At 38.2% G+C, this 132,608-nt stretch overlaps 4 protein-coding genes across 4 annotated transcripts; 2 read left to right on the forward strand and 2 right to left on the reverse strand.

Moving 5' to 3' along the window:
• Window positions 1-13,949: 13,949 nt before the first annotated feature.
• Window positions 13,950-34,930, forward strand: LOC118833683 (olfactory receptor 7A10-like). Its single transcript, XM_036741060.1, has 2 exons — window positions 13,950-14,443; window positions 33,988-34,930. The coding sequence occupies exons 1-2, from the start codon at window positions 13,950-13,952 to the stop codon at window positions 34,928-34,930; spliced, it is 1,437 nt and encodes a 478-aa protein (XP_036596955.1).
• A 16,993-nt stretch (window positions 34,931-51,923) lies between these two features.
• On the forward strand, window positions 51,924-112,550 carry LOC118847936 (olfactory receptor 7A10-like). The gene is made up of 2 exons (XM_036756644.1): window positions 51,924-52,412; window positions 111,603-112,550. The coding sequence occupies exons 1-2, from the start codon at window positions 51,924-51,926 to the stop codon at window positions 112,548-112,550; spliced, it is 1,437 nt and encodes a 478-aa protein (XP_036612539.1).
• LOC118847956 (olfactory receptor 7C1-like) lies at window positions 71,875-72,810 on the reverse strand. The gene has a single exon (XM_036756662.1). The coding sequence runs from the start codon at window positions 72,808-72,810 to the stop codon at window positions 71,875-71,877; it is 936 nt and encodes a 311-aa protein (XP_036612557.1).
• Window positions 89,200-90,141, reverse strand: LOC118847946 (olfactory receptor 7C1-like). The gene has a single exon (XM_036756655.1). The coding sequence runs from the start codon at window positions 90,139-90,141 to the stop codon at window positions 89,200-89,202; it is 942 nt and encodes a 313-aa protein (XP_036612550.1).
• Window positions 112,551-132,608: the final 20,058 nt, after the last annotated feature.

The following is a 132,608-nucleotide window of genomic DNA, read 5'->3' on the forward strand; positions in this document are numbered from 1 at the left end:
CCCCTGCATCTTGAGCCATTCCCAGTTGTCCTGATTCTGTCCTGCCACTGGACTGTGATACCTCTGGTGGAGAGAGTGAGGCCGACGACTTTGTGCAGCTCTGCCTCACTTAAATCCAACTTACGCACAAATCAAAGACAAACCATTAGACTTGGAGTCAGGAAGACCTATCCTGCTCTTGGCACTTACTTAGCTATGTGACTCTGGGCAATCACTTAACTGCTTTCAGTCTCAGCTTCTGAGTCTAACTTATAGAATACTTAATATCAATAACAATAGCTAAGATGTTGTAGCACTTTAGGAAAGCATTGTATAAGTGTTGTTTCATTTGATCTTTGCAACAATCCTAGGAGGCAGCTACAATTATTAGCCCCATTTTACAGATGAAGAAACTGAGGCAGAAAGCATCTAAATGAATTGCCCAGAGTCATCCTTATTTTAGACTAGATTTAAACTCAGGACTTTCTGACTTGGTTCAGAACACTGAACCCAAATTCTCATTTAGAAACTGGGGGACTCAATGAATTTCAACAAACATTTAATGTACAAGTGCTATGAGAACAGCCCTGTATTTCACACCAAGGACATGCAGAAATTTAAAATAAAAACATAGTCTAGACATGTTGAAAAGTTATACCAATACATAAATCCAAATTTTAAAAAGCCACAGAAGTAAGAGTATTTGTAAGTTGAAGGAAGGAGCGTTCAATAAAATATCTAATTCAATTTTTGCAGAGAAGGCAGTGAAATGCAGATTCAGTGGTACATACAAGCATTAGCAACAATATAATCTTCTGATTCCATGAATAGTCATTATGTTAGTTAGCTTTATATAGTGCTTGGTATTTTGTAAAGTAGTTTACAGATACTATTTAATTAATTTTTATATAACATGTTACTTTAACATATTAATTTAGTCCTCAAAAATTTTGTGAGGTAGGTGCCATTTCTAATCCTCATTTTAGAGATGAAGACACTGAGGCACAAGAAGTTATGTTGCTTGACTCAGGACACACAGGTAGTAAGAATCTCATGCATGATTGAACTTAGGTCTTCCTGACTCTAAGTCTCCTGCTCCATCCACTGCAACATCTTGTTGTTAATGGTTCAGTGGATGGCAGGAAGTCTTCACTAGATTGTCTAGGCATCTGTGCTGGCCTTGAGCCTATTTTATCACTGGTTTGGATAAAGGTCATAGAATCTTCAGATTACACACAAAGCTGCCGAGGATAACTAACTCACTGGTTGAAAATAGACAAACCCAAAAAGATTTTGACAGTTCATACCATTGGGCTGAATCTTCTAAGAAGAAATTCAGTAGGGATAAATGTAAATTCTTATATGTGGGTACAAAATTTTAACTTTCCAGGTACAAGATAAGAGAATCATAAATAGATAGCAGAAGGTCTGACAAAAAGACCTTAAGGTATTATTGGATTACAAACACAATATGAATTGACTGATAAGATGTGGCAACTGTAAGGGCTCTCTGTCCTCCCCTGTCATCTGACATTAACACAAATATTATGTTTCATTCTGGACCATGGTTCCAGAAGGACATTGACAAGTTGGAGAGCATGCAGAGAAGAACAAGCAAGATGGTAAAAGACCTTGAATCCATGTCATACTGGGACTGATGGATGGAACTGGGTATTTTTTGCCTGTTGAAAGGAAGACTCAATGGGACACAATGGCCATTTTAAGGTATTTGAGTGAGTGACATATGGAAGAGAGGTTAGACTTGGTCTATTTGAGCCTATAGCAAAGCATGAGGGGTCACCAGAGGCAAAGGGTGGATGTTGTGAAGAGGCACATTTAGTCTTGATGTTAGGAAAAATTTCCATCTAATTAAAACTGTCCCAAAGTGGAATGGGTGGCCATTCTACCCATTAGACTGTCCATTAGAAAGTCTAGGTAGGCTGTCCATTAGAAAGCTTCAAGCATAAAAGGAAAGAAGTTTTATTGGATATGTTATAGAAGGGTTTACTCTTTTCAGGGATGGGATAGTTTCTGAGGTCTCTTCCAAATCCAAAATTCTGTGATTCTCTGATACCGAATGAATGAAGTCACCAATAGAGAGAGCATAGGGGGAGATTTTTGTTGCTGGTCATTCTTCCTTATGGAAGAGGACCAACTACATCAAGAGGATGACATCTTGACTTGCATATGAATTGGATTTAAGTGAGACACAGCTATGCAAAGTCATCAGCCTCACCCCCTCTTCCATAGTCATCTGAATCCAATGGCAAGCCATAGGTCAAGATGACTGGTAATGGCTCTAGATGCAGTGGGGGACCTTGGCCTTTTTAAAATAAGGTCATTCCCAGGTCTTGGTTTTCATAGAGGGAGAAGGTTGGTCGGCCCTCCCTTACACAATCCCCCATACCTGGAATGCACTCCTTTCTCACCTCCAACTCATAGAATTCCTTACCTACTGCCAGATGAAATTGGACACCACCTTCTACATGAAGCTTTTCCTGATTTTTCCTAAATTCTACTGCCCACCCTCTCTAAACTACCTTGTATTTATTCTATATATTCTGAAATATGTACTTTTTTGTAGAATGTAAGTTTCTTGAGATCAGGGACTGATTCAATTTTGTCTTTGTATCTTAGCATACTGCCAAGTACACAGAAAGTGTCTAATAAATTGTTTTTGACTGGCTGTCTTCATATCCTTCCCACAGTATAGCTGCTGAAACTGAGTCTATGAATTTTCTTTTGTAATAACCTCACTTCCCCACTTTTCTTTAGGGTATGGTTCCTTGTATTAAGACAGCAGCCTCCCTTAGTTACCCCTTAAGGAATAGGGTTAAGAAATATTTCCACATATGTAAATATGAGACCTTTAAAAACTTGAGTGACTGGTTTTCTTTTGTTGTCCAGAAATTTGGCAACAGAAAGAAACAAGATTTGTATGGTAATAAGGCATGACCCCATTAGAAGAAGTCACACCTAGCATTCACATCTAAAGACAATATAAGGATGGTAAAGATCATTAGTGTCAAACTCAAAAAGCAATAGAGCCTGCTAAAATGTGCCTACAGATCCCTGTGGATCATGTATTGACTAAGAAAATCACATACTAATACTATCTATGTTTTATTATATTTTTATTTATTTTATTAACTGTTTCCCAATTACCTTTAAGTTTGATTCAGGCCATATTTGGGAGTATTATGGGATATATGTACTCTATAGGAGACATGTTTAATATCTCTGGTCAATACCTGCCTAGAGAACTAAATGAGTCACCAGCACTAAAATTAGATATATAATTGGCAGAACAGGCTACATTTGTACACTCAGAACTGGAAGGGATGTCAGAAGTTATCTAATCCAACATATACCTAAGTAGGAATCCCTTATAGATTATAGGATATAACTCTGGGAAGGGGGCTCAGTCATTTATCTCACTATGCTGATAAGGAAACTTATCAATGTATATGTATATAAGTCCAAAGTATAGAAGCATCTTGCTCAAAGTCAATAAGCAGAAGAACTAGAATATGAACCAAGCACATCTGTCTCCAGATCCAGGTCAATTTCCACAATAAAAAGGATGCACTTACCCTGAGATTGAAGATATCCAGTAGAAGGAAATTAATTACCTGATGAGGTGCACCATTCAAACATGGAAGAGATCTCAGTCATCAACCACTATACTAAGGGAAGAATCTATTTATACTGTCCCATATGAATATTCCCTGATTCTGATTGGGCATTTACAGTAAGAGCACCTCATTGCTTTACAGGGAAGTCGATGTATAGATTTGTAGATTCTTCATTGTAAGAGCCCAAAAGGACTTTGGAGTGTATCCAGCTCAAGCCCCATTCAAATCATGATTGTCTACAGTAATCCACATAAACAGTCCCCTAACATTTTCTTGAAAATCACCATCATTGAGTAGCCCCGTTCCCCAGTCAGCCCTCCCTTCTGTCACTCCACTTCCCTCCCATCCCCTTTTCCCTTACTTTCTTGTAGGGCAAGATAAATTTCTATGCCCCATTGCCTGTTTATCTTACTTCCTAGTTGCATGCAAAACTTTTCTTTTTCAACATCTCTTTTTAAAACTTTGAGTTCCAAATTCTCCCCCCTCCTCCCTTCCCACCCACCCTCCCCAAGAAGTCAAGCAATTCAATATAGGCCACAAGTGTATCATTATGTATACCCCTTCCACAATACTCACGTTGTGAAAGACTAACTATATTTTGCTCCTTCCCAACCCATCCTCCTTTATTGAATGTTCTCCCTTGACCCTGTCCCCTTTTGAAAGTGTTTGTTTTTGATTACCTCCACCCCCATCTGCCCTCTCCTCTGTCATCCCTCCCTTTTTTATCTTCTTCCCTCTTCTTTCCTGTGGGGTAAGATACCCAATTGAGTATGTGTGGTATTCCCTCCTCAGGCCAAATCTGATGAGAGCAAGATTCACTCATTCCCCCCTAACCTGCCCTCTCCCCTCCTCCCACAGAACTGCTTCCTCTTGCCACGTTTATGTGAGATAATCCACCCCATTCTATCTCTCCCTATCTCCCTCTCTCAATATGTTCCTCTCTCATCCCTTAATTTGATTTTATTTCTTTTAGATATCTTCCCTTCATCTTCAACTCACCCTGTGTCTGCTCTCTCTCTCTCTCTCTCTCTCTCTCTCTCTCTCTCTCTCCATATATATATATATATATGTATATATACACGCACACATAGATATATACATACATACACATTCACTAATATATATATATATATACATAAACATGTATACATATATGCATATTCCCTTCCCCTACCCTAATACTGTCTCATGAATCATACATGTTATCTTTCCATGTAGGAATGTAAACAAAACAGTTCAACTTTATTAAGTCCCTTGCAATTTCTTTTTCTTGATTACCTTTTCATGCTTCTCTTGATTCTTGTGTTTGAAAGTCAAATTTTCTATTCAGCTCTGGTCTTTTCACTGAGAAAGCTTGAAAGCCCTCTATTTTATTAAAAGTCCATATTTTGCCTTGGAGCATGACACTCAGTTTTGCTGGGTAGGTGATTCTTGGTTTTAATCCTAGCTCCATTGACCTCCAGAATATCGTAATCCAAGCCCTTCGATCTCTTAATGTAGAAGCTGCCAGATCTTGGATTATTCTGATTGTGTTTCCACAATACTGAAATTGTTTCTTTCTAGCTGCTTGCAGTATTTTCTCCTTGATCTGGGAGCTCTGGAATTTGGCGACAATATTCCTGGGAGATTTCTTTTTGGGATCTATTTGAGGAGGCGATCGATGGATTCTTTCAATTTCTATTTTGCCCTGTGGCTCTAGAATATCAGGGCAGTTCTCCTTGATAATTTCTTGAAAGATGATATCTAGGCTCTTTTTTTGATCATGGCTTTCAGGTAGTCCAATAATTTTTAAATTATCTCTCCTGGATCTATTTTCCAGGTCAGTGGTTTTTCCAAAGAGATATTTCACATTGTCTTCCATTTTTTCATTCCTTTGGTTCTGTTTTACAATAGCTTGATTTTTCATAAAGTCACTAGCTTCCACTTGGTCCAATCTAATTTTTAAAGTAATATTTTCTTCAGTGGTCTTTTGGACCTTCTTTTCCATTTGACTAATTCTGCCTTTCAAGGCATTCTTCTCTTCATTGGCTTTTTGGAGCTCTTTTGCCATTTGAGTTAGTCTATTTTTTAAGTTGTTGTTTTCTTCAATGTATTTTTCAGTATTTTTTTTGGGTCTCCTTTAGCAAGTCATTGACTTGTTTTTCGTGGTTTTCTCGCATCCTTCTCATTTCTCTTCCCAATTTTTCCTCTACTTCTCTAACTTACTTTTCCAAATCCTTTTTGAGCTCTTCCATGGCCTGGGACCAGTTCATGTTTTTCTTGGAGGTTTCTGTTGTAGGCTCTTTGACTTTGTTAACTTCTTCTGTCTGTATGTTTTGGTACTCTTTGTCACCAAAGAAAGAATCCAAAGTCTGAGACTGAATCTGGGTGCATTTTCGCTCCCTGGCCATATTCCCAACCAACTAACTTGACCCTTGAATTTTTCAGCGGGGTATGACTGCTTGTAGACTAAAGAGTTCTATGTTCCACGTTTGGGGGGAGGGATGTGCCAGTTCTGCCACACCAGCACTGCTCCTTCCCCAAGGACCCCCAACCCGGACTGGGCTTAGATCTTCAGCAGGCTGTGCACTCCTGCTCTGACCCACCACTTAATTCCTCCCACCAGGTGGGCCTGGGGCCAGAAGCAACAACAGTTGTAGCTGCCCCACCTCCGCTGCCCCCGGGGCTGGTAGCCAATCCGCGAACTCCTTCCACTCCTGCAGCTTTTCCCAATAACCTTCTCCACTGTCTTTGGTGTCTGTGGGTTGAGAAGTCTGGTAACTGCCGCAGCTCACTGATTCAGGGTGGTAGGGCACATTCTGCCTGGCTCCTGGTCTGGTTGGTCCGCGCTGCTCATGCTGGGCTCTGCTCTGCTCAACTCCCAGCTCCCAGCTCCCAGCTCCGTGTGGGATAGACCTCACCCAGAGACCATCCAGGCTGTCCTGGGCTGGAGCCCTTCTTCCCTCTGCTGTTTTGTGGGTTCTGCTGTTCTAGAATTCATTCAGAGCCATTTTTATAGGTTTTTGGAGGGACTCGGCAGGGAGGTCATGCTAGTCCCTGCTTTCCAGCCGCCATCTTGGCTCTCCCCCCCCCCCCCCCCCCCCCGCACTGACTTTTAAAAAGAATTAACAGCACACTACTGTTGTCTCTTTTCTTTTTCCTTTTGCCTGTTTTATCTTTCCCTTGTTCAGAATTTGGACCTGTATACATCAGAGCAGGCCTGGCTCTCAGATTAATAAAATTTGGGCCTGAGCTCAGCCTTGCCTCAAACTCCTTGTTAACTGGAAATGGCTGTCTTACAGCCATAGTAATTACATGCCCTCACTCACAGATTCATAGCATAGATCAGAAAGTAGAGTCATTGAGATTAACTTGACTCAGCACAAGAGAAGGAAACAAATCAGGGCACTGATAGAGTTCCTGAAGAAGCATGTGTACAAACAGATATGTGCTTGTCAGCATGGCCAGAAAGGATAGTCCACAATTCCTGTGATCTCAACCTATAATGCAGAGGATAAGAACTTTGGAGTTCCTAGACAGTGTGATCCCAGAATCTCACTTTCTAGCCAAAGAAGGCAAATTTTCAGGGCCAGGGTTAGCTTAAGAATAACCCTGAGTTTGAGAGATCCTAAATTCAAAGGAAAAAAGATTGCCTACATAGTTCCTGAATGCCATCCAACATAGGAAATAGAAGAGTGCAATGACCCTTATAACTAAAGGACGAAAGTTACATAGGGTGAGGGAAATTAAGAGCTTTGGAACTTGACGCTGCCACCCTCTCTATTACAGTGACCTATCCAGACTAATCAGGATCAACAAGGAAGCATATTGCTTGATAAGTAACCCTCAAGTATGTTTTCCTTACTGAGAGCCTCCAAACCACAGGGAACTATGAATGATGGGAAAGAGCAGCCCAGGGGAATGTCAATGGTACCGCCAAATAGCCTTCCATGCAGAGCTTGTTACTAGTGTTTTCAGTATATCTGCAATGCAGAGTTGTTTGAATATTTCATATGTTTTCAGTGTCTGTTTATAGGCTCTGGTAAGTCCTTACATTTTCTGTAAGAGGAAATAAAGTTTAGCCCATACTGCATTTGAATTTGTTACCTTGAGATTATGTAAGGGACTTGGGGACTCAGCCCACATTTGGGGAATTCTAGGTATGAACTACAACTAAATTTTATTTTGAATTTTTCTTGGAAATAAACTCTGGGAGTAGGGTATAACAAGTGAAAGAAGGAAAAGTGATATTTGGGGGTTCCACTCCTAGCACTGGACCAAGTACCTATCATTTTGTGATTTGGGGTGGCCTCTGGGCTACATCGTATAATTATAGTAATAATCATAATAGAAACCATGGCAATAAATATGTACATAAAGATGTAAGTTGTTAGTTCCCTTTATATACATTATTTTATTTGATAATTGCAAACTATGTAATATAGGATTTATTATCAGCATTTTATTGATTCAGATACTGAGATTTAGATAGTTTAAGTGACTTGCCCAGAGATGCAAAGCCAATATAAAAAGCTGTATTCAAACCCAAATCCTTCTAATCAAAGCCCCTCTATGCACTACACTGACTTGTAATGACTAAAAAATTATTGATACTTCATGAGCTGAAATGAATTGAATTACATAGAGTTATCAAAGGAGTTTGATTAGTTGAGCAAGTATTTCATGTAGAGCTTTTAATGAAATACTTAAGTGGTTTATTTTAAGAGATCTTGAACAACTCTGAAGGACTTATAATGAAAAATGCTATCTGCCTCCAGAGAAAGAACTGATGGAGTCTAAATACAGATTGAAGCATACTTTTTAAACTTTCTTTGTTTTTTTTTGGGGGGGGATGTCTGTTTTCTTTTATAACATGACTAATATTAAAATGTTTTTCATGTCTACAAATGTATAAACAAAAAAAGATCTTGACCAGTTATAATATTGAGCCAATCTAATTAGATGAAATTTAATAGGAATAAGTGTCTGGTGTTAGATTTCGGTTGGGACACACACAGACACATGCACACACGGAGCAATTAAAGGAAGTTGAGTTTTTTGTCCTGGAAAAGATAAGACTTTAGTTGGATATGACAGCTGTCTTCAAGCATCTGAAATTATCTCATGTGGAAAAATGATTGGAATTGTGCTGCTTGGCCCCAGAAGATGCAATGAGGAAAAATGAGGTAAATCCACAAGGAAGAGTGATTTTGGCTCAGCAGAAACCAAAACTTTCTTGCACCTAAAACATTACTACAACAGAATGGGATGCTCTAGGAAGCAGTGGATTCTTTGTTCGGAAAATAGTAAATGATTCAGATTGGAATGAAGAGCCTTTGAGGTACTTTCCTGCTCAAGATCCCCAGGGTTTGGTAACTTCATATGTAATGTTGGGCAGCTCCTCCCGTTAGGAAGACTTTTGCCGTACATTCTTGCCCTGTAGGGGATTCAGATGTTCAGGGATAAGAAATATAATTACATGGTTTTTCTGATGAAGAGTTTGGGGGATTGAGCCTCTTAGGCACTAGAAATTTCAAGTATTCTTCCTGTTTCTCCACCGCTGCCTCAGGCCAGGAGGGAATCTGCTTACGCCTCCCAGAGATATCAACCAAACTTCCTGAAACTCTCCACTTTTTCTAGGATCCAGAGTATCTGCCTTGCCCTCCATCCCAACAGATATAATCAGCCAAACCTGTCCCATTGGTTATGTTCAGTAAGTGATTGGAGGTAGGAAGTGTTGGGAAGGGAGAGAGTAAAAGAAGTGGGAAGTAAGGGAAAAGAGAAACTGCCTGTTGTTGCTAATGAACTCAAGGAGATTCTCCCAAACCAAGCACTGATGAAAATCATAGCCTAATCCAATCCATACAGCAAGACAAGCAGAGTCTACTTGAAAGCCCAAAGTTCAGTCCAGGACCAAGTTTGGAGGAAAAACAAAGTAAAGTGGAATAAGTCCTATAGTCTGAGTCATGTTCTGGTTTCATACTCACCAATTGGACCAATAAAACTTTGGTCCAAGTATTTTCATTCTTGAGCTCCGAGACCTAAAATGATGATCAAAAATTCCTTATTGACTTCATGGTGGTTTTTTGTCAGAGTAATATGAGATCATCTTTCTGGAATTTTTTGGTGACCTTAAATCATCTCTGAAAGATACATTTTTATTTTTGTCACAATACCAGAGTTATGAGTTCATTGTGGCTGAATCCATCTCAGTCAAGTGTAATCAAAGCACCAGGGACAATCTTTAGCCAGAGGTAAGTCTCGGATGCCCTAATGGGAAGCCTAGTAAAAACGAGGGTTATACCCCTAATCCCAGATAAAAGGTACCGGGCTATGGTAAGGCCCTTTTCATACAAACTGTAGATGACTCTTGTGATTCCATTTAAAAAAATTTATTTTTTATATTCCCTTACTTTTTCCTCTACTTAATAATATTTTATTTTTTCCAATTACATGTAAAGATAGTTTTTAGCATTAACTTTTATAAGATTTTGAGTTACAAATTATTTTATGCCTCCCTCCCTTCTCTTCTCATTCCCCAAAATGGCAAGCAACCTTATATAGGTTATACCTGTACAATCATGTTAAGTATATTTCCATATTAGTCATGTTGTGAAAGAAGAATCAGAACAAAAGGGAAAAACCACGAGGAAGAAAAAACCAAAAAAAGTGAAAATGCTATGTTTTTATCTGCATTCAGACTCCATAGTTCTTTCTCTGAATGTGGATAGCATTTTATATCATGAGCCTTTTGAAATTATTTTAGATCCTTGTGTTTCTGAGTAGAGCTAAGTTTATCAAAGTTGATCATCACACAGTGTTGCTGTTACTGTGTATGATGTTCTTCTGGTTCAACTCACTTCACTCAGTATCAATTCATGTAAGTCTTTCCAGAAATCCACCTGCTCATCATTTCTTATAACACAATAATATTCCATTACATTCATATACCACAACTTGTCCAGCCATTCCCCAGCTGATGGGCATCACTTAAGTTTCCAATTCTTTACTGCCACGAAAAGAGTTGCTATAAATATTTTTGTACATGTGGTCCTTTTCCTTTTGTATGGAGGATACAAACTAGTAGTGGTATTGCTGGATCAAAGGATGTACACCATTTTATAGCCCTTTGGGTATAGTTCCAAATTGCTCTTCCGAATGGTTGGATCAGTTCACAACACCAACAATGCATTAGTGTTCCAATTTTCCCACATCTTCTCCAACATTTATCATTTTCCTTTTCTGTCATAGTAGTCAATCTTATATGTATGAAGTGGTATGTCAGAGCTGTTTTAATTTGCATTTCTCTAATCAATAGTGATTTAGAGCATTTTTATATGACTACAGATAGCTTTAATTTCCTCATCTGAAAACTACCTGTTCATATCTTTTGACCGTTTATCAACTGATTCCTATGATTGGCTTATCACTCAGGGCATAAGTCCCAGGGTCAGGGAGTATGGGTGAGGGCAGAGGAGATGATGGAAGGATATCCTACCCTAATAACAAGTGATGGGTAGGCTGAAACCATTTCCTGTCATCTGAAGGTAGTCAAAAATAGGGAGCTTTCAGAGGATGGGCTGGAATTCCTAGGGATATTGTCAGGAAGAAATATGTGGTACGGAAACAGGCAGAGACTTTATAATATTCGCAGGATAGTCACGAATGTACCAAGATATGTGGTTGCCCCTTTTATAGGCATTCATCATCATCCCTGTTGTGTTTATTACTATGTAGGTTTCAAATTCATGACTCAGTGGTTGGGGCCTTCTCACCCATGCCACTCTCCTTTTCCCATTGACGAGTTCCCTCAGAGAATTCTCCATTTTGGGAAAGAGCTCAGATTTGTCCTTCTTTGTTCTCCTCCTGTTTGTGCCTCTGAGTCTCCAGGCACTGTCACCATGCCCTCATGTTGGTACCTTCCCCCTCCCTGCCTCACCCTCTTATTTCTTGTTTTTGTATCCCTAGGATGTAGCACTGTGTCTGTTACATAGCACATTTTAAATAAACACCTACTACCTGCCTAATCAAGTAGAAAGAGCTCAGCACGTGCTTTTCATAGTCACATCACATTTTCCATGGGGAATGTAGGCAGAATTCTTATTTAGACATAGTTTGGATTAAATGACTTCTGTGGTCCACTTCAACTCTGAGATTTGGTGCTTCTAGAATTCTCAGAGAGATTAGCCTTCTAGAAATTCTATCTCTTTTACTCAGACTGTTCTTGACTTTTCTAGTTAATATAAAGAATGTACAAGGTGGCCCTATCCTTGTTTGAGGTTAACTCTACGCTCAGGGCTTAGGTGGAGAACTGACCCCATTCCCTCCTGTAACACCTTCCTAGACTAAATAGTCCCATTTAATCTTGGATCCATTTTGCATCCACAATATTGTTTTCCTGGGCCACATGCTACAGTGAGTATTTTTTTTCCTTTTCAAAGTCATGTTCATCAAAGGAAAGGAAACTAAAACATAAGACAAACTGGGATGGCTTTAGAACATAGAATGTCAGAGTTTTGAGGTGTTACAGGACATGTATCAGAACTGGAAGGTGTTATTTCCTGGAGCTCCCAGAACCCTTTCAAGGCTAATGGGAGCACAGCCTTTCATAGATATAAGCCTAGGCTGTCTCAGGGTGACCCTACCAACACAGACTCACCAGATATTGGAATATTGATCCCATCCACTACCAACGATGTGTAACTACAGCATGTAAGAAAAGGGAAAACACACAAGCCCCTAGACTCTCCCCTCATACAAGTCCATAGTTCATTTAAAAATTATCTGAAAGCTTCTAGAAGACAGTAAACTCACTATGAGTCAGCAGTGATATGGCAGACAAAATAACCTAAACATAACCTGCATTAAAGGAGTCACCATAGTCAAACCTTGTCTGAAATTCTGTTTAGTTCTGGGTATCACAATTTGGAAAGGACATTGATAATTTGGAGAAGATGGTGAAGGTCTATGAAGATCAGCTGAAGCAACTACAGGTTCTTGGTCAAAAGGAGAGAAAACATATGCAATGTGGGCTAATTGTCTTCACATATTTAAAGGGATATTATGTAGGAGAGAAATAGGATTTGTTCTGCAAGGACTCAGAGGGTAGACTGAGAGCATTGGATAGAACTTGAAAACAGTTATATTTTGGCTCAATAGAAAGGACAGTGAGAGCAAACCCACAGTGGAATAGGCTTCCTTGGGAAACAGAGTTTTCCCTTCCATGAGGTCTTTAAGGAAAGGCCAGATGCCCACTTTCCAGGCAAATTGTGGAATTTTTTTCACGTAGTACAGTTTTATACTCTATGTTCTATGAGGTCCCTCCTATCTCTATGTGATTTTATGATTCCAGTTTAAAAATGGATGGCCAAAACCCTTCTGTCATACCAGATCACTGTCCTCTCTCTCTGTTACTGACTGCAGGAATGGACCTGCCCTCCCCATAGTATCTCTTTCTTTCTTTCTTTCTTTCTTTTTTAATGTTTAAACCTATTTTTTTGTGCCCTTTTAAAAAACACTTTTAATTTATTTCATTCTGGACTTAAAAAATAAAACAGGCATTTTATTAACATAGTAGAATAGAAAAAAGATGCCTATACATGAAATTTGTAAATCTATTAGGTAAAACTTGCTATTCCTTTTAAATATATAATAAAGTTATCATATGACTTTCTTTTTTTCTTTTTCTTCTTCTCCTCCGCCCCCATGATAAAGACAGCTACCATTAGATGCAAATATGTATGTGTATATGTACATAATATATATGTATGTAAAATCATTCTATGCATCTATTTATCATTTCTTTCCCTGGATGCAGATGCCATGTTCCATCGTATGTCCTTTGCATTAAATCTGGGTATTTATAATAGTCAAGATGACTTAGCTGCTCAGTTGTTCTTAAAGCAACAATGCTGTTACTGTATACGAAGTTCTCTTGGTTATGCTCATTTCACTTTTCATTATTTCGTACAAGTCTATCCATGTTTTTCTAAGATCATTGAGGTCATCATTTCTTATAGTACAGCAGTATTAGATAGGGATCACCTACTACAACTTGTTCAGCCATTCCCCAATCGATGGGCATCACCGCAATTACCAGTTCATTGACTCTACCAAGGGAAATTCTACAAATAAACTGCTATGAATATTTTTGAATGTTTTGAATGTCTTTTTCCCTAATTATCTTTGGAAACAAACATAGTAGTGGTATTGCTGGGTCAAAGGGCACAGGCAGTTTAATAACTCTTTGTCAGAGCCTGGTCAGCATCAGAGTTCTTCCCATTTCATATACAAAGATGACTGTATTTTCATGTCCTACTCTTCTCCTTTCTCTTTCTCAGCAGAAAAGTCAGCCCCATGGTACCAGGAAACCAAACACAATTCACTGAATTCATCCTCCTGGGATTTTCTGAGAAACCAGATCAGCAGGGGCCGCTCTTTGGGTTATTCTTGGGCATGTATTTGGTCACAGTTCTTGGGAACCTGCTCATAATGTTGGCCATTGGCTCTGACTCTCACCTCCATACCCCCATGTACTTCTTCCTTTTCAACTTGTCCTTTGTGGATATTTGTGTGGTATCCACCACAGTCCCCAAGATGTTGGTGAGCATCTTGACACAGAACAAGGCTATCCCCTATGCTGACTGTCTTACCCAGATGTATTTCTTTATGTTTTTTATTGCTTTGGACAATTTCCTCCTCACTGCAATGGCCTATGACCGTTTTGTGGCTATCTGTCACCCTCTATACTATGCAGCCATCATGAGCCCAAGGCTCTGTGGCCAGCTGGTGCTGCTCTCCTGGATAATAAGCTTTCTAAATTCCCTTCTTCACAGTCTGATGGTAACACAGCTCCCTTTCTGTACTGATCATGAAATTCAACATTTCTTTTGTGATCTTGCTGAGGTTCTGAAAGTCTCTTGTTCTGACACTCTCATTAATTATGCCTTGCTATATGTTGTTACTGGACTGCTGGGTATTCTCCCCCTCACAGGGATCCTTTTCTCTTATAGTCAGATCTGTTCTTCCATTTTGAAAATCCCATCTGCTCAAGGTAAGTATAAAGCCTTTTCTACCTGTGGATCTCACCTCTCTGTTGTTTCCTTATTCTATGGCACAGGGCTTGGAGTACATTTGAGCTCCTTAGCTATGAACTCTTCCTGGAAGAGCACAGTTGTCTCAGCAATGTATGCTGTGGTCACCCCCATGTTGAACCCCTTCATCTATACACTAAGGAATAAGGACATAAAAGATGCCCTTAGGAGGCTCATTAGCAGAATTGCCTCCTCTCAGTAATGGTACTGGATCCTGGTCCTTGGAATAAGACACTGGTACTTCTGAGGAAAATATTGAGAGACAGAAATCTTGGATTCTTCCATTCTATCCCAACTCAAATCTATTCTCTATTTAGTCACTATTGTGATTTTCCTAAAGTACAGATCTGACTCTGTCACCTTTCCTCCACTGAATAACAGTGGCTCCCTATTGCCTCTAGGATCAAATACAAAATCCTCCATTTGACATTCAGATGACTTAGCACATTCATGACTTAGCACTTTTCTACCTTTCCAGTCTTCTAATACCTTACTCCCTACCGCATATACACTAACCTCTTTGCTGTTCCATGAACAAGACACTCCATTTCTTGGCTCTGGGCATTTGCTTGGGCTGTCCCCCATGTCTGGAAAGCTCTCTCTACTCAACCCTACCTACTACCTTCTTTTGTTTCTTTTAAGCCCCCAATTTAAAAAAATCCCATCTCTTATTGGAAGCCTTTCCCAACCCCGCTTAATTCTAGTCCCTTCCCTTTCTTAATGATTTTTAAATCATTATTAATATGTATTATCTTAATTTATTAGTTATTAATGGATTAAGCACTATTAATCCTGTATAGTTTGCATATATTTGTTTGCATGTTGCATCCCCCATTAGATTGTGTGATCCTTGAGGTCAAGGACTGTCATTGCCTCATTTTGTATTCCCAATACTTAGCACAGTAATTGACACATAGCTGTTGCTTAATAAATGTTGATTGATGAACCTCAAGGTTCCTACTTTACTGGCTCATTCTGCCCATTCATTATAAATGACCTTGATTTTTTCTTCATGGCCCCTATTCCTGGAGCTTCCACCATGTTGACATCTGGTTGAACACATCTTACTTCCTCAGGATATTTTCTAGCTAAAAATGCTGGATATGGAGTGACAAGGCCAGGATTTTAGCCCTCAGTCTACCACTTATGAGCCGTGTGCCCTTCGCCAAGTCACTCAATATCTTTATCAGTTTCTTCATTTCTGAAATGGGAATTGGAAGACCTACCCTGACTGCTGAACATTTTTTTGTACATCAAATCAAATATTGTATGTGAAAGTACTTTGTAAATGATGAAATTCTATATAGCTCCAGGAAAGGAAGAAGAAATTAGGGAAAATTAATATGGGATTTCATCATTGAGAATCTAGGTGCCAACTCTTCCATGCCTTAGCAGATGGCCATTATGAGCTGCTGTGTTAAAAAATATCATTACATGGTGGCCAGTGCTTTCATGACGAGCCTCTTCATGTTTTGCCTAATACCTTAGACGTAGTCTTTTTGGCCCTGGGAGAAATGGAGCTATGATGACATATTCTATGAGAAACTAAGTTCAGCTCGATATGACAATGAGATATTGAATGTGTACATCTGTGGAAAGTCCAATTGCTTTCATTTTTGGTCATGTCACAACTTTGTTTAAGATGCTTCACTGGCTCCCTATTATGGCTATGATAACATTTCATCTCCTATGACTTTAAAAACCCTTTATGATCTAATTGCAACATGTGTTCCTGGCCTGATTTCACAACACTGCCCCAACATTCTTTGTATTCCAGGCAAACTCACCTACTTATAACAATGTTCCCATCTCTCCCGTCAGAGCCGTTACAGAGGCTGTTTGCCATGCATGGAACAGAGGGGAGCCTGTATTCACCTCTGTGTCTTGCATTCCCTAGTTCCGTTCTTTGCTGAGCTTGAGTGCTAACGCCAACAAGAATTCCCGATTTCCCCAGTTATTAGTATTACTCCCACTCCCAGAAAATTTTCTCCACACATTCTCATTTTTGTCTATATACATCTTGAATTTTCCCTGCCACAATGTCAAACAAAGTCAACAAAGTCAAAGAGCCTACATCAAAAGCATCCAAGAAAAACATGAATTGGTCTCAGGCCATAGAAGAACTCAAAAAGGATTTGGAAAAGCAAGTAAGAGAAGTAGAGGAACATAGGTGATGTTTTCCTTGTTGCAGCTGATTGCAGGTATGGATTTCAGAAGGGAAGTGCAGATATTGGAAATAAATAGGAGTTTAAGAAGCTGCTGTGTAAGAATAGAATTAGAATTTCTGAACCAGGTGAAAAATGTGGAAACGAAGAGCTCTTAGGCATGCATAGCTAACAAGCATTGCATTACTTTGTATATGCCATGTGTTTACCTATGTATAAATAGTATCTTCCCTATACAATGTGAGTTCCTGAAGGAAAGACTTTGTTTATCCAAGCATCTAGAAGGGTGTCTTGTACTTAGTAGGATTTTACTAAAAGTTTGATGAATTGAATTTATTTGAAATGAAAAATCTATTTTCTTGAAGATTTACCAATCCAATCAGATGAGTTTTGAAGTGAAAATGAAAGGAAGGGAGAAAACTACCTTTCTATGCCCATTAATCTAGATGCCATAATGAGTATCCAGAGGGTAGGAAGAATAGCAGTGGAAATCACCAGTTTCACAGGAAAACAATCTAAGTTTCAGAGTTGCTCGGAGCTGGAATGTTTGGCTGAAGAAGAAAATTAGCTTCTCTGTCTCTGTCTCTGTCAATGTCTGTCTGTCTCTCTCTCCCCCTCCCTCCCCCTCTCATTCTCTGTCTCTCTGTCTCTCTCTCCCCCTCCCTCCCCCTCTCTAGTCTCTGTCTCTCTGTGTATGTATGTATGTATGTATGTATGTATGTATGTTGTATGTATGTATCAATCTGTCTATCTCTTTCTCTTTCTCATCCTCATTTCCTCCCTTCTTCCTTCCTGTACCATCTTCTTTGGAATAGTGGGACTTTCTCCCAGCTACTTCCCACTCCATGGGAGTGACTTTCCCCTCAGTCACGGTCTTGCATTCCGGTGTGAGAAAGGAGAAGAATGAAGATCTTTGAAACCCACACTGAAAGAATAATAGAAAGGAAGATTTATCCAAGGTCAGCTGCCCCAGATCTGGCTTAGGGGAAAAATTTCTATGACAAATCCTCTTTCCTTCCAGAAGTCCATTGCTTACTTTGTTCAGTCTAGACTGACATTCACTTGCTCTTGCCTGCTTTGGTAGCGGTTAAGAATATGCTTTAAATAAAAATCTCTTTGGCTTGTCTCAAGCCTTTAGCCAAGGAAATTCCTGGAGATTTAGAAAGAGGATCACTCTATTTCTCTCTTCTATGTCCCAAGACAACCCTAATCTCACTCAGTTACTTTTCATCAACCTCATGAACATATGTACACAGAATGAACAATATGTTAAAGAAACAATTTTCCTTAGAAAATAAGCAGACTCTTTTTCATATTAATTTTATTTAATTTCTTATAATACTTTATATTCCCCAATTAAAATTATTATACTTTATATTATATATTATTAACATTCAAACAGTTTTTAACATTCCTCTAATTTCTTTTCCTTCTCATTGCTATAGCTAGTTTTTCTAGCAATTTTGAATAATAGTGGTGATAATGGGCATCTTTGCTTCTCCCCTTATATTACCGGGAAGACTTCTAGTTTATGCCTGTTATAGATAATGCTTGCTGATGCTTTTATCTAGATGATTATTATAATTTTAAGAAAAGCTCCATTTATTCCTACACTCTCTAGCGTTTTTAATAGGCATGAGTGCTAAATTTTTTCAGACTTTTTTGCATCTGTTGAGATGATCATATGATTTCTGTTGGTTTTATTATTGAGATGGACAATTGTGCTGATAGTGTTTTCTAATATTGAGACAGCCTTGTAATCCTGGTATTAATTTCACCTGGCCATAGTGTATGATCTTTGTCATTTTTGCTGTAATCTCTTTGATAGTATTTTATTTAAAATCCTGGCATCAGTATTCATTAAAGAAACTGGTCCATAATTTTCTTTGTTTTCACTCTTCCTGGTTTAGGCCCCAGTATCATATTTGTGTTGTAAAAAGGAATTTGGCTGTACTTCTTATTTGCTTATTTTTCCAAATTGTTTATACAATATTGAGATTAATTTTTCTTTAAATGTTTGATAGAATTCACTTGTGAATCCATATGGCCCTCGGGATTTTTATTGTTATGGGGTTCATTGATGGATTATTTAGTTTCTTTTTCTAAGATGGGGTTATTTAGGTATTCTATTTCCTTTTTGCCTATCTAGGCAAATGGTATTTTTGTAAATATTCAATCATTTCACTTAGATGGACAGATTTGTTGGCATAAAATTGAGTAAAAAAGCTCCTAATTATTGCCACACTTTTCTCTTTATCTGTGGTGAATTCACCTCCTTTTATTTTTTATACTGGTAACTTACTTTTTTTCTTTGCTTTTTAAATCCAATTAACAAATGGTTCATCAATTTTGTTGTTTTTTCCATAAAACCAGTTTCAAATTTTACTTATTAGTTCAATGGTTTTCTTACCTTTGCTTTTATTAATCCCTCCTTTGATTTTCATGATTTCCAACTAGATATTTAATTGGGGATTTTTAAATTGTTCTTTTTATATATTTTTTTCAGCTGTATGCCCAATTCACTAACCTGCTCTTTCTCTACTTTATTGATGTAAACACTTAGAGATATTAATTTTCCTCTAAGTACTGCTTTGGGGACATCCTATAAATTTTGGTATGTTGTCTCATTGTTGTCATTCTCTTTAATGAAATTATTATTTCTGTGACTTTTTCTTTGACTGACTTGTTCTTTACTACTAGATTATTTCTTTTCCAACTGATTTTAATCTATGTTTCCATAGCCCTTTATTGAATGTAATTTTTATTATATTATGATCTGAAAAGGATGCATTTGAAATTTCTGATTTTCTGCATTTAATTGTGTGGTTTTTAAATGCCCTAATACATAGTCAATTTTTGTGTACGTGCCATGTATCACTGAGTAAAGATATATTCCTTTCTATTCCCATCAAATTTTCTTCAGAGGTCTACCATAGCTAACTTTTCTAAAATTCTATTCACCTCCTTAATGTCTTTCTTGTTTGTATTTTGGTAGATTTATCTCATTCCAAGAGGCGAAAGTTGAGGTCCCCATTAGGATAGTTTTACTGTTTCTTCCAGTAACTCTTTTAACTTTTCCTTTAAAATTTTGGATGCTATATCATTTGGCATATAAATATTTAGTATTGATATAGCTTTACTGTCTATGGTATCTTTTTAGCAAGTTAGAGTATTTTTCCATATCTCTTTTAATTAGATATATTTTTGCTTTGTCCAAGATCATGATTTTAAGTCCTGCTTTTCTTTTACTTTAGGTGAAGCATAGTATATTCTGCTCCAGCTCCTTACATTTGCTCCGTGTCTCTTTGCTTCAAATGTGTTTGAATTTATTTGAAATACTAAAAATCTATTTTCCTGAAGATTTACCAATCCAATCATATGAGTTTTAAAGTGAAAATGAAAGGAAGGGAGAAAACTACTTATCTGTGCCCATTAATCTAGATGTCATAAAGAGCATCTACAAGTTAGGAAGAATAGCAGTGGAAATCACCAGACTTTCACAAGAAAAAATCTACCCATAAACAACATATTGTTAGATTCTGATTTTTAGTCCACTCTATTCATTTCTGTTTTATCTGTGAGTTCATGCCATTCACATTTATAGTTATGAAAACTGTACTCTCTCTCTTTCTCTCTGTCTCTGTCTGTCTGTCACAAATACACACAGACACACACACAAACACAATACACATGCACACACACCCCTTTTACCTTGTCTCTCCTCCCAAGTGTTTTACTTCTGATAATTGCTCATCACCCACTCTTATCTTCATCTCCACTGTAATACCTCTTTTGTGCCTCTTTTATGTGAGATAATTTGTCCCATTCCATATACCCTTCCCCTCTTCTTCTGGTACAATCTTTATCACCCTTAATTTGTTGGGGTTTTTTTTAGATATCATCTGATTATGGTAAACTCACACTACAACATCTGTCTATATGCAGCCCTTTTGATTCCGCTAAAAATGAAAAAGTTTTTTTTTCTATTTTTAAATGTATTTTTAGTTTTCAACATTGATTTCCACAAGATTCTGAATTACAAATTTTCTCCCCATATCTACCCTCCCCCCACCCCAAGATGGCATTTTTCTAATTTCCCTTTTCCCCAGTCTGGCCTCCCTTCTATCACCCTGGTCCTTAGTTCCATTTCCCTTACTTTCTTGTAGGGCAAGGTAGATTTCTGTATCCTATTGCCTGCATATCTTATTACCCAGTTGCATGTAAAAACATTTTTGTTTAAGCATTTGTTTTTAGAACTTTGAGTTCCAAATTCTTTCCCTTCTTCCCTCCCCACCCATCCTGCTTGGGAAAGCAAGCAATTCAATATATGTCATACGTGTATCACTATGTAAAACACTTCCAAAATATTCATGTTGTGAAACACTAACTATATTTCCCTCCATCATATCCTGTCCCCCTTTATTCAATTTTCTCCTTTGACCCTGTCCCTTTTCAAAAGTGTTTCCTTTTGAAACTCCTATCCCAATCTGCCCTCCCTTCTGTCACCCCATACATGACCTTCTACCTATTTTCCTGTAGGGTAAGAAACCCAATTGAGTGTGTATGTTATTCCATCCTTAAGGCAAATCTGATGAGAGCAAGATTCACTCATTCCCTTTCACCTACTCCCTCTTCCCTTCATTACAACAGCTTTTTCTTGCCACTTTTATGTGAGATAATTTACCCCATTCTATCACTCCCTTTCTCCTCCCAATATATTCCTCTCTCACCCCTTAATTTTATTTTTTCAGATATCATCCATTCATATTCAACTCATCCTGTGCACTCTGTCTATGTGTGTGTGTGTGTGTGTGGGGGGTGTATTCCTTTCAACTTCCCTAATACTGAGAAAGGTCTCTTGCATTACAAATATCATCTTTCCATGTAGGAATGTAAACAAAATAGTTCAACTTTAGTAAGTCCATTATGATTTCTATTTCCTGTTTACCTTTTCATGCTTCACATGATTCTTGTATTTGAAAGTCGGATTTTCTATTCAGCTCTGGTGTTTTCATCAGGAATGCTTGAAAGTCCTGTATTTCATTAAAAATCTATATTTTGTCCTGGAGTGTTATACTCATTTTTGCTGAGTAGGTGATTCTTGGTTTTAATCCTAGCTCCTTTGCCCTCTGGAATATCATACTTCAAGCCCTTCGATCCCTTAAGATAGAAAGTGCTAGATCTTGTGTTATCCTGATTGTGTTTCCACAATCCTCAAATTGTTTCTTTCTGGTTACTTACAATATTTTCTCCTTGACCTGGGAACTCTGGACTTTGGCTATAATATTCTGAGGCATTTTCTTTTGGGGATCTTTTTCAAGAGGCAATGAGTGGATTCTTTCAATTTCTATTTTACCCTTTGGCTCTAGAATATCAGGGCAGTTCTCCTTGATAATTTCTTTAAGGATGATGTCTAGGCTCTTTTTTCAATCATGACCTTCAGGTAGTCCAGTAATTTTTAAGTTATCTCTCCTGGATCTATTCTCCAGTTCAGTGGTTTCCCCAATGAGATATTTCACACTGTCTTCCATTTTGTTCATTCTTTTGGTTCTGTTTTATAATTTCTTGATTTCTTATAATGTCCCTAGCTTCTACTTGATTCATTCTAATTTTAAGACAGTGATTTCATCAGTGATCTTTTCAACCTCCTTTTCCATTTGACTAATTCTGCCTTTTAAAGCATTCTTCTCTTCATTGGCTTGTTGGAGCTCTTTTGCCCATTTGCATTGGTCTGTTTTCAAGGTGCTATTTTCTTCAGTATTCTTTGGGTCTACTTTAGCAAGTTGTTGACTCATTTTTAATGATTTTCTTGCATCCCTCTCATTTAACTTCCCAATTTCTCCTCTACTTTTCTTACTTGATTTTCCACATCCTTTTTGAGCTCTTCCATGGCCTGAGACAAATTCATATTTTCCTTGGAGACTTTTGATGTAGGATCTTTGACTTTGTTGACTTCTTCTGGATGTATGTTTTGATCTTCTTTGTTACCAAAGAAAGATTCTATAGCCTGAGTCCTTTTACACTGTCTGCTCATTTCCCCAGCCAATTACTTGATATTTCAGCTCTTTGTCAGGGTATGACTACTTCCAGAGTGGAGAGTGTTTTGTCCCATGCTTCAGGGGTTTTGCTCTTCTGTTTTCAGAGCTACTTCTTTTATGAGGGGGTATGTTGCTCCTCTCCTGGCCTGTGCCCTGGTCTGTGAGTGCATGCACTCCTTTCTGCTGTGTAACTACCAGGAGTACTACCTCTCCACAGCCATCACAAGCTCTGCCACACCAGTGCTCCCACTCCCCCAAGGACAGTCAACCAGGATTTTGTGACCCAGATCCAAGCAGGGCAAAGCAAGAAATCCCTGCACTCCCCCTCTGATTAGCTGCTCGATTCCCCCCACTGTCTGTGGGTCTGGAGTTCTGGAAGCAGCTGCACCCACCTTTGCCACCCCAGGGCTGGAGCCAGAACGTGCACTTCTCTCACAAGTTTCCCAGTGACCTGGAATTTGTGGGTTGGAAAGTCTGGAAACTGCCACAGATGCCAGTGATTCAGTGCCCTGAGTCCTGCTCTTCCCACTCTACTCCAGCCTGGTCTCTTCCAGCATCGCCCATGCTGGGCTGCATTCTGCTCCCAGCATGGTGTGATTGTCTCTTCTGTAACAACAATGTAGCTTGTAGCTGCTGCTGAGGTGTAAGACTGAAGAAGACCAGCAACAAGAGCTGCCAGCACAGGTTTTTTTTTCATCTGCTTTTCTAAGGAAAGCAACTTTAAGGGCTTAACAATCTCACTTTACTCAAACATACATGTGTCATTCACTCAGTTCAGGGGAAAAAGCCAGCACCCTGAACTTCAGAGCAAATGAAAGTAGAAATTACAAACAGGAAATATCAACAGATCAAATAACACAATTCAAGAGACAGGCTTTATCTCATCAAGACATCACATACATAGTTACCAAAAAGAGAAACACCAACTTCTGGGTTTTCTTCAAAGCCAGGGCGGGGGGGGGGGGGGGCTCCAGCGGCTACCCAGAGTCTCCACATCAACACTCTTCCAGTGAGTGAGAGCCCCAGACAAAATGCTAACCTGTGAGATTATATACCCTTTGTAGGGTCTGAAGGGTTCACACCTAATCAGCAAAATGGTATGAGCTTGGGGCTTTGCACCTAGTTAGCAAAAGGGTGTAGGCCTGGGCCTTTGCACCTAGTAAGGCTTAATCAAAGGCACTTGATTGCTTTAGCATTCTAAAATAGAAAATGGTAAAACAAAATTTCCATCCTCCCATCTTGGCTCAGAATGTATGCCATCTTGGATTGGGCGGGAGGGTAGAAATGGGGAGAAAATTCGTAATTCAAACTCTTGTGAAAATCAGTGCTGAAAACTAAATATATTAAATAAATTAAATGAAGATGCTAAGAAAAAAAATTTCCATCCTAATTACTGTCACACTTCCCAGTGACCATTCAGGCTGTCTTGAGGTGGAGACGTGTTTCACTCTGTCATTTTGTGGGTTCCTTATCTCTAGAATTCATTTAGAGTAATTTTTACAGGTGCTTGGAGGAATTTGGGGGAAAGCTCAAGGGAGTCCCTGTTTTCACGCTGCCATTTTGGCTCCATCCACCCATAATGGTAAAGTACTTAAAGGTTATTACTATCATCTTCCTTTGTAGGAAAATAGACAGTTTAACCTTTTTTAAAAATTCCTCATATTTTTTTCTTTCCTGTTTATCTTCTTTTGCTTCTCTCAAGTCTTATATTTGAAGATCACATGTTCTGTTCAGCTCTTGTCTTTTCACCAGGAATTCTTGAAAGTCCTTTTTTTCATTAATTACCTATATTTATTCCTGAAGGCTTACACTCATTTCCAGAAGAAGGTGATTCTTGTTTGTAATCCTAGCTTCTTTATGTTCTGGAATATTATACTGCAAGCCCCCTGGGCACTCAAGACAAAACCCAGAAAAAGAGAATAACTCCAAAAATGTATACAAACAAAGCCTCAAAGAAAAAATACATCTTGGGCATACAGTCCACTAGAATTATTGGAAGATATGAAAGAGGAGTGTTAATAGTGGTTAAAATATTTTCAGAAATGAAATGAAATTGCAGAGAAAAAATGGAAAAGATATGAGAGCTATGGAAGAAGAATTAGGAAGGGAAGTAATAGCTTGATCCAAGAAGTGGAAAACCCTGCCCAAGCAACAAACTCCCTGAACATTAGAATGGCACTCAACTTTACATTTATTCATTATGAATAAGTGGGTACATGGTGAGAAGAAAAAAAGGGAAGAAAGAGTATTTTTCACAAGACTGAGAAATAGAAGAAAATGCAAGGTATCTCATAGCAAAAACAAGTGGTCTAGAAGAAATGAGGAGAAAAAAATTCTTACTGGACTGGTTGAATACCATGACCAAGCCTAGACATAATATTCTAGAAATCTTTAAAGAAAACAGGCCAGATTTCTTAGAAGCAGAGGGTAAAGTAGAAATAAAAGTGATCCCTCAGTCAACTTCTGAAAGAAATGCTAAAATGAAAACTCCTGGAAATATTACAACCATAATCCAGAGCTTCCAGGTTTAAAAAATGTACTGAAAGCAGTCAAGAGGAAAGAATTCAAGTACTGAGGAGCCACAGTCAGGATCACACATGGTTTATCAGCCACTACCATAAAGAAGTAGAGATCTTGGAATATGGTATTGTGGGAGGCAAAATGTGTAGGTTCACAGCCAATAATAATTCTCCTCCAGTGGGAAAATGGTCTTTTAATGAAACAGAGGACTTCCAAGCATTCCAGATAAAGAGGTGTATTGCCAATGCAACATTCACAGCACCAACAGTGACTATGAATATGCTGGCACAGTTGGAATCACAAAATATAACAGACTTCCCATATGGAAGACAGAACCAAAACATTTATTCAAACACCAGAAAGCCAAATCCCAACACTAGAAAACCAAATCTGTCATAGCAACAAAGAGGTTTATACACATTATCACTGCAGAGAGCACCACCATCCCAAAGCCTTTCCCCTGCTAGGGCTTTCCCACAAACAAAATCTCACAGCTAGCTGCTTGCCTGCTTCCTCTCTCTCCCTCAGCTCTAACTTCTCTGACCAACTTACTTCATTCTGCTCCACCCTTCCTATTGCACCCTTCCTGCTCCACACTTCCTGATCCACCCATTCAGCAAGCTCCTCCCATTACAGGCTTCGTGTAACTTAGGCTTCCATGTGAAGGAAGCAGGTCACAGGGGCCTGTTAATGGATCGGAAGATCTTCAAATTCACATTACCATTACAAGAGACAAGAGGTACATAGAAACTTTGGAGTTCAAACACAAGAATGAAGAGAAACATAAAAATCTAAACCTGAATGAACAATGATAAAAGACTAAGCAAGTATAAATTGCTTACATGCCAATATTGGGAGATGATACATGTGTATCATCTTTGAACCCTAGGATCATCAGAGGTCATAGCAAAATTAGAGAGAAGGCCTAGGAGTGGTTCCATTGTGTTTTGATGATCTTAAGAAAAGAGTGGAAATGGAAGAGAAGAAGAATACACTGGGTGGAGGGGAGGGAGAAAAAGAATGTTTGAGAAAATAATTTCACTTCATCAGAGTACACAAGTAGAAGTCTTTACAAAGAAAGAAGGAGGTGGAGCTGACACTTGAATCTCACTCTCATTTGAGTTGGTCAAAGGAGGGAAGAATACATAAAGACAGGGACAGCGCTGAATACAGAAAAAAACATTTCACTCACTAGGAAAAAAGAGGGAAACAGGGGTAGGGGGAATTAGAGGAAGGGTAAATTAAAAGAGGGATTAACCCTAAGCAAAACAAACTCTAAGGACATACAAAATATTTATAGGTTTTTTTTGGGTGGCAAAGAATGGTAGTTTGAGGGGATGTCTATCAAGTAGGAAATGGTTGAACACGTTATGGTATATAAATGTGATAGAACATAGTTGTGTTGTAACAAGTGATGAAGGGGATGTTTTCAGAGAAACCTGCTTAAGAATGTTTAAGAACTGATACAGAGGAAAGTGCAGAGAATTAGGGGAAAAATTTATACGATGACAATAAGGTAAAGACATATGGTTTTGAAAGAATTAGGAATTCAGATCATTGTAATGACCATGATTCCAAGGACTATTTATGAAACATGGGTGTCTTGTCCTAATCAAAATGCAAATAATTACAGAGTGAGGCATATTTTTCAACATGGGCAGTGAAGAAAGTTGTTTGGCTGGAATCTATGTGTGTGTAACAAGGGTTTTGTTTTTCTTTTATGCTCAGTTGTATGGTGGTGGGGATATGGTGAAAGCAAGGACAGATTTTTAGTGATAAAATGATAACTTAAAGAAACAATTAATGGTGCTATGGTGACTGATTTTGTTTAACTAAGAAGCATATCACTGGGGCTTCAGGATTGGGAAGTAGTGAGGATTAGGAAGGTATTGCCTTGATACCAGCATTATCCTCAGGACTCTGAAGAGGAGCATAGTGCTTTTTAGCCACATGGTTGTGGTCATGGCTGGCCACATCCTTTTGGGTGGGTAGGGGGATGGGACAGGGGAGGATGGAAAAAGTAAGTTAGACCCAAGAGAAAAAAAAGGGGAGTAAAGATACTATGTTGTATGCCATGCCTGAAGCCTCCACTAGCAATGAGAGAGGGACAGTCTCATTCATATCCTATCTGGACACAGTCTCTCATGCATTCTAGTTATTGGGAAAGAAAATTTGAAGTGCTTCATATTGGGAGGAAAATGGGAGTTATATAAAGCAATTGATGTGAATATACAAAGAATTCAAGCTTGGGCGAGATTCCTGAAGGCTCTAACTTAGGGATACTTATAAGGCAACCCCTCCAGCTTGTCTTGCTCATGAAATCTCCTGTATTCCCATTTTTCTACTTACTGGAGAACTGTGGTTCAGAAACCACTCTCTAGGTCAAGTGGGCAAACTTTTATCCCTACAGAGTCTTCAATTAAAATTCATTTTCATGAGCCAATGAAAGGGTAGCTCTTCTGATAAGAATCCATTCGAAATCAAAGATTATACATTCATCTTTGTGGTTGCCTCACGTTATAAATATTTATACCCTGTCCAGGAATAGACAATACTCGATGGGAAGCCAGGAACGTTTTAATTATATTTTACATTTATTCATTCTAAATAAACGGGTACATTCCCTCCACAGCATACAAGGGAGTACAAGGACTCAGACTGATGTCTGTCCAAAAATATGCTGCATAAATGAAATGCATTTAGAACCTAAAGACACAAACCAAGTAAAAATGAATAGATTGAATGAAACCTCTATATCAAGTGACTCTACATAAAGCAAGAATCACAGTTTGTGACTCAGATCTCAAATGAAAAAATAATATCCACTGACAAAGACAAGAGAGATAAACAAGAAAACTACATTCTGCTTAAAAGTTCCAATTATCATTTTGATGCAAAGACTCAAGTTCTGTTTTTCCCCTGAGCTGCAGAGTCACATCTTCCAACTGTCTTCTGGACACTTCACACTGGAAGATATTATGAACTCACCATGTCCAAAATACAAGTTGTTGGACCATTCTGTCTAAACCCATCTTTTTCTGTATTTCCCTGTTTTTATTGAAAACATCACCATTCCTACAGCTTCATAGGTTCACAATCACAGCACCATTCTGGACTCCTCACTGTTCTCTTCTTACTTAGTCCCTTGTTTGCCAGATCTTGCTAATTCTACCTCCACAACATCTCTTGCATTCATTCCCATCTTTCTCCTTAGTTAGCTACCACCTTATCTCCAGCTTTATCGTCTCTCACCAGGGTTAGTACATCAGCCTCCTAATATGTATCCTTCTCTCAAGTTTCTTTCTCCTCCAATCCACCTTACACATATGTGCTAAAGTGATTTTTTCCTTAGGTATACAACTGACCACATCACTCTCACAATCATTAAACTCCATTGGCTCCCTCCTCATTCTAAGATAAAATTTATCTCTTACATTTAGCTTTAAATCTCTCAAGTTCTTGGACCCTAACTTTTATTTTTATTGCAATCATACATTGCCCCAAATCCCATGTAATGTGGTAGCCAAACTGGTCTTCTTGCTGTTCCTCAGATATAGCAAATAAGACAGCCAATTCCATTGTTGTATAGCTTTCATTGTTAGAGAGCTTTCTGCCAGGGTTCTCTGTTGTCCACTGGGAATTGAGATGCTCCAGGAATGGAAAGACAATTGTATGATTTGTCTAATGAGGAGCCATGGGGATGAGTGTGACTCTGTGCCTCTAGAAATCACAAATATTCCCCTACCTGCCATTGGCCCTAGGGAAACCATCTGTTCCAGGACAGGAGGTAGTCTATTTGTACCTCACTCAGACATCACTCCTCATGCCTGAGGCCATCTCTCTATTCTCCAGGGAAGAGAGAGTTGGGGTGTCTTCCTTACTGACAACAATCCAGGACAAAAGCAAGATCAATCAAACATTGCCTATTGGTGATGATCAGTAAGTACTAAGAAAAAAGGGAAAGAATGTAGGAAGGAAGGCAAGGTCGAGAGGTACCAATTTTTTCCTCAGAAATTGAGGAAGCTCATGACAAGCCAGTCCAAATCCAAATCAGAGCACAATCTAGTCTAGAGTCTGGTCTAGTCTGATCCAGCCTTGAGTCTAGCTCAAAATCCAGAGTTCACCATGACCCAAAGTTGGGAGAGCAGATGGAAAAAGTCCCAGATTCCGAGTAAAGAAAACTCAGTTAAGGCCCCAGTCCTCCTACTGAATACCTGTAGGATCTTGGGCAATTTCACTCCCTTCTATGCCCTGAGACCATGAAATAGAGTAGCATCTGCCATATGTATTTCACAGGTTATATTGAAATTAAACATTTATATGCTTACAGAAATATTTGGTAACTTTAAATTATGTTTTACAATTAGCTGTTATTGTCATTACAACAGGAGGGATCAGAGTCCAGTATAGATCTGTCGTCTCAAGTAAATCTGTCTCAATGTCCAGAAAGACTCTGAGCAACAGCACATAAAGAATTTTCCATAGTGATGCCTAACAAGAACAGAGGGGGTCATTTCCTGTTCTCAAAGATAGAAGGTAGTACTGTGGTTAGATCAAAGATGAGTACACACTTAACAGGGTTGTCATTGGAGGATATTATGGCATCGGATGGACATTTGCCTAGATGACCTGAACCTGAGTGTCTGTGTTTTAATGAAGCTGTAGACAGTGAGACTTGGCCCTGATATAAATAAAAAATTTCTAGAGCTGTGGAGAGATGATCTCACTTGGGAGGTAGTGTATTCACACTTACAGGAGATCTTAAAAAGGAAGATTGCTAACTGATTTTCTGAGACATTGTGAAGAGGATTTCCTGTCTTGATAGAGATTAAACATAATGACTGCTGAAAACTGCTCCAGTTCTGAGATGTTACGAGTCTTTGTATAGGAACAGTCAGTGATCATGGTGCTGAATTTACTCCATGAATATGACATACCACAAATTCTAAATTAACCCAATATCTCTTCCTTGAAGTTGTTGCTGTATGAATGAGATGGCAACAGAACTTCTTGTGGAGGCTTTAAAGACCAAAATTGCCTCTAGAACCATGAAAGGAAACCCTATTCTTTTCTGGTTGCCATTTATACAACTATTTTTTCAGTATGTTGAGGGTTTTTTTTCTAGAGGCTTCAAGAGTACACATTGATGGTAATGAAGCTTGTGCTAAGATCATCATAATGGTAATAAAAAAGAAAATGTGAATGGCAGGTATTTTGTGCATAACATCAAAAGCACTTGGGATGTGATTGGATGTAGGAAGTGAGAGAATAGAAATGCCTAAAGATAACAAGATTTTGAACCTTAAAAGCCAAATTAAAAAACGGATGAATGGTGATTCCATGGATAAGTGGTCATTTTAATCTCTTCTGAAAGAATCTCAGTGATGGGAAACTTACTGTCTTCCCAAATATTCCATTTCACTTCTGCATAAATCTGATTGTTGGCAGATTTCCACTTATCTTGAGTCAAAACCTGCATTGCTATAACACCGTACATTGGTCTTTTTATCGGTCTTCTGAAAATATCAGTATAGTGAATACGTTGAACAAATGACATGGGAAAATATCTCTCTTGTAGGAGTTCAAGCTTTTCAGATGCCTGGGTTCTTGGACTTTGTCTCTATTTTAGACCAATGATTATCAAAGTGTGTTCTGGATATGGCTGGGGATCCCCAAGACCCTTTCGTGAGGTCTGCAAGGTCAAAAATATTTACATAATAATACAAAGATATTGCCTGCCTTTCTCATTCTCTCATGATCGCAAAGTACTTTTCCAAAGTGGATATGGCTTGTGAATTAAGAGTTAGCTGCAAATATGAAGAATGAGTTAGTATCTCATCTGCAGAATTGTAGTTTTGCCTCACAAATGGATAAATCTGCAGATGTTGCTAGACATTCTGTTTTGTTTATATTCATTTGGTTTCAAGACCAACTAAGTATTGAAGAAGAACTTCTTTTATATGAATGCCTGGCATTAAACAAAATCGGGGCATAAATAGTAGAGCATTGAAAATGTTTTTTGAATCACATAAGTTATTCTGGAATAAGGACATTGACATTTGCACTGTTTGTACAAAATTAATTTATAATTCACATTGGCAGAAATGTAAAAGAATGCTACTCTTACCCTTTAAATTTTTGTTTGGGAGAATATAGTTATTTTGGATTAAAATACGTTATTTAAGTTAACATCTAGTGAGTTTTTGCTGTTGTTCAGTCATTTCAGTTACATCTGACTCTCCATGACTCCTTTTGAGGTTTTCTTGGGAAAGATACTACAGTGGTTTGCCATTTCCTTCTCCAGCTCATTTTACAGATGAGGAGACTGAGGCAAGCAGGCTTAAGTGACTTGCCCAGGGTCATACAGCTAGTAAGTGTCTGAAGCCAGATTTGAACTTGGGTCCTTCTGACTCCAGGTCCGGCACACTATCCACTTTGTCACCTAGCTGCCCTATTATGGGATAATTATGTGTAATTGAATTTTTAAATATTTTAAATATTTATTAATCTTAATTACTAATATGGTAAATATTGATAGGACTCCTTTTCAGGGTCCTCAATAATTTTTAAGAAAATTAAGGGGTTATGAGACCAAAATGTTTAAAGACTATTACCATGGCCTAGATCATACTTACCTTGCTTTGTTCCCTTGGACCAAACATCGAAGCAGTGCTGATATTGACTTCTGGATCTTGAGTTCACCTCTTCCCTTTAGCACCTGCCTAACTTTTTGCTTTGGGACAATGAATGAAGTTGCCTCAAATGACCCGCTTTCTCCTCTCTCAATTCTGGAACTGTTGTCATTGTATTCTGCTTTGATGCCAGATCATTGTCCCTGTCTCCCATAATTGGGATCCCTCTTCAGATGATTAAAATTGGTTACGGTTATACATTTTGAAAACATTTTGATTTATTATTTATTTTTCTTAGCATTCTTTTTTTTAAATTTTGATTTCCAAATTTTCTCATTCCCCCAGCTATTGAGAAGGCAAGCAATACTACGTCAGCTATACATGTGAAATCGTGCTAAATACATCTCGTATTAGTCATATTTCTAAAAAAGCAAGAAATATATATAGAGAGAAAATTGTACTTCAATTTGTACTTAGTTCATCAGGTCCCTCTCTCTCTGGAAGAGTGAAATATTTTTTTATCATGAGTCTGGAATTTTCCTGTATCATTGTAATGATCAAAGTAATCAAGGATTTCACAGTTGATCATCCCTGGGTGTTCATATTTTTCAAAAGAAAATACCAATAGAACCAAATAAATGTGTTTAGCATCTATATACTTAAAAAAATTAAATTTCAATGTATAAGGTATCATAGTAAATTTTTATTCAGTTCCTCAAAGTCTTTATTAGGATTGTTTGTCTGTTCTTTAATATTCACTTTTCTTTCTGAACGATCATAATTAGTGTGTTCTCAGCTTACGGCTCTGCTTTTTTCACTCAGCATTATTTCATAAAGATTTTTTCTATGATTTTATTATTCCCAAATATTGGCGTAAATTGTATTACATTTTGTAGTATCAATAACGTATAACAAACTAATTATTCCCATATTGCAGGCTTGTTTCATTGTATTTCTTGAATTTTTCTATGAAAATCTTTGAACCAATGATTTTTTTGCTTTCATGATACAGTTCAAAAAATGGAGTTATTGGGTCAATAGAGGTTTATTTTCTAACCTTTCATTATTCAATGTCAGATTTCTGTTCAAAAAGATTTTAGAACTTTGTGATTCCATCTGCATTGAATGAGTGTACGTATTCCTCCCCAAAATGATCAGTGTTGGGTTTTGTTTCTTTTGATTATTTTCATTTAATTTCCTGGGTGTTATATCTTTGAAATATCTTTGTGCATCTTTTTTGGTTTTTAGGAAAATTGAGCATCATTTCAGTAATGAGATATGTATCTTTCCTTTGAAAAATTTTCATACCTCTCAATCATTGTTCATCAAATTACCTCTGTGATTTTTAAAACACAATTCCATATATATTTAAATGTCTTTTTCCTGTAACAACTACTGTAAATACTTTCTCCATTCATTGTTTTTTATTTTACAGATGTTTTTAACTTCATATAGGCAAGCACATATATTTGGTCCCAATTCATATCTACTATTTGTTGAATTAAAAAATATTATCTCCCCTTCAAAATTGAAACTAATTCTCTGTTCCATATGCTTCCATTTTTATTGTTCTGTGTTCAATGTTTAACTCACAGAACATTTTAACTTCAATGTATATTATTTTTCAGAAGAGATGTTTCATTTCATTCATAACTTCTTAAGTTCTAAGTATGGTTAGTGGAGTTTCTTGGGATGTGAAACCTGAAAAGAAACTAGACGACCTAGTGTAACTTAATTTTATATATGAGGAATTTGAGTCTAATAAAATGGGGGGGGGGTGTGGAATTGCCTAAGATCATAATGCCTAAGGCATTAAGGGGTAGATCTGGAATTTCACCTTGAGTTTTCTGAGTCCAAATCTAGTTTTCTTTCCGTTACAAAAGTGTGAAGTAACTGTATTTCCATTTTAGGCTCTTACCATGTCTTTTTCCTTGTAGATACACCAGATGCATGGGACCAGAAAACCAAACACTTGTGTCAGAATTTCTCCTCCTGGGACTTTCTGAGAAGCCAGAGCAGCAGCTGCCCCTCTTTGGGCTCTTCCTGGGCATATACATGGTCACTGTGGTTGGAAACCTTATCATCATGTTGGCCATTGCCTCTGACTCTCATCTCCACACCCCAATGTACTTCTTCCTTTCTAATCTGTCCTTTGTTGATCTTTGTCTGGTGTCCACTACAGTCCCCAAGATGTTGCTGAACATCCTAACACACAGCGAGGTTATCTCCTATGCTGGATGCCTTACCCAAATGTATTTCTTCATGGTTTTTGTTTTCTTAGATAATTTTCTTCTCACTGTCATGGCCTATGACCGTTTTGTGGCCATCTGTCACCCTCTGCACTATGTCACCATAATGAATTCACGGATTTGTGGCCTCTTGGTTCTGATCTCATGGGCTATCAGTCTTCTAAACTCCACTCTCCACACTTTACTAATGACCCACCTGTCCTTCTGTACTGAACATGAACTTCCTCATTTTTACTGTGATATTAGTCAGGTTATAAAACTCTCTTGTTCTGATACCCTCATCAATGATATCTTTGTGTATTTTGAAACTGTCTTGTTGGGTATTCTCCCCCTCACATGCATCGTTTTCTCTTATAGTCAGATATGTTCCTCCTTATTGAGAATCCCATCTTCTGGGGGGAAATATAAAGCCTTTTCTACCTGTGTGTCTCACCTCACTGTTGTTTCTTTATTCTATGGCACTGGACTTGGAGTATATCTGAGTCCCTCAACTATGCACTCCTCCTGGAAGACCTCAGTTGCCTCAGCAATGTATTCTGTGGTCACCCCCATGTTGAACCCCTTCATCTACAGCATGAGGAACAAGGATATTAAAGATGCCATGACGAGAGTTTTTAGCAAAAAGTCTCCCTCTCACTGATGGAGTCTGGGTGTGGTCCTGGCCCTGGAATGTTGCATTGATATTTAAGTTCAAAATTCTGGGAGGCACAAACCTCGAATCCAAATTCTGAAGTTCAGGACAGTCCAAAGATTATTATTTAGGGTAATGTTTTCCTACCTATATGATCTCTTTTACTGTCACTTGGACTGGTCTCCTTCATGTTATTGATTTATGGACTTTCTGTAATGTTGCCATCTTGTTTTCCTCAATGTGCTTTGTTACAACATCTGCTTTTTCTAAAGAAGCATTAGATGTAGAATTAGTAGATCTTGGTTTTAATTTCTGGGTCATAATCTATGTATCTTGGGCAAGTCACATAATACCTCTGAGTCTCAATATTTTCTTATGTGTAATGGAGATTATGGCAATTGTTGTATCCACAAGGCAAGTTATGTCTATCGATCAAATGAAAAGCATACTATCCACTTTAAAATTCTATACAATTTAAGAAGAAAAAAAAGGATTAGAAAAGAAATAGTTAGGATCTTGCTGTGCTTGGTCCCTCCACCAAATCTGATGCCCACTTCCTTATGTCCTTCACAAAATGTCTTCATGAGTTATTTTGAGCAAAAAAATCACTAACCAGTACCCAATGCTTTTTGTTTTTAGCTTAGCTGTCCTTGGACAACAGCCATATCATCTGTCCAAGCCCCTATTCTCAAAGCCCCTCCAATGTGTTGAAACCCTAACAGAGATTGTGTTTTGCTGGCAAAGACTTCAAGAATCTAATGTAGACATCTGACATGATGAGGCACTGAAGGAGACTATTTTCATAAGCATAAGCATAAAATTTTGCTGGGAGATAGCATTGCCTGGTGGATTAGACAGTGGACTTATTACCAGAAAGATGTGGATTCACATCATCTTTCATACCCGTACTAGCTGTGGGATCCTAAGCAAGTCATTTCATGTCTCACAGGCTCTGCTTATTCACTTATAGAAGAATAATGATAATCATGATAATAACAACAATAACTAATAGTTAGCAGTCATAGAGTACTTTAAGGCTTGGAAAGTACTTTACATTCATTATCTCATTTATTATTGTGGAGATAATAGCATCTACTTCAGAGTTGATGTGAGTATCAAATGAGATATTTGTAAAATGCTTTGCAAACTTTAAGGCATTATATAATCTATTACTGCTATCATCACCTTAGCATCATGAAGCCATAGAAACTTAGCTCTCTTCTAGACATTAGTAGTATTCTAGATCAGCTTCTTATAGATGAAATTGTCCTTTCTTTAATAAATCAATTTCTAAATATGTATCTCTGGTAGGCATATGTCTTTGGATAAGATTTGCTTTAAATCTGAACTCTGTTATTTCCTCGTTACTGGTCTTGGCCAAGTCCCTTAACCTTTCTTAGCTTCAGTTTCTTCATTTGTAAAACCAGGGAGTTTTACTCCACATTCTCCAAGCAATCTTTTAGGTCTAAATCTTATTGTCCTCTTCCAGTGACAAGGAACTCACTATCTCATAAAATAGTTCAGACCACTATTTATGGTCATCTCTCATTGATATGTTCTCCATGAATGCTGGCTACAAGAATTGGTGGGATGAATTGCAAAGGATTGAATATCTTGCTTTCAGGGGATATGGAGAACACACAGAAATCTGCAGAGAATTGAATGGTGTACCAAGGTTCTCTTTTGCCAAAAACAGATAATTGTGATCTATACTCAAAGTGCAGGTTGGTCTGACTCATAGCAAAGAAGGAAAGGGCCTTTAAATATTGTGTTTCCACTTTGTTGATATTAGGAATAAGGGAGTGTTCCTCTCAAAATGAAAGGGAATTTCAGTTTTAAAACAAAGTAAAAAAAATGCATGTTAGGAGGTTAAATGTGGGAGAAAGTACCATAAAGGAGAGAAATAAGAGCACTTGTAGGTCATTAATAGATATATGTATCTTCTGGAAGAAAAAGAAATTGCATTCTCTAAGAGGAAAAAAATGACTTCTCCTCCAAAATATGGATGTATAGGCACTGTCAGATGAGAAGTCATTCAGGAAGAGTCAGAAGCCAAAGAGATAAATCTGTATGCTTAGTCGCTTCCTGTTAAGAGAATTCTCTATTTCACAATCTCTCCCAACAGAGAGATCTATCTCCCTGGGGAATAGATCCAGGACATGAGGGAGAACTTCCCAAGACCAGTAGAAACCATTGATTCCCATACAGTACTAGAGATTTAATTTGGCACAAATCTAACTGCCTGAAAGAATTAGGAAACAGTTGCTAAGAATTAGAAAATTTGAGATAAGAAACTAAGCATAGGTGATGTTTTCCTTGTTGCAGCTGATTGCAGGCATGAATTTCAGAAGGGAAGTGCAGATATTGGAAAAAAGTAGGAGTTTAAAAAGATGCTGTCCAAGAAAAGAATTAGAATTTCTGGACCAGGTGAAAAATGTGGAAATGAAGAGCTTTTAGCTGTGCATAGCTAACAAGCATCGCATTACTTTATACAATGCTATGTATTTACCTATGTATTTATGCTATGTATTTACCTATGTGTATGTTGTATCTTCCCTATTCAACGTGAGTTCCTGAAGGAAAGATTTTGGTTATCCAAGCATCTAGAACAGCGTCTAGCACTTAGGAGGAGGATTTTATTAAAATTTTTGTGAATTGAATTTATTTGCAATGATAAAAATCTATTTTTCCTGAAGATTTACCAATCTAATCAAATGAATTTTAAAGTGAAAATAAAGGCAAGGGAGAAAACTGTCTATCCATGTCCACTATTCTAGAAGCCATAAAGGGCATCTATAAGGTAGGAAGAATAGCAGTGGAAACCACCAGTTTAAAAAGAAAAAATACCTAACTTCTCAAATTGATGAGAGCTGGAATTTTTGACCGAAGAGGAAAATTAGGTTTTCTCTCTTTGTTTCTGTCTCTGTCTCTCTGTCTCTGTATGTATGTATGTATGTATGTATGTATCTGTCTATCTATCTATCTATCTATCTATCTATCTATCTATCTATCCATCTATCTGATGTATTTATTATGTGCTGGGAGCTGGCATGTTTGGCTGAAGAAGAAAATTAGGTTCTCTGTCTCTATCTCTGTCCCCCCCCCCCATCTGTGTGTATCTCTGTCTCTGTCTCTTTGTCTTTCTATCTCTCTGTCTCTGTCTCTATCTCTGTATCTCTCTCCCTCTCTCTCTGTGTATGTATCTTTCTATCTATGTATCTATGAATCTATGCATCTATGCATCTATGCATCTCTCTCTCTCTCTCTCTCTCTCTCTTCCTTCCTCCTTCCTTCCTGTCCCATCTTCTTTGGAATAGTGGCACTCTCTCTCTGCTCCTTCCCACTCCATGGGAATGACTTTCCCCTCGGTCACGGACCTGCATTCCTCTGTGAGAAAGGGAAAGAATGAAGATCTTTGAAACCTGCACTGAAAGAATAATAGAAAGGAAGATTTATCCAACCAAGGTCAGCTGCCTCAGATGGGCTTAGAGAAAAAAAAAAAAAACTTCTCCTATGACAAATCCTCCTTCCTTCCAGAAGTCCACTTCTTAGTTCATTCAGTCCAGGTTGACATTCACTTGCTCTCCTCTGCTTTGGTAGAGGTTAAGAATATGCTTTCAATAAAATCTCTTTGGTTTATCTCAAGCCTTCAGCCAAAGAAATTTCCTGGAGATTTAGAGAGAGTGTCTCTCTTTCTCTCTTCTATGTCCCAGGACAATCCTAATCCCACTCAGCTACTTTTCATCAACCCCATGGACATATGTACACAGAATGAACAATATTTTAAAGAAAGCATTTTCCTGAGAAAGTAAGGGGACTCTTTTTCATATTAATTTTGTTTAAATTCTTATAATATTTTATCTTCCTCAATTACATTAAAATAATTTTTAACATTCCTCCAATTTCTTTCTTCTCTTATTGCTATAGCTAGTATTTCTAGTAAAATATTGAGTAATAGTTGTGATCATGGGTAGCCTTGCTTCACCCCCGTTCTTCTTGGGAAGGCTTCTATCTTATCCCTATTACAGATAATGTATGCCGATGCTTTTAGATAGATACTCCTTATCATTTTAAGAAAAGTTCCATTTATTACTATGCTCTCTTGTATTCTTAATAGGCACAGGTGCTGTATTTTTTTCAAAGACTTTTTCTGCGTCTATTGAGGTAATCATATAATTTCTGTTGGTTTTGTTACTAAGATGGTCAATTATGCTGACAATTTTTTTCTAATATTGAACCAGCCCTGTAAACCTGTTATTAATTCCACCTGGTCATAGTGTATGATCCTTGTGATTTTTGCTGTAATCTCTTCGCTAGCATTTTATTTAAAATCATCGCATCAGTATTCATTAAAGAACTTGGTATATAACTTTCTTTCTCTGTTTTCATTCTCCATGGTTTAAACCCCAGCACCATAATTGTGTTGTAAAAGGAATTTGGTTGGACTCTTTATTTGCCTATTTTTCCAAATTAATCATATAGTATTGAGATTAATTGTTCTTTACATGTTTGATAAAATTCACTTGTCAATCTGTCTAGCCCTGATGATTTTTTTTCTTAGGGAGTTCATTGATGGATTGTTCAATTTCTTTTTCTAAAATGGGATTATTTAAGTATTCTATTTCCCTTTTTTGCCTATCTGGGAAGTTTATATTTTTATAAATATTCATTCATTTCAGTTACATGGACAGATTTGTTGGTATATAATTGGGCAAAATAGCTCCTAATTATTGCTTTAATTTTCTCTTCATTGGTGGTGAATTCATCTCCTTTTATTTTTATACTACAATTTTTTCCCTTTTCTTTTTTAAAATCAAATTAACAAATCGATTATCTATTTTGAGGGTTTTTTTTCATAAAACCAGCTTCAAGTTTTATTTATTACTTTAATGGCTTTCTTACTTTCACTTTTATTAATCTATCCTTTGTCATAATTTCTAACTAGAGGTTTAATTGGGGATTTGTAATTTGTTCTTTTTATAGTTTTTTAAAAATTGTATGCCCAGTTCATTGACCTGCTCTTTCTGTACTTTATTGATGTAAGCACTTAGAGATATAAATTTTTCCTTTAAGTACTACTTTGGGTGAATCCTATAAATTTTGTCTCGTTGTTGTCTTTCACTTTAATGAAATTATTGTTCCTATCACTTGTTCTTTGATGCACTTACTCTTTAGAATTAGATTATGTAGTTTCCAATTGATTTTCAATCTATATTTCCTCAGCCCTTTATAGAATGTAATTTTTATTGTATTATGATCTGAAAAGGATGCATTTAATATTTCTGCTTTTCTGTATTTCATTGTGAGGTTTTTAATGCCCTTATATGTGGTTAATTTTGTGGTGTTGCCATGTATCACTGAGAAAAGATATATTCCTTTCTATTCCGATTAAGTTTTCTTCAGAGGTCTATCATAGCTAACTTTTCTAAAATTCTATTCATCTCCTTACTGTTTTTTTGTTAGATTTATCTAATTCCAAGAGGGAATTGAGGTTCCCATTAGGATAGTTTTATTTTCCATTTTTTCCTGTAACTCATTTAACTTCTCCTTTTAAAATTTGGAAACTATATCATTTGGTGTATATATGTTTAGTATTGATATTACTTCATTGTCTATGGCACCTTTTAGAAAGATAGTGTTTCTTTCCTTATCTCTTTTAATTAGATATATTTTTACTTTTCCTTTGTCCAAGATCATGATTTTTTACTCTAGCTTTTTTTTTTACTTCAGGTAGATCATAGTATATTATGCTCCAGCTCCTTACATTTGCTCTGTGTGTCTCTGTGCTTAAATGACTTTCTAATAAACAGAATATTGTAGGATTCTAGTTTTTAGTCCATTCTGTTCATTTCTATTTTATAGGTGAGTTCATCCTATTCACATTCAGAGTTATGATAACTGTGTATTTTCCCATATCCTATTTTTCCTGTTTCTCTCTCTCTCTTTCTCTCTCTCTCTTCCCTCCCTGTTTCTCTCTCTCTCTCTCTCTCTCTCTCTCTCTCTCTCTCTCTCTCTCACAGCTCTTTCACACTGTCTCTCCTCCCAAGTGTTTTACTTCTGATCATTGCTCATGACCTGCCCTTATTTTCAATTCCACGGTAATACTTCTTTCGTGCTTCTTTTATGTGAGATAATTTGTCCCATTCTATCTATCACTTCCTGCCTCTTCTGGCACAATCTTTTTCACCCTAAATTTGTTGGGTTTTTTTAATATTATCCCATTATAATTAACTCATACTCGCACTGTCTATTTGCACCCCTTCTAATTGCCCTAATAATGATAAAATAATTAAAAGTTATTACTATCATCTTCCTTTACAGGAAAACAAACAGTTTAGCATATTTTTAATTCCTTATATTTTATCTTTCCTATTTATCTTTTTATGCTTCTCTTGAGTCTTGTACTTGAAGATCAAATTTTCTGTTTAGCTCTTGTCTTTTCACCAGGAATTCTTGAATTTCCTGTATTTCATTAAATACCTATATTTTTACCTGAAAGATTACACTCATTTTCACAGGAAGGTGATTCTTGGTTGTAATTGTATCTTCTTTGTCTTCTGGAATATCATACGGCAAAGCCCCTGGACACTCAAGACACAACCCAGAAAAATAGAATAACTCCAAAAACATATACAAGCAAAGCCTCAAAGAAAAATAAATACATCTTGGGAATACAGTCCACTAGAATTATTGGAAGACATGAAGAAGAGTGTTAAAAGGTGTTAATATATTTTCATAAATGAAATGAAATTGCAGAGAAAAAAATTGGAAAAATGAGAGCTATAGAAAAAAGAATTAGGAAGGGAATTAATAGCTTGATACAAAACCCTGTCGAAGGAATAAACTCCCTGAACATTACAATGGACCAGCTAGAACCTAATAACTGTGAGATAAAAAATAATTGAAGAAAGAGTATTTTTAAGAAGGTAGAAAATAGAAGAAAATGCAAATAGCAAAAAGAAATGACCTGGAAGAAATGAGGATAAAAAATTAAGACTCACTGCACTGGGGGCAGCTACATGGTACAGTGAGTAGACCACTGGCCCTGAAGTCAGGAGGACCTGAGTTCAAATCTGGCCTCAGACACTTGACACACTTAATAGCTGTGTGACCTTGGGCAAGTCAGTTAACCCCAATTGCCCTGCCTTTCCTCCTCCAAAAAAAAAAAGAAAAAAAAACTCATTGTAATGCTTGAATACCGTGACCATATTACAGTCAGCCCCAAGATCATTTGCATCCATTACATAGGTCAATGGGGCAACTGGTGTCAGCAGAACTTTACAACAATATAACAGGGATAACACAAAATAAGCACAGAGAACAATATCTTAGGGTGGGTCTTGAGCCCAAGAATGCTATCATTCCCCTCCTCAAATGAATGGGGCCCAAAATCTTGGGGTAAAGGGAGAAAGTCTCTTCTTCTAGAGCTGCTTCCTCCCGAAATTGGAAGTAGAGCTATCCCTATCCCAAGAGGTCCCATTTGAGAGGTCAGTTTTTCAGCTGGCATCTGGAACTTGGTTAACACCAGGTCCAAGGGTGACGCATCACAGGACAGAGGGTGATCTCCAGCTTAAGTGATCAGGCATCTGCAGGTGGAAGGCCTGCAGGAAATAAATCTACCAAACAAGTTTAACAGACAAAAAGACAAAAAGAAACAGGAGACAATAACCAGAAGCAGGTCAGTTGTGCTTCTGGATTGCATGAACCAACTAAAACTACACTAATTCCTGTCCTCCTTACTTCTGTGTATTTCTTTAATCTGAGCTAGAGTTTGGCCGATTTTGTCTTCTCCCTGAAGGTGTGACAAACTTGGATACAATGATTCAGGAGGATCTGTAGGGGCGGTTCCTACTTCTCTATTCAGTGTAATATTAAATACCTTTTATTGGTACATCTTATATAGCTCGTTAGTTCGAATATCATCTTTTCTTCCAAAATCTCCCCATATTCTCAATAGAGCAGTAAAGAATTCTTTTCTTCTTAACCTATTCTGACATTGAATCTGCTGGCTACTTATTCTTCTCTCTCAAGGAAATTTATGTTTTTCCAAGTCCTCTAAGTCACTTAACTGTGAAATCTTATCCAGAACCTCTGAAAAGTGTGCCCTATGTCCCTAATTAGTAGAATCAGAATTAGGTGCTTATAAGCAGGAGGAGCTATCTTCACTATTATATTTCTATAAGAAACTGCTAAGGGGGCATGGTGACAAACCTCTGTGTTTCTGGTCATAATCTCAGTTTTCTCTGCTTCCTTCTTTAGCATTCTCATACAGTTCCTAAGAGAATACTAGAGTCAATCTACACCAGGATACATAGAGTCAATAGCATATTGTCTGGGGCATCCATCCACAGCTAAAGCTAATAAGTTGGTTATATTGTTACCTCCTAGCATATGGTGATCCCTAGAAGCTTGCTGTACAAAAGGATTCTGACTAATACCTATGAATTCAAGCAATTTATATTATCTAACCCTGCTCCTCTGGCCTCTTCATCACTGATTCTCACCGTCCAAGATATTAATGATTCTCCCATCCTTTGGGTGGACCAACTCAAAATATCTGTGACCTCCTTATGAGTAAAATCCTCGATTATCTCCCTGAATGTTTCCCCTCTGGTTCTCCTGCTTTCTTCTTAATATTAGATGCAGGTCGGCCTGAGAAGCCTCATGTAACATTGTTTCGTTCTCCTCCCACACATCTTCCTAACAGTCATCTGGGCAACTAGACTCAACTGGTGCAAGGGCTGCATGCACACACCTTCTGTTAGCTTTTTGTATTCTCTTAGCTAAAAGAACAGTTCTTCTCCTACCACCTGAGACCCTCCAGCTTGCTCTTCTCAAGGAGATCCTGAACACTGTGGCACAGAAAGATTCCCATGTAAACTAGCAAACTCCCAAACAATAGCTTGCTCTACAGGCTGAGACCTTCCAGCTTGCTCTTCTAAAGGAGAGCCCAAATGCTGTAGAAAACCAGCCGACTCCATTTCCATCTGAGTTTTCTCCTGCAGCAATTTTTCTCTGCTTTTATACATAAGACAACAGCTTGTTAGTATAACCTGGCTTCTCTACCACAACGGTGCCTTTTCTTTCCCTAGTTTTATTGTTATTCCTTGCAAACATCTTTCCAAATCTCTAGTTCTCCCTTCTGTAGCCTTGGTTCCCAGTTTTCACAGGATCCAGTGATTTTAGCCCACTCTATTGCCATGGAGAAATAAGGTAAATCCATCATGGGATATCCATCTCCTCCTCTAAAAACCTCCTGCTTCCAAATAGAGATCTGATACCTTGTGATCCTGTTCGTGACATCAAATGTATCACCAATGCAATATTCACAGCAATTATGAATATGCTGGCACAGTTGGAATCACAAAATATAACAGACTCTCCATATGCAAGACAGAACCAAAACATTTATTCAAACACCAGAAAGCCAAATCCCAGCATCAGAAAACTGAATCCATCATAGCAACAAAGAAGTTTACACACATTATTAGCCCAGGAAGTACCACCATTCCAAAGCCTTCCCCCGACAGGGCCTTCCCACAAAAAAAAACATTATGTTTTGATGATCTTAAGAGAGAAGTGGAAATGGAAGACAAGAAGAATACACTGGGTCGGTGGCGGGGGGGAGGAAAAAGAATGTTTGGGAAAATTATTTCACATCATCAGAGTGCACAAGTAGAAATCTTTACAAACAGAAAAGGAAGTGGAGCTGACACTTGAACCTCACTCTCATTTGAGTTGGTCAAAGGAGGGAAGAATACATAATGACACATAGAGTGTTGAATACAGAAAAACATTTCACTCAGCAGGAAAAAAGAGGGAAACAGGTGTAGGGGGAATTAGAGGAAGGGTAGATTAAGAGAGGGGTTAACCCTAAGCAAAACAAACTCCAAGGATGCACAAATATTTATAGCTTTTTTGAGGTAGCAAAGAATGTAATTTAAGGGTATGTCTATCAAGTAGGAAATGGCTGAACAAGTTATGGTACATAAATGTGATAGAACACCACTGTGCTATAACAAATGATGAAGGGGATGTTTTCAGTGAAACCTTTTTAAAAATCTTTAAGGACTGATACGGAGGGAAGTGAAGAGAACCAAGGGGAAATTTTATGCAATGACAATAAGGTAAAGACATACATTTTTGAAAGAATTAGGAACTCAGATCATTGTAATGATCATGATTCCTAGGACTATTGGTGAAACATGGGGCTTCTGTCCTAATTGAAAGGCAAATGAGTCTGAGTCCAAATGGAGACATAATTTTTTGACATGGGCAATGAAGAAATTTATTTGGCTTGATTATGTATGTGTGTAACAAGGTTTTTGTTTTTCTTTCATGTTCAATTGTATGGTGGGGGTATGGTGAAAGCAAAGACAGATTTTTAGCGGTAAAATAATAACTTTAAAAAAGAATTAATAGTGCTCTGGTGACTGATTTAAACTCTTACATTTACCTTTTAAATCTCTCAAAATCTTGGATCCTAATTTATATTTTTAGTGTAATCATACATTGCTCCAATTCCCATGTAATGTGGTAGCCAAACTGGTCTTCTTGCTGTTCCTCAGATATAGCAAATCCTCATGCCTGGAATGCACTCCCTCCTTGCCCCCAACTCACCGAATCCCTTACTTTGAGAAATATGAATTAATGCACCACTTTGTGAACAAAGCATTTCCTAATTTCCCCCGACTTCTACTGCTCTCTCTCTCTAACCTATGTTGTAATTATTCTGTATATTCTCATATACGCACATATTCCCTGGTAATGGAAGCTCCTTAAGAGCAAAGGCTTATACAAATTGTCTTCATATTTCATCATAGTGCCTAGGATATAGCAGGTGTTGAATAAATGCCATTTGATTGACTATCTTAATATTCTTGCAATGTTTCCATAGCATAACCACTGAAACAAGGTCCATGAGCCCAGTTTTCTACTTCTCTCTAGTTTGTTGCATTAAAAAAACAGGATCTCTATCCCCATGTTTACCCCTTCAGGTGTAGAGTTAGGGAATATTTCTACATCTATAGATATAGGAACTTTGGAAACCTAAGGGACTGGTTTCCCTTTGTTGTCCAGTACTTTGTCTAGGTAGGGTACTGAAGTTTAGATAATAATGGAAACTTTATCTATTAGAAGAAAGGGCCCTTACTACTAAGACCTAAGAAGAACAAACAGGAAAGTCTGCTCTGACCTAGAGAACTCAATGAGTAGTGGATGATGCACCAACAATATAATCCAGCAGGAAATTGACAGGACAGGCTGCTTTTACAGACACAAGATCTACAAAGGACCTCAGAATAAATCTAGTACAATTTGTAACTAAGTAGGAATCCCTTCACAGATTACAGGACTTAAAGCTGGGAAGATAAATTAAAGACTACGGTGGCTACCCATCTCATTTTGGAGATAAGGAAACGAAGTCCAGAGCATATCAGTGACTTGGATAAGATCAATAAGTAGCAGAAACAGGATAAAAACCCAGGTCTTCTGACTCTAAATCCAGGTCTCTTTCTCCTGTAAGCGATGTTCATTGACCCTAAGCTTAAAAATATCAGTAATGAAAAATTCATTGTCTGTAATGAACTATCCCTTTCAATGATTTATTGGAAGGAATTTCAGCTATCAACCACCACCATGAGGAAGGAATTCCCTTGTACTATTCCTGTCACATGTTCATTTATTCTTTTAGGGCATTTACAGGAAAGAATGCTTCATTAATTTTCAATGAAGTCATTTATAGATTCATAAGTGGTTAGAACCAGAAGGGACTTTAGTATTCATCTACTTCGAACACTTTTCAAATAATTAACACTCTCTACAGTAATCAACCTAAGCAGTCCCTTAACATCTTCTTGAAGATCACTAGGGTTGGGTAACCTACTGCCCCATAAGACAGCCCATTCCATTGTTGTATAGCTTTCATTGTTAGAGAGCTTTCTGCCAGGGGTTCTCTGTTGTCTACAGGGAATTGAAATACTCCGGGAATGGAAAGACAATTGTATGATTTGTCTAATAAGGAGCCATGGGGATGAGTCTCTGTGACTCTAGAAACCACAAATATTCTCCTACCTGCCACTGCCCCTAGGGAAACCTTCTGTTCCAGGACAGGAGATTTGTACCTCATTCAGACATCACTCTTCATGCCTGAGACCATCTCTCTTTTCTCCGTGGGAGAGAGAGCTGGTGCCTTCCTTCCTGACAACAATCCAGGACAGAAGTAAGATCAGTCAAACATTGCCTATTGGTGATGATCAGTAAGTACTAAGAAAAAAGGGAGAGAATGTAGGAAGGGAGGCAAGGTCAGAAGGTACCCCTTTCTTCCTCAGAAATCCAGGAAGCTCATGACAAACCCCCAAAAATCCAAATCAGAGCCCAATAGTCCAGCGTCTGGTCTAGTCTGATCCAACCTTGAGTCTAGCTCAAAATCCAAAGTTCACCATGACCCAAAGTTGGGAGAGCAGATGGAAAAAGTCCCAGATTCAGAGTAAAGGAAACTCAGTTCAGGCCCCAGTCCTTCTACTGAATACCTGTAGGATCTTGGGCAATTTCATTCCCTTCTCTGCACTGACACCATGAAATAGGGTAGCATCTGCCCTATGTATTCCACAGATTGCACTAGAATTAAATATTTTTATGTTTGCAAAAGTATTTGGTATCTTTAAATCACTTTTAAAAATTAGCTGTTAATAGCATTACAACAGGAGGGATCAGAGTCCAGTATAGATTCATGCTCTTGAGCAACAGAACATAAAGAATTTTCCATGTGATGCCTAACAAGAACAGAGCGGCTCATGCCCTGCTCCCAAAGACAGAAACTACGACTGTGGTTAGATCTTATCATGCAAGCATTATGACTCTACAAAGCTGGAAGAGGTCTAGCAGGTTAAGCTTTGCACTACCTAGAGCTCGACAACCCACAGGGCTAGAGGAGAGATGAATCAAAGAAGGGTTCTATCCTCTATGAAAGTTAATGAGGTGACTGTCTATTTCCTATAAGCAAGGGAGGACAAGAAGATAGGAGACTGGGGGAGAATTGGAATTCCTAGGTGCACTGCAAAGGAGAAAGTTGTGAGAATGGATCAGATACAAACTATTATTATAGATCAGTTGGGGAAGGGCAGAAAATTTGAATTGGGGTGCAAGCAATGGGAGTGAGCAGGAATTCTCAGGGATCCTATATAAGAGAAGTAAAAATCACTTTTCTTATGAATGTTGCCATTAGACGTCATGGTTACAGTGTGGTGCAACAGACTGAATTAGAAGACCTGGATTTTAGTCTTAGCTTTGTCACTGACTTTTTGTCAGGGACTTTGGACAAGTCACTTTTTTTCCTCACCTGATCTCAGTGTCACTACTTGTAAAATCATGTTGTTGGAGTAAGGCAGGTTGGACAATCTATATTCTAAGGATGCATCCATTTTGGCATTTTATGTTCTAAGGCTTTCCATGCTCTGATAATCTACCTATGCTTTAAGACCCTTTCAAAAGTAGAATTTTGTTTCATTTAGTGAATTGTTCTTTTCTTGAATCCACATCCCCTCCTCAAGCCAATGACTTCCATATTCAAATATGGAAGGTTGGCCATACTGCGTGTGGCATTCAGGTAGCCCTGCCTTAAGTCCTGGAATGAATCTAATGCTTACTCTGCTCTTCACTATAGAGAATAGGACAGAATTCAACTGCAGAAAATCACTTTTTAGGTTCCTTAAAGAGAGATTAATCTGTGGAAGATGTTTGATAGTTTTCCATGTCTGCCCCTCATCAAACAAAAAAAAAACATTTAGCATTCGGTGCCAAGCACAGTCATCTATGTCACTTTGGCTGTGTCACTTCTGGAATCAATTTCCTCAACTGTAGATAATGGTGGGCTAGATGATTTTAAGATACCTTCCAAATCTAAATACATGACCTGATCATCTTATAATCTGAACTAGCAAGTTTATCCAGCTATGAGGCCAATATCAGTGTCCCTGACTCCACGGAAACCTGAATTTGATATCTAGAAAGAGATACATTAACTGTACCCTTAGTCCTACCTTTGACATCAGCTTCTCAAAGATAATATTCTCTCCCACATCTGATATTTTCCATTTCCTTACTTTTTTTCTTACTCATTGATTCCCACTGGGCTACTTTTTGTTCTTTGAACTCAAGCCATAAACACCACCAAACTTCTCTATTGTTCCAAACTGCAAGCATATAAGTTTCTTGTGAACTTCAATTCCTAGGTCCAGGATTTTTATCAATAAAGGTTTGTCTTCTATGGACATAGATGATAACCCTTCTGGGATTGGTGGACACTTGTGAAGAACTTCTGTGGCCACAAAGATTCTCACCCAGTGGCCAACCCAGTGATGCTCTGCTTTGAATTTAACTAACTGATCATTGTATAATAGACATACAGTCTTTCATTGGCTCTCTACAAGATAACATCCTGTAATAAAGACATTCATATATTAATTATGAACCAATACTGCATTGTATAAGTAACTGTTTATGGTTTGAATTAATTTGGGTAAGACATTTAGCCATATTTTGATGCCCACATCTTACATTTATCCACCTTATTTTCTTTTTCTACCCTTTGTCACCTTGTCTATTTTTTTGCTGCCTTGTTTTCTCAGTATTTTTCTTCCCTTGCATCTTTCCTTCTCTCACAGTGATAGGGTCAAGTAGTTGATCTTTGAAATTCCTTCAAAATCTAAAAATCTATGACTTATGAAAGACCACCCTTAATAGGTAAGCAGTTCTTTATTGCTGTAGGAGATAAAAGAAAGGATGATTACACACTTATCAGGCATGTTATTGGAGGATATTATCGCATCGTATGGACATTTGGATAAATGACCTAGATCTGAGAGGCTATCATTCTTTGATTTATATCTATCTCCCCTCTCTCCCTTTCTACTTTCCATAACCTTTGCTAGTTATATTTCTATCTTTTAAAAAATTTCAGTAGAGTAAATGTATTGAATGTTATATTTCAAAAAAAGCTCAAGCTTTTAGATACCTTGTTTCTTGAGTGTAGGCATCACTTTAGACCATGTTAACTTTGATTAATCTCTCTGGATCCTACAATGATGCTATACTGATGCTGACTTCAGAATCCTAAACTCACCGCCTCTCTCTGGTCTCTCTGCCTTTGTTTTCCTTTGGGTCAAGGAAACATATTAACTCAGATTTTTTTTTGCTCTCTTGTTATCCCTCAGTTCTGAAACTATCCTTTCTGCAGAACAAACCTCTCATCTCTCACTCTCCCGACATATCACTGTCACCACCTCCACCCCCATAATTGAGATCCCTTTCTGGCTGAGCATGTTTTGTTCCAGTTACACATTTAATTTTTGAAAAAAAAAATATATATATATATAAAATATTTTATTTAAAAGACCACTGAATATCAATAGAATCACTTAAACTCATTTAGCAGCTATCTACATTTAAACGAATAATTTCCAATGTATAAAATATTATAGTAACTCTTTTTTTGGAGGGGAGAAGGCAGGGCAATTGGGGTTAAGTGACTTGCCAAAGGTCACACAGCTAGTAAATGTGTCAAGTATCTGAGGCCAGATTTGAACTCAGGTCCTCCTGACTCTGGGGCCAATGCTCTACTTACTGTGCAAACCTAGCTGCCCCTATAGTAACTCACATCACTTCCTCTAATTCCTCGTCAGGATTCCATTCACTGACATTTACTTTGCTTCTTATATGGTCATAACAAGTGTTCTTCATCTGTATAGCTCTATTTTTTTTTACTTTGCATTATTTGATAAAGGTCTTGCTGTCGTTCTTTGTATTGTTTCATAATTGCATTTTAGTATTCCATAACAATAATTTATCAGAATTTAACTATTGTCCTATTACAAGATTGTTTCAGTGTTTTCATTCACACGTTTATACTTAATGAAGCTATGAAAATCTTTGAATCAATAATTTTTAATACTCTCAGGGTCTATTCCCAAAAATATAATTATTAGATCAATATTATATAATGCCAGATTATTGTAAAAAATGTTTTAGGACTTTGCAATTACATCTGCAAAGAATGAGTATACCTATTCCTCTTCAACTTATTGGTGTTGAATTTTGGTCATTTTCTACCTGTTCCATGAGTTTGAAGTAGTACCTCAAACTTATGTTAATTTGTATCTTTCTGAGTATTGGTGAAATTGAGCATTTTCAAACAATTATTAGGAATTTGAGGAATTTGTTTTGTTTGACTATATATGTTTGTAACAGGCATTTTGCTTTTCTTGCTTTCTCAATTGGGCAGGGTAGGTGAGAGAGAGAGAATGCAGATCTCAATATAAAATAATATTTAATTGTAAATAATTTGTATTCATTTTTGAAAATTAATATATTTTATTGAGAGATGATTACCACTGTGATTTTTAAAAATAATATTAATTCCTTATATATTTTGGATATCAAGTTATTATCTGCCACAACTTCCATCAATACATTTCCCAATCCACCGGTTTTTTCTTTTTAATTATATTTTTTATTTTAAAGAGTTTTTTTTCTTTCATATGGGAAAGAATATCTATTTGGTTCCAATTAATTCTAATTGTTGATCGCCTCCCTTTCTTAATAGGGATAAATGTCCTGCTCCATTTTCTTCCCTCATTTTGTAGTTTATATTTTTTAATGTTTAACTCAATATACTTTTACCTTAAAGGAATATTACTCTTGAGGAAAGCTTTTAAATTTCATTTATAAATTACTTAAGTTCTAAGTATGGTTTGTGGAGTTTCTGAGTCTGTGAGAGTTGAAAAGTGTCTTAGAGATCATCTAGTCCAACTTCATTTTACATATGAGAAAACGGAGGTCCATAAAGTGGAAGCGACTTGTGTAAAATAACAAAGGTGGTAGATCTTGGATTTAAACTTGAGTCTTCTGAGTCCAAATCTAGTGTTCTCTCTATCACAAGATGAGAGGTGACAATTTCCATTTTGTTAACTTTCCATATCTTTTTTCTTGCAGGCATATCAGATGTATGGGACCAGCAAACCAGACATGTGTGTCAGAATTCCTCCTCCTGGGACTTTCTGAGAAACCACAGCAACACCTTCCCCTCTTTGGGCTCTTCTTGGGCATGTACATGATCACCGTGGTTGGGAACCTTCTCATCATACTGGCCATTAGCTCTGACTCCTACCTCCACACTCCCATGTACTTCTTTCTCTCCAATCTGTCGCTGGTGGATATATGTCTAGTTACTACCTTGGTCCCCAAGATGCTGGTGAACCTCCTAACACAGAATAAGGCCATCTCCTATGCTGGGTGCTTTGCTCAGACGTACTTCTTCATGACTTTTACTTGTTCAGACAATTTACTCCTCACTGTGATGGCCTATGACCGCTTTGTAGCCATCTGTCACCCTCTGCACTATGCCACCATAATGAGTCCATGGATTTGTGGCCTCCTGGTTCTAATGGCATGGACTATTAGCCTTCTAAACTCCATTCTCCAAATTCTAATGGTGATGCGGCTGTCCTTCTGTAGAGAACATGAAATTTCCCACTTTTTCTGTGATCTCGGTGAGGTTATGAAACTCTCTTGTTCTGATACTCTCATCAATACCATCATATTGTATTTTGCAACTGCTCTGCTAGGTGTTTTACCCTTCACAGGGATCCTTTTCTCTTATACTCAGATATGTTCTTCAATATTGAAAGTGCCATCACCTGGGGGGAAATATAAAGCCTTTTCTACTTGTGGGTCTCACCTGTCTGTTGTTTCATTATTCTATGGCAGTGGACTTGGAGTATATCTGAGTTCCTCAGCCACCCACTCCTCCTGGAAGAGCTTATTTGCCTCAGTGTTGTACTCCGTAGTTACCCCCATGCTGAACCCCTTCATCTATAGTCTGAGGAACAAGGACATGAAGGAAGCCCTGAGGAGGTTCACTAGCAGAAGAGCCTCTTCTCAGTGATAGAGCTTGGCTCTGGAATGTGGCATTGGTATCTGGGTACAAAAGTCTGGCAGTCAGAAATCTTGGATTCAAAATGTGAAGCCCATGGCTATCCAGGATCCTCCTTAACTGTCTATATGACCTCTTTACTATCACTCAAATAGTTCTTCATGGTGTCTATTTCTAGATTTTCTTATCGTATTGTAAGTTTTTGCAACCTACTTTGTCATAACACCCATTCTCTCTAAAGAAGCACTAGATTAAAACAAAAAAAAACAAAAAAGAAGCACTAAATTTAGTGCTAGGGGACCTTGGTTTGTGTACTTCAGGTAAATCATTTATTTTCTCTGAGCTTCAGCGTTTTCATTTGTGTAATAGCCATTATAGGAGCCATCGTGCCACAAGACAAATTCTGGTCTATGAATCAAATGAAATGATGTGTGAAAAAGCACACAAAAGTTGTAAAATCCTATCAAACTTCATCAAGAAAAAAGGAAACAGAGAAAAGAGAGTTGGGATTTTGTTGCTATGCATGATTCTTCCATCAATTCAAATGCCCATTTTCCTATGCCTTAGTATATGGTCTTCATGTATTGCTTTGGCCAAAAAAATCATTAACTGGTTGCCAATCTTTTTGTCTTTAACTAAATTGTCAATAGTCTATCCCTGAGTGTATTCTCAAAGCCTCACCAGTGTGGTTCAAATTCTACCAGAGCTTGTGTTTTGTTAGCAAAACCTTCAAGAATCCAGTGCAATTGTCTCTGATGATTAGACATTGGAACTATTTTTGTGAGCACATGAGGCATAAGAATTTGGTAGCAGGCAGCATTGCCTGGTGGACTGAGTACTGGACTAGCATCAGAAAGACATGGGTTCAAACTCTATTTTAGACCCTTACAAGCTGTGGGACCTGGAGCAAGTCACTTTATACTCACAGCCTCAGTTTCTTCACCTATAAAAAATGATAATAATAATCACAATAGCTAACATTTATATGGTACCTTAAGTGTTGCAAGGTACTCAAAATACATTATATCATATATTACTACAGAAATAATAACAGCATCTACCTAATAAGGGTTTTCATAAGAGTCAAATGAAATATTTGTAAAATGCTTTGGAAAACTTAAAGTGCTATATGAATATCATCTATTATTATTAACATTAATAATAATGTTATTATCATTATCCTTGGACCTTTCTCTTTCACCTTAGAGTCATGAAGTCATAGAATCTTAGCTCTGTAATATTATGTTAGGGGTCCTCTATGTCAGCCTCCTACAGATGAAAGAGGCCTCCTTACAATATGTAAATTTCTAACTGTGTAGTTGTAGTAAGCATATAAGACTTTGAGTAAGATTGTAGTTTAAATCTGAACTCCACTATTTTCTAGTTTAGTGACTGTGGACAAGTTGCTTAACCTCTCAGCTTCATTTTCCTCCTCTGTAAAACCAGACAGTTGGATTAAAGGATCCACAAGCTTTCTTCTAGCTTTAAATCCTACTTGTCCTTTGTGCTAATGTAGCCAGAATGGCCTTTGTTTTCTTTGAATGACTCAGCTTACTTCGTTGAGCTTCCCTGGATGCTGGGGCTTGCTCTTCCGGGGCAGGACCAGACAACTTCCTGTGTGATGAGTCATGGGGCTGGCTGAGGGGAGGTGTTAACGGCTATGCTAGGGGGAGGGGCCAACTCAAGAACCAATCGGCCCTGGTCGTTCAGGCGGTGCTTGATGATGTCAAAAAACTCTATAAGAGGGGAGAGGACAGCTTGAAGATCCTCTCTCTTCCTTTTCCGGTTGGAGCCAGCGACAGTTACAACGACAGTTACAGAGGCAGTTACGACAGTTACGTCAGTTACAGCCACAGCTGAAGCAGGAGCTGCCAGTAGCAGAGCTAACCTACGGGAGAAAGCTGAACAAAGACTTCAGGCCATTACAGCGACAGTTACAGCGACAGTTGGAGCCAGAGGCAGTTACAGAGGCAGTTACGGCAGTTACGGCAGTTACAGACACAGCCACAGCTGAAGCAGGAGCTGCCAGTAGCAGAGCTGACCTACGGGAGAAAGCTGAACAAAGACTTCAGGCCAGTGGGTAATCTTATTACCATAGAGGGGGAAACATGATTTTGCTTTACGCAATCATGCTTCTCTGTAGCCTCCTGGTTACTCTTTCAAGGCGTACTTATTGGGCCTGGAAGCTTTTGATCAATATATCAAAATGGGGTTGCTGGTTCATGGGTTGGTTACTGTGGAGCCTAAATAAATGTTTTGATTCTTCTGCCTTCTACTTTGAGAGTTTCTTATATCCGGCGGTTCCGAACGTTTCAGACATGTTTATGATCCTCTTTGAGATTATAAACTCTGCCCTCCTAATACAGCTAAGGAACTCACTACCTCATAAGGTAGTCCAGATCACCATTGTTGGACATCTCAGACTGTTATGTCCTCTGTAAAAGCAGACTCCAAGAACTGTTAGCATTAATTACAAAGGACTGAGGATCTTCCTTCTAGGAAGTATGGAGAAGACAAAGAATTATGCAGAGACCTGAGTAGTACACAGTGTTTGTCTTTCTGACAAAAACAAGTAATTTCTATCTATACTCAAACTGTAAGCTGATCTGATTCATAGTAGAAAAGGAAAGGTGACTCAAATCTAGACTCCTTTGGGTTTTATAGATAACAAAGTGTTCCCCTAAAAATGAGGGGGGCAACAAAGGGCTATAGAACTGTGCATATCCTTTAGCCCAGCAATAGCACTGCTAGGTCTGTACCCCAAAGAGATCAAAGTAAAAGTAAAAAGGACAATTTGTATAAAAATATTTATAGCAACTCTTTTGTGGTCGCAAAGAATTGGAAATTGAGGGGATATTCATCAAATGGGAAATGGCTGAACAAGTTGTGGACTTTTTCAATCCTTTTCGATTTTTATTTGTGTCAGTCACTTATTAGCTTGATACATTTGTCCACATCAAAAAGTAGGAATCATCCATTTGTAACATCAACCTTAAACACTAATATGAGAGAAAACTACTGTTTTGTGAGAAATGATGAGCAGGATGGTTTTAGAAAAACATGGGAAGACATATGAGCTCATGCAAAGTAAAATGAGCAGAATCAGAACATCATACACAGTAACAGCAATACTCTAAGGATGATCAACTGTGAAACACTTAACTACTCACATCAAGACAGTTGTCTAAGACAACCCCGAAGGACCATGGCTAATATGGAAATATGTTTTGCATGCCTTCACATGAATAATCAATGTTATATTGCTTGCCTTCTCAAAGAGGGGGTGGGCAGGAGTGAAGGAAAGAATTTGAAACTCAAATTTTTTTAAATGAATGTTGAAAAAATTTTATATGTAATTGGGAAATATTTAATGAAATTAACAAAAATATTTTTAAGAAATAAATAAAAATGAGAAGGCAAGCTTCAATTCTCTAAAGAAAAACTGAAAGAACCAGGGGGGGAAACTGGAAGAGCCAAGTTTTAAAATTCCCAGGTAAAAGAGAAAATATTACAAGCAACAAGAAAAAAGCAACTTAAATACTGTGGAAATACAGCCAGGATTTCACAAGACCTAGCAGTTTATACTCTAAAAGACTGTAGGTCTTAGAACATTATATTTCTTTTTTTTTCTTTTTGGAAAGGGGAAGGCAGGGCAATTGGGGTTAAGTGACTTGCCCAAGGTCACACAGCTAGTTAAGTGTGTTAAGTGTCTGAGGCCAGATTTGAACTCAAGTCTTCCCGACTCCAGGCCCAGTGTTCTACTCACTGGGCCATCTAGCTGTACCTAGAACATTATATTTCAAAGAGCAAAAGAGCTGGAGTTGCAGCCAAGAGTAACTTACCCAGCAAAGTTTCATATAATCCTGAATTTTTAAAATGGTCATTTGACAAACTGAAAATTTTCAGGTATTTGTAACAAAAAGACCAGAACTAAATGGAGAATTCAATATAAAAGATCCAGTAGAAATATAAGGAAAACATTAAAGACTAATTATAAGGCACTTGTTAAGATCAAACTGTTTACTTATGAAATATATGAAAATATTATCAGTATTCAAATTGACATCATTACTAAGGTAGTTTGAAAGAAAAGGTTGAGGCTGAGTTGTTGTGATTTTAAAAAACAAAATTGGGTAGGAAAAGGTAGAAGGGAGTTATTACATTATAAAAATGGGGCATGAAAGGAAGAGCTAATATAGAGGAAGCTGGTGGGGGCGGAGGGCTGGTAATGTTGGAACCTTACTCTCATCTGGGTCAAAGAGAAACAACACATACATCTAGAAGGGTGAGGTGAGAGGTGAGAAAACTGGGGGACAAGGTGATGGGTGCGTGGATTGGAATTTGGGAGGGTGGGGGAAGGGATGAGAGACTCTTGGAGGGGTGGGTGAAGCTGGGGTAGGAGGGTGGGGGGAGAAGATAAGGTAACAGGGATAGGGTAAAAAGAGAGGCTGAGAAAGAAAATAGTGAGCAAAAATAAGATGGAGGGAAATTAACAAATAGTAATTATAACTTTGAATGTGAATAGGATACTTATAGCAGTTCTCTTTGTTGTAATTAAGAACCAGACATTGCAGGGATCCCTATCGATTGGGGAATGGCTGAACAAGTTGTGGTGTATGATTGTGATGGAATATTACAGTACTATAAGAAATGATGAACTCAATCACCTTAGAAAAACATGGAAAGACTTGAACAAAATGATAAAGAGAAAAATGAACAGAACCAAGAGAACACTATACAGTAACAGCAATACTATTTTAAGAATGACTGAGTGACTAAATCATTTTGACTATTATAAATACACAAATTAAAGATAAAGGACATATGAAGAAACACTGTCTGCATCCAGAGAAAGAACTGATAAATTGAAGTAGGTATAGAATAATTTTACATTTATAAACCTATTTGTCTCTAATGGCAGTCGTCTCTAGAGTGGGGGTGGAGAAGGAAGAAAAGAAAAGGAAAAAAGAAATTCGCATGATAACTTTGTGGTATATCTGGAGGAAATAGTAAGTTTTACATGGTAGATTTGCAGTTTCAATGCAATCATCTTTTTTATTGCACGGTGTTATTGAAATCCTTGTTTTGTTCTGCAAATTAAAAATAAAAGTAATTTTTTTTTTATAAAAAGAGCTAGGCAAAATCCTGATTTAGGTCAGTATGTTGAATGGTGGGGGCAAATACCAAAAGTAAAGAAATAATAAACAAACATTTGGAGATCATTAATTTGATATGAGTCTCTACCTACAGAAAAGAAAGCTAGATTCCTGGAAGAGGAAGAAACTGTTTCTCCCACAAGATACGGATCTACAGGCACTGTTAGGTGTCATTCAGAAAGAGTCAGGAGAAGGAAGGATAAATAAGTATGCTTAGTAATTACCTGTTAGGGGTACCAAGGTTTCTCTTTGTCATAACAACAATGTTGAAATCTTCTATCTCCTTAAGGAATAGATCCAGGACACGAGAGTGAACTTCCCAAGATCTATCAAAACCATCAATTTCTACATAGTACTGGAGATTCACTTTGGCACAAATCTAGTTGCTTGAAGGAATCAGTAAACAGTTGCTAAAAATTAGAAAGTCTTGGATAAGAAACCAACAATGTTAAGACCAAAAGTTATGTTTTAATTGCAGCTGCTGATAGTAAGCATGACTTTTGGAAGAGAAATGCAGATATCAGAGGGAAGCAGGAGGTTAAGAAGATGGTATCTGAGAATAGAATTTTAATTTCTGGATAAAGCAGAAAATATGGGAATAAAGAGGTCTTAACCATTCATAGAAGGCACCTATCAATCTGTGTATTTACATGTGCATATATAATATATATATGTATATGTTACACATATGCATATGTTTACCAGGTATGTGTCTGTTTGTATTTATCTGTATTTGTATATTTTTTTTCTCCCTAGTATAATGTGAGCTCTTAAGGAGAGAAATTGTTTTATTTTATTTTGTTTGTTTGTGTTTGTATCCACAAAACCTAGAGAAGTGCTTGCACATAGTTGGGCCTTAATAAATGTTGGTTCAATTGAATTTTTTGAAATCATAAGAAATATGTTTTCCTGAAAATTTACAAATCCAATCAAATGGCTTTATAGTGAAAAGGAAGACGGAGGGAGAAAATTACCTATTCATGTTCACCAACTTAGATACGATAAAGACCATCTAAATGTGGGAAGAATAGTGGCAGAAATCTCCAGAATTTCACAAGAATCCAAATTTAACAGTTACTGGGAGTGGGAATTATTAGGTTCTCTCTCTCTCTCCCTCTCTCTCTCTCTCTCTGTCTCTCTCTCTCTCTCTCTCTCTCTCTCTCTCTCTCTCTCTCTCTCTCTCTCTCTCTCTCTCTCTTTCTCTCTCTCTCTCTCTCTCTACTTCTTGGGGGCAGAACCACTCTCTCTCAATTCCTCCCTTCATGTGTCTCCATAGGAGTTCCCCACAGGAATAAATAAAGCACAAGTCTTAATGCTTTAATAAACTGTAGTCATTCCACACTATCTCCTGGATCAAGTCTAAAATCCTCTCTGGCTTTTAAAGTCTTTCATAACACAGCCTGTTCCTATCTTTCCAGTCATCTTACATCTTATTCCTTTCAAACATCCACTGCAACCCTATGAGAAAGTAATACTCTTTTAAATCTGCTCAGAGAGAATAGAAACAGAGATTTGTTCAAGGCCAACTGTATCAGAACAGCAAAAAAGAGTGAAAGCTTTTACTGATGACCAAACCTTCTTCGTACCAGAAGACTATGGCTTAGCTCTACTTGGCTTCAGCATATCTTACTTCATGAGAATGTGTGGTCCTTGAGACCAGGGTCTGCCTTTCTTTTTCACTTTTGTATTTGTATCCTCAGTACTTAGCACAGTGCCTGGTACATAGTAGACACTTAACAAATGCTCATTGACTCACTAGGTGCACACTTACTTGGGTTTCTCTGCTTTGGGAGAGCTTAATAATAAACTTTCAATAAAAATATCCTTGATTTGTTCCAAGCCTTCATCCAGGAAACTTCCTGGAGATTTAGAAGGTCTCTCTCTCTTGCGCTCTCCTCCTATGTCTCAACCCTAATATCTCAGTTAGTTTTCATCAACCCCATGCACAAAGTGAACTTAAAGAAACCATTTTCTTTAGAAAGCAAACAAACTTTTAAGAGATACAAAGACTAGGAAAAATATCAATCTCTCAGCTGAGAGAATGGCAGAAGCAGAATAGAAGCAAGACTAGAATAGGGATTGATTATCAGCTCTGTTCTCAGTTATATAATGGGTACAGCTGCCTTCAGAATCTCTGTCTAGCATTCTTTAGTTCCAATCAAACAGTATCTGTTGTTTGGATTCAGTTTCTTGATGAGCATTTTAATCAGGGCCCAGATATGCAGGCTGTGGCACAGGACAGGTGGAATCTCTTCCTCCTCACAACATCACAGCCATAATCTTTCTATTGCAATGCACCCCTCAGTTTGTTTCTACATTTTCTAACATCATTGCCTCATGTGAGATAATTCTTGCTGGTTTCCCTTAGGGAGAAGAGGGGACAAGATTTCAGTCCCTCCAAGTAGGTAAGCACTCTGGGGATATCCCTCCCAAGGATCAGAAATTCTGCAATCCCTTGCAAAATCAACTTTCATCTATTGCAATTATACTTCACATAATCAAAAGAAAAATCAGCACTTACAGAACAAGGATGATTAGTCCAGTATTTGAGGCAATCAGGTGCCATTCACAGCAAATATAAAAAAAACAATGTATGCAATAGACATAGCATGTATAAAATATTACTTAAAAGATAAAGTCAGTGACTACACTACCAAATTACATGTAGGATAATATATTGCCTGTATTCATCAAAGCAGTAAGTGCATATCTAAAAAATACTAGCAAATATATATATATATGTGTATATATATATAATAGCAAATCAAAAGCCAAAAAATAATACTATTAGTAGGCCTACAGAATAATAAAATATGAAAAGTCAGATATGAATATGCAAATGGTTAAGTAATAAAAATACACTTAATCAACAGGCTTATGTAAGCACTATGTGTGCATGATAATAATACAGAAACAGATAAATGTGAACAAGAATATAAAAACTCTTTTCCCCCTTCAAAGCTATCCCTCCTCCAAACTTCCCTTTTACTGTAAAGTGCTCTACCATCCTCCTTGTCACCCAGGCTCGAAACCTAAGTTTCATACTTGACTCCTCTTCTTTCTCACCATCCTTCCCCCTTTTACAATCAGCTGCCAAGTCCTGTCATTTCTACTTTGCTAACATTTCTCCTCTATGTTCCTTTCTGTCCTCTGACAGTCACAACCTCATGCCTTCTGGTAGGCCTTCCTGCCTTGAGTCTCTCCCCACTCATTTAATCCTCCTTCAGATGTCAAAATATTCTTCATAAAGCATAGATCTTAATTCCAAAAGACTCATGATGAAAAATGCTATACATACCCAGAGAAAGAACTGATGGAGTTGGGATGCATATTAAAGAATACTATTTTCACATTATTTTTTTTCTATGTGTTTTCTCCTTTTGCAAACTGTAATTTTTTAACCTGTTTCTTCTTTCACAACATGATTAATATGGAAATAGGCTTTACATGATTGCACATATATAACCTACACAAAATTACTGGAGGTTAGGGAGGGAGAGAACATATAAAATTCATTTGATAAAACTGAACGTCAAAAATTGTCTTTACATGTAATTGGGAAAAAGTAAGTACTTTCAATTGGTGAAAAAATAAAAAATAAATAAAGCACAGGTCTTAATCCTTTAAGAAACTCTAATAGTTCAATATTCTCTCCTGGATCAAGTCTAAAATCCTCTTTGGCTTTTAAAGTCCTTCATAACACAGCCTGTTCCTATCTTTCTAGTTGTCTTACATCTTATTCCTTTCAAACATCCACTGCAATCCATGGTCACTGACCTCCTTGATGTTTTTCGCACAAGATCCTCCATCTCCCCACTCTGAGCATTTTCATTGGCTGCCCTTCCCCCATACCTGGAATTCTTTTCCTTCTCATCTATGCTTTCTGCATGCCCCGGATTCCTTTGAATCTCATCCTATGGCCCACCTCTGCAAAAAGCTTTTCCCAGGCTTCCTTAGTGCTGAGGACTTCCCTCTATGATTATCTCCATTTTATCCTATATGCATTGTTTGTGTGCAGTTATTCGAATGTTGTCTCCCCAATTAAACTGTGTGCTACTTAATGCCCTAGTACATGGTCAATTTTTGAGTATGTGCCATGTACTTTTGAGAAGAAAGTATATTCTTTTTTATCCCCATTCAGTTTTCTCCAGAGGTCTATCATATGTGCCTTTTCTAAAATTCTGTTTACCTCCTTAACTTTTTTCTTATTTATTTTGAGGTTAGATTTATCAAGTTCAGAAAGGGGGAGGTTGAGGTCTCCCAATATTATAGTTTTGCTGTCTATTTCTTCCTGTAACTCCCTTAACCTCTCCTCTAAGAATTTGTATGCCTTACCACTTGGTGCATATATGTTAAGCAATGATATTGCTTCATTGTTTATGGTGCCTTTTAGCAGGATATAATGTCCTTCCTTATCTCTTTTAATTAGATCTATCTTTACTTTTGCTTTGTCTGAGATTAGGATTGCTACACCTGCTTTTTTTACTTTAGCTGAGGCACAATATATTTTACTCCAGCCTTTTACGTTAACCCTATGTGTATCCCCCTGTTTCAGATGCGTTTCTTGTAAACAGCATATCGTAGGATTATGGTTTTTAATCCATTCTGCTATCTGCTTCTGTTTTGTGAGAATGTTCATCCCCTGCACGTTCAGGGTTATGATTTCTATCTGTGTCTTTTTCTCCATCCTAATTCCCCCTGTTTATGCTTTTATTTCTCCCTTTCCCCTTCTCCTCCCCAACAAAGTTTTGCTTTTGACCGCCGCTTTCCTCAGTTAACCCTCCCTCTTTATTCCCCTCCCTTATCTTACCGTTACCCACTTGCTACTTCTCCTCTTCCTTCTGCCCTCCCCCCTCCCTTTTTCCCCCCTTTCCCTCCCACTTCCCGTAGGACAAGTTAGATTTCTAAACTTATCAGAGTATGTTATTCCCTTCTTGAGCTAGATCAGACAGATGACAGTAAAGCTCAAATACTGCTCTTCTCCCTCCCTTCTTTCCCTCTACTATAATATGTTTTTATGCCACTTCCTTTGGTGTAATTTACCCTTTTCTACTACCTTCTTACCACTTCCCTCATAGCCCTCCCTTTATATCTCTAATTTATATTTTATATCTTTACATCAGTTAATTTATACAGGCATTCACAACCTATGTATATCCCTTTCATTTGTCATAATAGTTGTACCATTCACAAGAATGACTTGTATATGTATATACAATAAAAAACATATATATATATATATATATATATACATAAAAAACATACATAAGATGATATAATCCCACATAAAGATGTAAACAACCTGCCCTTATTGGTTAATAAGGTTTGTGGGGTTTTTCCCCCTGGTTACCTTTTTATGTCTCTCTTGAGTTTTGTATTTGGAGATCAAATTTTCCATTGAGTTCTGGCCTTTTCATCAGGAAGGTCTGGAATTCCCTTATTTCATTGAATGTCCATCGCCTTGACTGGAAAATTATGCTTAGTTTTGCTGGGCAGTTGATCCTTGGTTGTAGTCCCAGCTCCTTTGCCCTTTGGAATATCATATTCCAATTTCTCCTGTCTTTTAATGTGGAAGCTGCGAGATCCTGTGTGATCCTGACTGTAGTTCCACGATATTTGAATTGCTTCTTTTTGGCTGCTTGCAGTATTTTCTCCTTGAGTTTATAGCTCTGAAATTTGGCTATAATATTTCTTGGTGTTTTCAGTTTGGGATCTCTTTCAGGGGGTGATCAGTGAATTCTTTCAATGACTATTTTGCCCTCTGGTTCTAGGACCTCTGGGCAGTTGTCTTTGATAATTTCTTCGAAGATACTGTCAAGGCTCTTTTTTTCATCGTAGATTTCCGGTAGACCAATAACTCTCAAATTGTCTCTCCTGGATCTATTTTCCAGGTCAGTTGTTTTGCCAATCAGATATTTCACATTTTTTTCTATTTTTTCATTCTTTACGTTTTGTTTTATTACTTCTTGATGCCTCCTAGATTCATTAGCTTCCACTTGCTCAAGTCTAATTTTGAATGAGTTAGTGTTTACATTTTGCTTTTGAGTCTCCATTTCCAATTGGTTGATTTTGCCTCTCAGGGTGTCCTTTTCTCTCTCTAGATTCTCAATCTTCGTATCCTTTTCGCCAATCTTATTCTTTAGGGACTTGATTTCATCAGTGAATTTTTTTTTCCATTTTTTCCATATTTTCTTTTAGCTCCCTAATTTGGTTTTTAAAATCCTCCTTTAGCTCTTCCAGCAGTGCTTTTTGGGCTGGAGACCAGTTCATATTAACTTTTGAGGTATCTGATGTATCTACCATGTCATTGCTATCTTCTTCTATGTTGATATTTTGATCCTGCCTGTCTCCATAAAAAGAATCTATTGTCCTCGTTTTTTTTTTGTGTTCTTCTTCATGTTGGTTTGCCTTTTGCTGGCTTTACAATGAATTTCTATCTGTGGATCTCAGGGTTTTCTGTCCCAGCTTTCTTATTCTGGGGGTTGAGAGTCTAGAATTATAACCTTCAGTTTCCTGAGGTGTGGGAGAGGGGTCTGGCTCCCTGGCATCTCACTCCCTGTGGGTGCTCTCCAGCACTTGCTTTTCAGCAATGGTCTCAGCTGTTTGTTGTTTGAGCTGATGTCTGGCACTTCCCCTGGGGGAGCAAGGTGACGTCTGGGCTCCTGGCGTTGACCCCTGCCGACTCTGCCCCTCTGGGATTAATGAGCTTCTAGTATTTGTCCTGTGAGGCCCCACTACTTTCTCCTCTGTTTCAGTTCTCTTTTTTTTTCCCGAGGAATTCTCTGGGTGAGGGGGGGAGGGATTAGAGCCTTTTACCTGTCCATTGAGTCTTCCGGAAGTTCAAGAAGCCGAGTTCCTGGGTTTTGCAAGCGTCAGGAGTGGGTGTTTTCACGGCCGGTGGCGTTGCGCTGCCTCTCGTCGCTCCCACAGACTGCTGTCCTGTGTTGGGAGGCCTGGGGATCTCCGCCGGTTTCGGGTGCCCAGCTTTCTCCTAGCCCGTCTCCCACGTGGATTTCCTGGCCAGCCGCTTCCGCCTTGGTCTGGAGCAGCTCCGCACCAAGCACTCTCCGAGCCTGCAGGTTCGTGCCTCCAGCCTTTCAGACTCTCCCGGCTCGGAAATTTGCCCCACGCAGACTGCTCGCGGTTTCTGACTCTCTCAAATCTGCTCAAATTCACTTTTTTATGGGAATCTGACAGACCTTGTGAGAGAGCTCTGGTAAGATGCTGCCTTCACGCGGCCATCTTGGCTCCGCCCCCCCTGTGTGCTACTTAAGATCAGATTTTTTTTTAAATTTCTTTGTATCCTCAGTGCTTAGGTCAGTGTCTAGCACATAGTAGGTGCTTACCAAATGTTTTTTGACTTGACAAACAGAAAGATACCCTAAACATACAGTGATTGGCATGTGTGTCAATATGCACATGCGATTACATGCAAAGTATACATTAGATGGATAAACATTATCATTGTTATATAACCATTCCTCTAATTTCCTATGTAATACTATAAATTGTCTAGTCAATGGCTGAATAGACCTAATTCTCCTGTGACCTACTGATTTATCTTAATGCCAGGTAGAACAAAGAGCAGCAGTTTGGGTGAGAGAGATTCTTTCCAGAAGTTTGATCTTCCTGAGACTTCCAGAAGAAGAGTGAATTCAACATGCATAAGGCAAACAAGGTGACACCCAAAAGGGAGAATTCCCGAATAGGCAAGAAAATAAATTTCTTCTTCATCCCAGGAGGCAGCAGAAAAACTAGTCCACTGTTGAGTCTATGCTGACCAACTGCCATGCTCAAGGTAGTCAAACCTCCAAGCTGAATCACCAAGGTGCACTTTGGGAGAGACAAGAAATGTCATGTGCCAGGTGAGTCAAACCACTGCCAGCATCTTGATCACCACCCCCTTTCAGACCTAGTTGTAGAATTCCTAAGACTCTGAAGCCAACAGGCCTAGGAATAATTGTGCCTCCAATACCATCAGCTCTGCTTCCGACTTTACCCCCATCACTGTCATTGAAGAAACAATTCCTGAGCAACAGAGAGCCCACAATCCTCAACACCACCTAAACCAACTATTGACCAACTGCATCAATTATCAGGGAAGTCTAAGAGCCCCAACAATTGCACTGCCTCCAAGATTATTGCCTCACCTTCCATCTCAGTCCCTAAAGCCATCTTCCAGGGGAGTAACCCTTGTGGAGGAGGGGCCAACCATCTTTATCAGCTGTTGAACAACTGTCACTGAGAGGATAGGCAATCCAGGCCACTTGAAACAATAAGGCATCCAAAAAGAGAGAGAGAGAGAGAGAGAGAGAGAGAGAGAGAGAGAGAGAGAGAGAGAGGGCAGCAAGTGCCCAGGTAAGCCATACAACCAGCACCACCACCTGGGAATACAAATATAAGGAGCACCACCACCACCTTCCCCCAAATCACAATGAAGATATTCTAGGACCCTGAGGCCGATAGCACTGGGAATAATATCCCTCCCCTGATTCCAGCATGGCCCTTTCAGCCATCAATCAGGGATGATGTGGAGGTGGAACCTAGCAACTACTTCTAAACATGCTGCAGGCCCAACTTCCTCCACACCTAGAAAAAAAGTTCTTCCCATCTAAATCCTTGGTATTGTCAAATGGCTCAACATCAGAAACAAATGTGATCTTATCAAATGAAATGACATTAAAGAAGTATTCCTATCTTCTTTGCTGCTGTAACCTAAGGACCAGGAGTTTTTTTTTCATCTGTCATGAAGCTGAAACTTGCCTGTGTTGTTTCCCTTACTAGAATGTGAACTCTGTGAGTGCAGAGACTGTCGTGTTTTCTATTTTTATTCCTGGTATTATTCCCAGTGCTTTGCACATAGTAAGAGCTTAATAAATGGTGTTTATTTATCTATTCACAGACTGGAATTATAGAAGACTCACTCAGGGCAGTATTTTAGAAATGGGTTGAGGGGAATGTTTTGTCTAAGCCAAAGGAACATAAGATGCCAGTAGCTGGTTGAAAACCCTTAGTTTATGTCACAGTCAGTCCAGTATTGATATAGCCAGTATTGATACCAATACTTTGAGACTTAAACAGAGGACTCAATAAGTGTTGAAATCAAATCCTGCCTCAGACCATTTCTTGCCATGTAACCTGGGCAAGTTACAATCTCCCTGATGCTCAGATTTCCTTATCCATAGAATAAATCAGTCAACAAGGATTTATTAAATATCTATTATGCCAATAATTGTGCCAGGCACTAGAGTTACAGAGACAAAAATGAAACAGACCCTGCCTTTAAGGAGCTTATTACATAGAGGAGATATGTGTACATATATAGGTATATACAAAATACATAAAGAGTTAACAAATATTATTGAGTGCTTACTATATGCCAGTCACAGTGCTAAATGTTAAGGATATGTGTTACGGGCGGACCAGAGCTGAGCCCTGCCCTCCTCGGACCTCCACGCCCAGGGCCTGCTGAGATAAACTCAGGGCTCTGAGATATGGGTGGAGCCAGGAGGAGGGGTCTCGCCTTTGTTGCCAGGTCTTTGCCCGGACTTGCTTGAGCACATAGAACTTCCGGCTCTCTGTCTGGGCTTGCCAGAGCACATGGAACTTCCAGTTCTTTGCCTGGACTGCGTGACTGCAGGGAGCTTCGGGTTAGCTCGGGAAGAGAAGGGGAGGAGAGTAGGTGGAGTCGGGGCAGTCCTAGTATCCAGGTGTCTTGATTTTACCTGTTCTTTCACCCACATAACCAAAGAATGTACCTACGTCACTAAAGATATAAAAATGCTGCTTGCTGAAATAAAAATCGGAGTCATTCACCACCTTTCGGCTCCCACCCCATACATTGTCCGCGAGATCAGGCCCTTTGCTAGGCAAAGGCCTGGGTCTTGGGGGGATCCCCGAGTTTGTTGCGAGGCTGGGGACTTGCAACAGATATGAATAAAGGCAAAATCAGAGATCTTGCTCTCAAGGAGTTCATCATCACTAATGATGAAACAAAATACAAAGAATTAGGTAATGCAAGAAAGATACAGTATAAATAGAAGGTCGTCTCAGAGGGATGGCATAGCAAGGTGGGGGAGAGCACCAAAAAAATCCCTCCTGCAGAAGATGAGATTTGAGGTGAGTCTTGAAGGAAGCCAGGGAATCCAGGAAATAGAGATGAGGAAGGAGATTGTTCCAGGCATAGAGGCAACCAGTGCAAAGACACAGAGACAGGAGATGGACTGATCATGTGGAAAGAAAAGCAAGGAAGCCAGTGGAGCTGGATCATAGAGGACATGGTAGTAGCAAAGCATAAGAAGACTAGAAAGATAGGATGAGGGCAGGTTGTTAATAACTTTAAGCTTTCATATTTGATTTTGAAGCAACTGGAGCTCCTTCAACAGGGGAAGGAGATGACATGGTCAGACCTATGCATCAGGAAAATCACTCTGGCAGTTGAGCAAAGGATGGGTTGGAGTGGGAAGGGGTTTGAGAGAAGGAAAATAATTAGGAGCCATTGCAAAAGCTCAGATGGAAGATAATGCAGGCCTGTACTAGGATGGTGGCTTGTGAGTAGAAAGAAGGGGCTGTATACCAGATATTCTATACAGGTATAAAAATGACAAGATTTGGCATTAGACTGGACTATATGGTAAGTATGAATGAGAAGTTGAGGATGATACTGAAGTTGTGACCCTGGGTGACTGGGAGGATCTCAGTGTCCTTAAATATAATAGGAAAGTTGAAAAGAGGAGAGGATTTAGGAGGAAAGATAATGAGTTCTGTTTTGGGTATATTGAGTTTGAGATGCCTATGGGCAATCTGATTGCAGGTGATTTTGAAAAGACACTAGCAGCTTGAGGATCATGCATAACAGATGTGTCAAAATCTTGGCCCTCATACCCCCAGAAAAACTCCCCAGTAAGCACCAACAAGAATAAAAGTGTAATTGAGAAATATTTGACAAAATAAAAACACAAATACAACATAGATAATTTTATTTGTGGTTTTCTAAGTCAATATGTAGCCACAGGTGTGAGTTTCTGTTTGAATTTAACATCACTGTAGACCATAATATTTGAACTAAGCCCCGAAGAAAGCTCAAGATTCCAATCGGCAATGGGAGTGCATTTGGGGCATGGGAGAGAGCCAGTCCAAAAGAATGAAGGTGCGGAATGGATTGTCCTCTTCAAAAGGCAGTGAGAAGTTCAGGTTGGCTAGATAGTAGTGTTTCTGAAGGGGAGAAGTTTATATTTGATCCTTGAAGTAACTCAAAGCCACTAGAGTTTGACAAGCAGCATTGTATATCTTCTGAAATTCCGAGTCTATGAAAGTGGCCTGTTCAGCCAAGTATCTATATCTGGAAGTCTAACTTCATTGTTGGTTAGGTCAGGCCCACTTCATATGTGCTCCTAGATAGCTCTCCTGTATATCTTCTTAGATCGGAGCTGTTGATGCTATGTCTTTTCTTAGGAGGAGCCCCCCTCAATTATCTCAATTCCCTCCAGGATTAAGTTGGTTATGCATATGCTTGTTATAACTCATGAGCCTCCATAGATGTGCTTCTCACTACACTTACCAGTTAATTATTAGTTGATTTCAATTAGTCAGACAGACTTAATTATAAATGTGTAGAAGAATTTACTTCTTAAATATATACTTACCTCTGTTTTAAGAATTAGTTTGCTCATAATTTCTTTAGCAAACTACTTAGTGCAGAAGACCTTAGGGGAAGAAATTATCAGACTCCCAACACTGAGACTCTCAGTGTTCAAGAAGGTCGGAGGGAAGGTTAACCACTTCAGTGAAACAAAGATTTCAAGAAGTCCAGACACCTTGGAGCTGTGAACTCAGCAGTTCTTTGAATTTGATACAAAATGTCTTGGATTTAGAATATAAAGTAATACTTGCTTTACCTCATCATGCCTGAACAACCTATGAGGGGATACATTTTAGCAGAAGATGATTTGCCAAGAGTTACACAGATATTTATGAATTAGTACAATAGCCTAAGCATAGGTCTGTGGGAAGAAACTGAATCTTGCTTTCAAGCAAAAATTAGAGGAAACCATTAAAGATGGATTTGGGGCATATTAAAGTGGGAGAAAATGAGCTTTGATATGATTCTAATTAAAGCTATTTCATCATTGCTTGGAACTTAAATGTGCCTCATTGGTATATTCCATGTACACTTTCACTTTTTTCCTTCTGTGATCTGTTTCTAGATCCATACATTACGGATGATTTAACTGGGAGCCCTGATAATGAAGAACATGCATTCTTGCACTCAGACTTCATTGTTGGGCAACCCATTTCTTCCCTTTCTTAGCAGTTACAAAGAGAAGTCTTTGGGTTCTTTTCCTCTTCTCGCCCTCTTGCCTCCGTTTCTTGTATCCAATGTGATATTCCTAAAGTACGGGTATGTCCATATTACTCACCTACTCAATCAACTCCAGTGGTTCCCCAGTGCCTCAAATATAAATTCCTCTGGTTATATTTTAAAGCTTTTCAGAGCCTTGCTGCTGTACTATCTTTTCAGATTTATGAGACATTTACGCCCCCTTCTGTACTATAAGATAGGGCATCTCCCTTCTTTATGATGTTGCATTAGCTGACCCTCTCCATCAGCTGTACTCTGTTCTCATATCTGACTCATAGAATCCCTTTAAGATGCCTCTCAAGGACAACTTTCTACATAAAGCCTTTCCAGATAGTGCCCCCTCAACCTACCTTGTATTTAACTGTTTTATATCTATATGTATTTATTCTCCTTATATTTATATTGCACACACATATATTCATCCCCCACCCTCCACCCCTGACTCCCTGAACTACTTCTCCACCACCTTTGCTCCAGTGTCCTCCTGCTATTTATTATCTCCATTTTACAGGTGAGAAAACTGAGGCAGACAGAAGCTAAGCAACTTTCCCAGGATCTCACAGCTAGCAAATGTCTAAGGCCAGATTTGAATTCAGCTTTTCCTGACTCCAGGTTTAGTGTGAAGCCTTGGTTCTTTCAAGGCTTAATTCCTAAAAGAAGCCTTCTCTCATCCCACTAGTTTGTGCTCTCTTATTCCTTGAATTATCTATCTATATAAAAGGGGAATCACTGAATAGAATAGATCTTTGTTGTTGTAGTTTTTGTCTTTGAGTCACTAAGACTGAATATAGCACTTTGTACATCATAGACACTAGGTGGCACAGTAGATAGAATGTCAGAGTTAGACCAAGAGTCAGGAAGACACAATTTCAAATGCAACTTCAGACACTTGCTAGTATCCTGGGTGAGTGTGTTAACTCCTGTCTGCCTCAATTTTCTCATCTGTAAAATGAGCATAAAAAAGTCCCTACCCTCAGGGTTGTTCTGCAAATAAAAATGGGATAATACTTGTAAAAACTCTATATAAATGTTTGCTATTATTATGTTTGTTAAATTTCTTATATTAAAGTTTACAAAACATTTTCATATATACCATATCATGCAGTGCACAGAAAAAGAACATTGTGATGGGGGCAGGAGAGGTTAGAGGTATTAAAATGTCCATTTTTAAAAAATAAAGAGTGGCTCATGAAACTCAAGCAATTTGCCTTAGGGATTCAGTGAATTCAGGAGTAGAGCACAGATCTTCTGATCTCATTTCTGAAGCATCTTTTAGTTAGCAGATTGTCTGATGGGGCTGGATTTGTCAAACTGGAAGTCAGTATCACAGAAGATCCAAAAATAGAAGTCATGAAGCAGTTCATGTAACCTACAATCAAAGACAGAAGAGAAGGCTGGAAAGATATGACCCTGGAGAATCTTGTGCCTCGTGTTTGGAAGCCAAGATTTTTGACAGCCAGGATTTGGGTTCCAGTTACCACATTCCAAGGCTCAGGGTTATGCCCTCTCATTGAGAGAAGGTTGGTCTGCTCATGAGTCTCTTCAAGGCAACCTTTATGTCTTTGTTCCTCAGACTATAGATGAAGGGATTCAGCATGGGGGTGATCACAGCATACATCACTGAGGCAACTGTGCTCTTCCAGGAGGAGTAGGTAGCTGAGGAGCTCAGGTATACCCCCAAAACTGTACCATAAAATAATGTAACAACACACAGGTGAGACCCACAGGTAGAAAAGGCTTTATACTTTCCTCCAGGTGATGGGACTCTCAGTATGGAAGAACAAATCTTAGTATAAGAGAAAAGGATCCCTGTGAGGGGGAGAATGCCCAGCAGGCCAGTTGTAAAATAAACCAAGATGTTATTGATAAGGGCCTTAGTACAAGATAGCTTCAGAACTTGAGGAAGATCACAGAAGAAGAATGGGAGATTGTGGTCTTTACAGAAGGAGAGCTGCATTGCCATTAGACTCTGAATGAGGCAGTCTAGAAGACTGATAGTCCAAGACAATAGAACTAGCAGACCACAGAGTTGTGGGCTCATAACGGTTGCATAGCGCAGAGGGTGACAAATGGCCACAAAGCGATCATAGGCCATCACAGTGAGGAGGAAATTGTCCATGCAAGCAAAGACTGAGAAGAAATACATCTGGGTGAGGCAGCCAGCATAGGGGATGGCCTCACTGTTAGTCAGGATATTCACAAGCAACTTGGGAACTGTGGTGGATACTAAACATAGATCCACAAAAGATAGGTTGGAGAGGAAGAAGTACATGGGAGTGTGGAGGTGAGAATCAGCTCCAATGGCCAACATAATGAGAAAGTTCCCAACCACAGAGACCAGATACATGCCTAGGAATAGCCCAAAGATAAACAGCTGCTGCTCTTGCGTTATGGGAAATTTGAAGAAGAATTCTGAGATGCTTGTTTTATTTTCTGGTCCCATTTAACTGATTTAACTGTCAGGAATAGATAACGAAATTAAAATACTATTGCAGAGTCACAGAATTTGAAGCAGAAGAGCCTTTAGTGGCCAACCAACCCAACCCATAAACCAAAAGCACTCCAGTGGCCTTGGCCCCTGAGGTCATGGCTTTCTGGGCCCAATGACTTGTAGGGTCTGTGCTGCTGACTCATCTCCACAGGACTTTCTGTAGCATGCCATAGGAACCTCTTCATCCTAGAAATTCAATTCATCCCTGGATTATTTCCCATATTGGAAGTCCCCTCACTTGTCCTGTTGCCTCTCCCTCTGATTGGCTGGCTCCTCCCAGAACCTCCATTTTAAAGAGGAGACCCAGGCCAATCATGTCTTCATTCCCCTCCAGATTCCCTGCTGAATTATTTCCATAGGTATTTCTTTACCACACTTCTAAGCTGGGTACCTTCACCACCATTCCCAATGCTTTTCAGCCCCTGTTATGTATTGTCTTCCACTATTGCAATATAAGTTCCTTGACAGCAGAGAATATCTTTATTTCTGCTTGTATTTTTATTCCGAATGTCTGGCATATATTAAATGCTGACTTTACTATAACCTATCCAAAAAGATGGAGTCCATTTTCTGCCTGAAGACCTCTGAGGCCAGGTACCCGCTATCTCTCCAGGCAGCCCATTTCACTTGGGGACAGCTCTTATTACTAGTCTCATTTTGTCTCATCGAGACATCGAGACATTGCTATTGCTTCTGTACCCTAGCACAAATTGAATCTGTCCTCCTCCTGACAACCGTTTAAATACATGGAGACAACTTCAGACTGCTCATATAGTACAGTGACCCCAGGGCTCGAATTTAGAAGACCTGTACTTCAATTACAACTCTAACATTTACTGCCTGTGTGACTTTGGCCAAGTCATTTCTCATAATCTATGTTTTGATATCTATAAAGGCAGCTTCCTATTCTCCAATTCTACCAAACTTTTACTAAGCACATTTGGACTTAGGTAACATAAATTAAAATACACAAAAAACTGCTCTTGGGAACAGCTTATCGATGTGTGGTGAGTTAGTTCTACCTGAGATGCTAGAGCCCTCCACAGTGAGGGCAAATTTAACATAAGACAGTGGGGTATATGGAATTAATTCAGCAATGAGACCATTCCCAGACCGTGGAGTAAGAAGCAAGCAGCATTATCACAAGGGGGAAAAGCAGGCGGGGGCCAGAGGAAGAAGATGAGTCTAAGATCTTGAGACTGATGACAGAAATGCTTCAATTTGGGGTCCAAGCAGTCCAGCAAGGCAAACAGAGACTAAGACCAAGACAAAGTCCAAGAAACCAGTTGTCTAACAGCACATCTCACACAAGAGGAACACAATTCTCACCATGACATGTTTCAGAGGGTAGAATGAAGGGCAATGTGTGGGAGTTGTAGGAAGGAAGGGATATAAATAAACTGACAAATATTAGTTCTATCTACAAACTGAATGGGCTGCCTGAGGCAGGGCAGGTTCCACATCACTAAAGGTCTTCAAAAAGAGATTAGATGACCTCAAGTAAATGGTGACACTATTCACCAAATCTCCCAGCTTTGAAAAACTGGTGTCATCTTGAACCATTACTTTGCTCTCACCTTCATCCATCCGATAAGTTGCCCGATCCTTCTGTTGTCTGTACATTTCTAAGGTTCACCTCTTCCTCTAATCCTGTTTTCATCAACGTAGGATGAGCTTTCACTACCACCTATATGCACTCTTGCAATAACCTATTAACAGTTCTCTACAACTGCAGTCTCTACCTACCCCAATCCATCCTTCACATGCTGCCAGACTCATTTGCCTTAGGCATAGATATGATTATAGCCTTCCTCTACCTTCAGTGGCTTTCTATTACCTACCAAATAAAAGATGACTTCTCAGACTGACAGTCACGGGTCTTCAAAACCTGGTGTTATCTTACCTTTTCTCTTTTACAGATAAGGAACCTGAGTCTGTGAAATGGCAAGTGACTTACCTAGAGTCACTCAGCTAATAAGTGTCAGAGTTAATCAGTCATCCAACAAGCATTTATTTATTATGCACTTACTAATGAAGTTTCAAGAACTGTGATAGGGATTCAAAGAAAAACAAAAACCGTCTCTAAGTATATGGAAAATATATACAAAATAGATGAGAGGTAATTTGAGAAAGGAAGGCACTGAGGTAGAGAAATACTGGGAAAGTCCACGTGCAAAAAGTAGGATGTGAGATGAATCTTGAAGGAAGCCAGGGAAACCGAAATGGAAGTGAGAGGACAGAGCATTCTGGGAATGCGGGTGGGGGGGGAGCTACTGCAAAGACACAGAGAGAAGAAGCAGAGTGCCATGTTTGAGGAACAAGTAGGCAAGGGTATACAGAGAGGAAGAAAGTATAAGTAGATTGGAAAGGTATAAAAAAGCCAATCGACATGTCTAAGGAACCTTCCAAAAAAAATTCTAGTGGCAATTGGGAGCCAATGGCGTTCATTGAGAAGTGGAGTGACATAGTCAGACTTTTGATTTAGAACAAAAATTGTCTTGGCAGCTGAGAAGAGGATGGCTTGGAGTGGGAAAAAGACACGAGACAAGGAAACTATATACATATATATGTATATGATTATGTGTGTGTGCATTTCATTTGTTTTGTATGCATTCACACACACCCATGCACACACAACATGGTTATTTCAATAGTTCAGGCAAGAGATGTGAGGACATGGAATTTCTGAGCACATGAAAGAGTGTTCTTTTATTCTTTTCTGAGCACATGAAAGATAGGACACATTCTGGTCTTTTGCTAGGATGTCACATATAAATCTAGATATTATGGAATAGGATCCTTTTTCTGAGAACCTGAAAGAGAAAATGATTTACTTACAGTTCCATAGTGAACATGGGTGATCAGTGGCAAGGCTGGGAGCTGAACCTAGGTCTCTTAACTTCTACTCTACGGCTTTTTCCATGGTACTGCCTTTACAGCCCCACCCCCAACCCGAAAGTCAAGGCTATACTAGACTCTGAGATCTTGTCTTTCATATAGACTCAGGTCTGGGCTCTGAGCTAGGTTGGCCTATGCTTTTGGCCATGCTGTGGTTGGTACTACCTCCCCTTGGTTTCTGAGACAAAATAGACCACATACCCTTTTCTCCCTGCCACTCCTCTACTCTTTTTTCTTTCTTTCCCCCATAGCACTTACTGGGCATCACCAAGGGGACAGAGTTGGCTGATTCCTTTTCTTCTGGATTGTTTACTGGAAAGACAAGGAAGGTAGTAGCTCTGACCCAAAGAAAAGGTATGATAATGACCTGGTGACTAATGTCTCTGGGAGAGAGGGTAGGTTGTCCCTTGACTTGGGATAGATGATTTAAGAGCCTGAGGTGGCAAACAGAAAGAATATTTACAAGTTCATTGGCCTTAGAGACTCATTCACCACAAATCCTCATTAGAAAAACCATACAGTTGTCTTTCCAGTCCCTCAGTACCTGTAACAAATTATCTGAGGGCTTGGGGCGGGGCAGGAGGGTAACAAAATAAATATTTTATGGTTTCTGGATCTTTCAAGGCTGAATCCCCAAAGCTCCTAATTAGAAAAATCATTCCACTCCAGTTGTCATTCCACTCCCTGAATAGTTCAGATCCCTGTAGGGCAGAAAGTCCTGGCAGAAAACTTCCTAACAATGAAACCTGTATGACAATGCAAGCCAAATCTTTCAGAAGAGGCTAGATAACCACTTCTCTGGGTTGCTGGAGACAGAATTCATTCTATGGCTAGAGGATGAGCTAAGTGACCTCAGAGTTGTTCTAGTTCTAGCAACCTCTGAATTTTTGTATGTGCTTCCTTGGAGCCAGTGAGCTCCCACATTACTGGAAGTCCCCAAGCAGAGGAGGGATGAACACTTTTCTGTTGTATTGTAGAGAAAATTCCTAACAAATGACACGGTTGGACTAGATATCTCTTAGGTGCATCTTAACTCTAAAACAAATAAGTCACCTCACAAAGTAGTGAGTTCCTAATCATGTTAGAATTCCTGTTCTGCTGCTAGACTTCTCTAGACAAATTTCATCATCTGTAAGGTGAGAATATTGGACTAGGGGAACTCTAACCTCATTTCTAAGGCTAAATCAATCTGTTGGTTCCATAAATCCTATCAGGAGATACCTGCTCAGGTCTGAGTTAGACCACATGTTCTACAGTTTCTCTGTCATGTCAGAGAATGTCGAAAAATTTTTCACCTAATTCCATGTTTTGGGGACACCAGCTTCAAGGATAGATGTTTCCTTCAATTCCTGCAGATCTTGGAAAGGAGACTTCTCAGATAAATTTGCTCTTAATATTTTTCCGAACAAACAATTTCTCTTATTTTTAATTATATTGCTTTTGTTTAGGAAAAACTTTAATTTTCTGTGATCAAAATTATCCACTTTTTCTCTTTGTTCCTTTCTCTCCTTAGTCAGGTCATGAACTCTTCCTCTATCCATAGGTGTGAAAGGAATTCCTTCTTTGACCTCTAATTGGTTTATGATATGACCTTTTAAATATGTCATGTATTGACTTAAAGCTTCTCTTGGTAAGTGGTATGAGGTGTTGATCGAAACATCTATCAGACTGCTTTCCAGTTTTTGTCAAATAATAAGCCTTTACCCTAGTAGCTGACTACTTTGGATTTATTGGAATACTAGGCTACTAGCTTCTTTTGTTTCTCTATGCTGCATACCTAATCTATTCCATTGATCAACCTGTATTTTAAGCAGTGCCAAATCATTGTGATTATTTCTGTTTTGTAGTTAGTATAGTTAAAAGTCTGGTTTTCATTTAAGTTGATGTTTTTATTGGTAGATAGTTTCTAATAATTTTCTTTATTTCTTCTTCGTGTTTTGTGAATTTGCCTTTTTCATGTTTTATATTAACAATTTGGTTTTAAACTTTCTTTTTTAAAGCAAGTCATCTAATAGCTTGTCTACTTTTATTTTAATATAGCGACTAGTTTTATTGATTAATTTTTCAATTTTATTACTCTAGTCTTTAATTTTCAGGACTTTTATTTTGATGTTTAATTTATTTTAAATAATTTGGTTTTTAGGTGTTTTTTTTCAGTTGGATGCCAAAGTCATTGATGTTTTCTTTCTTTTATTTTTTCTATTTCATTTTTTCCAATTACATGTAAAAATAATTTCTAACTTTTAAAAAAAATTTCGAGCCCAAATTCTCTCCCACCCTTCCACCCCTATCTCTTCCTTAAGCAGGCACGCTATTTGATACAGGTTATATATGTACAGTGATGCAAAATTTATTTCCACATTAGTCATGTTGAAAGAAAATAGACAAAAACCCAATAAAATAAAGGTTAAGATACACACGCACACGCACACACACACACACACACACACACACACACACACACACTGATTTGCGTTCATACTCCATTAGTTTTTTTTTTTTTCTGGTGGTGGATAGCATTTCTCATCACAAGTATGTTGGAACAGTCTTAGATCATTATATTGCTGAAAACAGCTGTCATTCACAATTGATCATTATATAATATTGCTATTACTGTGTACACTGTTCTCCTGGTTCTGTTCACTTCACTTTGCATCAGTTCATGTAAATCTTTCCCAATTTTTCTGAAATCATCTTGTTCATCATTTCTTATAGTACAGTAGTATTCCATCACAATCATATGCCATAACTTGTTCAGCCATTCCCAATTGATGGACATCCCCTTAATTTCCAATTCTTTGCCACCATAAAAGGTATGCTATCAATATTTTTGGACATATATGTGCTTTTCCTTTCTTATCTCTTTGGGATACAGATCTGATAATTATATTGCTGTATCAAAGGGCTTGAAATGATTTATATCCCTCTGGGCATAGTTCCAAATTGCTCTCCAGAATGGTTGGATCAGTTCACCCTCCACCAACAATACTTTAATTTCCCTAATTTCCCACATCCCCTCCAGCATTTGTCATTTTTCTTTTCTTTCATATTAGCCTGTCTGATAGGTGTGAGAGGGTACCTCAGAGTTATCCTAGTTTGCATTCCTCTTATGAATAGTGATTTAGAGCATCATAGACAGCTTTGACTTCTTCATCTGAAAATTGCCTGTTCATATCCTTGGGTCACTTATCAAATGGGGAATGACTTGTATTCTCACAAATTTGACTCATTTCTCTATATATTTGAAAAATGGGACGTTTATTAGAGAAACTTACTGTAAAATCCTTTTCACAGTTATGATTACAGTGTATTTCCCTCCACTCAATTTCCTCCCTGTTTATCCTTCTCTTTTTATCTTCTTTCATCCTGTTGCCCCTCAAAAGTGTTTTGTCTTTAACCACTACTTCCCCCAATCTGCCTTCTCTTCTATCAGAGACTCCTCTTTTCTTTTATTATTTCCCTGTAGGGCAAGATAGCTTTCTAAACCCAACTGAGTGAGTATGTTATTCCTTCTTTGAACCAATACAGCATTTTCTGCAACCATCACCCATTTCCCTTCCACTGTATAATTTATTTCAAACATCTTTCATGTGAGACAAGTTACCCCATTCTATCTTTACCTTTCCTCTTCTCCCAGGGTACATCCCTCTTTCTCAATCTTTATTTTTATAGACACCATTCTATCATAGTCAACTCACAACCAAATTCTCTTTGTAAACTCCTTCTAACTGCCCTAATGCGAATACAATTCTTAGGAGTTACAAGGATCACCCAGCCATGTAGGAATGTAAAAAGTTTAACCTTAAGGAGTCCGTTATGATTTGTCTTTCTTGTTTACCTTTTTATGCTTGTCTTGAGTCTGGTATTTGAAAGTCAAATTGTCTATTTGGCATTGGTCTTTTCAGAAGTAATTCTTGAAAGTCCTCTATTTCATCAAATATCCATTTTTACCCCAAAAGATTATACTCAGTTTTGGTGAAGTGATTCTGGGTTGTAATCCTTACTCCTTTGCCCTACAAAATATCATATTCCAATCCCTCTGATTTTTGAATGTAGAAGCTTCTAAATTATTGTATTGTCTTCACTGTGGTTCCATATTTAAATTGTTTCTTTCTGGCTGCTTACAATATTTTTTCCTTAACCTGGGATCTCTGGAATTTGGCTGATATTCCTGGGAGTTTCTATTTTGGGATTTCATTCAGGAGGTAATCAGTGGACTCTTTAAATTTCTATTCTTGCACTGGTTCTATCTAGGATATCAAGGCAGTTTTCCTTGATAATATCTTGAAGTATGATGCCTAAACTCTTCCTTTGATCACGCTTTCAGGTATTTCAACCTCCCTTTCCTTGATCTATTTTCTAAGTTAGTTGTTTTTCCAGTGAAATAGTTCACATTTTCTTCTATTTTCATTCTCTTGATGTTGTTTTATTGTTTCTTGATGTCTTATGGGGTCATTAACTTCCACTTGCCCAATTCTAATTTTTAAAGAATTATCTTTTTCAGAGACTTTTTGTACCTCCTTTTCCATCTGGCCAATTCTACTTTTTAAGGAGTTCTTTACTTCCGTGAATTTTTGTACATCTTTTTCCATTTGGCCAATTCTGCTTTTTTTTTTAAAGGAATTCTCTTCAGTTAACTTTTGTGCCTCTTTTAGCATATGACCGATTCTCTTCTTTTTAAGATGCTATTTTCTTTGGTATATTTTGTGCCTCCTTCACCAAGCTGTAGACTCCTTTTTTTCCCACGATTTTCTTGCATCCCTCTTATTTTTTCCTAAATTTTCCTCTACCTGTCTTATTTGATTTTTAAAATCCTTTCTGAACTCTTCCAGTAATTCTTTTTGGGCCTGAGACCAATTCGCACTTTTCTTTGATGCTCTGCATGTAGCTGTTTTCATTTTGTTGTCTTCTTCTGAGTTTGTGTTTTGATTTTCCCTATCACCACGGTAACTTTCTATGGTCAGGTTCTTTTTTGTTGTTGTTTACTCATTTGTCAGCCTATTTCTTCACCTTTAACTTTATGTTAAAGTTGGTCTCTGCTTCTGAGATGTAGTAGGACCTGTTCCAAGCTTCATATTTTCATGCTGCTTTTTAAGAATTAGTCCGGGGGGGGGGGTTCTGTAAATTTTCAGTCCTTCCAAGGTGGTATAGTGTAAGGAGAAGGGTGGCCCTTCTCTCCTGCCCTATGATCTGGTCTGTGAGCAACCATAAGCACTCTTTTCCACCCTCAAACTCTGACCAGGGTCTCCTTATCCCTGGTGCCACACTCTCTAGTGTGCTAGCGCTCCTCCTTGCCCTTGGACTGTAACTCAGAATCACAGGTGAGCAATGCAGTAGTAGCCTGCACCTAACACCCAGCAAAGTATCTCCTGTAATCTCTTTCTGACCAGTTGTCTAATCTCCTTACTATCTGTGAAGTGAGAGTTCCAGAAGTCACAGGTGAAGATTCAGTCATACTCAAGACTTGTTATTGGCTTTCCAGGTGTAGCCTGTGCTGGGGTGCTTTCACCCCAATGAGACAGACCTTTGCTGCTGACTTTCTAACTTGTCTTGGGCTGGAGAAAAATTGCACCTTGTCCTTTTGTTTGTTCCACTGCTCCAGAATTCATTTGAAAGTGTTATTTTAAGGTTGTTTTGAAAGGAATTTGGGAAATCTCAGGAGACCCTCTGCCTTTTTTCTGCCATCTTAGCTCCATCCCTCTTTCTGTCTTTTATTAACAAAAGTTTCAAGAGTTTACCTTATATACTGCTTTGACTACACCTCAAAAAGTTAGTATGTTGTTATTCTCTTTAATAAAATTGTTAATTGTTTCTATTTCTTTAGGAAAAAGTTATTTGGTCTTAATTTTTAATTCTTTATCGAACATATTTTATTGTATTTTGATTATTAAAAGAAGTATTTAGTATCTCTGTTTTTCTGCATTTGTTTTTGATGTGTTTATTCCCTTATACTTGATCAATTTTTGTATATGTTACATTTCCATGAGTAGAAACATTGATATGTACACTCTTTTCTGTTGCCCTTCAATAATAACCTAAGATCTATCATATCTCAAATTCTATTTGGGTCCTTATCTTCTTGTTTATTTTGTTCTCTGTCTTTGTCACCTCTTTGAGAAGGCAAGCAATTTGATGTTATACATGTGCAGTTGGCAAAATATATTTCCATATTATTCTACTACTCGATATTATGGTTTCCATGTCATGTTGTGAAATAAAATGTAGACAGAAAATAAATCCTTTTTATCATTATTATTCCTATGGAATAGTTTTGAATCACTATGTTACATTTCCACAACTAGGAAATATGTGATATGTATACCCTTTTCTGTTCCCATTCAATAATAGCCTAAGAGCTATCATATCTCAAATTCTATTTCAAGTCCTTAAATTCTTTCTTATATTTTTTTGATGGATTTGTCTAGGTCTGAAAGAGTTACCTTTAAGGTCACCACTATTAAAGTTTTACCATTTTTTTTCCTGTAACTCACTTAGCTTCTCCTTTAAGCTACACCATTATAGCATCATTGTCCATAACTTTTTGTCTATGGTAACTTTCACTATAATGTAGTTTCCACATTTATCTCTTTTAATCAAGTCTGTCTTTGCTCTTTCTTTCGATGAGATTTATAATTGCTACTCCTGCTGTTTTGAGTCCCACTCAAACATAATAGATTTTTCTTTGGTCTTTTATTTTTTTTAAAAAGTGTAAATCTATAATGCCAATCACAGCAGCACATCTGAGGACCATTGCTGTGATCAATTCCAGGGGTCCTATTGCACAGTCCACTCCTAGGCTGCAGAATAGCACACTCCATTGTATATCATTGCATCCAGTAAGAACATCACACTACACAATATGTATCATTGCATCCTCAAATCGGCAGTGGGGGGTGAGGTGGGGTGTCCCAGGCTAAAGTCTTCCTTAGCACAACACATCCTTAAGGGATAGCAAAAAATACCACACCATCCACCCCTAGGTCTCAGTAAGAACAATCTCCCGAATCATTACCAAGCATCCATGCAAAGTCCTCTTTCATCTTGACCCAAAGTTGACCTCCAACTCCCATTCCTCCTTCTCTGTAGGCCAACCACTCCTTACACTCACCTGGATTCACATGCAGGCAGCTCTCCACTCTTGCACTGGGCCCCAGCTCATGGAGACTGTGCCACTCCAAGCTCCTGTCCAACAGCAGGCTCCAAGGGTTCCTGCCCGCAGCTTTTGTTTCTGGAACAATGAAACTTAACAGGGCAGCAATACACAACACCAACACTACCATCTCAATTCACCTCCAAAGTCCAGAGGCTCTATGTTAACAACTCAGTTCTCTTTAACAGCTCTCAAAAAGGGCTTAAGCTAAGCCTCCTTCCCATGGGCAGGTGTCTGCCCTACAGCTCCACTCGCCTTCAAAGGTCGGAGGCTCCTTCAGCAAGTCTCTGCCATCAAAGGTCTCCTTGCTCCCCAAGACTTTCCTCTCAGTCTTCTCAGTGCTGGCAGCTCTCTTGATGTCTTCTCTTCAACACCCTCTTGATGTCTGCTTCTCTCACACTTTGAGCTCTCCTTATATACAGTTCTAGATGGCATCTGATTGACTAAAACTCGACACACTTTCAATCTGGCAAAAATCTCACTTTGCTTGCCATTACAAAACCTTTATGTCTCACGTGTCTTCTTTGTAACCACATGTTGCAGAATTCTACTTTCTAATCCATTCTGCCATCCTCTTCCATTTTGTAAGTGAGTTCATACCATTCATCCATCAGTTGTAGGATGTCATCTTGTTATTTTTATTTTTTTTAATGAAAATTCCTTTTGTTTCTATAATTTGGTCTTAAAATTTATTTATTTATCATTTTATTTTTCTTCAATTACATGTAAAAACAATTTTAAAATTTTGAAAAATTTGTGTTCCAAATTCTACCCCTCATTCCCCCCATTGAGAATGCAAGCAATTTAATATAAGTTGCACATATTTAATCATGCAAAATATATTTCCGTATTAGTCATATTTAAAAGAAAACAGACAAAAATACCAAGAAAAATAAAGAAAGTTTAAAAAGTATGCTTCGATCTATATTCAGACCCCCTCAATTCTTTCTCTGGGAATGGATAGCATTTTTCATCATAAATCCTTCAGAGTTATCTCGAATCACTGTATTGCTGAGAATAGCTTAGTAGTTCAAATTTGATCATCCTAAAGTATTGCTGTTACTGTGTACAATGTTCTCCTGTTCTACTCATTTCACTCTACATCAGTTCATACAAGTCTTCCCACATTTTTCTGAAACCAGCCTGGTAGTCAGTTCTTATAGCACAATAATAATGCTTCACAGTCTTACACCACAACTTGTTCAGCCATTCTCCGATTGATGGGTTTTCCCTCAATTTCCAATTCTTTGCCATCAGAAAAGAGCTGCTATAAATATTTTTGCACCTATAGCTCCTTTTCCTTTTTTGATTTTTATAACTTTTGGGATACAGATCTTCTAGTGGTATATAATTTCTTTTTGAATAACTATTTCTTTAGAATTATGTTTAGCCTGCAATTGCTGTCTAATTCAGGAGCCCTAAGTAAAATTTTATATACTTGTCATGTTTATGACCATTCCCTTTCCTATCTTGCCCTTCCTCTTAGACCTCTTTCTATCCCTCTCTTATCCCTGTGCTCTCCTAGTTTCCTTTTGAGTTTAATGTATTTCTACACCAAAATATCATGTTGGGGGGGGGAAGTAGAGGGTTAGATGTAATTGTATTCAATATTCGTTTACTGAGTTCAGATGAAAGTGAGATTCATGGGATTCCTGTTCCATTCACCATTTCCTTCATGACTACACACTCTTCATATTATGCTCTTCTATTATATGGCAGCAATTTCCCTTTCTTTCTTTCTTCCCCTTTATTCTCCTGTTATTCTCATTGGTACATCTTTATTTAAGTCCACTAAAAGCCACAGAAAACCACTGTTATTTCTAACTTTCTCCATGATCTTTAAAAAAATTTGTTACTGAGAATGTATTTGTTTCCTATCCTATTCTTAACATGTAACCAATTCATCCCTTCATATTCCCTTTCAATTCTACAAATATGTCTACCTTTGTATGTTTTTCTGGGCCCTTGCATTTCCATTTCAAAATATGTACTCATTTCTGGCCTTTTCTTCAGGAATTCTTGGAAATCCTCTATTTCATTAAAGTTTCATTTCCCCCCTGTCAGATTATAATTGTTATTTCTGGATAGGTTATCATTAGGTATAAGCCCTCATATTTTTTGGAATATCTTGTTCTAAGCTCTCCTCTGCTTCACAATGGTGACTGCTAAATCTTATGTCATCTTCTTTATAGCTCTTTGGCATTTGTGCTCCTTCTTTGCTACTTGTAGTATTTTCTTTCTTTTACCTGGAAGCCCTGATTTTCACTCTAGTCTTCCAAGAAGTTTTCACTTTGGGGTTTCTTTCTAAAAGTGACTGGCAGATTCTTTCCATGTTAATTTTACCTTATAGTTCTAAGAGTTCTAGGCAATTTTCATGTATAATTTCTTGAAATACAGTATCTAGACTTTTTTTGATCATGGTTTTCAGGTAGCCTGATTATTCGTATCTCTCCTTTACCTCTTTTGTAGATCACTTGTTGTTGATATAACATTTTTCTCTAATTTCAATCTCCTGGTTTTGTTTTATTGTCTCTAGGCATCTTATTGAATAACTATTTTCTGTTTGACCCACTTTAATTTTCAGTGCATTCAGTTCTTGGGTGAGGTTTTCCACTCTCTGTTCTAAAGTGTCCATCTTCTTTCTCATCCTATTTTTCTTGCTTCATTTCTTCTTAGTACTCTAGAAATCCCTGTGGCCATGACATTTGTTTTCCTCCAAGGCTTTACATGGACTTGTCATGTCACTATCTTCTTCAGGGTTTAACCCTTGGGTTTCTCTCAAACCAAGCTATTTCTTCATGGTATTTGGAGTTTTCCTTTGCTCATATCTCTTGTCTCAATATCTAAGGTGCCTGTACTTGAGTCAACCTCTGCAACTAAATGGTAGGAGTAAGGCCAACCTGATACTGAGTATGGTGATCTAAATTAGTCTTCTCCTTCAAACGACTTCAGGGCTGCTCCATTGCTGGAGGTGCCCCCTTGACACAGGGATGCTGAGGAACTTCCCCTTGCTGTGAATTCTTTCTGAGATCTTTCCCACCTGCTGCTGGGCTTAGAGGAAGAGGAAACAAAATGTACACCTGAAGAGGTTTAGAAGACTTCTGAACTTCTAGAAAAGTGAGGAAATAGGGGAAGAGGGCAGGAGAGGGACTTTTTAGAAGGATGTATAGGTTAAGATTAGGAAGGTGAAGAGAGAAGATAAAGTAGGGACTTTTAGTGGGTAAAATAAGGAATAAAAGGTTAAGGGAAGAAGATAAGGTAACAGGGATAGGGTGAAAAGAGAGACTGAGAAGGAAAATAGTGAGTAAAAACAAGATGGAGGGAAATTCACAAACAATAATTGTAATGTTGAATGCGAAGGGGATGAACTCACCCATAAAAATGGAAACAGATAACAATGAATTAAAAATCATGATTCAACAATATGTTGTTTGCAAGAAATACCTTTAAGAATTAAAGATGCACATAAAGTTAAAATGGAGGGTTGGAGTAGAATTTATTATGCTTTAGTTGATGCAAAAAAATGCAGGGGTAGCAGTTATGATCTCAGACAAAGTTATGACTGAAATAGATTTGAATAAAAGAGATAAATAAGGTAACTACACTTTGAAAAAAGATACTGTAAACAATGAAGTGAATACTGAGGCCTTGCTCACATAATGAAGGGAATCTAGGACAGGGACTTCAATAGATTTTCATTACTGGCCTACCACTTATTACCTTGGGAGTTACTTGTCTCATTCTCAATTTCTTACCTAAAAATGAAGGCACTGGACTAGGTGATGCTGAGGTCACTTACTGTTCTCACATCCTATGAATTCCACTAATCCCATTTATACTGTGGTATTATATAATGTAAGTGATATATAAGAGAAATCACAAAAACTGCTTTTAGAGTCAGCACCCTTTGGGCTAAAAATGTTTTCTGGGGCTAGAACCTGGTGTATCCAGCTTCTAGAGCCTCCTTGGAGAGGGTAGTAATATGGATTCATGTGTTTTATAATCTGATAACCTAACACGGGTAGCTATGCTTGCCAAAAAGACTATTTTATGGAGAACTCACACAGGGCAAGTGTTCACATGGTTGACGGAAGAAGAGATACAAAGATACTCTCAAGGTCTCTTTCAAGAACTTAGGAATTGATTGTGTGACATGGAAGACATTAGCACAGGACAGCTCAACATGGTGTGCCAACATCAGAGAAGGTGTTGTGTTCTATGGGTAACATAGAATTGAAACAGCTCAAGGAAAATGCAGGATAAGCAAATTTAGGATATTCACCTCAAATGTTCATGTGGACTATTTATGCCCAGCTTGTGGTAGAGCATTCCAAGCTCATATTGGCCTGATCAGCCACAGTTGGGCACATTGAATCTTGACTCAAGCATGGTAATGCCATTTTGATCCTCTTTCAGAATGAAGGACATACAGAATCATACGTGATAGGTGTATTAAAGGAACGCAAAATAAAGTGTATGTGAAGTCCAAAGAGGAAAAGACTGTTATCATTTCAGTGCATCAGGAAGACTTTCTTTAGAAGGGGGTACTTAAGTTGAATTTTTAATGATGGGTGGAAATTCAATAGGGGGAGAGAGAGAGAGAGAGAGAGAGAGAGAGAGAGAGAGAGAGAGAGAGAGAGAGGAAGGCATGCAAGGCATTATTATTACACCAGGTAATAAAGATTTTTTAGCACAGCACCTCAGGAAAAGCAAATAAGATATAGAGGGGTTCAGATGACAGTCAGTGGGGAGGAGCATTCCCAGTAGTTAAATTCCAGATTGATCATCTCTCCTTTCTTGCCAAATCAGAACCCATATTACTCCCAAATATTACTCCCCAAACACCCTTGCCCTCCTCCTACTTCTCTCCTACACCTCCCACAGGAAGCCTTTCTTCATCCTCCTAGTTTAAGGGGTTCATTCTCCTTCCTAAATATATTATGTTTTTAGACATGCATCTGAAGGAAGTATGTATAAGCATGGGGGTCCGTTGATTCCCCACCACACTTAACTTTGTTGGGAAAGAATACTTCTTAATTCAATACAAAACTGTGGAGGACGAAGGCCTGTAAACCTCCTTGAAGCAAGATGGAATTCAGTTTCAGTTGGGTCAAGGACTTAGTCATAGACTCTGAGAAAATTAAGATTTCTAGGGTCTAACAGCTGAAAGGAAGACATTTAGACCCAAGCCAGAAAGAACTGGCAGTACAGAGGACAACTTGCAAAATGAGAAAAAGAAATTTGTCCTGAACTGGGACAGAGAAGGAAGGAAAGAACAAGGAGGGCCATGTGCCCTATGGAAATCTTGGACTTATTTGGGCTGATCTGGCCACTTTTTCCGACTTACTCAAGGATGGGAGGAAGTCCCAAGCAAGGTCTGACCTTCCCCCAACTTCCTGTCCTATTGCTTTTATATTCATAGAAATTTCAATGTACTCTGCAGTTTCTCTGTATAAATGCTTCTAGTCATCTGAATTTTAGATCAACCACAAAGAAGCCAAAGGTTAGAAGTAAATATAAATGTCAATTGAGGCAGAATCCCAAGCTTCAGTATTAGGAATTTTCCTAACTGGGGGCTTGGTGCAAGTGTGATTGCAGTCCTTACTTTTTTTCTTACTATAAACTCCCTACAGCAGCAGAGGAAGAGAATCACATGGACCTGAGAAGCCATCATATTGGCCCTAGCTTTAAAATGAGCTATTATGATTATAACGAGGAGTAACACAACTAAATTCTTTGAGGGAAAGGACCAATTTTGCTTTTGTCTTTGTATTCCCTACAATTACCATTGTGCCTCTCATATTGTACTAACTTAATAAATGACTTTGATTGTATTTCCTATATTTTGGCGGCATTTACACATTACAAAGCACTTGCACATATGCAAAATACATTATGAGGGGAAAAGGGGATGTTACTATCCCGATTTTGCAAATAAGGAAACCAAGGATCAGACAATACAAATCACTTGTCCAATGGTGTCCACATTACACATGGTAGAACAGGGACTAAAAGTCAGGTATATTGCAACTTCACATCTATAGCTCCACTATAAAACAGCAGACTTTTGGATGAAACCAAACCTGGTGGGTAAAACTGTCGCTGTTATGGCAGAACCAGGAAATAGAGTCCAGGGAGCAGATAGTCTATGTCGTCTAAGGTTGAAAAAAAAGATAGAGGAAGGACAGTGTGACCCTGGAAAGCAGCAAGCTTTCATATTTGGAAACTGAGATTTATGACTACTAGACTTTAGACCACAGCTACCAGTACCATAATCTCAGGTTTAGCCATGCTCATTCACTGAGAGAAGCTAATCTGCCAATGAGTCTTCTCAGAGCATCCTTTATGTCCTTGTTCCTGAGGCTATAAATAAAGGGATTCAACATGGGAGTAACCACAGTATACATCACGGAGGCAACTGAACTCTTCCAAGAAGACACTGTAGCTGAGGAACTCAGATATACTCCAATAAATGTTCCATAGAACAATAAGACAACACAGAGGTGAGATCCACAGGTAGAAAATGCTTTATACTTTCCCCCAGTGGAGGGAACCCTCAATATGGAGGAACAGATTTGAGTATAAGAGAAAAAGATCCCTGTGAAGGGAAGAACACCCAGAAGTCCAGTTGTTAAATACACCAAAATGTTATTGATGAAGGTATCTGTACAAGAGAGTTTGAGAATGGGAGTAAGATCACAATAAAAGTGTGGAATTTCTCGTTCTGTACAAAACAACAGCCTCAACACCAATAGACTATGGAACACTGCATTAACAAGACTGATAGTCCAGGAAAGTAAAACCAGCAGGCCACACAACTGTACGCTCATGATGGTCACATAACTCAGAGGGTGACAGATGGCCACAAAGCGGTCATAGGCCATCACAGTGAGGAGTAAGGTGTCTAAACAAGCAAAGACCATGAAGAAGTACATCTGGGTTAGGCAGCCAGCATAAGAGATGGCCTTACTGTGTGTCAGGAGGTTCACCAGCATCTTCGGGACCAAAGTAGTTACCAGACAGAAATCCACCAAGGACAGGTTGGAGAGGAAGAAGTACATGGGAGTGTGGAGGTGTGAGTCAGAAGCAATGGTCAGCATGATGAGAAGATTCCCACCTACAGTGACCAAGTACATGCTCAGGAACAGCCCAAAGAGGGGCAGTTGATGCTCTGGTTTCTCAGAAAATCCTAGAAGGAGGAATTCAGAAACATGTGTTTGGTTGGCTGCTCCCATGTAGCTTGTTTTTCTGTGAGAAAAGAAATGGGAGAAGTATATTAAGTGAAAATACAGATATTCCTGACTTATAAATGGAGGAAAGTCCAGAACTTGGATTCAAAAGACTGAGATTTGAATTTCATCTTCATGATGTCTTCCTTGTACAAATTTGAATGATTCCTTCTCCTCTCTAAGACTCATTTTCCTCATCAGTAAAATGAAGACAATGTACTAAATGAACATGAGATCCCATCAGGTTCTCTAATTTAATGAAATTCTGTTATCCACATTTAATATTTTTAAGATTTTACATACACACATACATATATGTGTGTATACACATATACATACATATGTATTTATACATCTATTTATGTATATGTGTATATATGTATATGTGTGTTTGTATAAATATTCACACATATTTCTTTACTAGGTGATATCTATCCCCTTGTTGACCTGAACGTGCTTCAGCTTTTCAATGTCCTTCCCAAACTCTGGCGCGTAGTACTCAATAGTGGACCTACTCCTGGTGTGATTTGATCCAGACTACAGTTGTAATATCACACAAGGAACAAGGACATAAAGGATACATAGAGAGTACTCATTCGAGACTCATCTTCTTATTCCTGGAACCTATGCTCCTCTTCATGTGGTCCAAGCTAACTTTGGCTCAAGATTTACTCTTGACATATCACACTTTCAAGTCACATTGGACCCACAGTCCACTAAAATGTCTCAAACCTTTGAATACAAATGACTATCTAACCATACTTCACCTATTTCTTCTTTGAGAAGTTGATTTTTTTGCTCCAAGTGTAAGACTGGGGTGTTACTTTTCTAAAGTTTATTTTTCCCCCAGATTCCATACCATCAAGAACCTTTTATGTCCTATCACTGTCATCCACTATGTTAGCCATCCATCCCAGTTTTGTGCTATTTAATTTCTATTCCTTTATCCAAATCACTGATGAATATGTCAAATGCAGAGGGCCAAGCACAGATTCCCCAAGATATTCTGCCAAACTCACAGTGAATCATTAATAACAAGTCTCTTTTTCTGCTCTTCATTTCTTATTTTAATATTTTATTTCTTTTGGCCATATCTAAATCAATTTTAACCTTTTTTTAAAGTTTTGAGTTCCAAATTCTTACCGACCTTCCCTCTTCTTGCTTTCATGGATAAGGCCAGCAATTTTTAAAAAGGTTATATGTGCTTTAACCAATTATAGATTTAATTAAAAAAACCTTTTTTGTTGTCTAGAATGGTGGTAAAAAGATCTCTGGACATGGAGTTAAGGGAGACTCTGTGTGGTCTGCTTCTGCTTCTTCAATGATGGTTGGTTTGTTGCTTGTCATTCATTCTCAAAGAAGACCAATGACATCACCAGGGTGACATCTTGACTTGGGTGTGCATTAGGTTTAACTGAGGCAGAACTGCACAGTCATCAGCCACACTCTCTCCTCCAGAGTCATTGAAGTCCAGTGGTAAGACAAAAGTCAAGATGACTGGCACTGGCCCAGGATGCTGTGGGTAACCACTGGAGGGATGGTAGAGTGAGAGGGGAAGTCACTATTCATTTTAAAGAATGTTTCCTGTTTTATACAACTCCTGGCACCACCAACAAAATCAAACAAAGATTATTCACTTTGATTTGCCTTGTTGCAAATATTTTTTTTAAAAAAGATATCAATCACAAGTTTTACTAACAGTGATATTGAACTTACTTTTTTTGGAGGGGGAAAGGCAGGGCAATTGGGGTTAAGTGACTTGACCAAGGTCACATAACTAGTAAGTATGTCAAGTATCTGATCTCGGATTTGAACCCAGGTCCTCCTTAGTCCAAGGTCAGTGCTCTACTCACTGCTCCACCTAGCTACCCTGAACTTACTTTTTTAATGGAACTATTTTTGTTGAGGCTGGAAAAAGCATCTCTTTTCTTTGACCTAGTCTTTCTTTGTCTAATAGTTCACCTGCTTCTTAACCTTGGCCATTCCCCTATTGCTTGATGCCTCCTCTTTTCTGTCCTGCCTCTTATCTGGAATGACCCATGTCTCCAAATATCCATTCCACTCCAGATAATTCTATTTCCCAGATATTTGGCATATTCCTGTCTGTAACCCCAGGGGAGAAACATCAATCAAACATACTTAGGAAGGATATCTTCTGTTTCCATGAGACACTTGAGATGCTGTAATCATAGAGACACTATGACTGCTGACCAAGGTACGCTGACTCCAAATCTGCCTGACATGTACTGGTCAGAGATTTCCCAGTAAGAACCAAATTCTGGGAGCAGTCTCTCAGCAGACTATGGACTGCTATCCTCCTAACCAGGCCCTGAAGGCTATTGTGACCAAGGCTTCCTGGTGACATCCATGTTTTCCCTCTTTCTTGTCCTTTATCTCAGTGTGAAATGATGAGTAAATTATCCAAATTTGCAAATATCAGGCCTGGCCCCAGTGTAAAAAGGTGAGGGAAAGTTAGTAGATGGCTCTACTTCCTTCCCATGTTGTCTGAGCCTCCTTCTGTCATGGGTAGTTCCAGCTAAGCCACATGGCTTTCTCTTAAACATGCCAAACAAAAGGGCCTATTGCTGTCAGCACACAATAGCTCATCTTATTCTTCTGAAAAGACCCTTTGGTCCTAGAAGTGGATCCTGATCACCTTAAATATTATATTAAACAAAGGATTGTGTTACAAGCATCTCTTTTTAAAGCACCTGATTACTTCTTATTAATCTATTTTGAAACTGTTTTATGTTCAATAAACAATTTCTTAGTCAAATAAACAGACCAAAAAAAGAGCAAACCAAAGAAAGTCAAGGTGCTATAAAATTGACTGAGTTCAGTAATCAATTTAGATAATTTAAATAAAATCAGATTTGATTTTCACAATTTACCTAGATAAATCCAAAATCCTTTCCTCAACTGCTGTAGAACAACCCATTAAAGATAATATTTCAAATAATCTAAAACATCTTTATGGCATTAAGAAATTCAAGCTACATCTTAAGAAAATCAGATTAAATATTTATGAAACTTTGAAAATTGACATTCTTGGTTCTGTTCCACAATAATTTAAGAACACACTAACATGGTTATTTCCAAAACAACCTAATTTTATTGCATTTTATTAAGAACTATAAGTCTCCTATTACAAAGAATCAAGGAATTCTTTGTTGCAATTGTTGACAAATGTACTCAATTTGTAGAAGAGGAGGGTATGTAGTGATCTTCCTTGTTCCTCCTCAAAAAAGCATTTGAGTACATAATTACCTGTGGTGCTATAGTAGGCATACAAAGAAATCTCTACCCTTCTCTAGTCACCTGCAGCCAAAGAAAGACAACAAATTGCAAATACTTACATGATGGGACATGGAATTTCTTCATGCTGTTTTCTACAGCTAGAGTATCGTTCCTCTTCATCTATCCACATCCCAATCCTTTCCATGATTTAAAGCCCATATCAAGTCCCATATTCTCCCTGAAATCTTAATTCCCAAGCCCCAAATCATTCTCTTTCCTCTGAAATTCATCATATGTACACTCTGTAATCTCACATTTGCTTACAATAATATATCATCTATCATTTCCACTTGTCTTTCTGTGAATTCTCAAATAGGTTGGGAGCTCCTTTTGCTCAAGAATTAGTCTTAGATTTCTTTGAATTCCCCCCAAAGCAGTGGTTCCCAATATGTAACCTGACTACTTCTGGGAGGATGTGCAGTTGTTTCAAGGGATCTTCAGATCCATATGTGCACCAAGGATGGTTACTTACATCTTCCTTTACCTTCAACAAAACATGGGGGTTGACTCAAGATAATAAACAAACATGCCATTGTAGGCTGACCATGTGAATAAATGTTATGCATTTTGCAAATGTTCTCAGATACTTTGAGATTAATAAAATACAAATTGACTTAAAGCATTACTGAGTTCATTGTACCTCTCAGTCATTACGCGTTTTCACAATTATTAATAGTGTAATTACTATTATATAGAGCTTTTGTAAAATTTTCTTAAACTTAAAAAGTTTGCTCAGATTCAAACAAGAAACCACTTTCTCACAACCTCCAATATAGTGCCTTACACATAGCTGGAATTCAAACAAATACTTATCATTTGACTGAATGACATCATTTATTTATTGATTGATCATCTATTATGTGTTTGATACTGTGCTATGGAGACAAAGTGACATTTATCACTACTTCTTATACCCTTAGAATAAGTTGCCCTATGGGATAAGACTAAGGCCTTCCTTTTTTTGAAGTTAACGACTGGACACTAAAGAGTTAATATATTCTCTTTTTTCTTTTACTTCCAAATTTCTTTTCTCACCAATGTCCCACATTAGTATGGCTTACCTACTCTGAGGCATAGTAGATTACTACATGTAAGATACCAAATTTTCATCTCAATTATTTATTTTCAGTTTTTGAGTCTGAAAAACTGAGTTAACTTTCTTGCCTGATAACTTGGGGATCAAAGGAAAAATTCCTAAATCAGAGTATTAGACTCACTTCATTATTTACAGATAGAAGAGAAAAAACAGGAAGATTCATAAAATTGAGCTGGCAGTGACTTCAAAATCAGAAAAACACCCTATTTAAGCAAATTAAAAGAAAATCCAATATCATTTCAAGTAGAAGGTAGCACAGGGTAGTAGATCCTGCACTGGACATAAGGTCAGATAATTTAGTGTTAAATCCAAGCATGAACACACACTAGCTAGGTGACCCACTAACCTGTTTGACCTTGAATGAGTAACATTTCCCTTTGGGATTTCCATTTCTCCACCTGTAAAATAAGGGACTTGGAATAGATGACTCCTAGAGGTGCCCTCCAACACAAAATTTTATGAATTTTTAAAGTTGAGGGATCAGAGAGCCCCAACAGAAGAGAACAAGTTACTTTAAAGTCTAAACCTTCCTCACATGTAAGGTAGAGTATGATACTTGGGCTACTTCTCTTCAAGCATTGTTTTTAAAATTGCTTGTTAAGCTTAAAAGGCTACATTCATTTAAATTATTATTATAAGCATTTTAGTTACACTTCCCCATTTTGAGAGATAAAGTAAAATTGAAACATAGGATGGCTGGTGTCAAAGCATGAGGAAATGTAATGTAATAAAAATACATTTTGTTGTCTACTTAAGCTAACAAGAAGAGAAAATTACCTCATGATTAGATGGTTCATGTGAGAATAAATAATCTACTTTTAAAAATTACAAACATTCATGTTCTCTAGGTAGAAAAGTGGGATAAATTTCTGAATAGCCAAAATAGGAGTCCTCAGATTAAAAAAATGTAAGGACAATTAGCTGTAAGGAAAAACTAAAACTCAGTTTAATAATAAAAACAACAACCTACACTTTTAGAAGAGTTTATATTAATAAAAATGCTGCCAGATACCTCGTTTTTCAGTGATGGGTGCAGAGTGATAGAAAGGGACTGGTATAACAGGTAAGAGAAGAACCAAGAAGGACCAGTACCATCCAGGAGGAGAAAGGATCCAGAAGAGGGTGGCTGACAGGGTTAAATGCTGCAGAGAGTTCAGGTAGGATATGGGTTGTGAAAATGACATTAGATTTGTCATTAAAGATATTACCGGAAATTTTGGTGAGAGCTTTTTAAATCGAATGAGAAGTCATAGGTAATGATGGAGCTAAGAGCCAGGGAGACTAGAAGGTTGGAGGGAATCTGATAGAAATAGGGAAGTTCAGAGGATGGCTGGATTTGGGAAGAGAGAACGTAATTGCAACCCATTTGTGCTGCCCAGTCTATGCTTTTCACTATTTTCCCCCTGAAAAAATGATAGGGGGTAATTAGGGGCTCTTACTCATGCATGACGGCCCAAGACCACCTGGTGAGGAGTACCTGTGGTACCCAAGGCATGATCCTAGGACCAAGGTGCTGCCTTGGGGAACAGTTGAGAGGGTGAAAGGGAAAGGAAATTTTGGCAGTTGTGTGTACCTGGATCAGGTTAAGTTAGAACCATATAGGAAGGAGGGTAAGATTTACTCCATCTTTCCATCCTCTGGAGTCAAGTCACAGCACACTTGGATTCATTCCAAGAGTCCCCAGGAATGCCCCACACCCATTTTGGAAACTAATGCTGTGGAGTATCTGATAATCCCCAACACCCAGTATCATTTTCCCTGTACTTCCAATAGATCTCTTCAAGCTTTCTTATTCCTATTAGGAGTAGGAAATTCCACTCCATCATCATCTCCAGATGCCTATCTCATTTTCCTGAGCTTATGGGAAATGTCTCCAATTTCCTGATAACCTGCAATGGGGAATGGAATATATCGTTCTACCCCTCCTGCCCAGGCACCCATGATTGGCATGGAAGGACCTATCTAGGTGCCCAGGACTCTGCCTTTGAGAGTTAAATAAAGGACTCCTCTGTCCTTACTGGCATCATTTGGGAGCAGCCTGTGTTCTGACATGGACTCTGGAATAGGTTTGGCTCAGATGGGCTGGACAACACGGGAGTTGGACTTCCATTATGAAAACAGCAATGATAACTACACATTTCTACAGTGACTTATAGGTACCAAATATTGCCATGTACATTACTTTTGATACTTACAAGAACATGGTGATGAATAAAATGGATTATTGCTTCTGACACTAAGCCAATTATCTCACTCTTCTGCTTCTTAAAAATACACACAAATATTTGCCCAAATATCAACCCATTTTGTTACAGGGGTTCATAGAAGGTAAGCAATTAAGCCCTGTTCCACAAGATATTTGGTGGCATGGCTAGGACTTATATCTAGGTCTCTTGATTCTGAGTCTGTCAGATTCAGCATCTGGTAGCACATAGAGCAGTGGCCCATGGATCAGGGAGATCCAAGTTCAAATCCAGCCTCAGACATTTACTACCTGTGTGACCTTAAGGAAATCACTAAATGTTTTTGCCTCAGTTCTCTCAATTGTCAAATAGAGATAATAATAACAACTACATTATAGGCTTCTTGTAACAATCAAATGAAGTGATATTTGTTTTTATAAAAGGCACATAGCAGGCACTATATGTGCTTATTCCCTTTCCTCCTCCCTGTCTACTCTCCTTTTTCCCCGACATTGCACCACCCATGGGCTGAGATGGGTGCTGGGGATTTGCCTTTTAGGGACACAGGGATGGCTTGGGATGAGCTGTACTACAGCCTGGATTGAGCTATGATTTTGGTTGTATGAGGATGACTGAAATCTCTCTGAATTTCTGAAGAAAAATCAGCTGCCTCCCTAATCCCATATTTTTCATCCCTCCTCTCACTATTCCTCCTTCATACTTACAGGGCACCATGGAGGGAACAGGTTCAGGGACTTTGTTTCTGTCCTGGGTTGTTGTAAAGAAGGGAAAGTTAGACAGCAGCTCTGCATCCTAGAAGAGGTAAAATATGTGACCTCTGATTTGGTGACTAATATCACTAGGAGATGAAATAGACTCTTTCCTGTCCTGTGACCAATTATCTGTGGGTTTGGAGGGTGGGAGGGGAATAAAAGAAATATTTTACAATTCCTGATGTTTTCAAGGTTGAATCCCCAAAGCTCCTAATAAAAAAAATCACACAATTGTCATTCCATTCCCTGTATAGTTCAGATCCCTGTAGGGCATGAAATGCTGGCAGAATAGTTCCTAACAATGAGATCTATATGACAATGGAAGCCAACATGGAAATCTTCCAGGAAAAACTTGATGATGCTTTCTCTTAGTTGGTAGAGACAGGATTCATTGTATGGCTAGGGATGAGCTAAGTGACCTCAGAATTGTTCTGGTTCTAACAACCTCTGAATCTTTGTATGTGCTTCCTTGGAGCCAGTGAGCTCCCTCATCACTGGAGGTCCCCAAGCAGAGGAGGGATGATCACTTTTCTGTTGTATTAGAGAGAGAATTCCACACAAGTGACAGAGTTGGACTAGGTAACTTTTAGGTGCATCTTGGCTCTAAAAACCAACTAGTTACCTCATAAAGTAGTGAGTTCCTAATCAATAAACTCCAAGTTAATACATGATGAATATTTATAGGTTTGAGAGCAATGGATCTGGAGTCATGTACTCATGTTGGAATTCCAGTTCTGTTGCTTGACTTATCTAGACCTGAGTTTCATCATCTGTGAAGTGAGAATCTTGGACTAGAAGAACTCTAGCCTCATTTGTAGGATTAAATCAGTCTGATGGCCCCATAAATCCTATCAGGAGGTACCTGTTAAGGTCTGAGTTGCACCATATGCCCTTTGGATTCTCCGTCATTTCAGAAAATGTAGGAAAGTAAAATTTTCAACCAATTCCCTGATTTGGGGAACGTTAGTGTGTCATTACACTCCTATTCTATATTTCATTCAACATTTCCCCAATGGATGGGCACACCTTTAATTCTAGTTTGTTGCCTCTACAAGCAGAACTTCCCTAGATTTTTTATGTGTAGGTTCTTTTTGTCTTTCTTTAATCACTTTCTTTTATGTATGAGACCTATCTATGCCTTGTAGTTAGTAGTATCACTGGGTCAAAAGGCATGCAGAGCCCAGTAACTGGGGGCAAAGCTCTAAATTGCTTTCCATAATGCTTGGAAAATTCTTCCAGTTGGAATTACTGGGTTGGAATTAATAGTTCACCAATGGTTCATTAATGTGTTCACTTTCTCTTGGTGCCACCAAAATTTGTCATTTTCCTTTTATGAAAACTTTGCTGATCTGTTTGGTGGAACCTGAGGTTTGCGTTAATCTGCCTTTCCCTAATTATACTAATTTGGAGGGTTTTTCAATATGGTGTCTGATAGCTTAGATTTCTTCCTTTGAAAACTGCCTCTTCTTATCCTTTGACTGTTTATCAGTTGGAAATGACTCTTACTCAAAATTTTAATTGGGTTCCTTATGCATCTTAGAAAAGGAAACTTTCTTAGATAAATCTGCTCAAAATATTTTTCCCAATAAAACAGTTCCTTTCTAATTTTAATTGGGTTGCTTTTGTTTGCAGAAAAACTTTACTTCCATACGATCAGAACTATCCATTTTAACTTTTCATTGCTCTACTTCCCTTGTTTGGTCATAAATTCCTTCCCTATCCATAGACATAAAAGGCAATTCCTTCCTTGTTCTTCTAATTGGTTTCTAATGAGACTTTTCACATTTAAGTGATGTATTGATTCAGACCTTCTCTTGGTATGTGGTGTGAGATGTTGATCAAAACCTTTTCTATCAGACTGCTTTCCAATGTTTGTCAAATAATAAATCTTTACCCCAGTAGCTATGGTCATTGGATTTATTGGAACACTAGACTACCAGCTTCATTTGATTTTGTATGCTATGTACCTCATCTATTCCATTAATCAGCTTATTTTTTTTTAAAAGGAATCGTGCAGGGGGGCAGAGCAAAGACGGCCGCGTGAAAACAGTATCTTACTCGAGGTCTCTCACAAGTTCTATTAGATTCCTATAAAAAAAAGTGAATCTGAGCAGATTTGAGAGAGTTAGAAACTGCAAGCGGGCTCAGTGAGGCAAATTTCCAATCCAGGAGAGTGTAAAAGGCCAACGGGATGAATCTGTAGGCTGGGAGAGTGCTCAGCATGCAGAGCTGCTCCAGACAGCACAAAAGCAGAAGCAGCTGCGGAAATCAATGTGCGAGACAGCCTGGGAGAAAGCTGGGGGCCCAAAACCAGCAGAGATCCCCAGGCCTCCCAACACAGGACAGCAGTTTGTGGAAGTGACAAGAGGCAGCAGCGCAATGCCTCTGGCCGAGAGACATCAGCTCCTGAAACTAGCAGCCCAAAGGTTTGGAAACAGTCTTCTTGAGCTTCCGGGAGACATAATGACCAGGTAAATGGCTGTAACCCTCCCCTCTGACCCAGAGAATTCATTGGAAAAAATACTGGAATAGAGGAGACAGAAGTGGGGCTTCAGTGGCCAAGGAGTGGGAGTTCCTGAGTCCCAGAGAGGCAGAGCCAGCAGGGGTCAATACCAGGAGCCCAGACGTACCCTTGCACCCCTGAAGAAGAAGCAGACACCAACACAAACAACAAACAGCTGAGACCATTGCTGAAGAGCAACAGTGCTGGAGAGCAGCCCCAGTGGAAGAGGAGACCTCAGGCAGCCCGACCCCTCTCCCATATCTCAGGAAACTGAAGGCTATAATACAAAAAGCCAGTAACTAGACTCACAATCCCCAGAATAAGAAACCTGGGACAGAGACCCCTGAGCCCCAAAAGCAGAAATTCATTGTAAAGCCAGGAAAAGGTCAACCAACATAAAGAAGAACACAAAAAAATGAGGACCATTGATCCTTTTTATGGATACAGGCATGATCAAATTACCAATTTGGAAGAGGATAGCAAGGACACTATACCCACATCTGGTACCACAAAAGGGAATGTGAACTGGTCTCAAGCCCAAAAAGCATTGATGGAAGAACTAAAGGAGGATTTTATAAACCAAATTAGGGAGGTAAAAGAAAAAATGGAAAAAAAAACACTGACGAAATCAAGTCCTTAAAATATAAGATTGGCAAAATGGCTATGGAGAATCAGAATCTAAATAGAGAAAATGACACCCTGAGAGGTAAAATCAACCAATTGGAAAAGGAGACTCAAAAGTGAAATGAAGACAGCAACTCATTAAAAATTAGAATTGAGCAATTAGAAGCTAATGACCCTATGAGGCATCAAGAAGTAATCAAACAAAATGTAAAGAATGAAAAAAGAGAAAAAAATGTGAAATATCTGATGGGAAAAACAACTGACCTGGAAAATAGATCCAGGAGAGACAATTGAAGAATTATTGGTCTACTGGAAATCCACAATGACAAAAAGAGCCTTGACAGCATCTTCCAAGAAATTATCAAAGATAACTTCCCAGAGATCCTAGTACCAGAGGGTAAAACAGTCATTGAAAGAATCCACCGATCACCCCCTGAAAGAGACCCCAAATTGAAAACCCCAAGAAATATTATAGCCAAATTTCAGAATTACAAAGTCAAGGAGAAAATACTGCAAGCAGTCAAAAAGAAACAATTCAAATATTGTTGAACTACAGTCAGGATCACACAGGATCTCTCAGCTTCTGCATTAAATGACAGGAGAAATTGGAATATGATATTCTAAAGGGCAAAGGAGCTGGGACTAAAACCAAGGATCAACTAGGCAGCAAAATTAAGCATAATTTATCAGGCAAGGAGATGGACATTCAACGAAATAAGGGAATTCCAGACCTTCCCGATGAAAAGGCCAAAACTCAATGGAAAATTTGATATTCAAATACAAAACTCAAGAGAGACATAAAAAGGTAAACAGGGGGAAAAACCCCACAATCCTTATTAATCAACAAGGGCAAATTATTTACACCTTTATATGGGATTATACCATTTTATGTATGTTATATGTATGTATGTATGTATGTGTATATATATATATACATATATATATACATATATATATATATGTCAATATTGAGATTAGTACAGCTATGGGGTGGAGCCAAGATGGTGGCTGGAAAGCAGGGACTGGAGTGAGCTCCCTGCCGAGTCCCTCCAAAAACCTATAAAAATCGCTCTGAACCAATTCTAGAACTGCAGAACCCACAAAATAGCAGAGGGAAGCAGGGCTCCAGCCCAGGACAGCCTGGATGGTCTCTGGGTGAGGTCTATCCCACATGGAGCTGGGAGCAGAGTGGAGTGGAGTGGAGCAGAGCAGAGCCCAGTGTGGGCGGCATGAACCAACCAGACCAGGAGCTGGGCAGAGCATGCCCTAGTGCCACGAATCAGTGAGCTGCAGCAGTTACCAGACTTCACAACCCACAAACATCAAAGACAACAGAGAAGATTAGTGGGAAAAACTGCGGGAATAGAAGTTCGTGGTTCAGCCACTGCCCCGGGGGCAGCAGAGGTGGGGCTGCTACAGAACTAGAGCTGCAGTTGCTTCCGGCCCCAGGCCCACCTGGTGGGAGGAATTAAGTGGCAGATCAGAGCAGGAGTGAAGAGCCTGCTGAAGATCTAAGTCCAGTCTGGGTTGGGGTTCTTGGGGAAGGAGGAGTGCTAGTGTGGCAGAGCTGGCGCATCCCCCCAAGCTTGGAACATAGCTCTCTTAACTCTACAAGGAGTCATACCCTGGTGAAAAACTCAAGGGTCACGTTAGTTGGCTGGGAACATGACCAGGCAGCAAAAAAACACACCCATATTCAGTCTCAGACTCTGGAATCCTTCTTTGGTGACCAAGAAGACCAAAACATACACCCAGAAGAAGTCAACAAAGTCAAAGAGCCTACAACAAAAGCCTCCAAGAAAAACATGAACTGGTCTCAGGCCATAGAAGAGCTCAAAAAGGATTTGGAAAAGCAAATTAGAGAAGGAGAGGAAAAATTGGGAAGAGAAATGAGAAGGATGAGAGAAAACCATGAAAAACAAATCAATGACTTGCTAAAGGAGACCCCAAAAATACTGAAAAATATACTGAAGAAAACAACTAACCCAAATGGCAAAAGAGCTCCAAAAAGCCAATGAGGAGAAGAATGCCTTGAAAGGCAGAATTAGCCAAATGGAAAAGGAGGTCCAAAAGACCACTGAAGAAAATACTATCTTAAAATTTAGATTGGAGCAAGTGGAAGCTAGTGACTTGATGAGAAATCAAGATATTATAAAACAGAACCAAAGGAATGAAAAAATGCAAGACAATGTGAAATATCTCATTGGCAAAACCACTGACCTGGAAAATAGATCCAGGAGAGATAAATTAAAAATTATTGGACTACCTGAGAGTCATGATCAAAAAAAGAGCCTAGATATCATCTTTCAAGAAATTATCAAGGAGAACTGCCCTGATATACTAGAGCCACAGGGCAAAATAAAAATTGAAAGTATCCACCAATTGCCTCCTCAAATAGATCACCAAAAGAAAACTCCTAGGAATATTGTCGCCAAATTCCAGAGCTCCAAGAACAAGGAGAAAATACTGCGAGCAGCCAGAAAGAAACAATTTGAGTATTGTGGAAAAATAATCAGAATAACCAAAGATCTGGCAGCTTCTACATTAAGAGATCGAAGGGCTTGGAATACGATATTCTGGAGGTCAATGGAGCTAGGATTAAAACCAAGAATCACCTACCCAGCAAAACTGAGTATCATGCTCCAAGGCAAAATATGGATTTTCAATAAAATAGAGGATTTTCAAGCTTTCTCAGTGAAAAGACCAGAGCTGAATAGAAAATTTGACTTTCAAACACAAGAATCAAGAGAAGCATGGAAAGGTAAACGGGAAGGAGAAATCATAAGGGACTTACTAAAGTTGAACTGTTTTGTTTACATTCCTACATGGAAAGATGATGTGTATGATTCATGAGACTTCAGTATTAGGGTAGCTGAAGGGAATATATATATACATACATACATACATACATTCATACATACACACATACAGATAGATAAATAGATAGATACATGGCACAAGGTAAGTTGATTATGAAGAATGACATCTTAAAAAACAAAATCAAATTAACGGATGAGAGAGGAATATGTTGAGAGAGGGATAAAGGGAGAGATAGAATGGGGTAAATTATCTCACATGAAGTGGCAAGAAAAAGCAGTTCTGTAGGAAGGTAAGAGCAGGCAGGTCAGGGGGAATGAGTGAATCTTGCTCTCTTAGGATTTGACCTGAGGAGGGAATAACATGTACACTCAATTGGGTATCATACCCCACAAGAAAGAAGGAGGAAGGAGATAAAAAAGGAGGGATGATAGAAGGGAGGGCTGATGGGGGGGAAAGTAATCAAAAATAAATGCTTTCGAAAAGGGACAGGGTCAAGGGAGAAAACTGAATAAAGGGAGATAGGATAGGAAAGAGCAAAATATACTTAGTCTTTCACAACATGAGTATTGTGGAAGGGTTTTACATAATGATATGCATGTGGCCTATGTTGAATTGCTTGCCTTCTTAGGGAGAGTGGGTGGGGAGGGAAGAGGGGAGAGAAATTGAAACTCAAAGTTTTAAAAACTGATGCTCAAAAAAAAAGTTTTTGCATGCAACTAGGAAATAAGATATATAGGCAATGGGGAATAGAAATCTATCTTGCTCTACAAAAAATTAAGGGAAATGGGTATGGGGGGGAGTGGGGTGACAGAAGGGAGGGCTGACTGGGGAACAGGGCAACCAGAATATATGCCATATTGGAGTGGAGGGGGAGGGTAGAAATGGGGAGAAAATTTGTAATTCAAACTCTTTTGAAAATCAATTCTGAAAACTAAAATATTAAATAAAAATAAAAAAGAAAGCAAAACAAAAAAAATACAGCTAGCAGCTTCTGTGAAGGTATAAAACCAACAAAAACCAGCTCACAGAACACTGCAAGCCCAGATCCTTTTGATCTGCTTTATTTAAAGAAAGCAACGTTAATGGGTTAACAATCCTAATTTAATCCAGCATACAAATATCATTTACTTAGTACAGGGGCAAAAACCAGCACCCTGAATTGCAGACCAAATACAATTCGTAGTTATCAACATCTGAGTATTCACCCGGGGAGCTCATTACAAAGGCTGGCCCAGAGTCACACACCACTCCTGCTGTGTGGCACAGAGCTCCAAGAGAGAAAGCTAACCTCTGTGCTTATATATCCTGTTCAGGGCCCTGAGGGCCCCAATCTCACCCAGGCTGGGCATGGAAAAGTTCCCCACCCCCAATATCACAACAGATACAAATCAATCAATGACACCCAATTGTCTCGGTGCTAAGAAATACAAAAACATCCCACTTTATCTGCCCCATTCAAACAAAGGCCAGAATCATTAAAGGTCAACAGCAAAAGGTCCCACCTTACTTACTGTTACACAAGTGCACAGTAAATGTGTAATAAATGGCTTTTGACTGGCTGTATTAATATCCTTTCCACGATACAGCTACTGAAACTGGGTCTATGAATTTTCTTTTGTAATAACCCCACTTCCCCACTTTTCTTTGGGGTATGGCTCCTTGCATTAAGACGGCAGCATCCCAATGTTATTCCTTAAGGCATAGGGTTAAGAAATATTTCCATACATGTAAATATGAGACATTTGAAAACTTGAGTGACTGGTTTTCATTTGTTGTCCAGAAATTAGACAACAGAAGGAAATAAGATTTGGATGGTAATAAGTGATGACTACATTAGAAGAAGTGGCACCTACCACTCATATCTAAGAATACAAAGGATGGTAAAGATCATTACTGTCAAACTCAAAAAGGAATAGGGCTTGCTAAAATGTGCCTACAGATCCCTGTGGATCGTGTATTGACTAAGAAAACCACATACTAATATTATCTATGTTTGATTATATTTTTGTTTATTTTGTTAACTATTTCCCAATTACCTTTAAGTTTGATTCAGGCCATATTTGGGTGTATTATGGGATATATGTGTTCTATAGGCCACATGTTTGACATCTCTGGTCAATACCTACCTAGAGAACTAAATGAGTCACCAGCACTAAAATTGGATATGTAATTGGCAGAACAGGCTACATTTGTACACTCAGAACTGGAAGGGATATCAGAAGTTATCTAATCCAACATTTACCTAACTAGTAATCCCTTATAGAGGATGTAACTCTGGGAAGGGGGCTCAGTCATTTATCTCACTATGCTGATAAGGAAACATCAAAATATAGGTATATAAGCACAAAGTATAGAATCTATTTATACTGTCCCATATGAATATTCCTTGATTCTGTTAGGTCACTTACAGTAAGGGCACCTCACTGCTTTACAGGGAAGTCGATGTATAGATTTGTAGATTCTTCATAGTAAGAGCCCAAAGGGACTTCAGAGTATATCTAGCTCAAGCCCCATTCAAATCATGATGATTATTTACAGTAATCCACATAAACAGCCCTCTAACATTCTATTGAAAATTACCAACATTGAGTAACTTACTATCCCATAAGACAGCCAATTCCATTGTTGGACAGCCCTCATTGTTAGGAAGCTTTCTGCCAGGGTTCCCTGTTGACCTATAGGGAGCATGAGATGTTTCAGAAATGGAAAGACACTTGTATAATTTGCTAATGAAGAGCTATGAGGATCATAGTCATCACAAATATTCCCCTACCTGCTACTGCCCCCAGGGAAGCCATCAGTTCTTGCATGGGAGGTAGTCTACTTGTGCCTCACTCAGACATCATTCTTCATGCCTGAGGCCATTTCTCTTTTTTCCAGGGAAGAGAGAGCTGGTGCCTTCTTTCCTGACAACAATCCATGACAGAAGCAAGATCAGTCAGACTTTGCCAATTGGTGATGATCAGTAAGTACTAAAAGAGAAAGGGAAAGAATGTGAAAGGAAGGAAGGCAGGCAAGGTCAGGAGGTATCCTCAGAAATCCAGGAAAAATAAAAATTGATTTAAATCCTAGCCCTGCTACTGACTACCTATATGACTGTGAGCAATTGAATTCCCTTGAGTTTTTTCATTCTTTTTTTTTTGAAGTAATTGTTAAGTGACTTGCCCAGTAACACACAGCTAGTAAGTGTCTGAGGCCACATTTGAATTCAGGGCCTCCTGACTCCAGGGCCAGTGCTCTATCCATTGTATCACTTAGCTGACCCAATTCAATTCCCTTCTATGCACTGATACTATGAAATGGGGAGGTACTTGCCCTATGTATTGCACTGTTGTTGTTATTGTTTACTGTGTTTTAATGTGTATTTGTGGAAATGTCTGTTAACATTAAATCACCAAAGAAATCTTAGCTGTTATTGTTATTATAATAGGAAAGAACAGAGCCCAGTGAAGACCAAGGGTCTTAAATAAACCTATTCAGGAGTCCAAGAAGGCTCTTTGAGCAGGAACACATATTGGATTCCCATAGTGATGCCTATAAGGATGGAAACTCTCCTGTCTTGTTCCCAAAGACTGAGACTAGGATCATGGTTAATTCTTGCCACAGAAACATTCTGACTCTACAAAGCTTGGAGAGGTTCTATAGCTTAAGCTTTGCATTGCCCATGGGGCTGATTTTATGTGAGAGTTGAGGATGAACATGAATTCTCAGGTGTCCTGGAGAAGAAAAGTCAAAAGCACTTTTTAATGAGTATGGTTGTTGGACTTCACGGTTCTAATGTACTGCAATAGACTGAGTCCAATGATCTGGATTGTAATCTTGGCTTTGTGCCTGATTCAAAGCTGAGACTATTTACTTTTTGTCTTGTTCAGTTTTCATTTATGATTTCTTGAAACATAGCTCTGAAAAATCAGGTTTTTAAAGAGCCCGTTGTGTTTCAAATGGAGATACTTGACTATGCCTTTAAACCAAAACCCAAATATAAAATCTGACTTTCATTGAGTGGCCAATAATAACACCCAGCCCAAGCCTCTGTGGCTCATATTTTAGGTTTTGATGCCTTAGAATGAGTGTGAACAGTAATGGTTTTCTGTTCTGGCCAGAAACTTTGAGGATCTTCCCCTCCAAGAGTGATATTTTCATGGTGGTAAATTAGACCATCTTTTGTCTTAACTCTTACTTAGCCCTTAGTCATGAAACGGGATTTTCTTCAGACAAACTGTGACCTGACAAAGACCTTAATTTAGGAAGGCTAAGGTCGCCACTGCATTCTGGGCCATCACAAGTCATCCTGACTTTTGTCTTGCCATTGGACTTTGATGAGCCTGGAGGAGAGAGTGAGACTGAGGATTTGGTGCAGTTCTGCCTCATTTGAATCTAATTAACGGGCAAGTAAAGATACCATCCTCATGATGTCATTGGTCCTCTTCAAGAATGAAGGATGAACAACAATTTTGTGACTTTGGACAAGTAATTTTCCTCCCCCGCCTGATCTCAGTTTCCTTATAAAAGGAGGGTATTGGATAAGATAGGTCAGGCATACTATGTTCAGAGGATTTACTCTTTTTGATATTGTATGTTCTAATGTCTTTCCCAGCTCTGATAATCTATTTGTGCTTTAAGGCCTTTTTCAACTCTAGAGTTGTTTTGCATTGGGTGAACTTTTCCTATACCCACATTGCCTATTCTAGCCAAGGATTCTCACTGGCTACTATATTCACACCATAGGTGGGCCACACTGGGTGTTGCTTTGCCTTTTGGATGAGATTGATGCTTACTCTGCCCTCCATTATAGAAAATACCTAAAGATAACAAGATTTTGAGTCTTAAAAGCTGGATTTTTAAAAAAAAATTGGATGAATAGTGATTCAATGGATAAGTGGTCATTTTTAATCTCTTCTGAAAGAACTCCAGTGATGGGAAACTTACTGTCTCTTCAAATGTCCCATTTCATTTCTGCATAAATCTTATTGTTGGGAGACTTCCCCTTATCTTGAATCAAAATCTGCATTTGTGTAACACCATATACTGATACTTTTTCTGTATTCTTAAAATATCAATATGGTGAATATGTTGAACAAATGACGTTGGAAAACATCTCTCTTGTAGGAGTTCAAGCTTTTCAAATGCCTGGATTCTTGGACTTTACCCCTATTTTAGACCAATGATTATCAAAGCATGTTCTGGTTGGGGCTAAGGATCCCCAACACCCATTCCAACATCTGCAAGGTCAAAATTTTTTAAATAATACCATGATATTACTTGCCTTTCTCATTCTCTCATGATTGCAGAGGACTTTTCCAAAGTATATATGACCTGTGAATGAAGGTTTAGCTGCAAATATGAAGAATGACTTAGTATCTCATCTGCAAAATTGTGCTATTGCCTCACAAATAGATAAATCTGCACATGTTGCCAGACATGCTGTTTTGCTTATATCCATTTGGCATCAATATCAACTAATCATTGAAGAACTTCTTTTGTATGAATGACTGCCATTACACAAAATCAGTGCAGAAATAGTAGAGTGTTGAATAAGTTTTTTGAATCTCGTGAGTTATCTTGCAATAAGAACATTGACATTTGCACTGTTTATACAAAATTAATTTACAATTCACATTTGCAAAAATGCAAAACAATGCTACTCTTATCTCTAAAATTTTTGTTTGGGAGAATATAATTATTTTGGATTAAAATGTTATTTAAGTTAACATCTCGTGAGTTTTTACTATTGTTCAGTCATTTCAGTTACATCTGACTCTCCATGACCCCTTCTGAGGTTTTCTTGGCAGAGATGCTACAGTGGTTTGCCATTTCCTTCTCCAGTTCATTTTACAGATGAAGAAACTGAGGCAAGCAGGGTTAAGTGACTAGCTCAGGATCACGCAGCTAGTAAAGTGTCTGAGGTCAGATTTGAACTCAGGTCCTTGTGACTCCAGGCCTGGCAGCCTTGCCACCTAGCTGTCCTGTATTGGGTTTATTACATGTAATTGAATTAATAAATATTTAAGATATTTATTAATCTTAATTACAAATACAGTAAATATTAATAGATACGAACCAAAAGCTCTTTTCCAGGGTCCTCAATAATTTTTAAGAACATAAAAGGGTTCTGAAATCAAAACGATTGAGGACCATTGCCTTGGCTTAGATCACATTTGCCTTGCTTTGTTCCCTTGGACCAAACACTGAAGCAGTGCTGATACTGACTTCTGGATCTTGAGTTTACCCCCAACCTCTGGCACTTGCCTAACTTTTTGCCTTAGTACAGTGGATGAAGTTGCCTCAAATGACCTGCTCTCTTGTCTCTCAATTCTGGAACTGTTGTCACAGCAGGGCAAGCTTCCCATCCTCTACTTTCCTTCTGGATCATTGTCCCTTTCTCACATAATTGGGATCCCCCTGCAGATAACTAAAATTGGTTCTGGTCAGACATTTAAAAAACCATTTTGATTATTAATTTTGTAAACATTCTTTTCTTTTAAAAATCTGAGTTCCAAATTATTTCCTTCCCACAGTCACTGGGAAGGCAAGCAATATAATATCAGCTATACATGTGAAATCATGCTAAACACATCTCATGTTAGTTATACTTCGAAAAAAAGCAAGAAAAATGAAGAAAAAAATTATGATTCAGTTTGTACTCAGTTCATTAGTTCTCTCTCTCTCTCTCTCTCTCTCTCTCTCTCTCTCTCTCTCTCTCCCCAGAGGTGTGTAGCATTTTTTCCTCATGAGTCCTTTAGAATTGTCTCGTATCATTGTATGAATCAGAGTAGTCAAGCGTTCACAGTTGATCATCCACGGTTGTATGTGTTTTTTTGAAAAATAAAATACCAATGGAACCAACTAAACTTGGTTAGCAGTTATTTACATTTGAAATAGTAAATTTCATTGCATAAAGTTATCATAGTAAATTTTTATTCAGTTCCTCAACGTCTTTATCAGGATTCTTTTTCCTTTCTTTTATACTCACTTTTCTATTTGAATGATCATAACTAGTGTGTTCTCAGCTCTGCTTTTTTCACTTGGCATTATTTCATGAAGTTCTTTTTATAATATTTGACATTCTTTAAAATTGGTTTAAATTTCATTTTTAGCAAACAATAATGAAAAACAAACTAATTATTCCCATATTGCAAGCTTGTCTCAATATTTTATTGCATTTATATGTATTTTGCTATGAAAATCTTCGAACCAATGACTTTTTATACTTTCATGGTATAGTCAAAAAATGGAGTTATTGGGTCAAAGTGTGTTTATTTTTAACCTTTCATCATTCAATGTCAGATTTCTGTTCAAAAAGATTTTAGAACTTTTGCAAATCCATATGCATTGAATGAGTGTACCTATTCCCCCCATCCCAAACAGTGTTGGGTTTTGTTTCTTTTGATTATTTTCACTCAATTTCATGGGTGTTATACTGTAAAATATCTTTTTGCATCTTCTTTATTTTTATCAAAATTGAGCATTATTTCAATAATTAGATTTGTATTTTTCTTTTGAAAATTGTTCATATTTTTGATCATGTATCCATTGTTGATCAGATTACTGCTCTGATTGTTAAAACTCAATTCTTTATATATTTTAAATGCCTTTTTCCTGTCACAACTACTGTAAAAACTTCCTCCAATTCATTGTTTCTTTTTTTTCTTTTAATTCAATGTTTTATTTTATTGATGGTTTTGCTTTCATATAGGCAAGCAAATATATTTGGTCCCAATTCATTCCTACTATTTGTTGAATTGAAAAAAAATATTTTCTCCTCCCCAGAATTGAATTTAATGCTCTATCCCATGTTATTCTTTTTTCTTATTGTACTGTATTTATTGTTTAACTCACAGAACATTTTGAACTTCAATGAATATAGTTATTCAGAAGAAATGTTTCATTTCATTCATAATTTCCTAAGTTCTAAATATGGTTAGTGGAGTTTCCTGAGATGCGAAACCTGAAAAGAAACTAGACGGCCTAGTCTATTTCATACATGAGGACTCTGACTCTGATAAAATTGGGGGGGGGGTGCAGAATTGCCTAAGATCATGTCTAAGGCATTAAGAGGTAGATGTGGAATTTCACCTTTGAGTTCAAATATAGCGTTTTTCTGTTGCAAAAGTGTGAAGTAACTGTATTTCCATTTTAGGCTCTTACCACTTCTTTTTCCTTGTAGATACACCAGATGCATGGGGCCAGAAAACCAAACACTTGTATCAGAATTTCTCCTCCTGGGACTTTCTGAGAAGCCAGAGCAGCAGCTGCCCCTCTTTGGGATCTTCCTGGGGATATACATGGTCACTGTGGTTGGAAACCTTATCATCATGTTGGCCATTGCCTCTGACTCTCATCTCCACACCCCAATGTACTTCTTCCTTTCTAATCTGTCATTTGTTGATCTTTGTCTGGTATCCACTACAGTCCCCAAGATGCTGCTGAATATCCTAACAGACTGTGAGGTTATCTCCTATGCTGGATGCCTTACCCAAATGTATTTCTTTATGGTTTTTGCTTTCTTAGATAATTTTCTCCTCACTGCGATGGCCTATGACCGTTTTGTGGCCATTTGTCACCCTCTGCACTATGTCACCATAATGAATCCATGGGTTTGTGGTCTCCTGGTTCTGATCTCATGGACTATTAGTCTTCTAAACTCTACTCTCCACACTTTACTGGTGACACAGTTGTCCTTCTGTAGCAAACAAGAACTTCCTCATTTTTTCTGTGACATTAGTCAGGTTACAAAACTCTCTTGTTCTGATACCCTCATCAATGACATCTTAGTGTACTTTGCAACTGGTCTGCTGGGTGTTCTCCCCCTCACAGGGATCCTTTTCTCTTATGGTAAGATATGTTCCTCCTTATTGAGAGTTCCATCTCTTAGGGGAAAATATAAAGCCCTTTCTACCTGTGGGTCTCACCTCTCTGTTGTTTCATTATTCTATGGCACTGGACTTGGAGTATATCTGAGTTCCTCAGCTACCCGCTCCTCCTGGAAGACCTCAGTTGCCTCGGTGATGTATTCTGTGGTCACCCCCATGTTGAATCCCTTCATCTACAGCATGAGGAACAAGGATATAAAAGATGCTATGAGGAGAGTTATTAGCAAAGTGCCTCCCTCTCATTGATGGGGTCAGGCCCTAGCCCTGGAATGTGGTGTTGATATTTAAGGTCAAAAGTCTGGGAGGCAGAAACCTTGAATCCAAATTATGAAGGTCAGGACGGTCCAAAGATTATAGTTCAGGGTAATGTTTTCCTAGCTATATGATCTCTTTTACTATCACTCAGAATGATCTCTTTCATGGTATTCATTTATGGACTTTCTACAATGTTGCCATCTTGTTTTCCACAATGTACTTTGTCATAACATCTGCTTCTTCTAAGTAAACATTAGATGTAGAATTAGCAGACCTTGATTTTAATTTCTGGATCATAATCTATATGCTTTGGGCAAGTCACTTAATGCCTCTGAGTCTCAATATTTTCATTCATATGATAGGGATTATGGGAATTGTCTCATCCTGTCTATTGATCGAACGAAATAATGTATGGAAAAGCATACTATACACTGTCAAGTGCTATACAATTTAAGAAGAAAAAAAGAGGAATAGGGAAGAGACAGTGGGGATCTTGTTATGCATTGTCCCTCCACAAAATTGGATGCCCACTTCCCTATGTCCTTAATAAATGATCTTCGTGAGTCATTTTGAGCAAAACAACCCATTAACTGCTACCTGATTCTCTTTGTTTTTAGCTAAGCTGGTCCTTGGACAACGGCCATGTCATCTGTCCAAGCCCCTATTCTCAAAGGCGCTCCAGCATGAATAAAACCTAGCAGAGATAGTGTTTTGCTGGCAAAACTTTCAAGAATCTAGTGGAGTCATCTGACATTATGAGGCACTGAAGGAAACTATTTTCATAAGCATAAGCATAAAATTTTGCGGGGAGGTAGCATTTCCTGGTGGATTAAATAGTGGACTTATCAACAGGAAGATGTGGATTCACATCATCTTTCAGACCCTTATTTGCTGTGGGATCCTGAGAAAGTTGCTTCACGTCTCACAGCCTCTGCTTATTCACTTATAAAAGAAGAATGATGATTATGATAATGACCATAACAATAAATAGCTAGCAGTTATAGAGTGCTTTAAGGTTTACAAAGCACTTTACACTCATTATCTCGTTTATTATTGTGGGGATAATGGCATCTGCTTCAGAGTTGATGTGAGTATCAAATGAGATATTTGTAAAATGTTTGCAAACTTTAAGGCATTATATAATCTATTATTGCTATCCTCATCCTAGAATTATGAAACCATAGAATCTTAGCTCTGTAATAGTCATTAGTGGTTCTCTAGATCAGCTTCCTACAGATGAAATTGTCCTTTTTAATATGTAAATTTCTAAATAAGTAGCTCTGGTAGGCATAGGTCTTTGAATGAGATTTGCTTTAAATCTGAACTCTATTATTTACTCATTAGTGGTCTTGACCAAGTCCCTTAGCCTTTCTTAGCTCCAGTTTCTTCATTTGTAAAACGAGATTGTATTACTCCATGTACTCCAAGCAATCTTTTAGGTCTAAATCCTATTGTCCTCTTCCAGTGACAAGGAACCCGCTACCTCATAAAATACTTCAGACCACTGTTATGATCATCTCTCATTGATATGTTCTCCATGGATGCTGGCTACAAGAATTGGTAGGACAAGTTGCAAAGGACTGAATATCTTGCTTCCAGGGCATATGGAGAACACACAGAAATCTGCAGAGAACTGAATGGTGTACAATGATTCTCTTTCTGCCAAAAACAGATAATTGTGATCTATACTCAAAGTGATTCCTATACAGTACTAGAGATTCACTTTGACATAAATCTAACTGCCTGAAAGAGTTAGGAAACAGTTACTAAGAATCACAAAATCTGAGATAAGAAACTAAGCATAGTCGATATTTTTCTTGTTGTAGCCAATTGCAGGAAAGAAATGCAGAAGGGAAGTGCAAATATTGGAAAGAAGTAGGAGTTTAAGAAGCTGCTGTCTGAGAATAGAATTTGAATTTCTAACCAGGTGAAAAATGTGGAAATGAAGAGCTCTTAGGCATGCATAGCTAACAAGCATTGCATTACTTTGTATCTGCTATGTAACAAGCATCTGGAACAGTGTCTTGGAGGTAGTAGAATTTTACTAAAAGTTTGTTGAATTGAATTTATTTGAAATTATAAAAGTCTATTTACCTGAAGATTTACCAATCCAATTAAATGAGTTTTAAAATGAAAATAAAAGGAAGAGAGAAAACCACCTATGTATGCCGATTAATCTAGATGCCATGAAGAGTATCTACCAGGTTGGAAGAATAGCAGTAGAAATCACCAGTTTCACAAGAAAAAATCTACATATAAACAACATATTGTAGGATTCTTATTTTTAATCCAATCTATTCATTTCTGTTTTATGAGTGAGTTCAACCCATTCACATTCAGAGTTATGAAAACTGTACTCTCTCTCTGTCTCTGTCTGTCACACACACACACAAACACACACACACACACACACACACACACACACACACACACACACTTTCCACCTTGTCTCTCCTCCCAAATGTTTTACTTCTTATCATTGCTCATCACCCACTCTTATCTTCACCTCCACTGTAATACCTCTTTTGTGCCTCTTTCATGTGAGACAATTTGTCCTATTATATCTGTCCCTTCCCTCTTCTCCTGGTACAATCTTTATCAACCTTAATTTGTTGTGATTATTTTGGATATCATCTCATTATGGTCAACTCACACTAGCACCATCTGTATGTTTGCAACCCTTCTGATTGCCCTAATAATCATAAAGTTTTTTTTCCTATTTTTAAACATATTTTTAGTTTCCAACAGTGATTTCCACAAGATTTTGAGTGACAAATTTTCTCCGCATCTCTACCCTCCCCTCACTCCAAGATGGCATGTATTCTGATTGCCCCTTTCCCCAAGGGATATCCCTTCTATCGTCCTGTTCCTTATTCCCTTTTCCCTTACTTTCTTGTAGGGCAAGATACATTTCTATATCCCTTTGCCTGTATATTTTATTTCCCAGTTGCATGTAAAAACAATCTTTTTAACATTTGTTTTTAGAACTTCGAGTTCCAAATTCTTTCCCTTCTTCCCTCCCCACCCATCTTCCTTGGGAAAGCAAGCAATTCATTATGGGTTATACATGTAACATTATGCAAAACACTTTCATAATATTCATGTTGTGAAAGACTAACTGTATTTCCCTCCATCCCATCCTGTCCCCCTTTATTCAGTTTTCTCCTTTGACCCTCTCCCTTTTCAAAACTGTTTGTTTTTGACCAACTCCTCACCCAATCTGCCTTCCCTTCTGTCACCCCCCCTTTATCCCCTTCCCCCCTATTTTCCTGTAGGGTAAGATACCCAATTGAGTGTGTATGTTATTCCATCATTAAGCCAAATCTGATGAGAGCAAGATTCACTCATTCCCTTTCACCTACCCCCTCTTCCCTTCCATTACAACAGCTTTTTCTTGCCACATTTAGGTGAGATAATTCACCCCATTCTATCTCTCACTTTCTCTTTCTCCCAATATATTCCTCTCTCACCCCTTAATTTTATTTTTTCAGATATCATCCTCTCATATTCAACTCATCCTTTGCCCTCATCCTTTGCCCTCTGTCTATATGTGTGTGTGTGTGTGTGTGTGTATATATATATATCTTATCCATTTATATATATATATGTATATGTGTATATATATGTATATGTGTGTGTGTATATATATATATATATATATATATATATATATATATATATATTCCTTTCAACTACCCTAATACTGAGAAAAGTCTCATGAATTACAAATATCATCTTTCCATGTCGGAATGTTAAAAACAAAAACAGTTCAACTTTAGTAAGTCCCTTATGATTTCTCTTTCCTGTTTACCTTTTCATGCTTCTCTTGATTTTTGTATATGAATGTCAAATTTTCTATTCAGCTCTGGTCTTTTCATCAAAAATGCCTGAAAGTCCACTATTTCATTAAAAATCCATATTTTGTCCTGGACTGTTATGCTCATTTTTGCTCGGTAGGTGATTCTTGGTTTTAATCCTAGCTCATTTGACCTCTGGAATATCATATTCCAAGCCCTTTGATCCCTTAATGTAGAAACTGCTAGATCTTGTGTTATTCTGATTGCATTTCCACAAGCCTCAAATTGTTTCTTTCTGGCTCCTTGCAATATTTTCTCCTTGACCTGGGAACTCTGGAATTTGGCTACAATATTCTGAGGAGTTTTGTTTTGGGGATCTTTTTCAAGAGGCTATCAGTGGATTCTTTCAATTTCTAGCTTACCCACTGGTTCTAGAATATCAGGGCAGTTTTCCTTGATAATGTCTTGAAAGATGTTGTCTCAGCTCTGTTTTTGATCATGGCTTTCAGGTAGACCAATAATTTTTAAGTTATCTCTCCTGGATCTATTTTCCAGTTCAGTGGTTTTTCCAATGAGATATTTCACATTGTCTTCCATTTTGTTCATTTTTTTGGTCCTGTTTTATAATTTCTTGATTTCTCATAATGTCACTAGCTTCTACTTGATTCATTCTAATTTTTAAGACAGTATTTTCTTCAGCGGTCCTTTGGGCCTCTTTTTCCATTTGGATAATTCTGCCTTTTAAAGCATTCTTCTCTTCATTGGCTAGTTGGAGCTCTTTTGCCCATTTGGGTTAGTCTATTTTTAAGGTGCTATTTTCTTTAGTATTTTTTTGGATCTCCTTTACAAGTTGTTGACTCATTTTTAATGATTTTCTTGCATCACTCTCATTTCTCTTCCCAATTTTTCCTCTACTTCACTTACTTGATTTTCTAAATCTTTTTTGAGCTCTTCCATGGCCCAAGACAAATTCATATTTTTCTTGGAGGCTTTTGATGTAGGATGTTTGGCTTTGTTGACTTCTTCTGGATGTATGTTTTGATTTTCTTTATCACCAAATAAGGATTCTATAGTCAGAGACCTTTTACACTGCCTGCTCACTTTCCCAGCCAATTACTTGATTTTTGAGCTCTTTTTCAGGTTATGACTACTTCCAGAGTAGAGAGTGCTTTGTCCCAAGATTCAGGGGTTTTGCACCTCTGTTTTCCTAGCTACTTCTATTCTGAGGAGGCATGTTACTCCTCTCCTGGCCTGTGCCCTGGTCTGTGAGTGAATGCACTCTTTTCTGCTAAGTAACTATCAGGAGGACTCCTTCTCCACAGCCATCACAAGTTCTGCCACACCATTGCTCCTCCTCCCCCAAGGACAGCCAACCAGGATTGTGACCCAGATCCAAGCAGGACAGAGCAAGAGAATCCTGCCTCAGTACAGCAAAGAGATCCCTGCACTCCCATTCTGATTAGCCATTTGATTCCCATGATCGTCTGTGGGCCTGGAGCTCCAGAAGCAGCCACTGAAGCTGCAACCACCTTTGCCACCCCAGGACTGGGGCTAGACCATGCACTTCTCTCCCCCAGGTCCAACAGTTTTCCCAGTGACCTGGCATTCGGGTTTTGGGAAGTCTGAAAATTGCCACAGACACCAGACATTCAGTGCCCTGAGGCCTGCTTTTCCCTCTCTACTCCAGCCTGGTCTCTTTGAGGGTGTCCCACATTGGGCTGTATCTGCTCCCAGCATGGTGTGATTGACCTTCCTTTAACAACAATTTGGCTTGCAGCTGCTGCTGAGGTGTAAGACTGAACAAGACCAGCAACAAGAGCTGCCAGCACGGGTTCTATGACTTGATTTTCTAAGGAAAGCAAATTTAAGGGGTTAATAATCTCACTTTAATCAAACATACATATATCATTGACTTAGTTGTGGAGGAAAAGCCAGCACCCTGAACTTCAGAGGAAATAAAAACAGAAATTACCAACAGGAAATATCAACAGATCAAGTAATACAATTCAACAGATAGACTTTGTCTAATCAAGACATCACATACATCGTCACCAAAAAGCGAAACACCAATATCTGTGTTTCTACCCTAATTACTATCACACCTTCCCAGCTACCATTCAGACCTTCTTGGGCTGGAGAATTGTTTCACTCTGTCATTTTGTGGGTTCCATAGCTCTAGAATTGGTTTAGAGTAATTTTTACTGGTGTTTGGAGGAATTTGGGGGAGAGCTCAAGCGAGTCCCTGTTTTTGCACTGCCACCTTGGCTTCACCCCCCCCCATAATGGTAAAGTTCTTAAGGTTATTACTATCATATTCCTTTGTAAGAAAATAAACAGTTCAACCTTTTTTAAAAAAATTCCTTATATTTTTCTTTCCTATTTATCTTTTTGTGCTTCTCTTGAGTCTTATATTTGAAGATCTCATGTTCTGTTCAGCTCTTGTCTTTTCACCAGGAATTCTTGACAATCCTTTATTTCATTAATTACCTATGTTTTCCCCTGGAGGCTTACATTCATTTTCACAGGAAGGTGATTCTTGTTTCTAATACTAGCTTCTGCGTCTTCTGGAATATTATACTCCAAGTCTCCTAGATACTCAAGACACAAACCCAGAAAAAGAAAATTGCTCCAAAAACGTATACAAGCAAAGCCTCAAAGAAAAAATACATCTTGGGCATACAGTCCACTAGAATTATTGGAAGACATGAAAGAAGAGTGTTAAAAGGAGTTAAAATATTTTCATCAATGAAATGAAATTGCAGAGAAAAAATAGAAAATATATGAGAGCTATGGAGGAAAGAATTAGGAAGTGAATTAATAGCTTGATACAAGAAGTAGGAAACCCTGCCCAAGCAACAAATGCTCTGAACATTAGAATGGAATTGAACTTTACATTTATTAATTCTGAATAAATGGGTACATGGTGAGACAAAAAAGAGAATAAAGTCTATTTTTTGCAAGACTGAAAAATAGAAGAAAATGCAAGGTATCTCATAGCAACAACAACTGGCCTAGAAGAAATAAGGAGAAAAAAATTAAGACTCATTGAACTGCTTGAATACCACAACCAAGCCTAGACATAATATGGGAGTTATACAAAGCAATTGATGTGAATATACGAAGAATTCAAACTTGGGCAAGATTCCTGAAGGCTCTAACTTAGGGGTACTTATAAGGCACCACCTCCAGCTTGTGTGTTGCTCATGAAATCTCCTGTATTCTGACCTTTTCTATTAACCAGAGAAATTTGTTTCAGAAACTACTCTCTAGGTCAAGTGGGCAAACATTTATCTCTACAAAGTCTTTAATTAAAATTCATTTTCATAAACCAATGAAAAGGTAGCTCTTCTGATAAGAATCCATTCCAAATCAAAGATTATAAATTCATCTTTGCAGATGCCTCATGTTATAAATATATTCACCTTGTCTAGGAATAAACAATACTCACTGGGGAGCCAGGAATATTTTAATTATATTTTACATTTATTCATTCTGAATAAATGGGTACATCCCCTCAACAGCATACAAGGCAGTAAAAGGACTCAGATTGATGCCAGTCCTTCTATTGACTTCCAATTTGAATCTCCTGCCAGGCTCTTCATCGGCCAGATGTAACCCCTGACTGCCTACATCATGCCCTCCTCAAATGGGTCATTTAAGAATGTGTACAAGCCTCTAACCTTCACCCACCAGAAGCCTGGTCTCTGCTAAATCACAGCTCTTGATTAGAACTGGTTATAATCAATCACCTGACTTACATTCTGCTAAAGCTGGGAGGGGGGAGATATTTTCAACTCTGTGGAAACAAAACAACTTCCACGATTTCTTTGGGGAGATGGTCCTCAAATCCCAATAAAGGTTCACTGCCTTGTAAATTCATCATGTTGGTCAGAGAACTCCCTTCATCAAACATCCTTACACTAGCTTGAGAGACTCTGGGAAATGCTTTGCTAAAGATGAAATAAACACAAATGCTCAATGGAGTCAGGAGGGTTCCATGGGAAGTGATCCATAACACTGCTGGTTGGGTGTGTGTGTGTGTGTGATCCTATTTTTGTCTTTTTCTTTATCACTTATCCATTTCAATTTTTATATTTAGACAGCTTAGTTGCATAGTGGCTAAAGCTCTAGATTTGGATTTAGAAAGACCGGAGTTTAAATCCAGCTTCAGACACTTACTATATGACCCTGTGCAAGTCACTTCACTTCCTTCAGCCTCATTTTCTTCATCTCTAAAATGGGAATAATTGTGGCATATGAATAAAAGGTTATTGTGAGGGTCAAGTGGAATAATATATGTAAAGATCCTTGCAAACAATAAAACACTGTTTAAATGATAATTATTGTAGTTGTTCCTGCTGTTGTTGTTATTTAATTATTGGAAGAAAAGAGAAGCTTAATCATTATAACCCTAAATGTGAACTGATTAAATTCCATGATAAGCAGAAAATTACTATGGGAAAGGGTGAGGGAAAAAATGCCAAAATTTGCTGCATAAATGAAATGCATTTAAAGCATAAAGACACAAACCAAGTAGAAATGAGGAGATTGAATAAAACTATTATAAAGCAAGTGACTTTAAATAAAACAAGTGTCGAGGTGATGGGGTGGTGAGTGGGGGGTGGAGCCAAGATGGTGGCTGGAAAGCAGGGACTTGCCTAAAGCTCTTCCCCAGGACCCTCCAAACACCTATAAAAATGCCTCTAAACAAATTCTAGAACTGCAGAAACTACAAAATACCAGAGGGAAGCAGGGCTCCAGCCCAAGACAGCCTGGATGGTCGCTGGGTAAGTCTATCGCAGGGAGCGGGGAGTGGAGGGAGCAGAGCCAAGCATGGGCTGTGTCCGGACCAAAGAGACTGGGACCAGGGTGGAACAGGCCCTAGCACCCTGAATCAGTGAGCTGTGTCATTTACCAGACTTCTCAACCCACAAACACCAAAGACAACAGAGAAGGTTAGTGGGAAAAACAGCAGGGACAGAGTGAAAGGAGTTCAAAGTTCGGCCACTGCCGGGGCAGCAGAGGTGGTGCAGCTACAGAACTACAGCTTCAGTTGCTTCTGGCCCCAGGCCCACCTGGTGAGAGGCATTAAGTGGAAGGTGCAAGCAGGAGTGCAGAGCCTGCCTAGATCTGAGTCATGGTCTGGTCTGGTGGTTCTTGGGGGAGTGGGAGTGCTGTTGTAGCACAGCTTGCCATGTAGAAGTAGCTCTGAAAACAACAGCGCAGCCTCTCAAGCTTGGGACAAAGTACTCTATACTGTACAAGCTGTCATACCTCGACGAAAAACTCAAGGGTCAAGTAGTTGACTGGGAACATGACCAGGCAGTGAAAAAGGATTCAAATTCAGACTCAGACTTTGGAATATTTCTTTGGTGACAAAGAAGACCAAAATATACAGCCAGAAGAAATCAACAAAGTCAAAGAGCCTACACCAAAAGCCTCCAAGAAAAAAAAATGAACTGGCCTCAGGCCATAGAAGAGCTCAAAAAGGATTTGGAAAAGCAAGTTAGAGAAGTAGAGGAAAAATTGGGAAGACAAATGAGAGTGATGTAGGAAAACCATGAAAAACAAGTCAATGACTTGCTAAAGGAGACCCAAAAAATACTGAAGAAAATGAAACACCTTAAAAAATAGACTAACTCAAATGGCAAAAGAGCTCCAAACAACCAATGAGGAGAAGAATGCCTTGAAAGGCAGAATTAGCCAAATGGAAAAGGAGGTCCAAAAGACCACTGAAGAAAATACTACCTTAAAAATTACATTGGAGCAAGTGGAAGCTAGTGACTTTATGTGAAATTAAGAGATTATAAAGCAGAACCAAAGGAACAAAAAAAAATGGAAGACAATGTGAAATATCTCATTGGAATAACCACTGACCTGGAAAATAGATCCAGGAGAGAGAATTCAAAAATTATTGGACTACCTGAAACCCATGATCAAAAAAAGAGCCTAGATATCATCTTTCAAGAAATTATCAAGGAAAAATGCCCTGATATTCTACAGCTAGAGGGTAAAACAGAAATTGAAAGAATCCACCAATTGCCTCTTGAAAAAGATCCCAAAAAGAAAACTCCTAGGAATACTGTCGCCAAATTCCAGAGTTCCCAGATCAAGGACAAAATACTGCAAGGAGCCAGAAAGAAACAATTTGAGTATTGTGGAAACACAATCAGGATAACACAAGATCTAGCAGCTTCTACTTTAAGGGATCGAAGGGCTTGGAATATGATATTGCAGAAGTCAATGGAGCTAGGATTGAAATCAAGAATCACCTACCTAGCAAAACTGAGTATCATGCTCCAAGGCAAAATATGGATTTTCAATAAAATACAGGACTTTCAAGCTTTCTCAGTGAAAAGACCAGAGTCAAATAGAAAATTTGACTTTCAAACACGAGATCAAGAGAAGCATGAAAATGTAAACAAGAAAGAGAAATCATAAGGGACTTACTAAAGCTGAACTGTTTTGTTTACATTCCTACATGGAAAGATGGTGTGTGTAATTCATGAGACCTCAGTATTAGCGTAGCTGAAGGGAATATACATACATACATACATACATACATAGGTATATAGACAGAGGGCACAGGGTGATTTAATATGAAGGGATGATATCTAAAAAAATCAAATTAAGGGATGAGAGAGGGATATATTGATAGAGGGAGAAAGAATGAGATGGAATGGGGTAAATTTGCATAAAAGTGGCAAGAAAAAGCAGTTCTGTAGGAAGGGAAGAGGGGGCAGGTGAGGGGCAATGAGTGAATATTGGTCTCATCGGATTTGACCTGAGGAGGGAATAACGTACACACTCAATTGGGTATCTTATCCCCAGGAAAGAAGGAGGAATTAGATAAAAAGGGGGAACGATAGAAGGGAGGGCAGATAGGGAGAGGAGGTAATCAAAAGCAAACACTTTCGTAAAGGGACAGGGTCAAGGGAGAATGTTGAATAAAGGGGGATAGGATAGGAAGGAGCAAAATATGATTAATCTTTCACAACATGAGTATTGTGGAAGGGTTGTACATAATGATACACATGTGGCCTATGTGGAATTGCTTGTCTTCTTAGGGAGGGTGGGTAGGGATGAAAGAATGGAGAGAATTTGGAACTCAAAGTTTGAAAAGCAGATGTTCAAAAAAGTTTTTGCATGAACCTAGGAAATAAGATATACAGGCAATGGGGCATAGAAATTTATCTTGCCCTACAAGAAAGTAAGGGAAATAGGGATGGGGGCAGTGGGGTGACAGAAGGGAGGGCTGACTGGGGAATGGGGCAACCAGAATATGTATCATCTTGGAGTGGGGAGGAGGGCAGAAATGGGGAGAAAATTTGTAATTCAAACTCTTGTGAAAATCAATGCTGAAAACTAAAAACATTAAATAAATAAATTTAAAAAACAAGATCACAGCTTGTGATTCAGATCTCAGATGAATCAATAACACCCACTGACAAAGATAGGAGAGATAAACAAGAAAACTACATTCTGCTTAAAAGTGCAAATTATCATTTCCATGCAAATGACTCCAGTTCTGTTTTTCTCCTGAGCTGCAGACCCACGTCTTCCAACTGTCTTATGGACACTTCGAACTGGAAAATATTATGAACTCTCCATGTCCAAAAGACAATTTGTTGGACCATACTCTCTAAACCCATAATTTTTCTGTATTTCCCTGTTTCTATTGAAAACATCACCATTCCTACAGCTTCATAGGTTCACAATCACAGCACCATTCTAGACTCCTCATTGTTCTCCTCTTATGTGGTCTCTTGATTGCCAGATCTTGCCAATTCTACCTCCACAACATCTCTTGCATTCACTCCCTTTTTACTCCTTATTTATCCACCACCTTAGCTGCAGCTTTATCATCTCTCACCAGGGTTAGTACACTGGCCTCCTAACGTGTATCCTTGTCTCAAGTGTCTTTCTCCTCCAATACATCCTACACGTAGCTGCTAAAGTGATTTTTCCTTAGGTGTGGATCTTACCACATCATTCTCACATTCACCAAATTTCATGGGCTCCCTCCAGATCCTAAAATAAAATTTTGGCCCTTACATTTAGCTTTTAAATCTCTCAAGTTCTTGGACACTAACTTATGCTTTTAGTGTAGTCATACATTGCTCCAAATCACATGTAATGTGGTAGCCAAACTGGTCTTCTTGCTGTTCCTCAAATATAGCAAATAAGACAGCCAATTCCATTGTTGTATAGCTTTCATTGTTAGAGAGCTTTCTGCCAGGGTTCTGTGTTGTCTACAGGGAATTGAGATGCTCCAGGAATGGAAAGACAATTGTATGATTTGTCTAATGAGGAGCCATGGGGATGAGTCTCTGTGACTCTAGAAATCACAAATATTCCCCTACGTGCCACTGGCCCTAGGGAAACCATCTGTTCCAGGACAGGAGGTAGTCTATTTGTACCTCACTCAGACATCACTCCTCATGCCTGAGGCCATCTCTCTTTTCTCCAGGGGAGAGAGAGCTGGTGTCTTCCTTCCTGACAACAATCCAGGACAGAAGCAAGATCAGTGAAATGTTGCCTATTGGTGATGATCAGTAAGTACTGAGAAAAAGTGGAAAGAATGTAGGAAGGAAGGCAAGGTGAGGAGGTACCCCTTTCTTCCTCAGAAACTGAGAAAGCTCATGACAAAACCAACAAAATCCAAATCAGAGTCCAATCTAGTCCAGAGTCCAGTCCACTCTGATCCAGCCTTGAGTCTAGCTCAAAATCCAGAGTTCACCATGAACCATAGTTGGGAGAGCAGATGGAAAAAGTCCCAGATTCCGAGTAAAGAAAAGTCGGTTAAGGACCCAGCCCTCCCATTGACTATGTCTAGGGTCTTGGGCAATTTCACTCCCTTCCATGCACTGACACCATGAAATAGAGTAGCATCTGCCCTATGTATTCACAGGTTATACTGGAATTAAATATTTATATTTTTGAAGAAGTATTTGGTAACTTTAAATCATTTTTAACATTTGCTGTTATTGTCATTACAATAGGAGAGTCCAGTATAGATCTGTGGTCTTAAGTAAATCTATCCCAGTGTCCAAGAAGACTCTGAGCAACAGCACATAAAGAATTTTCCATTGTGATGCCTAACAAGAACAGAAGGAGTCAATCCCTGTTCTCAAAGGTAGAAATCAATACTGTGGTTAGATCAAAGATGAGTACACACTTAACAGGGTTGTCATTGGAGGATATTATGGCATCAGGTAGACATTTGGCTAGATGACCTAGACCTGAGAGGCTGTGATTCAATGAAGCTGCAAACAGTGAGACTTGGCCCTGACATAAATAAAAATTTTCTAGAGCTGTGGAGAGATGATCTGAGTTGTGAGGTAGTGTATTCATACTTACAGGAGGTCTTAAAAAGGAAGATTGTTAACTCATTTTCTGAGAAATTGTAAAGAGAATTTCTTGTCTTGATAGAGATTAAATTTAATGCCTGCTGAAAACTTCCCCAATTCTGAGATGCTATGAGTCTTTGTATAGGAACAGTCAGTGATCATGGTGCTGAATTCACTCAATGAATATGACATACCACAAATTCTAAATTAACAGAATATATCTTCCTTTAAGTTGTTGCTGTATGAATGAGATGGCAACAGAACTTCTTGTGGAGGCTTTAAAGACCAAAATGGTCTCTAGAATCATGAAAGGAAACCCTATTCTTTTCTAGTTGCTGTTCATACAACTATTTTTCAGTATGTTGAGGGTTTTTTTCTAGAGACTTCAAGAGCACACATTGATGGTAATGAATCTTGTGCTATCATTATAATGGGAATAAAGAAGAAAAAGTGAATGGCAGATATTTTGTACATAAAATCAAAAGCGCTTGGAATATGATTGGATGTGGGAAGTGAGAGAATAGAAATACCTAAAGATAACAAGATTTTGAGTCTTAAAAGCCAAATTGAAAAATGGATGAATGGTGATTCCATGGATAAGTGGTCACTTTTAATCTCTTCTGAAAGAAATTCAGTGATGGGAAACTTTCTGTCTTCCCAAATATTCCATTTCACTTCTGCATAAATCTGATTGTTGGGAGATTTCCCCTTATCTTGAATCAAAACCTGCATTACTATAATACCGTATATTGGCCTTTTTTCTATCTTCTGAAAATATCAGTATAGTGAATATGTTGAAAATATCTCTCTTGTAGGAGTTCAAGCTTTTTAGATGCCTGGATTCTCGGACTTTGTCTCTATTTTAGACTAATGATTATGAAAGTGTGTTCTGAATATGGCTGGAGATCCCCAAGACCCTTTCACGAGGTCTGCAAGGTGAAAAATATTTACATAATAATACCAAGATATTGCTTGCCTTTCTCATTCTCTCATGATTGCAGAGGACTTTTCCAAAGTATATATGACTTGTGAATTAAGATTTAGCTGCAAATATGAAGAATGAGTTACTATCTCACTTGCAGGACTGTAGTTTCACCTCACAAATGGATAAATCTGGACATGTTGCTAGACATTCTGTTTTGCTTATATTCATTTGGTATCAACACCAACTAATTATTGAAGGAGAACGTCTTTCATATGAATGCCCGGCATTAAACAAAATCAGTGCAGAAATACTAGCATTGAATAAGTTTTTTTTGTTTTTTTTTTCCTTCAGATTGTTTTTTTTTTTATTTTTAGTTTACAACATTCGGTTCTACATACTTTTGAGTTCCAGATTTTCTTCCCTCTCTCGCCCCCTCCCTTTCCAAGACGACATGGTATCCCATATAGCTTCCACGTATAACTTTACATCAAATTAATTTACACACTAGTCAAGTTATGGAGAAGAACTACGATCAATGAAATGAATCATGTGAAAGAAGAAACAAGACCAAAAAAAAAAACCCAACCCAAATACAAAAACAAAAGATAGAAAAAGAAAAAAAAAGGGAGGGGGAATAGGCTAGCATGAAGAGTGCCTCAATCTGCATTCATACTTCATAGTTCTTTCTCTGGATGTAGATAGCATTCTCCATCGTGAGTCCTTTGGAGTCGTCTTTGCACCTTGTGTTGCTGAGAAGAGCAAAGTCTGTCAGGGTTGGTCCTCACAGAATCCATATATCTGTGGTTGCGTATAAAGTTCTCCTGGCTCTGCTCCACTCACTCAGCATTATGTCGTGTAGGTTTTTCCAGGTTGTTATGAAGTCCATATCATGCCCATTTCTTATAGAACAATAGTATTCCATTACCTTCATAAACCACAGCTTGTTCAGCCATTCCCCAATTGATGGGCATCCCTTTGATTTCCAATACTTAGCTACCACAAAAAGAGCCGCTATAAATATTTTTGTACATATGGGTCCTTTTCCCACTTGTGTGATTTCTTTGGGATACAACCCTAGAAGTGGTATTGCTGGGTCAAAAGGTATGAACATTTTTATAGCCCTTTGGGCATACTTCCAAATTGCTCTTCAAAATGGCTGGATCAGCTGACAACTCCACCAGCAATGTAACAATGTTCCAATTTCCCCACATCCTCTCCAGCATTTATCATTTTCCTGTTTTGTTATTTTAGCCAATCTGACAGGAGAGATGTGGTATCTAAGAGGTGTTTTGATTTGCATTTCTCTAATCAGTAGTGATCCAGAGCATTTTTTCATATGCCTACAGATAGCTTTAATTTCTTCCTCTGAAAACTGCCTGTTCATATCCTTTGACCATTTCTCAATTGGGGAATGATTTGTATTCCTATATATTTGGCTCAGTTCCCTGTATATTTTAGAAATGAGGCCTTTATCAGAGATACTAGTTGTAAAGATTTTCTCCCAATTCTCTGCTTCCCTCCTAATTTTTGTTGCATTGGCTTTTTTGTACAAAAACATTTCAATTTGACATAATCAAAATTATCCATTTTGCATTTTGTAATGCTCTCTATCTCTTGTTGTATCATGGATTCTTTTCTTTTCCATAAATCTGATAAGTAAACGACTCCTTGCTCTCCCAAATTATTTATAATATCAGCCTTTACTCTGAAATCATGAACCCATTTTGACCTTATTTTGGTATATGGTGTGAGATATTGGTCTATGCCCAGTTTCTGCCCTACCATTTTCCAATTTTCCCAACAGTTTTTGTGAAATAGTGAATTCTTAGCCCAGAAGCTGGCCTCTTTGGGTTTATCAAAGAGTAGATTGCTATAGTTGCTGACTTCTCCATCTTGTGTACCAATCCTATTCCACTGATCCACAACTCTGTTTCTTAGCCAGTACCAGGTAGTTTTGATGACTGCTGCTCTATAGTACAGTTTAATATCTGGTATGGCTAGGCCACCTTCTCTAGCATTTCTTTTCATCGATACCTTAGATATTCTAGAGCTCCTGTTCTTCCAGATGAATTTTGTTATTATTTTGCCCAGCTCTGTAAAATAATTTTTGGTAGTTCAATTGGTATGACACTGAATAGATAGATTAATTTAGGTAAAATTGCCATTTTTATTATATTAGCTTGACCTAACCATGAGAAACTGATATTATTCCATTTATTTAGATCTGACTTTATTCGCATGGGAAGTGTTTCATAATTATGTTCATATAGGCCCTGGGTTTGTCTTGGCAGATAGACTCCCAAATATTTTATAGTGTCTACAGTAACTTTGGATTTTCTCTTTATATCTCTTGCTGTTGGGCTTTGTTAGTAATGTGTAGGAATGCTGAGGATTTATGTGGGTTTATTTTATATCCTGCAACTTTGCTAAAGTTGTTTATTATTTCAAGTAGTTTTTTACTTGATTTTCTAGGATTCTCTAAGTAAATCATCATATCATCTGCAAAAAGTGATAATTTAGCTTCTTCTTTGCCTATTCTAATTCCTTCAATTGCTTTTTCTTCTCTTATTACTACAGTTAACGTTTCTAGTACCAAATTGAATAGTAGGGGTGATAATGGACATCCTTGTTTCACCCCCGATCTTATTGGAAATGTATCTAGCTTATCCCCATTACAAATAATGCTTTTTGATGGTTTTAGGTAGATGCTATTTATAATTTTAAGGAAGGCTTCATTTATTCCTATGCTTTCTAGTGTTTTTAATAGGAATGGGTGTTGTACTTTGTCAAAGGCTTTTTATGCATCTATTGAGATAATCATATGGTTTGTGCTAGTTTTGTTGTTGATATGGTCAATTATGCTAATAGTTTTCCTAATATTGAACCAGCCTTGCATTCCTGGAATAAATCCTACCTGGTCATAGTGTATTATTCTCGTGATAAGTTGCTGCAATCTTTTCCCTAATATTTTATTTAAAATTTTTGCATCAATATTCATTAGGGAAATTGGTCTATGATTTTCTTTCTCTGTTTCGACTCTGCCTGGTTTGGGTATTAGTACCATATTTGTGTCATAAAAAGAATCTGGTAGGACTCCTTCACCTATTTTCCCAAATAGTCGAAAAAGTATAGGAATTAGTTGTTCTTTAAATGTTTGATAGATTCACATGTAAAAGCATCTGTCCCTGCAGATATTTTCCTAGGGAGTTCATTGATGGCTTGCTCAATTTCTTTTTCTGAGATGGGGTTATGTAGAAATTTTACTTCCTTTTCTGTTAACCTGGGCAATTTATGTTTTTGTAGATATTCATCCATATCTCTAAGGTTGTCAAATTTATGCGCATATAATTGGGCAAAATAATTCCTAATTATTGTTTTGATTTCCTCTTCATTAGAGGTGAACTTACACTTTTCATTTTTGATACTGGTAATTTGAGCTTCTTTCCTTTTTTTAATCAAATTGACCAAAGGTTTATCAATTTTATTGGTTTTTTCATAAAACCAGCTCTTTGTTTTATTTATAAATTCAGTAGTTTTCTTCGTTTCAATTTTATTAATCTCTCCTTTGATTTTCAGTATTTCTAATTTGGTATTTAATTGGGGATTTTCAATTTGTTCTTTTTCTAGCTTTTTCCGCTGTATGCCCAGATCATTGGTCTCCTTTTTCCCTCTTTTATTCATGTAAGCATTTAAAGATATAAAACTTCCCCTAAGAACTGCTTTTGCTGCATCCCATAAGTTTTGGTATGTTGTTTCATTGTTGTCATTCTCTTGAATGAAGTTATTAATTGTTTCTCTGATTTGTTCTTTGGCCCATTCATTCTTTAGAATTAGATTATTTAGTTTCCAATTAATTTTTAGCTTATTTTTCCTTGGTTCTTTATTACAAATAATTCTTATTGCATCACGATCTGAAAAGTATGCTTTGACTGCTTCTGCCTTTCTGCACTGGATTGTGAGGTTTTTATGCCCTAGTACATGGTCAATTTTTGAGTATGTGCCATGTACTGCTGAGAAGAAAGTATATTCCTTTTTATCCACATTCAGTTTATTCCAGAGGTCTATCATATCTGCCTTTTCTAAAATTCTGTTTACCTTCTTAACTTCTTTCTTATTTATTTTGAGGTTATATTTATCAAGTTCAGAAAGGGGGAGGCTGAGGTCTCCCAATATTATAGTTTTGCTGTCTATTTCTTCCTGTAACTCCCTTAACCTCTCCTCTAAGAATTTGCATGCCATACCACTTGGTGCATAAATGTTAAACAATGATATTGCTGCATTGTTTATGGTGCCTTTTAGCAGGATGTAGTGTCCTTCCTTATCTCTTTTAATGAAATCTATCTTTACTTTTGCTTTGTCTGATATTAGGATTGCTACACCTGCTATTTTTAATTTAGCTGAGGTGCAATATATTTTACTCCAGCCTTTTACCTTTACCCTGTGCGTATCCCCCTGTTTCAAATGTGTTTCTTGTAAACAGCATATTGTAGGATTATGGTTTTTAATCCATCCTGCTATCTGCTTCTGTTTTATGGGAGAGTTCATTCCATTCACATTCACAGTTATAATTTCTATCTGTGTCTTTTTCTCCATCCTATTTCCCCCTGTTTATGCTTTTATTTCTCCCTTTCCCCTTCTCCTCCTCCACAAAGTTTTGCTTTTGACCTCCGCCTTCCTCAGTTTACCCTCCCTCTTTATTCCCCTCCCTTATCTTACCGTTTCCCACTTGCTACTTCTCCCCTCCCTTCTGACCACCCCCTCCCTTTTTCCCCCCTTCCCCTCCTACTTCCTGTAGGACAAGTTAGATTTCTATATTTGTCAGGGTATGTTATTCCCTTCTTGAACCAGATCAGATGACAGTAAAGCTCAAATACTGCTCTTCTCCCTGCCTTCTTTCCTTCTACTATAATATGTTTTTGTGCCTCTTCATTTGGTCCAATTTACCCTTTGCTACTACCTCCTTATCTCTTCTCTCATAGCCCTCCCTTTACATCTCTTACTTATGTTTTTTATCCTTATAGCAGTTATTTTATACAAGCATTCACAATCTATGTGTATCCCTTTCAATTGTCATAATAGCTGCACTATTCTCAAGACTGACATACATATGTATATATATAAAACATACATAAGATGATATAATCCTATATAAAGATGCAAATAATTTGCCCTTATTGATTAATAAGGGTTGTGGGGGTTTTCCTCCTGTTTACCTTTTTATGTCTCTTTTGAGTTTTGTATTTGGAAATCAAATTTTCCATTGAGTTCTAGACTTTTCATCAGGAAGGTCTGGAATTCCCTTATTCATTGAATGTCCATCTCCTTGCCTGAAAAATTATGCTTAATTTTGCTGGGTAGTTGATTCTTGGTTGTAGTCCCAGCTCCTTTGCCCTTTGGAATATCATATTCCAGTTTCTCCTATGTTTTAAAGTGGAAGCTGAAAGATCCTGCGTGATCCTGACTGTTGTTAGACGATATTTGAATTGTTTCTTTTTGGCTACTTGCAGTATTTTCTCCTTGACTTTGTAGTTCTGAAATTTGGCTATAATATTTCTTGGAGTTTTCAGCTTGGGATCTCTTTCAGGGGGTGATCGGTGAATTCTTATAATGACTATTGAAAGTCTGGTTCTAGGACCTCTGGGCAGTTGTATTTGATAATTTCTTCGAAGATACTGTCAAGGCTCTTTTTTTCATTGTGGATTTCTGGTAGACCAATAATTCTTAAATTGTCTCTCCTGGATCTATTTTCCAGGTCAGTTGTTTTCCCAATCAGATATTTCACATTTTTTTCTATTTTTTCATTCTTTACATTTTGTTTTACTTCTTCTTGGCGCCTCCTAGATTCATTAGCTTCCACTTGCTCAACTCTAATTTTTAATGAGTTAGTGTTTTCATTTTGCTTTTGAGTCTCCTTTTCCAATTGGTTGATTTTATCTCGCAGGGCATCATTTTCTCTCTTTAGATTCTGAATCTCCGT

Source organism: Trichosurus vulpecula, chromosome 1 (assembly GCF_011100635.1).
Source record: "Trichosurus vulpecula isolate mTriVul1 chromosome 1, mTriVul1.pri, whole genome shotgun sequence".
In the NCBI taxonomy this organism is placed as follows: Eukaryota; Metazoa; Chordata; class Mammalia; order Diprotodontia; family Phalangeridae; genus Trichosurus; species Trichosurus vulpecula.

Bases quoted from the DNA above. Each gene is read 5' to 3' on its own strand.
- LOC118833683 (XM_036741060.1), top strand. From the start codon at position 13,950: ATGGTACCAGGAAACCAAACACAATTCACTGAATTCATCCTCCTGGGA. The intron at 14,444-33,987 runs GCTCCCTTTCTG...TAGATACACCAG, and splicing joins CACAGTCTGATGGTAACACA to ATGCATGGGACCAGAAAACC.
- LOC118847936 (XM_036756644.1), top strand. From the start codon at position 51,924: ATGGGACCAGCAAACCAGACATGTGTGTCAGAATTCCTCCTCCTGGGA. The intron at 52,413-111,602 runs ATGCGGCTGTCC...CCTTGTAGATAC, and splicing joins TTCTCCAAATTCTAATGGTG to ACCAGATGCATGGGGCCAGA.
- LOC118847956 (XM_036756662.1), bottom strand. From the start codon at position 72,810: ATGGGACCAGAAAATAAAACAAGCATCTCAGAATTCTTCTTCAAATTT.
- LOC118847946 (XM_036756655.1), bottom strand. From the start codon at position 90,141: ATGGGAGCAGCCAACCAAACACATGTTTCTGAATTCCTCCTTCTAGGA.